At 40.2% G+C, this 110,358-nt stretch overlaps 3 protein-coding genes across 7 annotated transcripts; 2 read left to right on the forward strand and 1 right to left on the reverse strand.

The window, feature by feature from the left end:
• Nucleotides 1-33,949: 33,949 nt before the first annotated feature.
• Nucleotides 33,950-39,586, forward strand: SSB (small RNA binding exonuclease protection factor La). The gene is made up of 12 exons (XM_053471786.1): nucleotides 33,950-34,062; nucleotides 35,534-35,601; nucleotides 35,969-36,072; nucleotides 36,152-36,326; nucleotides 36,753-36,860; nucleotides 36,969-37,069; nucleotides 37,262-37,327; nucleotides 37,515-37,536; nucleotides 37,993-38,118; nucleotides 38,295-38,481; nucleotides 38,722-38,844; nucleotides 39,109-39,586. Exons 2-12 carry the CDS (start codon nucleotides 35,536-35,538, stop codon nucleotides 39,267-39,269), a joined length of 1,239 nt encoding a protein of 412 aa, XP_053327761.1. The 5' UTR covers nucleotides 33,950-34,062; nucleotides 35,534-35,535; the 3' UTR covers nucleotides 39,270-39,586.
• METTL5 (methyltransferase 5, N6-adenosine) lies at nucleotides 39,264-41,790 on the reverse strand. The gene is made up of 7 exons (XM_053471789.1): nucleotides 41,678-41,790; nucleotides 41,151-41,265; nucleotides 40,447-40,631; nucleotides 40,275-40,357; nucleotides 39,782-39,833; nucleotides 39,645-39,694; nucleotides 39,264-39,409 (listed from the first exon to the last, which is right to left on the reverse strand). Exons 1-7 carry the CDS (start codon nucleotides 41,775-41,777, stop codon nucleotides 39,368-39,370), a joined length of 627 nt encoding a protein of 208 aa, XP_053327764.1. The 5' UTR covers nucleotides 41,778-41,790; the 3' UTR covers nucleotides 39,264-39,367.
• An 827-nt stretch (nucleotides 41,791-42,617) lies between these two features.
• On the forward strand, nucleotides 42,618-102,846 carry UBR3 (ubiquitin protein ligase E3 component n-recognin 3). Of its 5 annotated transcripts, none has more exons than XM_053471776.1 (40): nucleotides 42,618-43,271; nucleotides 46,265-46,404; nucleotides 48,336-48,494; nucleotides 49,938-50,078; nucleotides 51,217-51,266; nucleotides 51,421-51,487; nucleotides 51,918-52,048; nucleotides 52,599-52,827; nucleotides 53,534-53,713; nucleotides 54,326-54,459; nucleotides 55,186-55,272; nucleotides 55,771-55,836; nucleotides 56,597-56,686; nucleotides 57,257-57,385; nucleotides 57,479-57,531; nucleotides 57,839-57,972; nucleotides 59,371-59,467; nucleotides 60,195-60,325; nucleotides 61,919-62,015; nucleotides 65,310-65,451; nucleotides 65,950-66,054; nucleotides 66,491-66,661; nucleotides 66,786-66,818; nucleotides 69,041-69,504; nucleotides 71,828-71,916; nucleotides 77,612-77,761; nucleotides 78,564-78,697; nucleotides 81,319-81,429; nucleotides 81,908-82,120; nucleotides 83,100-83,236; nucleotides 86,137-86,222; nucleotides 88,625-88,730; nucleotides 91,916-92,016; nucleotides 97,023-97,147; nucleotides 98,547-98,654; nucleotides 99,304-99,429; nucleotides 99,878-100,057; nucleotides 101,851-102,060; nucleotides 102,177-102,316; nucleotides 102,722-102,846. In XM_053471776.1, the coding sequence occupies exons 1-40, from the start codon at nucleotides 42,841-42,843 to the stop codon at nucleotides 102,837-102,839; spliced, it is 5,595 nt and encodes a 1,864-aa protein (XP_053327751.1). In that variant the 5' UTR covers nucleotides 42,618-42,840; the 3' UTR covers nucleotides 102,840-102,846. The 5 variants fall into 5 exon arrangements, with proteins under 5 accessions (XP_053327751.1, XP_053327753.1, XP_053327752.1 ...); XM_053471778.1 differs by having other exon boundaries at nucleotides 81,908-82,108; XM_053471777.1 differs by having other exon boundaries at nucleotides 48,342-48,494.
• The last annotated feature ends 7,512 nt before the right edge of the window (nucleotides 102,847-110,358 follow it).

The raw sequence follows: 110,358 nt of genomic DNA on the forward strand, positions 1-110,358 counted from the left end.
CTCATTATATTGCCTAATGTGATCCCACCCAAGCCTTATTCACAAAGTCCCAGGATGGCGGAAATGTGATTCTGACCGGGTGGAAGCAGAAAGAAGATTTGTTACTGTCAGTGCCCTTGCTTGGCTGTTTGAAATTTATAGGTAATAAAAATGTTCATCAATAACAAGTCACACTTAAAATTTAAGAACATCAGCTAGGTGTCTTTACTGGAGACTAAAATTATTGTTAACTTTACTATTTTATACTTCATGTGAAGATCATGCACATTTGTCAATCCTTACGCCAGAAAAATGTCAAGATTTCTACCAAAGAATCAGGAGACCTGAAGACAAGCTTATTCTAAACCAGAAGAAACCACATTGCAGGGAGATTGTGACCCCAGAACAGTGTACTTAGACAGGGATCACATTTCTTCTGCCTTGATTATGGTGGGACACACAGATATGGCCCAATACCTTGAGAGAAACTTGAACGAGGACAACCGCAAGAAGTACAAGGATGGTTATCGTGAATCTGCGAAACACTTAAACATAATAATGATATAGAAGGACTTGTACACATGGAGGAAAACTTCAAAAAGACTGGGAAATAATTGTTGAAAGACAGCAGCTTCCTACTTATAACACATTATCACATTTCATCTGCCTTGACTATGGTGGGATGCTCAGATATGGCCAGAGAACTTGAGAGGAACTTGAATGAGGACAAGCTTCTGGAGCTCAGGAAGTACGTGGATAGTTATCATGAATTTGCGAAAAACTTAAAGTCACCTCTTTCACGCATTGAGAAAGACTTGACTAGCTTCGATGAAGAAGACTGGGAACTAATTGTTGAAAGAAAACAGCTTCCTCCCTATACTGGAAGCCCAACAGCTTGGGTCTTGCCTCAATACAATTTAATGTATTATTAGGGCTCTCTTTTCTTCTTCTTGTCTTTATTTCTATTAGTATTAGCTAATATATTATATATTTATATTATATCACTGTCCTTTTAGCCTTTTAGATTTTACTTTAAAGCTCCTAGTGTTTTATATCTACTACTTAGGACAAAATGAATCATAAATAAAAGTTTTATAATAATATTGTATACAAACTGAATGTACATTTGTTTTCTATGTTTGCCTTATTTTGGGAATTGAGTCTTTTTTCACATTATAGCGTATACCTAGCATCCTTATATAAAGTTGAATACATTGTAAATAATTTCAGTTTTTGGAGTTATATGTAAATATTGAAAGCGTTTTGTATATTGTGGTTTGTTATTCCATATGTATTTACAATAAAAAAGGAAAAAATGGTGCTTGTTTTAACTTATATCACTTTTTAGTGAAAACCTAAGCATTTTTAAGCTGCCATAATGGGCCCATTTTCAGGAAGTGAGGCTGAAACACTAAACATGATATTTAGTTACAACCATTACACGCATCATGACAGCTCCGTGGGAGAGGATATCTCCTAACAGTCATGATTTTGGGCACTGACTCGCTGCCCAGGGTAGTTGCCCCACTGTTCCGGGTTTGCAGAATGGAGATCATGGGATAGTTGAGGAAATCCTCTGATCTCCCGTGACTGGCCCAGTGAACTGTACAATCGCTGCTGGTCTGGACTGGTGAAGTAGGAAGGGTATGTTATAAGGTGAGCATAGGAGGGCCTAGACAATTTACCAAGCAAGAAAAAAAACCAAGAAATGTCTTCTTAGATTTAAAATGCTACTGTAGGCATACATATCTTATATATTGGGAGGTATTTCTTTCCTCTGCAAACTTTGGCCAGTATTGGTGGTGACTGGCGGGTGACGCTCTGTGGTCAGACTCGACAGGGCAGACTGGAAGCCAGCGGGCAAGGCACTGGTTGGAAGCCCTTAGAAAGCGCACTTGACAGGAAGCACTGGGATAGGGCACAGGCTGGAAGCTCAAGGGGGCCGATGACAAAGCCGCAACATTCAACACAATGCAAAGGCCCCGTTTGCAGAGAGCAGCAGTTACTTATAGGGCACGGCTGCACAGGATAAGGTGGTAAACGAGGCCCAGCTGACACCATCAGATTGGAGCAAGAGTTCCAAACCCAGGTAAAGTGGCCACCAGAAGCTGAAAGTATGTATTTCTCACTTTCCACTTGGCCTAGCTAACATTTTTGGCTGAAATTTACTCATTATATTGCCTAATGTGATCCCACCCAAGCCTTATTCACAAAGTCCCAGGATGGCGGAAATGTGATTCTGACCGGGTGGAAGCAGAAAGAAGATTTGTTACTGTCAGTGCCCTTGCTTGGCTGTTTGAAATTTATAGGTAATAAAAATGTTCATCAATAACAAGTCACACTTACAATTTAAGAACATCAGCTAGGTGTCTTTACTGGAGACTAAGATTATTGTTAACTTTCCTATTTTATACTTCATGTGAAGATCATGCACATTTGTCAATGCTTACGCCAGAAAAATGTCAAGATTTCTACCAAAGAATCAGGAGACCTGAAGACAAGCTTATTCTAAACCAGAAGAACCCACATTGCAGGAAGATTGTGACCCCAGAACAGTGTACTTAGACAGGGATCACATTTCTTCTGCCTTGATTATGGTGGGACACACAGATATGGCCTAATACCTTGAGAGAAACTTGAACGAGGACAACCACAAGAAGTACAAGGATGGTTATTGTGAATCTGCGAAACACTTAAACATAATAATGATATAGAAGGACTTGTACACATGGAGGAAAACTTCAAAAAAGACTGGGAAATGATTGTTGAAAGAAAGCAGCTTCCTACTTATAACACATTATCACATTTCATCTGCCTTGACTATGGTGGGATGCTCAGATATGGCCAGAGAACTTGAGAGGAACTTGAATGAGGACAAGCTTCTGGAGCTCAGGCAGTACGTGGATAGTTATCATGAATTTGCGAAAAACTTAGTCACCTCTTTCACGCATTGAGAAAGACTTGACTAGCTTCGATGAAGAAGACTGGGAACTAATTGTTGAAAGAAAGCAGCTTCCTCCCTATACTGGAAGCCCAACAGCTTGGGTCTTGCCTCAATACAATTTAATGTATTATTAGGGCTCTCTTTTCTTCTTCTTATCTTTATTTCTATTAGTATTAGCTAATATATTATATATTTATATTATATGACTGTCCTTTTAGCCTTTTAGATTTTACTTTAAAGCGTCTAGTGTTTTATATCTACTACTTAGGACAACATGAATCATAAATAAAAGTTTTATAATAATATTGTATACAAACTGAATGTACATTTGTTTGTCTAATGGGTCTTTTTTGACATTATAGCGTGCACCCTAGTATAAAGTTTAATACACTGTAAATAATTTTGGTTTTTGGAGTTATATGTAACTTTTGTATATGGTGGTTTGACAATACATTATTTATATGATTGTGTCTCTGACTTTCCTTTTCGCCTCTTAGATTTCACTTCAAAGCTCCTAATGTTTAATATCACATTCTCAGGTACTGGTAAGGACAAAATGAATCATAAATAAAAGTTTTAGAATAATATTGTATACAAACTGAATGTACATTTTGGTTTTCAATGTTTGCCTTATTTTGGGAATTGAGTCTTTTTTGACATTATAAAGTATACCTAGCATCCTTATATAAAGTTGAATACATTGTAAATAATTTCAGTTTTTGGAGTTATATGTAAATATTGAAAGCGTTTTGTATATTGTGGTTTGTTATTCCATATGTATTTACAATAAAAAAGGAAAAAATGGTGCTTGTTTTAACTTATATCACTTTTTAGTGAAAACCTAAGCATTTTTAAGCTGCCATAATGGGCCCATTTTCAGGAAGTGAGGCTGAAACACTAAACATGATATTTAGTTACAACCATTACACGCATCATGACAGCTCCGTGGGAGAGGATATCTCCTAACAGTCATGATTTTGGGAACTGACCCGCTGCCCAGGGTAGTTGCCCCACTGTTCCGGGTTTGCAGAATGGAGATCATGGGATAGTTGAGGAAATCCTCTGATCTCCTGTGACTGGCCAAGTGAACTGTACAATCGCTGCTGGTCTGGACTAGTGAAGTAGGAAGGGTATGTTATAGGGTTATAGGGTTATAGGAGGGCCTAGACAATTTACCAAGCAAGAAAAAACAAGAAATGTCTTCTTAGAGTTAAAATGCTACTGTAGGCATACATATCTTATATATTGGGAGGTATTTCTTTCCTCTGCAAACTTTGGCCAGGATTGGTGGTGACTGGCGGGTGACGCTCTGTGGTCAGACTCTGCAGGGCAGACTGGAAGCCAGCGGGCAAGACACTGGTTGGAAGCCCTTTGAAAGCGCACTTGACAGGAAGCACTGGGATAGGGCACAGGCTGGAAGCTCAAGAGGGCCGATGACAAAGTGGCAACATTCAACACAATGCAAAGGCCGCGTTTGCAGAGAGCAGCAGTTACTTATAGGGCAGGGCTGCACAGGATAAGATGGTAAACGAGGCCCAGCTGACACCATCAGATTGGAGCAAGAGTTCCAAAACCAGGTAAAGTGGCCACCAGAAGCTGAAAGTATGTATTTCTCACTTTCCACTTGGCCTAGCTAACATTTTTGGCTGAAATTTGCTCATTATATTGCCTAATGTGATCCCACCCAAGCCTTATTCACAAAGTCCCAGGATGGCGGAAATGTGATTCTGACCGGGTGGAAGCGGAAAGAAGATTTGTTACTGTCAGTGCCCTTGCTTGGCTGTTTGAAATTTATAGGTAATAAAAATGTTCATCAATAACAAGTCACACTTACACTTTAAGAACATCAGCTAGGCGTCTTTACTGGAGACTAAGATTATTTTTTAACTTTCCTATTTTATACTTCATGTGAAGATCATGCACATTTGTCAATGCTTACGCCAGAAAAATGTCAAGATTTCTACCAAAGAATCAGGAGACCTGAAGACAAGCTTATTCTAAACCAGAAGAAACCACATTGCAGGGAGATTGTGACCCCAGAACAGTGTACTTAGACAGGGATCACATTTCTTCTGCCTTGATTATGGTGGGACACACAGATATGGCCCAATACCTTGAGAGAAACTTGAACGAGGACAACCACAAGAAGTACAAGGATGGTTATGGTGAATCTGCGAAACACTTAAACATAATAATGATATAGAAGGACTTGTACATATGGAGGAAAACTTCAAAAAAGACTGGGAAATAATTGTTGAAAGACAGCAGCTTCCTACTTATAACACATTATCACATTTCATCTGCCTTGACTATGGTGGGATGCTCAGATATGGCCAGAGAACTTGAGAGGAACTTGAATGAGGACAAGCTTCTGGAGCTCAGTAAGTACGTGGATAGTTATCATGAATTTGTGAAAAACGTAAAGTCACGGCTTTCACGCATTGAGAAAGACTTGACTAGCTTCGATGAAGAAGACTGGGAACTAATTGTTGAAAGAAAGCAGCTTCCTCCCTATACTGGAAGCCCAACAGCTTGGGTCTTGCCTCAATACAATTTAATGTATTATTAGGGCTCTCTTTTCTTCTTCTTGTCTTTATTTCTATTAGTATTAGCTAATATATTATATATTTATATTATATGACTGTCCTTTTAGTATTTTAGATTTTACTTTAAAGCTCCTAGTGTTTTATATCTACTACTTAGGACAAAATGAATCATAAAGAAAAGTTTTATAATAATATTGTATTCAAACTGAATGTACATTTGTTTTCTATGTTTGCCTTATTTTGGGAATTGAGTCTTTTTTGACATTATAGCGTATACCTAGCATCCTTATATAAAGTTGAATACATTGTAAATAATTTCAGTTTTTGGAGTTATATGTAAATATTGAAAGTGTTTTGTATATTGTGGTTTGTTATTCCATATGTATTTACAATAAAAAAGGAAAAAATGGTGCTTGTTTTAACTTATATCACTTTTTAGTGAAAACCTAAGCATTTTTAAGCTGCCATAATGGGCCCATTTTCAGGAAGTGAGGCTGAAACACTAAACATGATATTTAGTTACAACCATTACACGCATCATGACAGCTCCGTGGGAGAGGATATCTCCTAACAGTCATGATTTTGGGCACTGACCCGCTGCCAGGGTAGTTGCCCCACTGTTCTGGGTTTGCAGAATGGAGATCATGGGATAGTTGAGGAAATCCTCTGATCTCCCGTGACTGGCCCAGTGAACTGTACAATCGCTGCTGGTCTGGACTGGTGAAGTAGGAAGGGTATGTTATAGGGTGAGCATAGGAGGGCCTAGACAATTTACCAAGCAAGAAAAAAACAAGAAATGTCTTCTTAGATTTAAAATGCTACTGTAGGCATACATATCTTATATATTGGGAGGTATTTCTTTCCTCTGCAAACTTTGGCCAGGATTGGTGGTGACTGGCGGGTGACGCTCTGTGGTCAGACTCGGCAGGGCAGACTGGAAGCCAGCGGGCAAGGCACTGGTTGGAAGCTCTTAGAAAGCGCACTTGACAGGAAGCACTGGGATAGGGCACAGGCTGAAAGCTCAAGGTGGCCGATGACAAAGTCGCAACATACAACACAATGCAAAGGCCCCATTTGCAGAGAGCAGCAGTTACTTATAGGGCAGGGCTGCACAGGATAAGGTGGTAAACAAGGCCCAGCTGACACCATCAGATTGGCGCAAGAGTTCCAAAACCAGGTAAAGTGGCCACCAGAAACTGAAAGTATATATTTCTCACTTTCTATTTGGCCCAGCTAACATTTTTGGCTGAAATTTGCTCATTATATTGCCTAATGTGATCCCACCCAAGCCTTATTCACAAAGTCCCAGGATGGCGGAAATGTGATTCTGACCGGGTGGAAGCGGAAAGAAGATTTGTTACTGTCAGTGCCCTTGCTTGGCTGTTTGAAATTTATAGGTAATAAAAATGTTCATCAATAACAAGTCACACTTAAAATTTAAGAACATCAGCTAGGTGTCTTTACTGGAGACTAAGATTATTGTTAACTTTCCGATTTTATACTTCATGTGAAGATCATGCACATTTGTCAATGCTTATGCCAGAAAAATGTCAAGATTTCTACCAAAGAATCAGGAGACCTGAAGACAAACTTATTCTAAACCAGAAGAAACCACATTGCAGGGAGATTGTGACCCCAGAACAGTGTACTTAGACAGGGATCACATTTCTTCTGCCTTGATTATGGTGGGACACACAGATATGGCCCAATACCTTGAGAGAAACTTGAACGAGGACAACCTCAAGAATTACAAGGATGGTTATCGTGAATCTGCGAAACACTTAAACATAATTATGATATAGAAGGACTTGTACACATGGAGGAAAACTTCAAAAAAGACTGGGAAATAATTGTTGAAAGACAGCAGCTTCCTACTTATAACACATTATCACATTTCATCTGCCTTGACTATGGTGGGATGCTCAGATATGGCCAGAGAACTTGAGAGGAACTTGAATGAGGACAAGCTTCTGGAGCTCAGGAAGTACCTGGATAGTTATCATGAATTTGCGAAAAACTTAAAGTCACCTCTTTCACGCATTGAGAAAGACTTGACTAGCTTCGATGAAGAAGACTGGGAACTAATTGTTGAAAGAAAGCAGCTTCCTCCCTATACTGGAAGCCCAACAGCTTGGGTCTTGCCTCAATACAATAAAATGTATTATTAGGGCTCTCTTTTCTTCTTCTTGTCTTTATTTCTATTAGTATTAGCTAATATATTATATATTTATATTATATGACTGTCCTTTTAGCCTTTTAGATTTTACTTTAAAGCTCCTAGTGTTTTATATCTACTACTTAGGACAAAATGAATCATAAAGAAAAGTTTTATAATAATATTGAATACAAACTGAATGTACATTTGTTTTCTATGTTTGCCTTATTTTGGGAATTGAGTCTTTTTTTACATTATAGAGTATACCTAGCATCCTTATATAAAGTTGAATACATTGTAAATAATTTCAGTTTTTGGAGTTATATGTAAATATTGAAAGCGTTTTGTATATTGTGGTTTGTTATTCCATATGTATTTACAATAAAAAAGGAAAAAATGGTGCTTGTTTTAACTTATATCACTTTTTAGTGAAAACCTAAGCATTTTTAAGCTGCCATAATGGGCCCATTTTCAGAAAGTGAGACTGAAACACTAAACATGATATTTAGTTACAACCATTACACGCATCATGACAGCTCCGTGGGAGTGGGTGCAATTAGAGTATATCTCCTAACAGTCATGATTTTGGGCACTGACTCGCTGCCGAGGGTAGTTGTCCCACTGTTCCGGGTTTGCAGAATGGAGATCATGGGATAGTTGAGGAAATCCTCTGATCTCCCGTGACTGTCCCAGTGAACTGTACAATCGCTGCTGGTCTGGACTGGTGAAGTAGGAAGGGTATATTATAGGGTGAGCATAGGAGGGCCTAGACAATTTACCAAGCAAGAAAAAAAAACAAGAAATGTCTTCTTAGAGTTAAAATGCTACTCTAGGCATACATATCTTATATATTGGGAGGTATTTCTTTCCTCTGCAAACTTTGGCCAGGATTGGTGGTGACTGGTGGGAGACGCTCTGTGGTCAGACTCGGCAGGGCAGACTGGAAGCCAGCGGGCAAGGCACTGGTTGGAAGCCCTTAGAAAGCGTACTTGATAGGAAGCACTGGGATAGGGCACAGGCTGGAAGCTCAAGGGGGCCGATGACAAAGTTGCAACATTCAACACAATGCAAAGGCCCCGTTTGCAGAGAGCAGCAGTTACTTATAGGGCAGGGCTGCACAGGATAAGATGGTAAACGAGGCCCAGCTGACACCATCAGATTGGAGCAAGAGTTCCAAAACCAGGTAAAGTGGCCACCAGAAGCTGAAAGTATGTATTTCTCACTTTCCACTTGGCCTAGCTAACATTTTTGGCTGAAATTTGCTCATTATATTGCCTAATGTGATCCCACCCAAGCCTTATTCACAAAGTCCCAGGATGGCGGAAATGTGATTCTGACCGGGTGGAAGCGGAAAGAAGATTTGTTACTGTCAGTGCCCTTGCTTGGCTGTTTGAAATTTATAGGTAATAAAAATGTTCATCAATAACAAGTCACACTTAAAATTTAAGAACATCAGCTAGGTGTCTTTACTGGAGACTAAGATTATTGTTAACTTTCCTATTTTATACTTCATGTGAAGATCATGCACATTTGTCAATCCTTACGCCAGAAAAATGTCAAGATTTCTACCAAATAATCAGGAGACCTGAAGACAAGCTTATTCTAAACCAGAAGAAACCACATTGCAGGGAGATTGTGACCCCAGAACAGTGTACTTAGACAGGGATCACATTTCTTCTGCCTTGATTATGGTGGGACGCACAGATATGGCCCAATACCTTGAGAGAAACTTGAACGAGGACAACCACAAGAAGTACAAGGATGGTTATCGTGAATCTGCGAAACACTTAAACATAATAATGATGTAGAAGGATTTGTACACATGGAGGAAAACTTCAAAAAAGACTGGGAAATAATTGTTGAAAGACAGCAGCTTCCTACTTATAACACATTATCACATTTCATCTGCCTTGACTATGGTGGGATACTCAGATATGGCCAGAGAACTTGAGAGGAACTTGAATGAGGACAAGCTTCTGGAGCTCAGGAAGTACTTGGATAGTTATCATGAATTTGTGAAAAACTTAAAGTCACCTCTTTCACGCATTGAGAAAGACTTGACTAGCTTCGATGAAGAAGACTGGGAACTAATTGTTGAAAGAAAGCAGCTTCCTCCCTATACTGGAAGCCCAACAGCTTGGGTCTTGCCTCAATACAATAAAATGTATTATTAGGGCTCTCTTTTCTTCTTCTTGTCTTTATTTCTATTAGTATTAGCTAATATATTATATATTTATATTATATGACTGTCCTTTTAGTATTTTAGATTTTACTTTAAAGCTCCTAGTGTTTTATATCTACTACTTAGGACAACATGAATCATAAATAAAAGTTTTATAATAATATTGTATACAAACTGAATGTACATTTGTTTTCTATGTTTGCCTTATTTTGGGAATTGAGTCTTTTTTGACATTATAGCGTATACCTAGCATCCTTATATAAAGTTGAATACATTGTAAATAATTTCAGTTTTTGGAGTTATATGTAAATATTGAAAGCGTTTTGTATATTGTGGTTTATTATTCCATATGTATTTACAATAAAAAAGGAAAAAATGGTGCTTGTTTTAACTTATATCACTTTTTAGTGAAAACCTAAGCATTTTTAAGCTGCCATAATGGGCCCATTTTCAGGAAGTGAGGCTGAAACACTAAACATGATATTTAGTTACAACCATTACACGCATCATGACAGCTCCGTGGGAGAGGATATCTCCTAACAGTTATGATTTTGGGCACTGACTCGCTGCCGAGGGTAGTTGCCCCACTGTTCCAGGTTTGCAGAATGGAGATCATGGGATAGTTGAGGAAATCCTCTGATCTCCCGTGACTGGCCCAGTGAACTGTACAATCGCTGCTGGTCTGGACTGGTGAAGTAGGAAGGGTATGTTATAGGGTGAGCATAGGAGGGCCTAGACAATTTACCAAGCAAGAAAAAAACAAGAAATGTCTTCTTAGATTTAAAATGCTACTGTAGGCATACATATCTTATATATTGGGAGGTATTTCTTTCCTCTGCAAACTTTGGCCAGGATTGGTGGTGACTGGCGGGTGACGCTCTGTGGTCAGACTCGGCAGGGCAGACTGGAAGCCAGCACGCAAGGCACTGGTTGGAAGCCCTTAGAAAGCGCACTTGACAGGAAGCACTGGAATAGGGCACAGGCTGGAAGCTCAAGGGGGCCGATGACAAAGCCGCAACATTCAACACAATGCAAAGGCCCCGTTTGCAGAGAGCAGCAGTTACTTTTAGGGCAGGGCTGCACAGGATAAGGTGGTAAACGAGGCCCAGCTGACACTATCAGATTGGAGCAAGAGTTCCAAAACCAGGTAAAGTGGCCACCAGAAGCTGAAAGTATGTATTTCTCACTTTCCACTTGGCCTAGCTAACATTTTTGGCTGAAACTTGCTCATTATATTGCCTAATGTGATCCCACCCAAGCCTTATTCACAAAGTCCCAGGATGGCGGAAATGTGATTCTGACCGGGTGGAAGCAGAAAGAAGATTTGTTACTGTCAGTGCCCTTGCTTGGCTGTTTCAAATTTATAGGTAATAAAAATGTTCATCAATAACAAGTCACACTTAAAATTTAAGAACATCAGCTAGGTGTCTTTACTGGAGACTAAGATTATTGTTAACTTTCCTATTTTATACTTCATGTGAAGATCATGCACATTTGTCAATGCTTACGCCAGAAAAATGTCAAGATTTCTACCAAAGAATCAGGAGACCTGAAGACACGCTTATTCTAAACCAGAAGAAACCACATTGCAGGGAGATTGTGACCCCAGAACAGTGTACTTAGACAGGGATCACATTTCTTCTGCCTTGATTATGGTGGGACACACAGATATGGCCCAATACCTTGAGAGAAACTTGAACGAGGACAAGCTTTTGGATCTCAAGAAGTAGTAGGATGGTTATCATGAATCTGCAAAAAAACACATGGAGAAAAGCTGGAGTAGCTTAAAAAAAGACTGGGGAAAAAATGTTGAAAGACAGCAGCTTATTTCTTATAATCGAAGCCCAACAGTTTGGGTCTCGCCTTTGGTGAATGGTATCCTTATTGGGTTCATGGAGGAGGCGTCCTGGCTGGCTTAATATTTCTGTTCCTTTATTGGATTGACTTTACCAAAAAAATATATCCCTCGGATTAAGTCACATATGAGGACGGGAAACACGGTTAAAAAGGTTACTTTGCTTTCCTCCTGTATGTGAATTAAAAGGGAAAAATCATTCATGCAGCTTTTAGCATAACTGGCTGCAACATTGGAGCATCATTTAATATATCGGTAATATTCTTAAATATCTTTGAGTAATGCTCCTTAGTCCTCAGCTGCAAGCCAATGTACTTCATTAATTCCAATGTATATAGGGATTCCCAACAAATAATCTTCTATTTATCTCCAATTAAAATGTCCATCTTTAAATAAATTTTAATAAGTGATTGGAACGTGTAACTTGATAATGCTTGTGTAATAAGGGGACTTGTTTCTTCCTGCTTATAGGTGGAATATATAACATTTACACTGTTCTTTATATCAATTAAATGGAATTGTATTATTTTTTTTTTGCCCTGAGCAAAATATAAAATCTGAGCTTGTTTCGAATGGCGTATAAAAAGGAACCGATGTTAAGCCCGGTATTATAGGGAATGTAAATTACTCAATAGCATTTGCAGCAATACCTTAATTTAGAAAATTAAACAAGACATGCACTGACTGGCAGAAAGACTAAAAGACTAAAAAATTCCAGACGTTCAAAGGACCAAATTAAAGATCATAAAAATAAAATCAAGGTTTTGAAGACAGTCAGAAGACTGTGCCCAAAGAAAACTAAAATGTGTATAAGAGCTGTCTCTTATACGTAAATCAAAGCATGGCTGTTGCTTTCTATTGGATCTATTCAAGGCCATGGGAGCTCATAGAAACTTTATTTTAAGGTTCTTAACCTTCTACGTTATGCAGATGTTTTTTTATGCAGTGGCTAAGGAGTTTAAGGCAACAGAGGATTGATTCAAGACCTTTTTTTTTTAATCTAACAGCCATCTAGATTTTTGTCCAGAATCTATCTATTCTGCCAGGTTAAAGAGGACATCTGGAGGCAGCCTGGAGGAGGGGGAAGTGATGTAGGATGCCAAGGGGCGGGGCTGAGGAGAGAGAGAGAAAGACTGCAAAACTGTGGAACACTCGCCTTACTGCTAAAAGAATGACCCACTGCCAAACTGGGATTTTGTCCCACTCGGTGACTTTAAAGTGTGGTGTGTGCCATTTGCAACCACTGGAATTAGCATACATAACATGGAAATCACAGTGCAGCTCCAACTTAAGCAACTGATTAAATAACAGCAGACATGAAGGGATGATATAACCTGATGGACTCATTTATTTCTAGCTGGCAAGCTAATTGAGTAATGGTATGTAAAAAGCACCCAGTGGATTGAATTATTTTTGGCTGATAAACTGCTGGAAAGAGACCCTGAATACCTGAGTAGTGCTTCTGCCAGATGAATGAATTTTGGCTGATAAGCACCTGCAAGGAGATTTTTAAATCATCAGAGGAGTAAGCATGTGGGAGGGTAATTGCTGGCTTGCAAGAATCAAAAGCTAAGGCCGGTTCTGTTCTATCTAAAATACAAGATGAAATTAAAGCTAACACTCAAGAAATTACATCAGAAATTAAATTAAATTTAGGAAATTAAGTCAAAATGAAGCAAAATGAGAGCAGGTACAATTAAAATTGTCAGAAGCCGGAATAAAGATTGATAAGTTGCAAGACAAGTTAAAAGAAATGAATCGTAATTTAACAGATAAAGAGGACTGAGATAGAAGAATCAACCCGAGGATTAGAGGTCTGTCGGAAGATGTTACTCGGACACAACTAGAAGATTACTTTACGGAACTGATTGAAATTTCAAAAATCTCAGAAAATCATCAGGGGGTGCTTTTTGAGAGGATACATAGAATCTCTAAACCAAGGGGTGTGGGAGAAGAAAACCCCAAGAGACATCATAATAAGATTTCATGCCTACAAAATCAGAGACAAGTTTTTTTAAATTAGATCTAGAGTGCCCATAAAATACTAGCACCTAAAATACTTTGCTGACCTGTCAAGGAACACAAGACTTTTCAGACACTCATTTTCTTTAAGTACTTCTATCATGAGAAAAGACAGTATAAAGTCTAGATGGGGCCTAGCCTCAAATTTAATTATGAACTTAGTTCACTAGAAAAGGTAGAAAAACGGTTAAAAGGAAACAGCTAAATTAAAGCAAATAATACTTGAAAGGGTTGATATGTAATTAGTATTGGGCTCTGATTATTTGGGGAGATGAGGAGGGATATTTTTGTGTGTTGGGAAAAAATGGAAGAGTGGATTGTAAAATAATATAAGTGAACAGTAGTTTTAGAAAGGAGTTTTATAGATGTTAAATAATATCAGGACACATGCTATTTAGAGCATATTACACCTTACTAAATGATGTGCTACAGGCACATTTTTTTCTTGATGCACTTGATTTGCACTTTTTTGCACTTTAACACAATATAAACCATAAAAGGGGAATATAATTTTAGATGAGAATGTTATGTAATTTAGGACACTTTTTAGGGCATAGGTGAATCTCACTTGTTATTGGTATACAGGAATCATTTTTTTTTTTACTTATTTACTTTATGAATTTTGCTTATCACACATTGCAATTTAGGCTAATGTACATTAAAAGATTATAATGTTTAACAAGGAGGAAGAGTAACGTGTGTGTGTGTGTGTGTGTGTATATATATATATATATATATATATATATATATATATATATATATATATATATATATATATCCAAAAGGGATGCAATCACCTGAACATGCATCAATTATAAGGGGTGCTGCTGAAAACCAAAGTTATACACAATCCATAGAGCACTCATCAAATAGGTTATAAACTCTCAAAACTATAGTTTTTATTAAGGCTACTTAAAAACACCTTTCTGAGATAACAAAATTGGAGTTTTAGTCACATCATATGGCCATATTATGCTAAGCCCACCACTAGACCAAAGCACTCCAATGCAGGTGGATCCTAACACTAAATACTTTTGCTTATTTGGAGCCAAATCTCTTATATCATTTACCCAGGACCAAAAGGCCTTGCTATATGGAGACACTCCTGCAATTTCTAGGTTTCTAAGGACCCCATTAACGGAGCACCTGTGGTGGGGAGGGGTGCTAAACTCAAAGCCTGGTCCGAGCGTTAAATCCAAAAGGGAAGCACTAACCTGAACTAGCATTCATTTTATTATTATTATTAATAAAGCAATTTCAGGACATTACTTCTTGGTTTGGATTAATTGACATATGGAGAACAATGTACCCAGAAAACAGAGTATACCTTCCTTTTCCTTTTTTTAGACAGAATGTGAAGTTTTTGACTAATATGACAGAGCTTTATTTTAAAGAGAATACGTGGGATGATATTTCTAAAAATACCCTTTGTTGCGCTTATAAAAGTGTTATGCATGGCCATCAGATCAAAATGGGCTTTGATCTTAAAAATAAACAGGGACTTTCCCTGAGCCAGCAGTATATAGCATTGAATAATCTCATTAAAGAGAATAAGATGTCCCTTTGTTAAGTAAACCTTGCAAATAAGTAAATTAACCTTTGACATAAAGGACTCACTTTGGGGAAAAAGCGAATGCTTCCTTACAGAGACTAAGACAAAACAGGGTACTATGAAGGAAATGGGGCAGATAAATTGCTTACAAACAAACTGAGGAATAGAGAAATTGATTTATGAAGTCCAAATATTGAAGGCCAGGCACTAATAGTTTTTACTCACAGCCAATGTTCCCTCTAATTTTTCTTAGGTGGCGTGCGCAGAAAATTTCTCTTGTGCAAAAATTTTGCCAGAGCCAAAATTTTGTGCGCACAATATGCTTCTGCAAATGTTACATTTAAATTGTTATTCTATGTTTTTGGTACAGCTCGCTCATGGTTAATAACACTACATTATAGTGTGATAATGTAGTATTAGTTACACAACAGTATTACTTACTGTAATGTTTTTTTAAAGGTGAAATTCTCACTGCATAAGTAAATTATGAGCAAATCACGAGCAGAGGCTCCAGGCCGCATAAAGGATAAAAAAAATTGGGAAAAACTGTTGTGCGCAGGGGTGTACCTAGAGTATTTGGCACCTGGGGCGGATCCTGTACATGGGACCCCCACACACACACTCTTTAAAACTCTATAGCTTCTATTATTAGGCAAACATTGACAGGGATACAGCATAACTTATTATTTACTAAGGCAGACATTGACGGTGGTACAACATAACACCTATCACTATATACTGAAGCAGACATTGACCGTGTTACAGCATAACTGCTATCATTATATACTGAGGCAAACATTGACGGTGGTACAGCATAACTGCTATCATTATATACTAAGGCAAACATTGACGGTGGTACAGCATAACTGCTAACATTATATAGTGAGGCAAACATTGACAGTGGTACAGCATAACTGCTATCACTATATACTGAGGCAAACATTGAGGGTGGTACAACATAACTGCTATCATTATATACTGAGGCAAACACTGACAGTAGTACAGCAGAACATCTATCACTATATACTGAGGCACGCACTGACGGTGGTACAGCATAACACCTATCACTATATACAGAGGCACACATTGACTGTGGTACAACACAACACCTATCACTATACATTGAGCCAGACATTGACAATAATGCAGCATAACCCCAATCACTATATACTAAGCCAAACATTGATGTGGTGTAGGCCTACCACTTAAGTGTCTGGTCTAGTATCTATCTATCTATCTATACGGCATCAAATCCTGACGCACAGCATCAGTTGCTGCGCGCATCGCAAGAGAGCAGGATCGGAGGTCTGTATTAACAGACCTCACGCTCCCTTGATTTTTTTAAGACGGTTAGAGGGAGATCCTTGATCTCCCTCTAACCGAGCCTGCACCTCTAGCGGCGGACATTACTGTCCGTCTCTGGAGGGGTGCCGTGCACACAACCAGTAGCGGACCGCCCCCCGTTCGGTACGCTACTGGTTGTGCGCACAATTTTTGTTTGTGTGCGCTCCCTCTTAAAGCTATGTGCGCGCGCACAGCTTAGAGGGAACACTGCTCACAGCTGTATAACCTGCCCAAAAACACTCACTTAGAGGAAGAAAGGGCCAAATAAGTCAGCAAATCAAATTTACCCAAATTTTTACGGAATCTGAGATTTCCCTAGTGATTGATCAGCTGAAATTGGTTATTCTAATGTTTTTTTTATAAAATAAATTTTGGCTACTGAGTCAGATGACTGATGTATTTAACACCTTAAGGGATACTGGAGTAATACCTATGGAAATGTTATAAGCGACCATAACCCCAATACCAAAAACAGACAAAGATACTACAAACCCGGCTACCCGGCTAATTTTTATAATAAAATATATTCTGCTACGATTGCTAATGGCATGCAACAGGTCATACCTAAGCTGGTCCATGATGACCAGATGGGGTTTGTCCAGAATCGCTTTCCCTGCAACAATACCCATAGGTTGATTAACATCCTGGATTTAGCATCAAAGAGAGGTGATTACCTGCTGGCCGAGGAGGCGTTTGACAGGGTCAGCTGGGGATTCCTGAGCCAAATGCTGGACAGATTTGGATTTCAGGGCCCTGTAAAAAACGCTATCATGGCTCTGTCACGGACTGGGTCCAAGCTGGTGACTAGAAGGACCCAGCGCGCCCGATGGTTGTTCACCCGATGGAGTCACGATGCAGTAGTGGAGTCTGGGGCAGGGCCTGGTTGCAGGGTGACCACACTCACCCAGGAGTTGAGCACCTAGGGTTGTGCAGCCAAACACCAGCGCCCTGATATGGCAGCAGATGAAGTCCAGAACAAAACGAATCCTGCAGGCACCCTGGAGCAGGCATGAAGCATCTCACATGAATCACGAGCAGGATGCTGCAGGCTGGGAGAATAAAGGCTAAGCAAAGGGTTAATGTAGCAGACACATAACAAGCAAGGGAAAGGGAGACCAGGCAAGAAACATGATATGAGATATACACAAGAAGTGGCTAGAAACATGACATGAATAGCGTAAAGTATAAACAGGCACAAGACAAGGAATAAACATAACCTGACAAGACATACATGGTACAGGGCACAACAAAGGACAGGGAAGAAGGCAAGGAACACAGGGGAAGGAGCGAGGAGCCGGAACCCTCGGACGCTTCTCCTATAAGCAAGGACAGGACATATTAACAGGGACATGGGGAGAGGAGAGAGGAACCGGAATCCTCAGATGATGCAAGGAAGAAGGGCAAAGGTACATAAGAGACAAACAAACATGAATACAGAAACTAGCCTAGGACTACAAGATAACTATTGGAGATTCCGTCACATGATATGGCCATAGTATGCTTAGCCCACCACTACGCCAAAGTACTCCAATGACGGTGGGTCCTAACGCTAATCCCTGCTGACAAAGATACAAAACAAACCACACGTATAAACCAAACACACAGCACTGAGACATACCTTAGACTGCAGACTGCAGACTGAGACAAACAGAACACACAGGTGGGGCACACCTAATAAAGGAAGCAGAGCTGAAGCAAAGAGCCGGAGCAGAAACAAGGAATGGAAAATAGAACAAAGCAAAAGGAAATCCAGGAATGGATCAAAGCAGAGAAACTACAGCAGGACAGATATGCAGCTCCGCAGCCTGGGCAGACCGTGACAGGCTCTTTTTCTTGCCCCATGGCGAAAACTGCTGGACCTGGAATTGAGGCTGACTGGTTTAAAATAGGCAATGGCATTCGGCAGGGGTGCCCATTGTCGTCCATGCCTGTATATCTTAACTCTGGAACCCCTGGCAGATAGGATCAGAGACAATAATTAAATTAGGGGAATAGGGAAAAATGGGAGATTTTGAATCCAAAATATGTCTCTATGCTGCCAACATCATTTTGACATTGTAAGATCAAGTCTATCGGGTCTTTGATGCAGAAAACCTCTCTTAACCTTTAGCAAATTGTCCAATTATAACCGGAATGTTGGTAAATCTCAGGCCATGATGGTAAATATAGATGATGATACGGGTAAGAGGTTGACCCAGAAATACCCTTTTGACTAGGACAATAAGGGCTTTACCTACTTAGGTGTTAAAATAATTCCAACAGTCAAGGATATAATGACAGGAAATTTGTATACCCTATATATAAAGAGACTAAAGATAAATTATTGGGGGAATGGAAAAAAATGGAAATATCTTGGCTGGGCATGGCCAACGTTATAAAATCATATATCCATCCAAAGTGGTCTTATCAATTTAAAATGCTTCCGTTGGCCCTTCCCAGATCTAGGTTAATGGAAGTAGAAAAACTTTTCCTGTCTTATATCTTGGGGAGAAAGAAGCCTAGGATTAATAAATCCCTTCTAACCAGAAGCTCTAAAAAAGGGGGCCTTGGTATTATAGATATTATGATGCTACTAATCTATTTCATGCATATAAATGGCAAGACCCAGCAAACATCAGATTGGAATAGATTGGAATGTCAAATTCCGAGTAAGGATGATTTGGCACTGGTATTGTGGTTGAACCGGCCAAGATATGATGATCTCCTCAAAAAGTTGATATATCCCTTGTCAGAAATATTTTGGTAGCATGGAGGGGGATTTCAGACAAGGTACCGGGAACTTGCTCAGGTAGGATCTCAGTGTGTAACTTCGAGGATTTTTCTTTAAAAAGATGGGCCATCCAGTATAACATGGACCTGAATGATTTGATGGAAGGCAAGAGGGTTATGACATTTGTCCAACTTCAGATAAGATTTATTCTGTTCCCCAAATAAATCTTCACATATTTAAGACTGAGGGCATTTCTTTTGCATCCCAGATTAGATGGGACAAAGGATCTTAAACGTAAAGAAATATTAAATCTATTGGATAATAAGACTAAAGCAAGGGGTCCTATTATGTTGGATGTTAGCAATAAGATTAATTACCTTAAGAGTATTGTCCTCCCCTGAGCAGAGTGTCAAGTCAGTTAATACCTGCTTTAGTATCTCATCCAGTATTTTGGATAACATTTTAACATCCACGTTAACCAATGAGATTGGTCTGCAATTGGTGACATAGTGGATCTGACGTCAGTATTGGGCAGATGGATGCTTGATGCATCTCACTAGAAACGTATCTCCCAAAGCCAAAGTAGTGGCCCCTTCCTTAAAAACAGAATGAGACAAGGCTACACATTAGCACTTATTCTTTATGCCCTATCGATTGAACCCCTAGTAGCACTCATTAGACTCTCTGATGAGATATAAGGGGTATCATGTAATCGTTATGATTTCTTGAAGGCAACTTATCATTTTGACTAGTCTAACAAGCTGATCATTTACCTGGGAGTTAAAATATTGTTCAAGTTAAAACAGATGAAAACACTAAATTACTTGAATCTGATTACTGATCTTCGACACCAGCTGCAGAAGTGTAAAGGGCTTGAGATCTCATGGTACTGATGAATAAACACCACAGGCTTACATAGTCCCCAAAATGTATTATTATTACTTATTTAAAACAACTGCCCTGTAGTACAAGGTACTATATCAACTGAGCAAGTTGCTCCCAGCCTATGACTGGGAATTTAGGAACCCAAAGATAGCTAAAGTCACCCTGAAAATTAAATTAAATCAAGTCGGCTTAGGGTGCCCAGATCTATTTTAAATTCATATCACGTATTATTTTGGGCTGGGAAATTAAAAGGAACTCCAATATTGGTTATATCTAATAATTTGTGTATCATGCAGAAAATTTAAAAGATTTTCTCTGCTCCGAAAGGAACCATTTTATCAACTCCTATCGAAGTTTTACAAGTATACATTAAAAATATTGAATGAAACTGAATCAACACAGTTTAACCCAAAAATAAACATCCTCCTCCCTATTAAACTAGGTATGGCAAGATAATGGAGAAAGTGGGAATTACTGGACTGGTCTGAGATTATTATTCAGATTGATTACCGGTATAAGATGGAAAAATATTACAGTATATTTACTGTTTAAATGACTGGGGCTTAAAATACATTTTGCTTTAATATTTGTGTTGTTGTTTAAAAATAATACAAAATTCAAAAAAATAAATATAAATGAGTTATAAAGGGTTAAAAAACTAAAGTCTACAGATATATGAGGGCTGTTGAGGAAAAAGAACATTCATTTATATTACCATTCTAGAATCCGTTTATTCTAGAGACGGACATTCCGTGTTCCATGCGTCTCTTTCCAGTCCTGCTGAATTGTAAGGTTAAAAAGATGAGCCTGGAGCATTCAACGGACCCCCTTTTTTTCTTTAAATTAAGATCTTGTAGGAAGATGTACCCCCTGGTTTAAAACATTAATTATGTCAAGCGGACAGTCAAGCGGACATGATCCCCATCGGCAGATGTAAATTTAGATGTAGTATGAAGACGTTTAACTTTTTGAGAGGGTTGTAGATGTGTAAAACAACCTCCCAGCAGGACAGCAGGTGTTAATACAGTGAGATAATTAAATCTCGGGACCACTAGAAACAGGTAAATGTATTTATTTAATTGGAAGCACCATAACGGAGTTGAAATATTTAGTGTCGTAAAACAATTGACCTCAGTCAGTGGCCGAGGCCCTTTAAGAGCCTGTCCGTTATGTCATAAAGCAACCCTGCCTGGTTTCATTTGTGGTACATCGTGACCTCAGAACAGTGTAAGGCGGCATTAAAGCAATGGATTGAGACCCAAGGGGAGACTGCTTACTGGGATCACATTTCATCTGCTTTGTCTATGGTGGGAAGCTCAGATATGGCCAGAGAACTTGAGAGGAACTTGAATGAGGACAAGCTTCTGGAGCTCAGGAAGTACGTAGATAGTTATCATGAATCTGCGAAAAACTTAAAGTCACCACTTATACTTCATAATAACGACATAGAAGGACTTTCACGCATAGAGAAAGACTTGACTAGCTTCAATGAAGAAGACTGGGAACTAATTGTTGAAAGAGAGCAGCTTCCTCCCTATACTCGAAGCCCAACAGCTTGGATCTTGCCTCTGGTAAATGGTATCCTCATCGTGTTCATTGGAGGAGGCATCCTGTAGAGAACTGAAGGGGAAATGTTTGTGACGTAGCTTTTAGAACAAATCTTTGGCAATTGAGCTCCAATTAAAATGTCCAGCTATTATTCCATCTTTCAATAAAGTTTAGTTTAAAAACGAATATGGGCTGCGCAATTTAAATTAAAATGGGGGTCAATTTGATTTGTTTGGCAGCTAACAATTAGCGATGTAAAAAGCAAATTAAATTACGATTGTAAATGAGTTATAAAGGGTTAAAAACTATAGTCTGCAGATATATGAGGGGTGTTGAGGAAGAAGACAAGGTGTTAAAATTACAATATCTGTAAAAATGTCATTTAAAAAGAAATTACTGGATTTTTACCATTCTAGAACCCTTCTCTATATTACCATTCTAGAACCCTTCTTTATTTCACTGCTCTAGAACCTGCCTTTATTCTGAAGACGGGCATTCCATGTTCCATGTATTACTGTCTCGTTTCGGTCCTGCAGAATTGTAACGTTAAAAAGATGAGCCTGGTGCATTCAACTGACCCCTTTTTTCTTCAAATTAAGATCTTGTAGGAAGATGTACCCCCGGTTTAAAACATATACATATTAACATCACGGATCTCAGCTGCTGGATAATTTAGTTTTTCTGAGCAGTTATAATAAAAATGGATGCATTAATAAAAAAGTTTGCACAATCTAGCGGCAGATATTATTATTATAATATATTGTTTTTTGAATAATAAAATCAAAGAAAAAGACGTGATCCCCATCTGCAGCTGTAAATTTAGATGTACCATGAACACGTTTAACTTTCTGAGATCTGAATCTGAGATTTCCCTAGTGATTGATCAGCTGAAATTGGTTATTCTAATGTTTTTTTTATAAAATACATTTTGGCTACTGAGTCAGATGACTGATGTATTTAACAACTTAAGGGATACTGGAGTAATACCTATGGAAATGTTATAAGCGACCATAACCCCAATACCAAAAACAGACAAAGATACTACAAACCCGGCTACCCGGCTAATTTTTATAATAAAATATATTCTGCTACGATTGCTAATGGCATGCAACAGGTCATACCTAAGCTGGTCCATGATGACCAGATGGGGTTTGTCCAGAATCGCTTTCCCTGCAACAATACCCATAGGTTGATTAACATCCTGGATTTAGCATCAAAGAGAGGTGATTACCTGCTGGCCGAGGAGGCGTTTGACATGGTCAGCTGGGGATTCCTGAGCCAAATGCTGGACAGATTTGGATTTCAGGGCCCTGTAAAAAACGCTATCATGGCTCTTTTTATTGCCCCATGGCGAAAACTGCTGGACCTGGAATTGAGACTGACTGGTTTAAAATAGGCAATGGCATTCGGCAGGGGTGCCCGTTGTTGTCCATGCCTGTATATCTTAACTCTGGAACCCCTGGCAGACAGGATCAGAGACAATAATTAAATTAGGGGAATAGAGGAAAATGGGAGATTTTGAATCCAAAATATGTCTCTATGCTGCCAACATCATTTTGACATTGTAAGATCAAGTCCATCGGGTCTTTGATGCAGAAAACCTCTCTTAAGCTTTAGCAAATTGTCCAATTATAAGCGGAATGTTGGTAAATCTCAGGCCATGATGGTAAATATAGATGATGATACGGGTAAGAGGTTGACCCAGAAATACCCTTTTGACTAGGACAATAAGGGCTTTACCTACTTAGGTGTTAAAATAATTCCAACAGTCAAGGATATAATGACAGGAAATTTGGATACCCTATATATAAAGAGACTAAAGATAAATTATTGGGGGAATGGAAAAAAATGGAAATATCTTGGCTGGGCATGGCCAACGTTATAAAATCATATATTCATCCAAAGTGGTCTTATCAATTTAAAATGCTTCCACTGGCCCTTCCCAGATCTAGGTTAATGGAAGTACAAAAACTTTTCCTGTCTTATATCTTGGGGAGAAAGAAGCCTAGGATTAATAAATCCCTTCTAACCAGAAGCTCTAAAAAAGGGGACCTTGGTATTATAGATATTATGATGCTACTAATCTATTTCATGCGTATAAATGGCAAGACCCAGCAAACAATAGATTGGAATAGATTGGAATGTCAAATTCCGAGTAAGGATGATTTGGCACTGGTATTGTGGTTGAACCGGCCAAGATATGATGATCTCCTCAAAAAGTTGATATATCCCTTGTCAGAAATATTTTGGTAGCATGGAGGGGGATTTCAGACAAAGTACCGGGAACTTGCTCAGTTAGGATCTCAGTGTGTAACTTTGAGGATTTTTCCTTTAAAAGATGGGCCATCCAGTATAACATGGACCTGAATGATTTGATGGAAGGCAAGAGGGTTATGACATTTGTCCAACTTCGGATAAGATTTATTCTGTTCCCCAAATAAATCTTCACATATTTAAGACTGAGGGCATTTCTTTTGCATCCCAGATTAGATGGGACAAATGATCCTAAATGTAAAGAAATATTAAATCTATTGGATAATAAGACTAAAGCAAGGGGTCCTATTACGTTGGATGTTAGCAATAAGATTAATTACCTTAAGAGTATTGTCCTCCCCTGAGGAGAGTGTCAAGTCAGTTAATACCTGCTTTTGTATCTCATCCAGTATTTTGGATAACATTTTAACATCCACGTTAACCAATGAGATTGGTCTGCAATTGGTGACATAGTGGATCTGATGTCAGTATTGGGCAGATGGATGCTTGATGCATCTCACTAGAAACGTATCTCCCAAAGCCAAAGTAGTGGCCCCTTCCTTAAAAACAGAATGAGACAAGGCTACACATTAGCACTTATTCTTCATGCCCTATCGATTGAACCCCTAGTAGCACTCATTAGACTCTCTGATGAGATATAAGGAGTATCATGTAATCGTTATGATTTCTTGAAGCCAACTTATCATTTTGACTAGTCTAACAAGCTGATCATTTACCTGGGAGTTAAAATATTGTTCAAGTTAAAACAGATGATAATGCTAAATTACTTGAATCTGATTACTGATTTTAGACACCAGCTGCAGAAGTGTAAAGGGCTTGAGATCTCATGGTACTGATGAATAAGCACCACAGGCTTACATAGTCCCCAAAATGTATTATTATTACTTATTTAAAACAACTCCCCTGTAGTACAAGGTACTATATCAACTGAGCAAGTTGCTCCCAGCCTATGACTGGGAATCTAGGAACCCAAAGATAACTAAAGTCACCCTGAAAATTAAATTAAATCAAGTTGGCTTAGGGTTCCCAGATCTATTTTAAATTCATACCACATGCATGCTTTTGGATTGGGATTTTAAAAGGAACAATATTATTTATATCTAATAATTTGTGTATCATGCAGAAAATTAAAAAGATTTTCTCTGCTCCGAAAGGAACCATTTTATCAACTCCTATCGAAGTTTTACAAGTATACATTAAAAATATTGAATGAAACTGAATCAACACTTTATTTCCCTTAACACAATACTGTCCTTTCCAGAAATAACATTTAGATTTGGCTTGCCCCCGACGAACAATTTACATACATGAGGTTGAGGACGTTTTTTAGACAGAACCTCATAGGGTCCTATTCTCCTCTTAATCATTTCATAAATTATCATTACAGCACCAGACTTGTATCAAGAACCAACCTATAATAAAAAAAGTCAGTAAAGAAATGGGAAAGAAACTTAAGAAGGACTTATCCTGAGGTAACATGGTATAGGGGCCGATACTAGGAAACCAGTGCACTGCCTAAATTTATAAGATACTACACACATGGTCCCCTCAAGACTACATGCATTCAGGCATTTAACATGTTGGCGATGAGTGGGACGTATGATATCGGTGGGACTGAACATATCTCAAGGATCTAAAAGAGAAAATGACGACCTGCTTACTGATTTGTTTAAGATTAAAATGAGCAATTCTCCACAAAGCTTCTTCTTTCACTCTGATTTGCCAAATTTCATCAATGCCCAGTTTAACCCAAAAATAAACATCCTCCTCCCTATTAAACTAGGTATGGCAAGATAATGGAGAAAGTGGGAATTACTGGACTGGTCTGAGATTATTAGTCAGATTGATTACCGGTATAAAATGGAAAAATATTACAGTATATTTACTGTTTAAATGACTGGGGCTTAAAATACATTTTGCTTTAATATTTGTGTTGTTGTTTAAAAATAATACAAAATTACAAAAAATAAATGTAAATGAGTTTTAAAGGGTTAAAAAACTAAAGTCTACAGATATATGAGGGCTGTTGAGGAAAAAGAACACTCATTTATATTACCATTCTAAAATCCGTTTATTCTAGAGACGGAAATTCCGTGTTCCATGCGTCTCTTTCCAGTCCTGCTGAATTGTAAGGTTAAAAAGATGAGCCTGGTGCATTCAACGGACTCCCTTTTTTCTTTAAATTAAGATCTTGTAGGAAGATGTACCCCCTGGTTTAAAACATTAATTATGTCAAGCGGACAGTCAAGCGGACATGATCACCATCGGCAGATGTAAATTTAGATGTAGTATGAAGACGTTTAACTTTTTGAGAGGGTTGTAGATGTGTAAAACAACCTCCCAGCAGGACAGCAGGTGTTAATACAGTGAGATAATTAAATCTCGGGACCACTAGAAACAGGAAAATGTATTTATTTAATTGAAAGCACTATAACGGAGTTGAAATATTTAGTGTCGTAAAACAATTGACCTCAGTCAGTGGCCGAGGCCCTTTAAGAGCCTGTCCGTTATGTCATAAAGCAACCCTGCCTGGTCTCATTTGTGGTACATCGTGACCTCAGAACAGTGTAAGGAGGCATTAAAGCAATGGATTGAGACCCAAGGGGAGACTGCTTACTGGGATCACATTTCATCTGCTTTGTCTATGGTGGGACGCTCAGATATGGCCAGAGAACTTGAGAGGAACTTGAATGAGGACAAGCTTCTGGAGCTCAGGAAGTACGTAGATAATTATCATGAATCTGCGAAAAACTTAAAGTCACCACTTATACTTCATAATAACGACATAGAAGGACTTTCACGCATAGAGAAAGACTTGACTAGCTTCGATGAAGAAGACTGGGAACTAATTGTTGAAAGAGAGCAGCTTCCTCCCTATACTAGAAGCCCAACAGCTTGGATCTTGCCTCTGGTAAATGGTATCCTCATCGGGTTCATTGGAGGAGGCATCCTGTAGAGAACTGAAGGGGAAATGTTTGTGATGTAGCTTTTAGAACAAATCTTTGGCAATTGAGCTCCAATTAAAATGTCTAGCTATTATTCCATCTTTCAATAAAGTTTAGTTTAAAAACGAATATGGGCTGCGCAATTTAAATGAAAATGGGGGTCAATTTGATTTGTTTGGCAGCTAACAATTAGCGATGTAAAAAGCAAATTAAATTATGATTGTAAATGAGTTATAAAGGGTTAAAAACTATAGTCTGCAGATATATGAGGAGTGTTGAGGAAGAAGACAAGGTGTTAAAATTACAATATCTGTAAAAATGTCATTTAAAAAGAAATTACTGGATTTTTACCATTCTAGAACCCTTCTCTATATTACCATTCTAGAACCCTTCTTTATTTCACTGCTCTAGAACCTGCCTTTATTCTGGAGACGGGCATTCCATGTACCATGTCTCGTTTCGGTCCTGCAGAATTGTAACGTTAAAAAGATGAGCCTGGTGCATTCAACGGACCCCTTTTTTCTTTAAATTAAGATCTTGTAGGAAGATGTACCCCCGGTTTAAAACATTAACTACGTGGCCTCCATATACATATTAACATCACGGATCTCAGCTGCTGGATAATTTAGTTTTTCTGAGCAGTTATAATAAAAATGGATGCATTAATAAAAAAAGTTTGCACAATCTAGAGGCAGATATTATTATTATTATAATATATTGTTTTTTGAATAATAAAATCAAAGAAAAAGACGTGATCCCCATCTGCAGATGTAAATTTAGATGTACCATGAACTCGTTTAACTTTCTGAGATCTGAATCTGAGATTTCCCTAGTGATTGATCAGCTGAAATTGGTTATTCTAATGTTTTTTTTATAAAATACATTTTGGCTACTGAGTCAGATGACTGATGTATTTAACAACTTAAGGGATACTGGAGTAATACCTATGGAAATGTTATAAGCGACCATAACCCCAATACCAAAAACAGACAAAGATACTACAAACCCGGCTACCCGGCTAATTTTTATAATAAAATATATTCTGCTACGATTGCTAATGGCATGCAACAGGTCATACCTAAGCTGGTCCATGATGACCAGATGGGGTTTGTCCAGAATCGCTTTCCCTGCAACAATACCCATAGGTTGATTAACATCCTGGATTTAGCATCAAAGAGAGGTGATTACCTGCTGGCCGAGGAGGCGTTTGACAGGGTCAGCTGGGGATTCCTGAGCCAAATGCTGGACAGATTTGGATTTCAGGGCCCTGTAAAAAACGCTATCATGGCTCTTTTTCTTGCCCCATGGCGAAAACTGCTGGACCTGGAATTGAGGCTGACTGGTTTAAAATAGGCAATGGCATTCGGCAGGGGTGCCCATTGTCGTCCATGCCTGTATATCTTAACTCTGGAACCCCTGGCAGACAGGATCAGAGACAATAATTAAATTAGGGGAAAACGGGAGATTTTGAATCCAAAATATGTCTCTATGCTGCCAACATCATTTTGACATTGTAAGATCAAGTCCATCGGGTCTTTGATGCAGAAAACCTCTCTTAAGCTTTAGCAAATTGTCCAAATAAAAACGGAATGTTGGTAAATCTCAGGCCATGATGGTAAATATAGATGATGATACGGGTAAGGGGTTGACCCAGAAATACCCTTTTGACTAGGACAATAAGGGCTTTACCTACTTAGGTGTTAAAATAATTCCAACAGTCAAGGATATAATGACAGGAAATTTGTATACCCTATATATAAAGAGACTAAAGATAAATTATTGGGGGAATGGAAAAAAATGGAAATATCTTGGCTGGGCATGGCCAACGTTATAAAATCATATATCCATCCAAAGTGGTCTTATCAATTTAAAATTCCGCTGGCCCTTCCCAGATCTAGGTTAATGGAAGTAGAAAAACTTTTCCTGTCTTATATCTTGGGGAGAAAGAAGCCTAGGATTAATAAATCCCTTCTAACCAGAAGCTCTAAAAAAGGGGGCCTTGGTATTATAGATATTATGATGCTACTAATCTATTTCATGCGTATAAATGGCAAGACCCAGCAAACAACAGATTGGAATAGATTGGAATGTCAAATTCCGAGTAAGGATGATTTGGCACTGGTATTGTGGTTGAACCGGCCAAGATATGATGATCTCCTCAAAAAGTTGATATATCCCTTGTCAGAAATATTTTGGTAGCATGGAGGGGGATTTCAGACAAGGTACCGGGAACTTGCTCAGTTAGGATCTCAGTGTGTAACTTCGAGGATTTTTCTTTAAAAAGATGGGCCATCCAGTATAACATGGACCTGAATGATTTGATGGAAGGCAAGAGGGTTATGACATTTGTCCAACTTCAGAGAAGATTTATTCTGTTCCCCAAATAAATCTTCACATATTTAAGACTGAGGGCATTTCTTTTGCATCCCAGATTAGATGGGACAAAGGATCCTAAACATAAAGAAATATTAAATATATTGGATAATAAGACTAAAGCAAGGGGTCCTATTACGTTGGATGTTAGCAATAAGATTAATTACCTTAAGAGTATTGTCCTCCCCTGAGGAGAGTGTCAAGTCAGTTAATACCTGCTTTAGTATCTCATCCAGTATTTTGGATAACATTTTAACATCCACGTTAACCAATGAGATTGGTCTGCAATTGGTGACATAGTGGATCTGACGTCAGTATTGGGCAGATGGATGCTTGATGCATCTCGCTAGAAATGTATCTCCCAAAGCCAAAGTAGTGGCCCCTTCCTTAAAAACAGAATGAGACAAGGCTACACATTAGCAATAATTCTTTATGCCCTATCGATTGAACCACTAGTAGCACTCATTAGACTCTCTGATGAGATATAAGGGGTATCATGTAATCGTTATGATTTCTTGAAGGCAACTTATCATTTTGACTAGTCTAACAAGCTGATAATTTACCTGGGAGTTAAAATATTGTTCAAGTTAAAACAGATGATAACGCTAAATTACTTGAATCGGATTACTGATCTTAGACACCAGCTGCAGAAGTGTAAAGGGCTTGAGATCTCATGGTACTGATGAATAAGCACCACAGGCTTACGTAGTCCCCAAAATGTATTATTATTACTTATTTAAAACAACTCCCCTGTAGTACAAGGTACTAAATCAACTGAGCAAGTTGCTCCCAGCCTATGACTGGGAATCTAGGAACCCAAAGATAGCTAAAGTCACCCTGAAAATTAAATTAAATCAAGTCGGCTTAGGGTTCCCAGATCTATTTTAAATTCATATCACATGCATGATTTTGGGCTGGGATTTTAAAAGGAACTCCAATATTGGATATATCTAATAATTTGTGTATCATGCAGAAAATGAAAAAGATTTTCTCTGCTCTGAAAGGAACCATTTTATCAACTCCTATCGAAGTTTTACAAGTATACATTAAAAATATTGAATCAAACTGAATCAACACTTTATTTCCCTTAACACAATACTGTCCTTTCCAGAAATAACATTTAGATTTGGCTTGCCCCCGACGAACAATTTACATACATGAGGTTGAGGACGTTTTTTTAGACAGAACCTCATAGGGTCCTATTCTCCTCTTAATCATTTCATAAATTATCATTACAGCACCAGACTTGTATCAAGAACCAACCTATAATAAAAAAAGTCAGTAAAGAAATGGGAAAGAAACTTAAGAAGGACTTATCCTGAGGTAACATGGTATAGGGGCCGATACTAGGAAACCAGTGCACTGCCTACATTTATAAGATACTACACACATGGTCCCCTCAAGACTACATGCATTCAGGCATTTAACATGTTGGCGATGAGTGGGACGTATGATATCGGTGGGACTGTACATATCTCAAGGATCTAAAAGAGAAAATGACGACCTGCTTACTGATTTGTTTAAGATTAAAATGAGCATTTCTCCACAAAGCTTCTTCTTTCACTCTGATTTGCCAAATTTCATCAATGCCCAGTTTAACCCAAAAATAAACATCCTCCTCCCTATTAAACTAGGTATGGCAAGATAATGGAGAAAGTGGGAATTACTGGACTGGTCTGAGATTATTAGTCAGATTGATTACCGGTATAAGATGGAAAAATATTACAGTATATTTACTGTTTAAATGACTGGGGCTTAAAATACATTTTGCTTTAATATTTGTGTTGTTGTTTAAAAATAATACAAAATTACAAAAAATAAATGTAAATGAGTTTTAAAGGGTTAAAAAACTAAAGTCTACAGATATATGAGGGCTGTTGAGGAAAAAGAACACTCATTTATATTACCATTCTAGAATCCGTTTATTCTAGAGACGGACATTCCGTGTTCCATGCGTCTCTTTCCAGTCCTGCTGAATTGTAAGGTTAAAAAGACGAGCCTGGTGCATTCAACGGACCCCTTTTTTTCTTTAAATTAAGATCTTGTAGGAAGATGTACCCCCTGGTTTAAAACATTAATTATGTCAAGCGGACAGTCAAGCGGACATGATCACCATCGGCAGATGTAAATTTAGATGTAGTATGAAGACGTTTAACTTTTTGAGAGGGTTGTAGATGTGTAAAACAACCTCCCAGCAGGACAGCAGGTGTTAATACAGTGAGATAATTAAATCTTGGGACCACTAGAAACAGGTGAATGTATTTATTTAATTGGAAACACTATAACGGAGTTGAAATATTTAGTGTCGTAAAACAATTGACCTCAGTCAGTGGCCGAGGCCCTTTAAGAGCCTGTCCGTTATGTCATAAAGCAACCCTGCCTGGTCTCATTTGTGGTACATCATGAACTCAGAACAGTGTAAGGAGGCATTAAAGCAATGGATTGAGACCCAAGGGGAGACTGCTTACTGGGATCACATTTCATCTGCTTTGTCTATGGTTGGACGTTCAGATATGGCCAGAGAACTTGAGAGGAACTTGAATGAGGACAAGCTTCTGGAGCTCAGGAAGTACGTAGATAATTATCATGAATCTGCGAAAAACTTAAAGTCACCACTTATACTTCATAATAACGACATAGAAGGACTTTCACGCATAGAGAAAGACTTGACTAGCTTCGATGAAGAAGACTGGGAACTAATTGTTGAAAGAGAGCAGCTTCCTCCCTATACTAGAAGCCCAACAGCTTGGATCTTGCCTCTGGTAAATGGTAATCTCATCGGGTTCATTGGAGGAGGCGTCCTGTAGAGAACTGAAGGGGAAATGTTTGTGATGTAGCTTTTAGAACAAATCTTTGGCAATTGAGCTCCAATTAAAATGTCCAGCTATTATTCCATCTTTCAATAAAGTTTAGTTTAAAAACGAATATGTGCTGCGCGATTTAAATGAAAATGGGGGTCAATTTGATTTGTTTGGCAGCTAACAATTAGCGATGTAAAAAGCAAATTAAATTACGATTGTAAATTAGTTATAAAGGGTTAAAAACTATAGTCTGCAGATATATGAGGGGTGTTGAGGAAGAAGACAAGGTGTTAAAATTACAATATCTGTAAAAATGTCATTTAAAAAGAAATTACTGGATTTTTACCATTCTAGAACCCTTCTCTATATTACCATTCTAGAACCCTTCTTTATTTCGCCATGTGCATCTCCCAACTCCTTACACCGCGTCAATGTCAAGATTTCTACCAACGAATCAAGAGACCTGAGGCAGATCTTAACAAACTTATCAATTCCCTGTCTGAACCAGAGAAGGGACTCAGACGCAGGCGCAGGGAGATTGTGACCACAGAACAGTGCAAGGAGGCATTAAAGCAATGGATTGAGACCCAAGGAGAGACTGCTTACTGGGATCACATTTCATCTGCTTTGAATATGGTGGGACGCTCAGATATGGCCAGAGAACTTGAGAGGAACATGAATGAGGACAAGCTTCTGGAGCTCAGGAAGTACGTGGAAAGTTATCACGAATCTGCAAAAAACTTAAAGTCACCACTTATACTTCATAATAACGACATAGAAGGTCTTTCACGCATAGAGAAAGACTTGACTAGCTTCGATGAAGAAGACTGGGAACTAATTGTCGAAAGAGAGCAGCTTCCTCCCTATACTCGAAGCCCAACAGCTTGGGTCTTGCCTCTGGTAAATGGTATCCTCATCGGGTTCATTGGAGGAGGCATCCTGGCTGGACTGATGCTTCTGATGGCTTATTGGTTTACGAGGATGGATAATTCCCACACAACTTTTGACTATACTCTCTATGAAAAGCTGTACCCCTCTGATTAAGACACAGATGAGGACAAGAACGATGGTTCACAAAGTTACTTAACTTTCCTCCTGTAGAGAACTGAAGGGGAAATGTTTGTGGTGTAGCTTTTAGAACAACCGGCTTTGGCAATTGAGCTCCAATTAAAATGTCCAGCTATTAATCCATCTTTTAATAAAATTTAGTTTAAAAACGAATATGGGCTGCGCGATTTAATTGAAAATGGGGAGTGATGCCGCCTGCACCCCCTACCTGGTGCTCCTGCTTCCGCTTGGGAGATGGGCCGGCTGCCGCATCTCCCCGGTCATCAGTCAGCCGCTGGGGAGGAGGGACGATACCCTCAGCTCCTTCAATTGGGATCAGTCGCTGAGGAGATGCCATTGTAGAAGCCCTGGTGGCAAGTCTGGGGGGCCGGTTGACAAACAAAATGTAATTAAAACAAGAAATGAATTTTCCTCACAGTTTTTTATTAAATATAAATAAATAGTTTGCATGTGAATTAATATTTACTAGTAAATGTTTCTTCCTATAGGGTAGTCTTATATTCCGCAGAGCGTTTGGATATTTGAAAAATTGGTAGTTTAGTAAGCAGTATAACGGAACAGGCCTGTTTAATTTATTATTACACTCCAACTCCCATTACCCCCAGTCAACATTTATTTACATAGGACCGGCAGATTTACCCACGCTGATTGTACTGTAAAGGCGTAAAGTCCAGCTATACACATTCATAACAGCGCATCCCACGATTCCCACCATAAAGCGGCACCTCCTACAGCGCATGCTCGGTGCCACGCCGCGGTGCATGTCGGGGAAGGGGCGGGGCATAGGTGTCGCTGCCTTTAAATCAAGCCGTCACCCTAAGTACCGTGCTCTGCATCCGGCTGTCTGAGTTGGCGATATACCGCGTGGGACTTGTTTAGGTGAGCGGGGACCCACCTGAGGCCTGCTAGTCTTTGCCCGCTGAGTTTGCTCATGCCGGCCTATTCCGTGTAGGCCCGGGGTGCCGGGTTAGAGTGTACCGCGTGGGCACACGTCCGGCAGGCCCGGCACATATGTACTTGCCATGCTGTCCCTAGTCGCAAGGCGTTAATAGCTGCGTGTCCGGCCAGTAAGGGGTTAGTGATCTTGTAGGGGATCCTGTGATCTGATTGGAGGATATTAATATCTTGCTGGTTTATTTGCACACTTTGGCAGTAGTGGTTGGCGCTTACCGGGTCCGCCGCTCGTGGGCTGCAGCTACGCTGGGGATCGTCTCTCACAAGTTCTTGGAGTCCCGGCTTCTCTTTGTAGTATCTGCGCCCGATCAGAGCTCCGTCTTCGCACCGTGCATCATGACTCCCCTGCTTTACAATAGGTTGTCTCGTGGGCTGTCTGATCGCACATCATGCATGTAGTGCCCTCGCTGCATTTACTTTGAATAGACCTGTTGTGTGTGAGGAGCCGCAGCCACCCGGTCTATTCAAACCGACATAAACCCCTTTATTTGCCGTCACTCCTTTCCTTCCTGCGGGGTGAACCCTGGTGGGATTCTCGGGGTAAGAGGCTGTATGGGGCATAACTCGATGGCTCTGAGGACTTGGAGAAGCATGACTGCTTTAACTATACATTATGCAGGGCTGGCACATAAACATATGGATAGGTCAATGAGCTGCAACTCAACTCTACCTTTAGAAATAACCTGAAGCTTGAGGATGTAAGATAGTTTGTTGGGTAGCCTCTCGGTAGAAGCTGTATGACCAAATAGCGTTATAACGCTATAAATTAACCACCTAATAAAAACCAAGCAACGGCGTAAACTAATTCATCTGGTAATCACCTGTAACAAATCCTCCCAGACACATCACAAAATAGGTATACACGAATAGATGCTAATGTGTGTGAGAACACGCTGCGTATGCAGATACAGAGTGCCCGGTTTGTCTCTCTGGACTTTTTGCCCGCTAACATTGCGATTGGTACTCGAGCCGATGGCACCTGGAACGATACCATGAAAGCGGGTCGGTGCGGTCAACCGGCATGTTCATCACTTCAAATGGGACACATCTTTTAGTTGTGGACCCAGGCAGTGTAATATGATCCCTTGCGTATGTATATATAGTATATAATTTATTGGCTGACTTCTGGATTGAACACCGGTGACTTGCCATTAACATCCTGACAGGATAGAGTCGGATTGTTATGCCCTGTAACCAGCATGTCTGCCCCCTGTTGAGTTGATTGTGTATTACTGAGACTGAATCCCTGCTGGTGTTATGTTGGACCTTTCATTGCTGTGGAGATGGAGAATCGTACCGGGGTGGAAATATCCAACGCTGTCTTTAATGAATTGATGCGATGCTCTGCCGTGCTACCTGACTGCATTTTAGCACAATTATATTTTTTGAATTGTAGAAATGGCCGAAAATGGAGAAAAAGAACAAATGTCTGCACTGGAAACAAAGATCTGCCAACAAATCGAGGTATGTCTGTTTATCCGGAGTCCGTGTTACTGACAACGGCCACCTAGTTGTTGGCTCTAGTCTTGGATCCGAAAGGCCAAGACGAGGGTCCAACATGCTGGCCGCAAGCTGTCATCACGTAAAGCGGCCGAGTATTCACCCTCCGTGTCTGATGGAGGTGGGTGATTCTCTATTCTAGCGCAGCTAACCCTCCAAGGATTAAATCTCCAAACCTATAACGATAAACAGCATTTAAAGCATATCCTTAACAGCTGCGCCCATTAATTAACCAAATGGAGACCCCCCAGGGCTGGGTAACGGCCGGACGCCTCTTTTCAGTACTAGCGCCATGTTCATTCATTGTATAATGCTCTATATCTTCTTGCAGTTCTATTTTGGGGACCACAATCTTCCACGGGACAAATTTTTAAAAGACCAAATAGCTTTGGATGATGGCTGGGTGCCGCTTAAGACTATGATAACGTTCAACAGGCAAGTATCTGCTGTGTAACGCCCGCCGCCCCGACTTTGCCCGTGCGCTCAGTACCTGACTGTTTATTCATTGCTGCAGGTTAAGCAAACTGACGACTGATTTCAGCACTATTTTTGGAGCACTTAAGAAATCCAAGACCGGCCTGCTAGAACTTGACGAGGATAACTGTAAGATCCGGAGGTCGCTGGACAATCCCATCCCCGAAGCCACCGAAGAATACAAAAACCTGATTAAAAAAAGAACCGTTTATATTGTAAGTTTCTCGGTTCCTGGAGCACGCTTTGGTGTTCTGCTATAGCCCCTCATCCATTAACATTTTGCATTAAAGCTAGAAACGGAGAATCTCCTCTTTGGCGGAACCAAAGAATAAGTCGATTGGAATGTCAGGAGCCGATCATGCGTGTGCAAGATTTTTACTGATTATTTCTATCATGATGGCCAGAGAAGAACAGAGCCTCAGCAACGATACTGTAAATGCATCGGAGTCCATGCATTATAACTTGTCCTTTGAGCACACGCTTAGTGTCTTACTAAAACACGTGTAAATATTGTGACGTGGGTCAATCAAGTTCAGCTTTGCTGTTGATCGAGAACATGTGAACAAGGTAGTCGTCTACCTCAATATATTCTTTAATAAAATGTGTCAAGTGATGTTTTGGTTTGGTCTTCTATTGAACAGAAAGGATTTCCTGTAGACACGACGCTAGATGATATAAAGGAATGGCTCGAAAGCAACAGTTCAATTGAATCCATTCAGATGAGGAGAACACTGGAAAGAGCCTTTAAGGTGTGTTAAAAATGAACACTGAATATACCTGCCATTCTTTCTCTGCATACAGTTTGCTTAAGAATAGGACGACCCTGAAAAGTTCACTTTATACATTTTTATTTTCAGGGCTCAATCTTTATAGTGTTTGACTCTGAAGAATCTGCTAAGAAGTTCCTGGAAAATAGAGACTTAAAATATAAGGACACTGATATGATCATATTGTCAAAGTAAGCGCGTCAGTTCATATGCGGTTAACGCTTAATGCCGTCTTGCATGAAATGCAACTTTTCTGGTTACTGAAAGAAATTGAGGTTGCGAGGGGTTACATCGTCTTAATTGGATTCAGTAGACTCCTGGACTACGATGGGCCGCTTACCTTCAATGTAGCACTGGCTGAGTGATTTCTTCTTTCCTTAAAGGGATGAGTACTACATGAAGAAGAATGATGAGCGGAAGCAAAATAAATCTGATGCAAAGGCAAAGCAGTAAGTGTATTTTGTCAGACATCAAATGTTCTGTAAGATTACTTACCTTGTCGATACTCATCTCTGAGGTCGCTGTCAACCGTAGGGTAGGATTAACATAATGGGGATTTTCTTTATCTTAAAATGCATGTATCTCAAATGCCAGCCAGTACTAAAAGGTTTTTCTTTTTTTTTTTTTTCCTTTTAGAGAGCAAGAGGAAGCCGAAAGGGTATGATAAGAAATAGAAAAGTGTTTCATTGGATGCGTGATAGTATGTGCAGCCGGCAATAAGTCACTAAACCAAAATTAAGTGTTCTGTACAATTACATGGCGAATGAATATTACATGGGGGTGTGTGTAGGACGTGACCAACCCCAAGAATATAATGTATAAAAAAAATTCTTGCTAAATCGAGGGGTTACTGCCTCGTACTGTATAGCATCAATCTTAAGTGAATCATTAATAGCTGTTACATTGGAGACACAACTGTATATCCTCCTTGGCCTAAAGTGACCTATGGGCATCTGTACGTATATAATGATAATTTGATGCAGCCTCCCAAAAGCAATAAGCCCTCAGAATCCAAGTATGGGGTCTAGAATAGCTAGCAACATGTCAAAATATGTATATTTGGCCAAAAATATGTGTTGTATGTTCCTTGCGTTCACTCTTCTTTCCCTTCTAGAACTCTGGATGTTTACTGAAATTCTCTGGTGATCTTGACAACATGACTTCTAGAGAAGATCTCACTGCCTTGTTTCAAAACCATGGAGAAATTAAATGGATTGACTTCAGCAGGGGTGCAAACGAGGTATTCTCCAATCATACATTTTGAGCTGTTAAGCCCTTAGCTTGTCCCTTTATTCCTGCATTCTACCTTGCCTGTCCTACAAATAGGACTGGCTTTCATTCACCCGCACCTGTATGCAAGTGGCTTGATACCATTTTAAAGAATGTTTGCTGTAAGCATTGTTTTTCTTTTTACAGGGAATTATATTATTTAAAGAAAAAGCAAAAGAAGCACTAGAAAAGGCCAAAGCAGCCAATAATGACAGCTTGAAATTAAAGGACAAGGATGTAAAATGGGAGCTTCTTGAGGGGGAGGTGGAACAAAAAGCATTGAAGAAACTTATAGAAGACCAACAAGAGTGTTACAACAAAAAGAAAGGCAAAGGTAACTGTCTTGATCACATAAGAACTGATGGTGGGGCAAATTGTTTGCTGGTTGCACTGTTGCCGTGTGGTTCTGTTGCCGTGTGGTTCTGTTGCCGTGTGGTTCTGTTGCCGTGTGGTTCTGTTGCCGTGTGGTTCTGTTGCCGTGTGGTTCTGTTGCCGTGTGGTTCTGTTGCCGTGTGGTTCTGTTGCCCAGTTACATCAGTTTTTATAAACTTTTTTTTTTTTTTTTTTTTATTAGGTGGTAGAAAATTCAAAGGGAAAGGAAGGGGTGGCCGTGGAAATGACAATTCGCCTAAAAAGAAAATACAGTTCCAAGGCCAAAAGAAGAAATTTGACAGCAGTGATGAAGGTGATATGGAAGGTATGTGGTGTTTCTCTTGGCACAGGCAAGTCCACCATTCCAACTGCAGATCAAAGATCGGAAATCCAAATGGCTGAAGCAGATCCTAGCACAAGTCTGCCCCTTCTCTCAAATCATAAGCTTTACAATCTAAAAACCCTTATACAATGAGTTAAAAACTATAGCTTTCAAAAACACTTTAAACAGCCTACATGACTGTACTCTGGACAGAAAAACATACTAATATTGATTATATACATGACATATTTTAATTTCCAACATTAGATACAGACTCTCACCAAAAAGGAACTGACCAGACAGATGTTACAGAGCAAAAGAATGGCTCTCAGGCTGCAGGAAGTCCAAAGAAGAGAGCATTAGAAGACAATGTGTCAGAGGAGCCCTTGCCAAAGCAAGCAAAAACTGAAGAAGCTGGGGATCACTAATCACTTAAAGCAATGTTTTATTTGCTTCTTTTATAGAAAAAATAGCAAAAACTTAAATAAAAAAAAAATCATGTTTTAAAGTCTTCAGGTACAGGATGTCAGTTAAGTGAGAATCTGATGAAGTCCACTTCAATATCGACCTGCAACGAAATGTTGAATATTTTTTTTAACTGTCTTTCTTGAATGCATGACTATGCTAATCTGCCAACTTGGACTTTTATATTTATGGTTTAGTTATTGCTGACCACAGAACATTACCAGGCTGAGTAGCAAGAATGTTCATGTTATGTAAATGTTGAATAAAAAAAATTCCTTCTGAGGTACTGACTTTTTGTGGTGTATGTGTGATAAGACACGTCTGATAACTATACTTACAGATTTCTTTTTATGGAATTTGTATGATGCTGGTAGATCATATCTGAGCTCTGTGGAAAAAGGGGGGGGTAAAACATAATGAGGACCTTGTAGTTAAGGACCCGCAGGGAGGTGATTAAGACACTCTGTACACTTGCCTGCTAGTACGTCTATCTTCACCTTCCAGTCAGCTGCCTTTTTCATAATGTGCTGTAAAACAGTGATGATGAAGCAAAGCCATTCATCATTTTAAACTGCCTACTATAAATGTTCAAGTTGAGCTATGGAAGTGCTTATCAATATTTAATAGCAAGGTTGGTAAAGGCCTACTGAAATCATTTGGAGTGTGTCCCTTAACCAACTGGCTGCTTGAGCTGTTGGTGACAAAGTGCTCCCTTTCAAAGCAATAAGACTTAGAACATGTACAATGGGGTCTAAACATACAATGTCCTGTACAGCCATGACCTGTAAGGAGTACATCATGTGCAGTGACATGCATTCAACTGAAAGATGGGGAAAGAGAAAGCTTCATTTACAGGATTCTCATTTGAAAAATGGATCACATGAAAACTTCAAGGGACTATGCACCATCCTATTAAAGAGCATTTAATGGCTGGAGTGCCCCCTTAACCCAGAGAAATGCAGACTTACTTCCCTTGTGGATGTTTTATGCAGTGAATATACCGATGTTCTTGCCATCTGCAGTGCAGTCCTTAGAAATACCATGTCCATACCTAAACATAAAAAATGGGGAGGGATAGGAATAAGCAAATCCAGTGATGTCAGCTACAGGAAATTGCAGCTCTACACATGCTAGTCTTACCTTTATTGTGCTTTGTGCCAAAGGGAGGATTCATTATCACGGTGTCAACTGATTTTACCAAACTGTCTGATGGAAGTGAGCAGATATCACACTGAATCATGTCAATATTTGTCAGCTCAAACTCTTCAGCATTTGTCCTAAATATTTCCAAAGCATCCGGGTCAACATCAAATCCTAAGCACAACCTATAAGAAAACAAAAATGTCAAGCAACAAACCCCCTGGAAACTTCTATTTTGTAGCTGAGTTATATGCATTGCTTGTAATAATATACCAACCACTTTACACAAGATTGTACATGCAAAGCATTTACAAGAAAAAGTTAATCGGTACTTTTTCCTATACACTAACCTAAAATGTATGTATATACATGGATTTTTGTTTTTGGATATGGTACAATTTTTATCTTTATATCCATATCACCGTTTCCTCGCTTTTGGACACAAGTACAAGATGACGTGTTGCAGTTGGCTGCCGACTCCGTCTACTGCTTGCCACATGATTAGATAAGAGGCATTTGTAACACCTAGTACAACATCTTTGTTCCCGCTGTAGAACCTCAAGCCTTGGTTATTACATACGTACCAGATAACCTTGAGACTATCTCAAACATAGAACGTTATGAAAACACTAGGAGAGGCAATTTGTTAAATAGAGCAATATAAATCTTCTAATATACTCTTAAGGCACACACTCCTTCCTTACCCAGCACCCAACATCGCTGCTCCAATGCTCAGAACTCCACAACCGCAGCCAAGATCTGCTACCACTTTATCTTCAATATCGCCAAATGTGTTGTGAATGGTATAGAGCATACATGCTGGAGTGACACAAAGGAAAAAAATATTGTGACAGATCATAGAACTTGGCAGCACATGACACAAACGTGACGGTTGAGTATGATTCCCTACATTTTAGAATAAAGAATACGCTGTCAATATCTTGGAACAGTTTCAAATCAGGGAAGCTCCATTGTTAACTGATGTGACTGAAGCTACGTAGGTTGCCTAACATGGATTGTGAGGTCATCAACACTTTGAGCATGCTGTTACACCGTAAAGCTCTATGTAAATCTATCAGCTCTTAATAAAATGACATTATACATACATTAGGGTGTAAACACAAATTAAAAATAAAAAAGTTTTTGCGTAACCTCATCCTGAGAAGAGGTAACAAGCTATTTTAATGTTGTAAATAGACACAAACAAGTGCAATTAAAAACAAAAAGATACCTGCTATATGTGGCCTTGTAGGGTATTGTTCTAACAGTAACTTCGGATTTTCAAATGAGTCAACTTGCTGTAAACAACCTTCCAGCTCTTTCAACTTCATATTTCAGCTAAAGCTAGACATACGAGAGAGATATATTAATTATAATTTCCAACATCCTTATACATTCGAGAATATATATGTGTGTGTGTGTGTGTGTGTATATATATATATATATATATATATATATATATATATATATATACATACAGAAAGAGTTCAACATTTCCATAGCAGCAATGCTAATGCAGATATGCCAGTTCAAGTAAATGAAGATAATATATAAAATAGTAATAAAATAATAAAAAGGACAGTGCAGAGAATGTAAACATTAATACACGCAAGCTCACTCACCTGCAAACACAGTTTACCTAAGCATGTGAGCTATAATCCAAAAAGGAAGTAGATCCGTCAGTCCATAGCGTCCCCCGCATGAGTTCGCGAGACACGAGTTCCGGATAAAAAGTAAAATCCATCACCAACAATTGTTCAGTGGAATTTTACTCTGGTGCCATCTAGCGTTCGGAAACAGCACTGCACGTATCCGGCAGATGTTTGGGAGCATCCCTGAGCCGCTGGTGTCTGATGAAGTCGGGAGCGCTGCGCGTCTAACCGAACCTCGACTACAACATTCAGCACCATCCTGTGATCAGCTCGAACCTAGCAGCTATGAAGGCGCCCTGACTGCAATACACGGAACAGCAGAGATCCCGGCTGCGGGGGGCAACTCCCATGACGATGATGAATGAAGTCAACAGCCTTTCTACCACAGAATACGGGCGACCCGCTTCTAAATCCCTGCGGTCCTCAGACAACACATAGCTGCGCATGCTGAGGATGATGATATTTTATCCTTAGCTGGATAGATCCCTACTGCTTGGCTTTGTTGATGACATACTCCGCATCCCATACATAACACTTTTTCCACATGTGACAACACTGCCAGAACGTCATGGGAGTCTTCATTCTACTACAGTAGGAGGGCTAGATGCTGTCTATCTCAGCCAATAGCAGCTGTGACAGCCGGACGGGAGGAGCAGGCGATCTCGCGAGAGGATGTGAAGCCCGTGTATGGAAGACAACAAAAAAAAAAAAGTAAATCTGACTGAAAGCTTCCCAAGGAGTCATGATGGCGGCCGAGCCGCCCGTCAGCCCGGACAAGCGAGCCACGGCAGCCCTGCTGAAGAGCGAGCTGAGCCGGCCAGATAAGAGCGCCGGGATGGAGCGGCTGAACGAGCTGCTGGACGGGGTGCTGGGTGCGGACGGACCGGCCGGGGAAGCCCTGGACTGGTGCAAGTGCCTGCTGGCCGGAGGTGACAACTTCGAGGACTTCTGTCAGGCGGTGCGCTCCTATGATAACGCCACCCTGTGCGGCCTGGTGTGGACGGCCAACTTCGTGGCCTACCGGTGCCGGACGTGCGGTATCTCCCCGTGCATGTCCCTGTGCGCCGAGTGCTTCAACCAGGGCGAGCACGCAGGGCACGACTTCAACATGTTCCGCAGCCAGGCTGGGGGGGCCTGCGACTGCGGCGACAGCAATGTCATGAAGGAGACCGGGTGAGTGCACATTACCGGCGTGACCACAGGTGTACGGGCAGAATGACTTCACTATACATTATGAAGAGTCAACCCCCGGGAGCTTCCGCAGCACGAAGAGCTTGGCCGGCCCTGTATAATGCATGGTTAAATCGGTGACATTTCTTAAGTTTCCTCACCCATTAAATTATGCATGATACAGGGCCAGCCTAGCCATGGTTATTGGGCAAACCTGCTAGTATTGTCGCTAGCAACTAGTAAAGGACGTTAATAATAATAATATTAATATTAACAATCTCCCTTTAGTGAATAGACCCGGGGAGGTCTGACAGCTGAGTCCTCTGACAGTTGGGGGTGTAGTTAGGTGAGTGCGCTCTGGCAGACAGGCTGAGTGTGAGTGCGCTCCTACAAGGTATTGAGGAGAACCGGGCAGACCCGGTTTTCTTGTGGCCCATGGAAGGCTGCGGATGCTAATGGGTTAACGGGTGCAGGATGGAGCGTAATCCTGTCTTTAACCCCCTGTGACTCTTCACCCTCGCTGACACTTTCTGTAAGAATACAAGTTTTTAGACGTGACGGATCTGTGTGTTTTTGTTATCGGAATGTTGTTCTTGCTAGGTTAGCCATGTTTCAGGGCAGAGAAGACCAATGGATCCTAAAACATGCAGCTGTACCCGTGTTTCCAATGCCTGTGTCCTGGAATAACCTCTCGTATCGAACGATAGCCCTTCTCACCACGTCCTAATGGGATATTGGCTCAAAAGTGAAAAAACACTGTATTATTATTATCTTTTATTTATATAACGCCAACAATTTACGCAGCGCTTAATACAATCCATATATTCAAGGGGTACGACAAGACGAGAATTATTCACTAAGTGCTCTGATCCGCACCTCTGCACTGCCCAGGGGGCGGAAAAAATACAGAAAAAAACCACAGCTACAACTTTTGTTAATGCCGTCAGTGATTTGTTTAAACAACCAGCGGTTTTGGATTTTCCTGAAACGGAGAACATTCGCTACCGTGTTTAAAATGCTTTTCGGTTTCCATAGCAAACAATTAAGCACCTCCTGAAAAAAAAGTTTAAAAACAATATATATATAGCAGGTGGAACTGCACCTTTAATCCTCATTATAGACGCCTCGTCTGGTACTTTATATGCGTTCTATATGTTCCTGTGTGTTGGCACGTATAGATGGTGTTTTCAAGGCTTCGTTGTTTACGTCTGAAGGCGTTTATTGTGTTCATGAATATTATAATTCACTCTCTTTCCTGGAAAACATTTTCTGTTTGGGTGCTCAATTGAGTCTGGTTGTGTAATAACAGTTGGTCTAAGGAGATTTGTAAGCGGAATAAGTGTACCACGTCACTCCCGCTGCAGGGTGCTCTTGTTCTGCATGCAGTCCGGTATATTTCTGTTCTTCTAGTCAGGTGTACAACATTAGAACTTGGCTATCCCCTAAAATGACGCAGCAGGGAGGATTGTGGGTATTAATAGCTCAGACCTACAGTCAACAGAGATCCTTTATGGTGATCTGCCGCCCGCCGGATCCGGGGCTGTCGGTGACTGTTGTCGGGTGACGCAGTCGTTGGTGTTGTGCGGAGTCATTGAAGACTAGTTTAAAAGTCACACACCTTGTGATAATGTGATCCCCGGGTACTTGCGTTTCACACGTTGGCGTCATTTGTGTTATAATTCCCCCATTTGCTGTCAAATCCTTTCCCGGCTGATGTGATTCGTATTCGGAACCCTTCTTAGCTTTAAAAATAATTAAATCTAAATATTCCAACCCGCGTGAATAATATTTTAATAATCAATGTCTTTGAGGAGGTCGGTCTGAATGAATTTAACACACGATATCCCTGCAAACCAGAATTTTAGAAGCAAAAATAAAATAATTTTTTTTCCCCCAATGGCTGTATATTTTCATTACAGCATATAATGCCTTTTGTATGTATGGAGGAAATATACTTTATTATTAAACACTGTTTGCGTGTTTCACTTTCTCCGACCTGTATATCTCTATCCGATAGACACACAGCTGATTTGTTGGAGTTGTGTTTCTACGGGATCGGCTGCATTTGTATATGACACACGGCAGCTATTGTTATGTGGGTAGAAGCCGTGACCGCAAGTTCCTGACTAACAATCCGGGCGAAGCAGTCACTTGATATGCATCTGTGTTTAAAGTAACTATACACAGATATAAACTAAACTTAATACTACGCCTGACGACCTTGTGCCTTTCTTATAATGTGCTAGGAGGCCATATTTATTATCCAGTGGATCCCGTGTGCATCATTACAGTATCCAGTTCAACAGTATTAATAATAACAATGGCTATATTCTTTTTATAATCGTCTATTTGGGTCATAGGCCGAGGCTGCCTCTATATCTTGTAGCTATCATTTGAGGTATATTAATCTATATTACCGTAATAGTGTAACTTTTATACAAATCCTTTCCATCGTGCTGCTTGGTATTTGCGCTCGCACTCTGATGTTTTCTTTGGTCAGAGCTGTTGTTTGGTAAAATACATTCAGGCATCCGTGTGGCTGTGTATGTTTTTTTATTACATAAGTTATGGTGGGTAAAGGCGATAGAAAACCCTTCCATTTATAATTAAGGGGGTAGTAGAAGTATTATTAAACACTCATCTCCAGACACCAGACAGGCCAGAAGGCTTGTCGTTCCCTCAGAAATCTCATGGTGCTGCCACAACCACAAGGGATTCTGGGTAGGCACATGCAAATAAGGTCAACAATAATCACCTTTCTGAGATTTCTGAGGGAAAAACACGCCTTCTGGCTTGTCTGGTGTCAGTAGATGAGTGTTTAATATTACTTCTACTACCCCTTACGTTTTTTTATGAAAGTGAAAGCTCCTGCAATGTTTTGGGTTGAGTCTTGCTGTATCTGTATATTTATCTTTTCTCAGTGCCTGTAAATGTCATTTGCATGTATATCCGTTGTTTGACGTCACGGTATATTAAGTCATTTCTTTTTTTTGCAGGTTTTGTAAGAGGCACAGAGTAAAGTCGCAGTCCTGTGCACCATCCATCCCCCACGACTTGTTGGTGATGTCGGAGCTGGTTATCCCTCGCTTCGTCTTCTATCTCATTCAGTCCTTAAGGGATGGGTATAGCGAGCCAGGTAGGTGTAAGCTCTGTATGTATCTGGAACAAGCGCTTTATTCGGTATGTGGTGCTACACGCTAACAATAATTCACTTTTAATATGAGAACAGAGAAGGCGTTAGTCATAGACCAGGAACGGTCCAGAGTAAGAGTTACAAACAGGGACACGTTAATCCCAATTTACCGCGTCCCAGCAATAACCTGAAATTAGGCCGTATGTAACAAGGAAGAACAATTTGCTAGCGCACATGCAAGCAAATATATATGTTAAGTAAACATGCATTACCAAGCTGTAGTGTTTGTATTTTGGCACACCCTACAAGAGCTCAGGAAAAAGGGTAAAACCGAAGGACTTCCGGGCCAAGCGAAAATATGTGGTTAAAAAAGCGGAATTGGCCGTGTTTTCACGTTATAGATAAAGTGCTGCCTTACTGTCTGATATAAAACCTGTAAATGTAAAGTCATGTGACCCCCCCTACACCCCCCACAACACCTCCTTACCGTGCATAGAGACTGCCATCAGTACAGCTTGTGTATGGAGCGAGCTGCCACGCTACTGCCGCGGGGTCCAGGCCTCCCCTGTTTGGAGAAGTAGGACTTGGGATGGAGGGACAATTGCCTTCAGTGTCACCCAAACCCTCGGAAGCTTTTTATTCTAGTCAACAATATGTGAAAATTGTGTGTGTCCGGGAAGACATGATCTATGTGCTTACCTCACTAACTGTTTCAAGGGAATTCAAACCAAAAAAGGAAGGGAAATGTCCTTCAAAGTACATGATGTTGTGATAGAGAGAGAGTTACCAAATAAAATCTGATCAGTAATGCTTACTTTTTTTGACATTTCAGTGTATAATATGGGTGATGGGGGTTGTTCAGCAGCCCTTTTTGACAGCCTTATGTGGCCTTCTGTCACGCATCCTGCTAACATGTTGCGTGTGGGAGGACGGCTGGCTCAGAAATTTTGGGCACTAGCTGGGGTTAGGATTTGGCATCGATGGATCTGAGCTCCTGTTCATCCAAATGCGCTAAAATTGCCAACAGGCTGTAAATATGCTTTTATATTTTATATGTATTTTTGTTTCATTCACCTTCATAATTAATGGATTTATTGAATATGGGAGCACACATTAAATAATACACAGGAACAGGTAGCATGCATGCGATTGGCGGCTGCTGGCTCTGCTTTCGTTTTTGTGAGTGTGGGTGCTGCGGCGCAACACGCACCTCCATTAGAGGCAGAAATCTAGCTTCCAACGTCAGTAGAATGCATGCAGTAAAATGCGTTGGCGTTCATAAGTATTTTATTTAAAAGTATGGGTGGAGTGTTCTTTTAAGGAAGGGACGTGGTTCGTGATTAGTGACTGTACTCCTGGCTTTGATGCCAGATTTTCTGCTTGAATGTCTGTTGCTAGGTTACGCAGCATTGTATATCGTAACGAGAGGCAAATACACAAATCGTGAGAGTGATCATTAAAATATCTGCTGTGATGAAGTATGTGAAATAAACATTTATATTAAAACTTCAAATGTTTAAACGGCAAAACAATCAGTCGTATTCAACCTCTAACTGGTGCCTTTGCCCTACACTTCTCTCTATGAGGCATAACTCGCAGCATCGTTACCCAATCGCAGTGACCCAGAATAGTAATTTACATTTAAGAAGTAGACGGATATGGCGTTGGCAACGCATCAGCGACACGTATCTGGAGCAAGGCAGATAGCAGAGACATGCCGGTGAAAGGTTAGGGCAGTGAAATAGACCACAATCCCTATACCTGTCACTATATAAAATGTCTCTTCTAACGTTCTTTGTCTGTTTTCGTGAAATGTCTCCAATGTTGCAAAAATGAAACATTCGTGTGTTTGTTTTATTGTAAAAAAAAAAAATGTAATGTTCGATATTACAAAACGTTATGGCCTGCGTATTAAAACCGAGCATTTGTATCAGCAACAGATGTAACGTCCGAGAGAGATCTTCAGAAAATCTTACAAGTGTTGGATCCACAGATCTCCTTCCTTGAAGATTTAACAAAAATGGGTGCAGCGATGAGGTCGGTCCTCACCCAGGTCCTAACCAACCAGCAACATTATAAAGACCTGTGCTGTGGTAAGCTTTCATTAAATATAACAGTCTTTGGTATCGTCCGATGTCCTCAGCAGGCAGAAGATTTTTAACAAACTATTCCTTTAGCTTAGTTTTAATATTAATTTCCAAAGCCTTTGTGACACGATACTCCTAGTCGGTACATGTATTCATAATGTAAGAAGTTAGGTGCTCAGCCACGGTGGGTTGACGGCTCATGGATATGAGTTCTCTGCCTCTGATTTCACATTTGGCTTCAATAGGTAGAAGGTTTTTAGATGAACTCTGCAAGAGCCTCACCCTGCCTTAGAATAGAAAATCCGTTCCAGATTCAGCAGAACTCAGCAGATTTAGCATGGGACTCGATCGGGTCCAAACTGCTGGATTTGGGCCAGGTTCAATTTCAGTTTAGCTTGGGATCTTTAACACAACGAGGACAACCGTGAATAGATATGCACATTATCTGTAATCTAGGATGTTTATAAAAAATCTACGATGAAGCAGCTGCATCCATTTCTTGATGCTAGTTAATAAACAAAGTAACCAATTAATTACAAGTAAAAACCATGGTTATGACCCCCCATTTAACTAGTCTGTGTGGGTTCAGTTGTAGGTAATGAGTATATTGAAGACGGCCGTCTATTTATGATGACAAGGTGTGAGTAATGCTGCCTTCTATAAATAAACCGTACCGAAAGCAGGCCCTGTAATGGTGCTATTCCTGTGGGTGTCTGGATAACAACTGTATCGTGTTTAGCCGACAGTTTTATTCCTAAAAGGTTGCAAAGCACGGAGGTTAACCGCTTCACTGACAGGCAATATCAGCGTACGGGCTGAGGAAACTTAATCTGGGAAATATCTGACGGCTGCAGAATTACTTTTTCAGCGTTCAAACAAGGTCTAGACATGCAAGCTCCGTAGTTAAATCTCGGTTTTTCTTTTTTCTTCTTCTTGAGAGGCTTCATCAGAACCTGGTTTGTTTTGCCCCGGAGTAGAGCCGTCCTCTGCTTCTATGTGCAGTTTTAGAACTGTCACACATTTTAAACTCATGAACAGAGATATTTACCAGTTGTGTAAAGATTTGATATCTTGGTAAAATAAATACCACCAGTTGGCTAATGTAATTAGGAACACTGGCCTGGCCATCTGAAACACTGGACACTTGCCTGGTGGGCCGCTTACAGTGCCCTACACAGCTGGATATGCCCAGCCGCACGCCACGTGAGCATAAACACGTAACATGCAGCCGCTGGCATTAAAGTGCCAGGGCCACCTTGCCATCCTCAGCTTGGCACTGTTCGAGGCCTAGGATGAGTGGATGGTATAGACCTATTTTACATTTCTTTCATTACCCAGTATTGTCTTTTTTTCAGAATATTTCTGATTCTTCACATCAGCTGCTACTTGGTTGTTTTTTGGCCATTACGTGGTTTACGGTCTAATTATATGTTACATTTTGTGCTTTAGGTCCTGGAGAAAATGTATGTGCCAAGAGTCATGAAAAGTATCTAATCGCTCTTAAGGGCTCTGGTCTGGCAATTCCAGAGGAGAAAATCTCCAGTGGGGTACAAGAGTCATCACCCGGAACCAGCGCTTTAACAGTTCAAGGTTAATTTAGCACAACATTTCTTTCCTTTTATCATTAAATGTTTATTGGATTTTTACATGCCAAATAAATCCTGCGGGCCCCCTTAAGGCAGGGCTCGACAAACCCCGGGCACCAGGTCACCTTGGCGACTAGAAACCACTTCCTGGTGCCCTGGGTTTTGCGGGGGGCTGCCATCATGGATCCCGCTGGGTGCCTCACGTTGTTGGCTTCACCACGCACCCGAAGGAAAGCATAGTGTGCAAGGTTCACGCTGGCAAAAGATAGGCAGCGACGTGAGAGGGGGGAGTAGTGTGTGTGTGTGTATACTGTAGTGTCAGTCAGAGTGTGTGTGTGTAAACTGTAGTGTCTCAGTCTGTTTTGTGTGTGTAGTGTCAATCAGTGTGTATATAGTGCTTGAGTCAGGCTGAGTGTGTATACTGTAGTGTCTGTCAGTTTGTGTTTATAGTGCTTGAGTCAGGCTGAGTGTGTATAGTGTAGTGTCTGTCAGTTTGTGTTTATAGTGCTTGAGTCAGGCTGAGTGTGTATAGTGTAGTGTCTGTCAGTTTGTGTTTATAGTGCTTGAGTCAGGCTGTGAGTGTGTGTATACTGTAGTATCTGTGTGTGTGTGTGTGTAAATGTAGTGCCAGATTCAGTGTGTATGTGTCCATAGTGTTTGTGTGTATTTGTATATATGTATAATGTCAGCCGTGGTGTGTGTAAGAGTGTAATTCTAGCGTGTAAGGTGTTTGTTACAGTATGGCATGAGCATGTATGTCAGTATGTTAGTGTTTGTGAGCATCAAATGTTAGCGTGTGTCACTTTAAACATAAATCAGCGTCCAATCAGAGTGAGGAGTGTTGGTTTTAAGTATGGCCGCCATCTCCCCAGTCCCATCTGCTGGAGATAATGCTTGTGACTTTTTGCACAGATAAGCAGCCATGCTAACACTGGTGTCTGAATACAATATCCACCAAAAAATGCTAGGCAGAAAACATCAGATTTACTTACCTGGAAAACATTTATTCCAATGGGAAGTCTTATAAAAAAAAGCCAGAATAACCGCGGCCCCATCATTTCCAGAGAGTAGATGTGCCTCACAATGTGCTTTTATGGCTCTGTGTCTGCATCTGCATTAAGGAGACTCTTCTTTCTTTGTAGATGTCGCCAGTGGCAAAGGGACACCAGATCCATCGGATTCCTCAGATGAGGTCAGTGTTGCTTTTGCATTTGAGCTTCTTGTTCCGTTTAAGTGTTTCCTTGAAGGGCACACAGTCTAAGTGTTTTCACTGATTATTTTACCTTTATGACTTTACTTTGCTGTATTTAATAACTTGTTTATTGTGCCTGTAAATCATATCACAGGAAGAACAGGATGGCAGACAGTGTGTTGGCAAAAGAAAGCGAGTGAAACTAAGCAGTAGCACCAAAGGTAAGCAAGCGTCATGTGACCCTTCTCACCCATTCATAGTGACACTTGAGAAGGCAAATATGCCAAATGTCACGTTTCTTGTGTTTCATATCTTGGGAGCACAGAAGACACCTGTGGTACCTTAACCTTTGAGTTGCTGGCCATTTATAAGAAACACTCACACAGTCACCCTTACTCATGTCCTTTTTAATCATTTATTTAAAAAAAAAATACTTGTTGGACACCCTTCGCTTTTATCTAGAAGTCACGCCGAGCTAGATTCCTTGTTTGTTTGTTTATTTTTATCTGTGGCTACCCTCTCATGTCGCAAACAGATTTTCAGGTTGAGTCTGGTGATCAGGAAGTAAATGGAGAACACAGGTGAAATGTGGCGCGAGTGTTTTATTTTACTGTCCTGGACCAGGCTGACTATGTCCCTTTATTTATATAGATCAGTCTATTATGGATGTTCTAAAGCATAAAAGTTTTCTAGAAGAATTACTATTCTGGACTATCAAGTATGAATTTCCACAGAAAATGGTCACATTCTTACTCAACATGCTACCAGACCAGGATTATAAGGTAATGTTTGCTCGTTTTCCTTTGCTTTAATTTCAGAGGGAGTGCTTTCCTGCTGCCCATTGATGGTTCTAGTTATTTTTTATTTGTAACTTTTTTTTTTTGAAGAATGCATATTAAAATACTTAAATATATATGCTTTGTTGTGAGGCCGACTGTGATTGGAATGTCCTTTTTATTGAACTGGAGTGATTGCAACATATAAAACTTAATTCCCAAAAGTAACTTCATCATGTTGGTAAATTTAACTCCATTAGCAATTCAAAAATGCGTGTACTGCATATTCCCGTGAAAAGAGGACCGAAATTAAGAACGAAATGAATAAACCATGGCACGGTGTAATATGTCACGCGTTAATCTGGGGTTATAGTTATAGACCTGCTAAATTATGCCCTGATATGTAAAACCACAGAATTCAAAGAGGGTTTACTTTCTTTCCACACAACTGTATTCCACAAAGATGATTTTTGTGGTCTATTTAATGCATCTAAAAGCTTGATGTTGATGCGAAATGTCTTAAAAACATTTTATGTACCCACATTTGTAATTTCAGATAGCTTTTACAAAAACATTTGTCCAGCACTATGCTTTCATCATGAAAACATTAAAGAAAAGCCACGAGTCGGACACGATGTCTAATCGCATTGTACACATTAGTGTCCAGCTCTTCAGCAACGAGGAACTGGCACGCCAAGTGACCGAAGAGTGTCAGCTCCTGGACGTAATGGTCACTGTCCTCCTCTACATGATGGAAAGCTGCCTTATTAAAAGTGAATTACAAGGTGTGTTCGAATTTCTGTGCCAATAACACAAGCGTGCTAAATGTTGCCGTGAGATGAATGGTTGTTCAGGTACTCGAGGTTCTGATAAAGCACAGAGGTTTATAAAAACCAATACGTTTGGTCATTTTGTTGGGTGAAAAATGAAATTGCCGCACGGCACCGGTGCTGCGTTCCTACCAAGTGTGAACTGTAGTAAATAGAACACATGGAAACCTTTTCACAAGATGTTATGTTCCCACTTCTGTTGGCATCAACTTTACAGCCTTCTTATTTGTTAACATGAGACTACAAAATTGTAGAATGTAACAACTGATCAAATGTTCAGGAGAGGAGCACTATCTTCATTGTTAATATAGCAAATGTCTTTCGAGATATTGGACTTAAGAAATCACTGAGTGACAGGTCATGAGTGTTAGCGGCAAATTCATATAATCTTGGCTGGTGTTGAGCATTATGTTGCCACCTGGCCCTCCCGACACATCCTCTCTTTAAAGCTAATAATTGTATTGCTTTATTGTCTTGAATGCGAGAAGGAGGGTGAATGTTGCAGTAGGGGCTATGACTGACTTGTAAATGGAAACCATAATTGGTTTTCTTGGATAATCGTCTTACATCAGGCCCTTAAATCCATTATTCTTCTTAAATTCCCCTGTGATGGTCACTATGCAACTACTACAAATAATTATTATTGTTTATATCCTTTCAGATGAAGAAAACAGCTTGCATGTTGTTGTAAACTGCGGAGAAGCTTTATTGAAGAACAACACCTACTGGCCCCTCGTTAGTGATTTTATCAATATACTTTCCCACCAAAGTGTAGCCAAAAAATTTCTGGAGGATCATGGATTATTGGTTACATGGATGAATTTTGTGTCTTTCTTTCAAGGTGAGTGCCGCTTAAATGCTGTCAGCATAATGTTTGCTCTGTCTCGCAGATCCTTTTCTATGATCATCTGCCTCTTGTGTGTCTGAATGAAGAAACTGCTAGTAAGATGTTACTTTTTTTTAAGGCAAAACATTTTTATTTCTGTTATTTTTATTAGTATAAAATGATTCAGCTTTTATCAAGAGGCATGAGTAATTTTGAACAAATATATATTTGAATTCCAGCCCAATTAAACGACATAATTTTTTTTTTTTGCATGTTTGCTATTTTTACGATCATGTCTGCATGACTGGGATATTTATATATATATATATATATATATATATATATATATATATATATATATATATATATATATATATATATATATATATATATATATAATGTCCTGATGAAAGTCTAATAAACAGACTGAAACGTTGATTAGAAAACTGCAGTTTCTCGAGTGATTATTTAAAGATGTCCCTGGAGTGCCGGTAACTATTTTTGGATGTTATTTGCTGTTATTTGCTGTTTCAGCTACTTGGCACCGGGCTAAAAAAGTGGTGATTGGTGTGCAATTGTTAATTTTGTGTTATAGATCTCACCCCTGCTTTAATTGCCTCCTTACAGGTATGAATTTAAATAAACGGGAGCTCAGTGAACATGTGGAATTTGAGTCCCAGACCTACTATGCTGCATTCGCTGCAGAACTAGAAGCCTGTGCCCAACCAATGTGGGGACTCCTTTCACATTGTAAAGTTAGGGTAAGGACACAATTAGGAGATCAGCAATGTGATAAATATATTATAACGGAATGATGTGAAATGTAAGTAATTGAACATCAAGCTGGGCTTGCAGCGAGGATGCCAGAGCTGCATTATAAAGTCATATGGAAAGATTGATTACAATTAGATTAAGAACATTGCATTGTTCTACTGTATGACTAAGAGACAGAAGTAAAAATGTGATAAGGTGACCACTGGCACATCGTTAAACAATTGTGGTTTCCAATTCTGGGCCAAGGCAGGAATGTTTAAGTACATAAGAAAAATATAATGAAAATAGATCTGTATCTAGACTGGAAAACAAGTTAACGTTATTAGCTCACAAAATGTCTGTGGGTTTTTTGGACTTTGCTGCTGGCTTAGTGTAAACATTGAATATGCTAAAAGAACAAGCTGCCAATTGGGTCCAATCACTAAAGTTAGCATTTCCTTGTAGAGTTTCATATTACTCCATAATATCACTCATGGTGCATTATACATGGGCAACGCGACTGAGATTCCCTAAACAAGGGCCGATGATGGCCCTTTATAATGCATAGTTGATGTATCAAGAGAGTTCTCGGGACTTCTCACTGCCTTATTTATGAATCGTGCAGAGCCAGCACACCTATTGATCGGTATTGTGCAAGCATGTGGTAAGGGACATATTTATGGGAAGTGTAATACCTTACGGCTCTAAATAACTTGTTATGCATTTTTCTATAGGAGACACAAGAATACACAAGGAATGTTGTTAGATATTGCCTTGAAGCACTTCAAGATTGGTTTGATGCCATCAACTTTGTAGATGAGGTAAGGTCAAAGTTGCCTACTTGTGCCAGTTGCATGATACACCTTGACAGATTTTTATATATATATATATATAGATTGACAAGTGTACAAGTAAGATGTGTCCACCCGTTATGAAGTCAATCGTTGTCTTCCTACCAGAAAGACGGAAGGGCAGGAGGTGTTTTTACCAAACTTGACACCTGCCTACGCTGCTTCCCTTCCCAGTAGCTGAACAGATGCCCAATAGATGCGCACTGGCTCGCTGACCCAGCTGTGTTAACATGTTGTAGCCCAACTAGAATGTGAGGACTTCTGGCACATTGTAACACTCTTTGTTACTTCTCTGATACTCTGAAAACTAGATCATGCTTTGATCTGTTGTTTTTTAATGATCAGTTTCTCAGCTGCTGTTGAAATCTCGGGTCACTGTTTGGCCACAGCAGTGAGTTTCTCTTAAACAAGTGTATAAGGCTTCAGACTTTTCTGTTTGATAACCAATGTCATCTTTCTCTTCACCAGCCTGCCCCAAATCAGGTGACCTTCCACTTGCCTCTGCACAGATACTATGCCATGTTTTTAAGCAAGGTAAGCATTTGACTCTGTTTGTCCCATCAAGTTCTTTTTTTGACACGCCATTAAAGTTGATGACAATTAGCCACTATACAGGTATCTTCCAAACTCTTCAGAGATTTCCAATGTGTGCTAGAAGATTCCCAGTTTAATTTGTTGGTAATGAATTTATGTATTTTATTGAAAATGTTGTACCGTTACATTTAAGCTTTGGCGGAATAATGCCTGACTTTTGCTTCATTCATTCCCACTTGCGTCTGGGTTAACTAATGAATTAACCCAGCAGCACCCTTTCCTTGCCACATTCATCAAAGCCTGCTGGGCTAATTAAAAAAGAGAGAGGCTTGGCAGTTCTGCATTTTAAGTAAATTGGTTTGACTGATGCTCTGTTACTACATTACTAAATGTAACCTTTATACCTTTAACTTAAGACCTTTGCTTTGTAAACACACAGAACGCTGAATGTCAGTTATCTTTAATACATTATATAATACATCATTTAAAATGTGTATTCCCCTTAACATGTGCCGAATATCCATTATGTATATGATCTATTAAGAATGTTTTACACTTAATGTGCCACTCCCTATACCGCTTCACTTTCCATCTGTTATATATATATATATATTTAGATGTAATAGATCTCTGCAGATAATTACCCATGTCAATGAATAACCAGGAATAATGGCCTTGCTAATTGTAATGTACATGCAATCTTAATAATAATATTAAGATTAACTGCTCTTTGCTTCCCTCCCTTTCTTGTCGCTGACAGGCTGTAAAATGTCAAGGAATAGAATTAGATTCCATATTGCCCGACCAAGAAATGCTGATGAAATTGATGATTCACCCGCTCCTCATACAGGTAGTTTCCTTCATCTTTTTCTGCATTCAAAATGTCAAGTATGTATTTAGGCTTCATCGTTTTTGCATTCTTTCATGGACATTGACAAGAGCTGGCAAACAAAAGCCACCTTGGGCTTCCAATCCAATAGAATCCCTCTATCAAAAACATTGCTACTGTATTGTGGATGCCTCTCCTTATTGCTTTGCATGCATTATTCGAACAGGTAGTTCTCAAATAATTTATCTAAGGGTCCCCAATTCAGCCATAGCTTAGCATGGGTTAGATGCATAACTCTCATCCAAATGCACATAATGTACCCAAGCAAATAAAACAGACTTAATCATCCCAGCCACATCAAACACGCTCGCCTGCATACATGCTACACGCATGCTGCTAAATCTCCTTTCCTGGATTTTGTCTATTTCCAAAACAATGCAGTTAAATTGTAGTTCTCGCGTGTTATGTACTTCTAGGAAAATATTTTATAACTAATCCATTTAAATTACCATTTAAGAGTAGTGTTGTTTTGTGAAAGCTACAAGTAAACCCATTACTGTTCATTTTATGATTTACAATTTCTCCCAACAGTCGAGTCTGTCTGAAATACACAGCAACATGTGGGTTCGAAATGGCCTGCAGATAAAAGGGCAAGCTATGACGTACGTGCAGTCCCATTTCTGTAACTCCATGATCGACCCAGACATTTACCTACTACAGGTAAGAACTTTTGAAAGTGAAATGTTAAAAGTATTTTCCTCCCCTACTCTCTATGTGATTCAATGTCTTACACATTCGTATTCATCTATTTAGGTCTGTGCGTCAAGGCTGGACCCGGATTACTTCATTTCTTCTGTGTTTGAAAGGTAAGATTGTATATTTGCATATAGTCTTTGCAAATCTATCTATCGTAGAGAGTGCTACTTTTCTTATACTGTCTTCTTAGCCTGTTCCTAGCCTTAGCATGTCCAATATCTGACACATCTCAATCACAACCATTCTCAGCTGGCCCACCAAATGGAATATGTTGGGAACGTAATGTATAGATATTTGTGTTATGCGTCTTAGAACTGCAGCTGAATTGATATTTGGGTTTATAATGTTTTTCTTTTGTTTATTGTGTGTTTGTGTGTATGCTGTGCCTTAGCATGTTGACATTCTTCCATCGCACAGGTTTAAAGTAGTTGACCTGTTGACAATGGCTTCCCAGCACCAGAACACCGTGCTTGACTCGGACCACGAACGATCGATGCTTGAGGGAGCTCTGACGTTTCTTGTCATTCTTTTGAGTCTTCGTTTACATTTAGGTACGTTCTTTGACTGTCTGTCCAACCTTGAGAAGTAAATAAATCCAATTAAAGTATAACGGTAATGGCCAAAACGCAAATGTGGATGGTTTACTATCAGTAGTTAAAATATTGAAACATGATGTCATGTGATGTATTCTGACCTAGGCTGACTAGGTCGGCAATCCCCCCCCGGTGTCCTAGTTACGAGGGAGATCTTTACGCTCCCTAACCGACCTATTTACTTTCTGGAGACTCTCCTTTAAGACACATATACATACACTATATATATATACAATTAGGATGCTTAAAGAGATTTTCTACATAGTCCCACGAACTAACATCAAGAAAACATTGTCTGTAATGTAAATTGAAGAGATAATGTATCTACAGGTTACCCAGACTAAACTTCACTCTTTCACCTCCTTCCCCCTTGTCTTCCTCAAATCACAATTTCCAGTCTAAAAAAAACTTTAGTGTGTGAAAGATTATGCATAAGTGCGCTACACAAGCACACATATATATTAATGATAACACACACTCCCTCCAACACACACACACTCATTTAATGTGGGAAAACAACAGGGTCGGGTAATGCAATATTAAGTAACCTGTGGTGAAAGCAATGATGCTCGGGGTGAGGGAAGAAGATGTAAGGGAGTTGGGTCGTGATGAAGTGAATGTATATATGTTGGTTAGAGTGAGTGTGAGTTAGCATGTATGTATGCGTGTGTATTAGAGGTTGGGTGTGTGTGTGAGCATGGGAATGTGTAGCTGTGTGCCATTGTGTATGTTAGTTACAGAGGGGTTTGTAGTGGTGATTACATGATGTTCTATCTGTTTGTTTGCCCCTTCTGTGCCAATCTGTCTGTCCTGCAGCTTGACATTCAGTATCGGTGCCGGTGTGGATGCGCCACTCCCTGTAAGTCTGCAGAGGGATGAAAGCCTCCGACTTACATGTGCTTTACTGCTGGCATTTCTACTCTGTTGGCTGTAATCTGAATTTCTGCCAGAAGGATTATGCGTTATGAATCTTTACTCCATTTCTGTTTAATAATATACTGGCTTTAACAATGTTAAAGTAGTCCTAGTACGCCCCCCACTCAAGTTAAGTCAAATGCCCGTTTGAGTCATTTTTTTCATGGTATGCGTTTAAGAAGTAGTCAGGGAATGAGACTAATATTGTGTTCTTCCACTCGTCCGTATACCTCAGTATGACAGAATAGCACGATGCGGTGATACATGTTTTGTGATCTGAAGCAAGTTACCCCCTAAGCGGTAAACACGTTTTTTAAAGCCACGGTTAATATAAAATAAGGTTTACCAGCTAGCCACGTTTGCTCAGATATACAGTGCCGTTACCCTCAAAGAGTCCGGTGTTCATTGCCCACATTAAAGCTTTGGCTTTTGATCTTGCAGGAATGACCGATGATGAGATTCTTCGAGCAGAGATGATTGCCCAGCTTTGTATGAACGATCGCACACACAGCTCCCTCCTTGACCTTATATCCTTTAAGTATAAAAACAGACTAGTAAATAATGATTCTTTTCCTAGTATCATTCAAATGTCTTTACTGTATGACAATGCTATGGCTAGATGAGGGTTGCAGCCATCACTCCATATGTCTACATTGGCGTCAAGCAGAATTACAAGAAGTAGACCTTGTAAGTTGTGACACTGTTTACATTTTCTTTTATGCTTTAGTGGTTTTTTTTATTATCAAATGTGTTAATGTTTCAGCGTTCAATGTTATTGATTGAAATCTCCTTCTTTCAATATTACGTATTTATTGCACACTTAATAGTTTTGCAACCATAGGAGTGATTTTGAATATATTCTATGTGAACAATGGGAGCCGTTTTTAAGGCTTTCGTCATTTTATTTATTTTTTTAATGATCTGTTATGCACACTGGGAATGAAAAGTTGCACTGAGGTTAAATTTAACCCCTTAAGGACAATGGGCGGTCCCTAAACCCATTGAAAACAATGCATTTTGAGGAAATGCAAGTTCTTTACACAGCCTGAACCCTAAAAAATTGAATGTTGTTACTGCTCTCTGTCTTTACCATGAAAGTTAAAACGGTCTGATAGTTTGGGAGCACTGCAACTAAACGTTTAAACAGAGTAACATGTGTGGCTCATCCAGATGTAGGATTTGGAGTTGGGGAGTCTGTTAGGTGTATTCTTTGGGTTCTGATAACGCAGGAGTTTTCCTTAACTCGATGGTTACATTCCAGAAAGCCCTAACCCCAAAAGCGGGGTCATTCCAGGCGGTTGCAGCTTTGAATCCATGTTGTCATCAGTCGCTGATTTTAAAGCTCCCGTGTTTGAGCCCGGAGGCTCCATGCAGCAGGGAATGTACACCCCAAAGAGTATGTAACACTTCTGTTGTACTGTTCTCTCAATGTGTCCTAATCCTTTGGGATCTGCTTCAGACTTCTGCGATCATAGAGCAAGAGGAGAAGGGCAACGCGACAATGTCTGAATAATTTTCTGACACCCAGCCATTGCCGTTACGCATCTAACCCTCTTATAACCCACCCTATAGATTAAAGAGGAAGTTTAGTATCCCATATTTTGTTTTACCTGCAAGTATGAAAAAGTATGTCCTCTAAGCGTCCCTGTGTCCTTCAGAGTGTTTTTACATGAAATGCTTTATGTGCTCCAACCTTAAAACGTGTCATTTTACATTTGGGCCTCTTGATGGAGCTCCAAGTCTGTGAGCGGCCAGTAAGTCTCTCCTCTCAGGGCTAAAATCACAGTTTAGCTCATCGAAACGACTCATTGAACACTGCCTGAAAACCAGCTAAATACACGTTCTGAGACGCGAGAAGCGATAAGCATTTCTCCCCATCTCTGAAACACCAAAGTATTTTTGTTTCAAAGAAAGTGAAAATGCTTTTCCATTATTTTTTTCTTAGATTGTTTGCTTTCATGTTTGGAAATTTGGCTCAAGATCTGATCTAGTTCTGTATATCTTTGCTAACGCAGTGACAAGACTGTTACCTGATTTTGTGCATTCTACTAAGGGGAAAACATGCTTCAGTAGATCTTGTTCCCTTTATGTTTAGGTGGCTTTTATTTTTAATGTCGTATTTAAATCATTATTGGAGACGGTTGTAGGTACTGCTATGTATTCTTAAATCTCTGCTCCGATATAAAAACCTAGATGACACATAAAATAATCTAACAGCCCCATTTTATTCCATGTTCTGCAGAGCATTGCTGTTTGAATCACAGTCCATTGACTGAACCCATTTTAGCTCAGTAAAGTTAGATTAGCTGCGTTGTTTGATGCCGGAAAGGTTTGGGTGGACACGCTGCCATTAGGGTAGAACGCACAAGGAGTGCAAGAACCCACGTCCACGGTAACAGAGACCCAGTGCAGCGGCCTGCCAGGGGACGGAGAACTGGTAAAGCAAATGAGCTGTGTTTCTGAGTTAAATACTCCTTTACTTCAGTGAAAGTCAGATCAATAAAGCAAACTCTGTTAGCTTCACTGATCGCAGGAAAGAAATGGCCGTTAAGCTTTACATTTTAGCCTAATTTTGACCAAAGTAATCATAAACAGGTTCCTGCTTCATGCTGTTTTGCAACGTTGAATATCAAAACTAATCTCTATGGGTTTGAATTGATCTGTTGTATTCTTTGCCTTTGTGGGATTAGAAGGCACTTTGTACAACGCAGAGAGTGCCACTATATAGGTGACATTGCTGGACTAAACCTATATTAGAGATAAATACTTGGTGAAAAAAAATCTTTAGTGGCGTGATAATTAAGCCGTCACACATTTCTTCTGTGTTCTTTTTAACAGTATTAAATCATTGATGTGATAGGCTTAAAGGTTGTACATAATATATTTTTTTTTTGTAATTGGCTTTACAATTTAAGAAGTATATAGTTGTTTGTTCTAAGTTTTGGGAAGCTGGAAGGAACTAAACATATTTCTTCTCTCTACCTGAAAGGTGAAGTATGGGATCAGGAATTTGACCCAGTGATGGTGATTCTTCGCACGGTGTACCGGAGGGATGTACAGTCTGCCATGGACAGATACATGGCTTTGTAAGTTTACCAAGAACAGCGTAACCCACTCTATTACATCATCATGCCTATCCGATTCCATCAGCTTTTTTGTTTTAGAGTCTTTGTCCATTCAAAAAACACTTTATAAAGAATAGTGCAGTGAGGTTTGTACAAAAATGAAGTTCTGATTTCAAAAAACATTCATGTGTAAATAAAATGATTTATTTCAACAGTATTGGCTATAAGCGTTCCTTTTAAAGGTTGCCTTAAGCCATGACTCCATAGGTTCTCAAAGTAAGTATTGGGCATGACTGTGAGATGTTTATACATTGAATTATGCACATATATTCATTTCATACATTTGTAAGAATATGTATGTAATACCCGTCACACAAAGTTGCATAAATAGTAACTTTATCATAAATTTCTATGTTCAGTGTGGGTACTGTCCTAGCAATAATTCTGTGCTATGCAAGGAGTTCATTCACATGACCTGGAAGCCTCTTGGAGATCCTGGCACCTGATTGTGTGTCACATGACACGTGTGTGATGTAATCGTGTAACTTAACATGCAGCATATAGATAACTGGCTCCAAATGGCCAAACCATGTATCTGTATTTATGATACTACTCCGGCTTCACATGTGGCATTTCAGAAATAAGTACAGACTAGTACAGCTCCTTAGTGTCCTGAGTCCAGCCAGAAAAAAGTATGGTGGGATGAGAGAACAGAAAGTTATACACAGGGTTAAATTCTCTTGCCCTAAGATAAGAGAACCAACAGCAGATCTTGTTCCTGAAGTGGTCATCCAGCCTTGGCCCCTGTGCATATGAGTATACATTAAACATGTTGCCTATAAAGGGTTTATAGAGTCAGCATTGAATACCATTTGTCAAAATAAAGACACACTTGAGAAGTATCTATAGTTTTTGTCCTCAATAAAGAAGCCAAATTATCACTTTTCATATGCTAATTATTGTACGTAATATAACAAAACAGCATTTTTTTTGGAAGCATAAATGTTTTCTTGCAATTCAGCTGACATTCGAGGTTTCATTTCAATTCGTCTTGTAGTGTTTTTGGAATGAGCCGTCAGAATGAATGATGCATTGCCTTCCAGCGTGAGCAAATATTGCTTAACCTTTATTCCAGAGCAATTTATTTGCTAATTGGAAGCTGCAGTTCCCTGAAGTCCTGCTAAAAAAGAGACTGAAAGTAACCTTGTCCTTTCCTCAAGGAAAGCACTTTTTTTCATGCGGAAATTTAAACCTTTCCAAATTATAAGGCGATATTTGTCATTTTGAACTTCCAAATGTAGGAATTAAAGGATAATGCCAGAAGCCTGACTATTGGCCAGTATTGAGGAGCAAAGCTGCAAAAGAGCAATCGCCATGATCATTTAGTTGGTTGCCTTGATTGCACCAGAATTATTCTTTATAATAAATATATATACCGTATTGGCTCGGATATAGGCCGCCCCCGTATATAGGCCGCACCCTAAAAGTTTGGTGCTTTTTTAAAGAAAAAGTTTTTTTCTTTAAAAAAGCACCAAAAAAAACATGCTGCCACTCTGTCCCCCCCCCGAGATATGCTGCCCCTGTCCTCCCTCCCCGAGATATGCTGCCCCTGTCCTCCCTCCCCGAGATATGCTACCACTGTCCTCCCTCCCCGAGATATGCTACCACTGTCCTCCTCCCCCCCGAGATATACTGCCACTGTCCTCCCTCCCCGTGATACGCTGCCGCTGTCCTCCCTCCCCGCGATCCGCTGCCGCTGCCCTCCCTCCCCGCGATCCGCTGCCCTCCCTCCCCGCGATCCGCTGCCCTCCCTCCCCGCGATCCGCTGCCCTCCCTCCCCGAGATCCGCTGCCCTCCCTCCCCGAGATCCGCTGCCCTCCCTCCCCGAGATCCGCTGCCCTCCCTCCCCGAGATCCGCTGCCCTCCCTCCCCGAGATCCGCTGCCCTCCCTCCCCGAGATCCGCTGCCCTCCCTCCCCGAGATCCGCTGTCCTCCCTCCCCGCGATCCGCTGCCCTCCCTCCCCGCGATCCGCTGCCCTCCCTCCCCGAGATCCGCTGCCCTCCCTCCCCTAGATCCGCTGCCCTCCCTCCCCTAGATCCGCTGCCCTCCCTCCCCGAGATCCGCTGCCCTCCCTCCCCGAGATCCGCTGCCCTCCCTCCCCGAGATCCGCTGCCCTCCCTCCCCGAGATCCGCTGCCCTCCCTCCCCGAGATCCGCTGCCCTCCCTCCCCGAGATCCGCTGCCCTCCCTCCCCGAGATACGCTGCCCTCCCTCCCCGAGATACGCTGCCCTCCCTCCCCGCGATACGCTGCCGCTGTCCTCCCTCCCCGCGATACGCTGCCGCTGTCCTCCTCTGCCCCCCCTCCTCGACTTACCGGAGCAGACTCCCGGGTGTCTTGCGGCGCCGGCGAGGGACATCTACGCAATACGCGTATGCAACTTCCGGTACCGGTACCGGAAGTTGCATGCGCGTATTGCGTAAATGTCTCCCGCCGGCCCCGCAAGACACCCGGGAGTCTGCTCCGGTAAGTCGGGGGTGGGCAGAGGTAAAACGCTTAGATAACCTCCCGTGCCGGTACTCCCCCCCGTGGGAAGTGCTGGCAGGGGAGGCTGTCTGAGCGTATCAGGGAGTAGGATGCAGGTCCCCTGCACCGCTGCGGGGGATCTGTATCCTAACCCCGCTGCCTACCCGGCGCCCGGGACTGCATGTCCCGGGCGTCGGGCGCTAGACCCCGAATATAGGCCGCACCCCCACTTTAAAAACTTAAAGTGGGGGAAAAAAGTGCGGCCTATATTCGAGCCAATACGGTATATATATATATATATATAATTGCCTTTTACCAAACCATCACATAATGTGTCTGACCACCCCTACATCTAGTTTGGTAACTTTCAGGTTTCTCTGTCTCGACGGAGGGAGTTAATTGGGTTTGGGTCATTAACAAGAGAATAGAGACAAGTTGAAATGTATCCATTAAATCTTTTTTCCTGGAACCTACTGGCCGGCTTCTCCAAAGCAGCTTTTCATAAGTAATAACTGATGTTTGGTAGATAAGTGAAGAGACTACAACGGGCTCAATTTGTCAAAAGCATTGTTTAACCCGACAGTCTATGAACATGTTCAATAATAGTGACCACAATGAAACCCATTGCAACTCATTTTGTTCAATGAAGGCAAACTGGTAATAAACTGTACGGCTTGGTAAATTCTCCTAACAATTATGGTCTTAATACTCTTATTGTTAGACAAATATGTGTAATTTGTAACACATGCAAGTTTACCTGTGTTTTATGACTTTATCCTCTTATTGACAGCTTAAAGCAGACTGGTAGGTTTTCTGGAAACCCATGGCCTCCTTATAAGAAGAGAAGTGCGCTTCATCAGGATTATAAAGGACTCATGAGGCTGTTGCACTGCAAAACCTTGCACATAGTGTTGTTTACACTCCTTTACAAGGTACATATAAGCCTTATGTAGTTATTCTTTAAATTATTTCTACTAATTATTTCAGAAATACTTCTGGGTCTTTCTGTGAAGGGCGAGTGAATGAGAGTTGGCCAAATGTCCAACTCATATTTATAGTCGGCTAAACCATACTCAACTACAACACAACTGACTTGATTCAGCTTGGGAATGAATTAACTGGTAAATGCAAGTTGGAACCCCTATATAAAAACAGAACCAACTTGCAATGTTAATGAAAGTATGAATTATTTTGAAAGTTGTAGCATTGAGAGAATTCAACATCAGTTGATAAAACTCTTAATAAGATTGATGACTCTACTTATAAACCCATAGACCTGTTTTTGGGTAACGCAGGCAGTGCAGGTTCATATATGGACATTAAGTGTGGAAATATGCCAGGTGCTGTAGGCATATCCTTTCCTTGCTAAACTGTTTGAAAGTTATTTATGGGTGTCTTATTCTGACCTGAATCTAATGTTTTCTCTTTAGATTCTAATGGACCATCAGAATATGTCGGAACATGTTCTTTGCATGGTTTTATACCTCATGGAACTGGGATTGGAAAACTCCCCTGAGGAAGAACCGTTTGAAGAGGTAGGTGTTTAGGATGTACTCAGGTCAGGCGTGCCAAAAAAAGGGACCTTGTCCCTTTGACCGCATTCTGACGCAACGGCCGCCATCGCTTCTGGAATGCGAGAAAACTCATCCGTCTGATTTTTCTTTTTTCTTCGTTATTTTTAATTTTTTAACTGACTTATCTGCCCTGGTTTTTGTTGTCAATGTAATACGATAACTTTTTGTAACACACTTTCATTACTGTGAGTACAAAATGATTTATGATCCTCAATTGTCATCGTCTTGATGAAGGGGGTATTTCCAGTTGTTTCAGTCCCATCATCTCGCTCGGAGTGTGTAGTCAGGTGTTGGTTGTCATTGCGAGATAAATTACTTCTACATGTGATCAATAGCTACCTGCAATCTGTAAAATGTAACATTACTAATTAGTACTAATGGAAGTTAACTATTTCAGGAATCCGCGGGTCAGCAGCGTTGCCATGACAGTTGGTTCCCTGGCAGTGATCTGCTGTGCAATATGCGTCACTTCATTAACTACGTTAGAGTGCGGGTTCCCGAAACTGCTCCGGAGGTGAGGAGAGAACCGCCAGCAAGCACCAGCTCTGACAGCTCCCCATCAGGACATGTAAGTATGCAGGTCCGATCCGAGGTTTCTTAGCCATTGTGTTTCCTTTCTTACCACTAAAGAACGTGTTTGGTTATCATGCAGTTCGGATGTTTTGTATTTAATCCCTTTATTTTTTTGCCAGGGCCCAAGGCGCCCATCTCTACTCCAGAGAGAGGTAGATACCTATGGAATATCTGTCAAGTGTGAAATAGTCCTTGGCATTGCATGGCACGTTACTTATTGTTCTGATTGCAGAGCAGTAGCTCCGTGTTATTGCCTGTACTATTTTTTATAGCCAATTTAATCATTTGCTTTGAATAAAGCTTCTAGTTTGTCCTGTGGCATTGCACTAATGATTGACTGACATTTTATATTACAGAATATGCATTAGGCATTGTGTAATGTAAGATATATATATATATATATATATATATATATATATATATTATATTATATTATATTATTATATATAATCACATATATATCACTTATACTGTTTGATCTTGATTCAGTTACATTCCACTAAACCAACTGACAAACTGCTGTAAATTACCATAATATGGGCTGACAAAACATCCTAGTTCAGAAATGGTATATATACGGGAATGTATTTGAACATAATATACAGTATTGTGAGTTGTGTGTGGATTTGGACTTTTAGGAGCCATGGCATATCTAGGATCTCTCTAGGTTTGACCTGGAGTCTCCAGAAGAGCTGCTTCTCTGGGTCACTTCTCTCTTTCTCCAAGGAGGGGCGTGGTAATTAGTCACACCCACTTTCACTTACACTCAATACTGTTTGGTGCTAGCCCCACCCCCTAGAAAAACCACTCCCACAAGATGATGAGCTCCAGCTAGCCTGCCCTGGGATCTTTCTAGTAATGGACATGGCTACCTGGCTTCAGGAATCGGTCCACCTTGTGCATTTATAGTAAAAGTTAATATTTTTAATATATATAGAAAATATATATTTTATGTGGGTGTGTAGACAGAATGTGTATATTATAAGTTTTACTTAAATGTATATTAAAGATTCTTTTTAAGTTTTTGGTCTGTGAACCCATGCTAACATCGTTTATACCAATAGCAAATTAGTCCAAACTTTTATATTTGGTTGTCCTTTAGAAATGACTAATATACAGTTCATTGAATTGCAAATTAATTTTGATGAATGGCACTGCGAGAGACTGAACTTGTATTGGAGACAAATCATGCAGTGCTTGCTCTGTGCATGCCTTTCTATGCAAATTGAGTATAATAATCATGTGCCACATTTATTCAAGTCTGCATCAGTTAAACATAATTGCTAATCTTTATGCACTGTATTCCAAAGGGATTATTGATGACCTTTTTTTTTTTACCCTTCCAACAAAGGAGCGAGCACTTAGTTTTTAAGAGCTCAGTAGTTTTGGGTTAGATTTAAAAAATACAGTGCCCTGGGAGTCAGTCTTTTATTACAAAAAAAAATGTGCAACCAATTCTACTGGCACTGAAGAGTTAATAGTTTTATTGTGATGTTTCAGATTTTCCTTATGTTAAATGTAAAGAAAATATGCCGTCCTAGTGTTACTGTGCAAAAGTTTTAGGCAGGTGTGAAACAAATGCTGTAAAGTATGAATGCTTTAAATATTAGACAGGTTATTTATTTTTATAATTTAACAAACTGCAAAGTGAGTAATCAGAAGAGAAATCTAAATCACATCAATATTTGGTGTGACCACCCTTTGTCTTCAAAACAGCATCAATTCTTTTGGGTACACTTGCACAAAGTCAGGGATATTGTAGGCATATCGTTGGGTGGATGATTAAACAATTATACCAAACGGCACCCTGGTGCACCCGTCTACTGTTGCACATTTGATAAGTGTTTTTAATGGAAGACTGGTGACCAAAAAGCCATACTTCCAAAGTGGAAACAAGGCCAAGCAACCTGGCTATTCACCAGCCCAAGACTTTTGCATAGTAGTTGTAATGTCGATTTGTATTTATTTACTAGGCATAAATCGACGTGTAAATGTATGGCCAGTATGGAAATTGTAGAAAAGCATCCCAAGACACGAGGGAGGAGCACGGAACAAAGCAACCCATTTTTTATCCAAAGTCTTTCAACTACATCTCAATCTCAACGTACTTGATGTTTCATATTTTTTGTTACAGAATAGAAATTAGGAGGGAAAAATAATTTTTAATAAAAAAAAAAAAGACTTGATAATATGTAGTATTTGTGTAGCCTGAAGGACTTATGTGGAAGCGTTCCCTGAAAAGATGTAGCTCATCCAATTTCTTTTACGCTTTCATTAAAGTCCATTTTTTTTCTTGACCGGTTCAAATTAATGAATATTGATCGTAACCGATTTAACTAAGCCACATTTTTATTTTTTTTATTTTTTTTTTTAGAATTCAGGTACGGCTCAAGTTTTCAGCTTGGTCGCTGAACGTCGGAAGAAATTCCAGGAGATTATCAACCGTAATAATAGCGAAGCTAATCAGGTTGTACGGCCGAAATCTTCAGCTCTGAAGTGGACAGCGCCAGGATCAACTCCTCAGCTAACCACGGTCATTTTGGAGGTGAAAGAGAGCATGTTGTCTTTGCTTATCAAACTACACCAAAAACTGTCCGGAAAGCCTAATTCCTACTCTCCTCCTTGGTTGGATGATCCAGATTGTCTTGTTCAGCCTGATTTACCCAAGTATGCTCATGGTGATGGTGTGACGGCAGTAGAAAGAATCTTGTTGAAAGCTGCAACCCAAAGCCGTTTAAACCGGCAAAGTATTGATGAAATATGCAGGAAGACTGCGCCTCCGACTCCCCCGAAAAAAAGCAGTCCCGCTGAGAAGAAGACTTTGGACAAGGAAGAAAGGTAACTGTATGCTTAATCAGAAATACTTTATGGCACGAGACAAAACGCTAATTGCACTCTAATATATTAAGCAAACTATTAGCATATCTGACGTTTTTGTTCTTTCTTCTGCAGGTTTAATGTTGTAAAAATAGGCACGGAAAGTTATAACCCATTGAGTTACTATAGCAACTAGATATCCATGCCTGCTTCTGTGTCGTATGACAATTACGTGTTCCCGGCAAAAGTATAAACGATACAGAATTTTAGATGATTGGTGACTTTCTTTTTTTTTTCTTTTTTCTGAGACTTTAAGCTTTTATTTAGCACATGCAGGAAAGCAACAAATAGCTAATTTAAGCTGATGCATAGACGCCCCAGCAAATTATCAATGTATATAATCCTTTTCTGAACAATTCATCCTAAAATCATTTCAGCAGTTACGGATCTATGTCCAAGAGCTGGAGCTTAAATCGGCCCCGTAGCCTCGCATGCTCATTTTATTTTCCCCGTCCTCTCGGTCCTTGCAGCCGCGCAGATCCACATATGAATAGTTGTGGATGGTTTGGAATTAAGATGAATCTAGTTTGACGTTGTCATGCGGCTCACGCAGCTCTGCCTTCGTTTTAGTTTTGAGTTTTTCCGGTAATGAAGATCGAACAAGGCAGTAAGAGCTCAGTGATGACCCATTTCTGGTTGTTCCAACCCGCAGACAAAGACAGAGGTGGCATTACCCACGTAATATGCCGTCGCCATGGAAACTGAGACGGAACACTCGAGGAAAGGCTGAAGATGCTTGCAATATTTTTCAGCCTCGGTGTCTCGTCCCCCTGAGCCATCAAGGAAAATTACTGAGATGCACTGAATCTGTCAGGATATGTTTATGTCTTCTTATTAAGGGTCTCTATTTACAGTCAGACCTGCTTACGTTGAAGAAGTAGACAGGGAAATGCATGCGCGGGACCACGAATGCCACACAAGCAGCATGCAGCGACAAAGCCCCGCTACTGATGTATATATCCTATTGATATGCCGGAGCAGTCAGACCTACAGGGCTTGGGAGAGAAATCTTCAACAGCTGCTGTGAATCTCAAGAAATATTTATTACCAGGGCTCGGCATTATTAACATATAAATGCGTTCGGGAGCCAGACGCATAATCGTAGGAGAGAGAGAGAATAAATAAAGTATGATCAATGTAAAATGGCAGAAAAAGTTAGGCACCGGCGGTGAGATTTTAGGAGCCATGTCTAACCGCCGCCTGGTGTTTGTGCAGCCCGGTTATTATGTTGGCCGCACAGCACAAGCCGTTTTAACGCAAGCAGAAAAACCTTGCGGCCCCCAGCAGAATCTAATGATCGGACGGGGAGGAGGACGCGGCTTCATGTCATGCAAGCGCCAGAAAGATGTCTTGATATGGCATTTAAACAGCCGCACTTTGACAACGATGGAAATGTGAAAGAACACTTTTACCTTTTCACTGGTTAATGTAAAATCCTAACACGTCACCGGTTTTACAGAAAACAGATGGGTTTATTCACATTGCCGTCACATAGAACTTGTGCATCGGCATCTCGTTAAGTATGAATCTGTAACACACACAATGCCAAAACCTAGTATCGGATGCAATGCAGGCTATATGGGGTTAAAGTACAATTTGATCAGTTTAAAATGTGCATAAAACCTACACTTTTCCCTGAAAAATGAGCTCAACATGAATAATTATTATTAGGACTGAAATACCCATATTTTGTTAGCCTATCTTTAGTACACCGCGTTTAATTTTTACAGACTTCCATAAAATCTCCCTGCGGGTTATTAGCTATTAATACAGATGACTGTTATCTCATTACGCAGGGTACTTCGCAATATATCCGCACGTTAAAAAGGGAAACAAAAGTAAAACCGGTCACTTTAAAGAGGTTTTTTCTTAAAAAGGTATACAGCATTGCTCTGGGGTGCGCAACCAGAGTCTAAAAGGGGCCACAGGCCAAACGTGCTTTTGTCACTAAAGGTACAGCTCACTGCTAGTATTCTCTTGTAATATTTTTGCTGGAAACTCTTAATTTCCATTTGCCACAAAAGCAGGCGCTGGTATAGGTTGTTGCATTAGTTGTTGTATTAGTGCGTTTATTTGATTAAACCTTCAGAAGAAAGAATACAATGTTTTTTTTTTGTTTTGTTTTTGTTTGTTTTGCAGACTACAATAATTTGAATTCAGAAAGTAATATTGAACGGCCAAAACAAAAATGCATAAAGGTGTTTTCTTTTTGCAAAGTAAGCTCATCTGCTTTTTGGAAGGGACGTATATTACCTCATTTTGCTCTTTTTTTGTGTTTTTGTAGGCGGCAGAAAGCCAGAGAGAGGCAGCAAAAACTGCTTGCAGAATTTGCTTCGAGACAAAAAAGCTTCATGGAAACGGCAATGGATATTGGTGAGTTTAGCCTGACAAACGGTATTGTTTGGTTCCATAACGCGGCTAGAGCCATGTGGGTTGTCCTCCGTAACGGGACATGTTGTCCAAGCCAACTGGATTCATATGGCGCTCTGTGTGGCTTCATCTTTAGATGGGTGGATTTGCTGTATGCAGTGCGGAATTCGTTATGTTCTTTGTATATATCTATACGCATGTTATATGTGTTATTTATTCCGTGGACTCTAAGAGAATGAACCTGGCTCCTGCGTTCTCCATAAATGTGTCCATCACTGGGCTAAGCGCAAAATATCGGGTTTGCAATACAATCTATTTATCTTGTAGCAAGTACGTGGAGACGATGCTTCTGCCTTCTCATCTCAAGCTAATCTTGGGGCCAAAGCTTAACGGGACTGGCTCCATGTAATGTGAAGTGAAGTCGGTGAGATAAAACCACAACTATCCAGAAACCCCCCCCCATTGAATTGAACCTAAAGAGCAAAAATCTTTTCTTGTCCTCATGGTCTGCTGTTACCACATATACTACTTGTATGACTTCTATGCTCTCCGAGCAGAATGTTTCAGGGCTTATCCTTCACGCTTTTGGCCTGCGGTGATAACTTTCTTCTTTTTCATCCAGTGTCACACTTTTGTTAGTTACCGTATTTGCTCGATTATAAGACGAGGTTTTTTTCAGAGCAAATGCTCTGAAAAATACCCCTCGTCTTATAATCGGGGTCGTCTTCTAATCAGACCTCAAATAGAGGTCTGATTAGGAGACTAAGATCCAGATCCCCCGCACCGCTGCAGGGGACCTGGATCCTCCTATCGTCGCCCCCCCCGCACGCACGCACGCACGCACTTACCGGTGCTTCCGGAGGTGAAGTTGGCAGCGGGGGTTTGTATGCGTCCGTCGCAAATACCTTCCCCGACTGTCAGAGATCAGAGTTCCAGAGTTCCTGATCGCTGACAGCCGGGGAAGGTATTTGCGACGGACGCATACAAACCCCCGCTGCCAACTCCACCTCCTCCCGGCTGCCGCGGAATGAGACGTCAACCCGCTGCCCCGGCAATACAGCAGGAAATTGGAAGCACCGGTAAGTAAGTAAGTAAGTGTGTGTGTGTGTGTGTGTGTGTAGGGCATTTCTGGAATGCCTTACACCCCTATATGCCACTCTGGCACTTAGGGGGTTAAAAGGCATATTATGGGGCAGAGTGGCATATAGGGAGGTATAAGGCATTTCAGGAGGCAGAGTGGCGTTAAGGGGGCATTTAATAGAGCACTCTGCCTCCTGAAATGCCTTATACCTCCCTATATGCCACTCTGCCCCATAATATGCCTTTTAACCCCCTAAATGCCAGAGTGGCATATAGGGGTATAAGGCATTTCTGGAGGCAGAGTGCTCTATATAATGCCTTTTAACTCCCTTAATGCCACTCTGCCTCCTGGAATGCCTTATACCTCCCTATATGCCACTCTGCCCCATAATATGCATTTTAACCCCCTAAATGCCAGAATGGGATATAGGGGTATAAGGCATTTCTGGAGGCAGAGTGGCACATAGGGGGTCAAAAGGCATACCATGGGGCACAGTGGCATATAGAGGGTTAAAAGGCATATCATGGGCCACAGTGCCATATTGGTGTGGCAAGCCTGGGGGCAGATGTGCGTAACTGGGGGCAGGTTGGAAAATACAAGGAAATAAAAACAAAAAAAATATTTTTCTCAATCATAGCTTTTATTAAAAAAAATAGTTTACATGAATTAACATTTACTGGTAAAACTTTTTTCCTTTAGGGTCGTCTTATATTCAGGCTTTTTCTTTTTTTCCTAAGTTAATATTCAGATTTTGGGGGGTCGTCTTATAATCAGGGTCGTCTTATAATCGAGCAAATACGGTACTTAAATGTCGGATAACGAGCTGTTCTTTCTAAGCCAGTAAACAGTTCACTTTTGTGGCATTGAAAGGGTTTTATCTGCCACCCGATGGTCCAGCGAGATTTGCTTCTTCCCCAACATATTAATCCAGTTGCTATTCTGGTAGTTTTCACTTCAGTTAACAAAACCGATTCCTCTGGGCTACTCAGTCCTGATTTTTGCTGATTTATTCCACTCTTCGTGGTATTTTGCTTACTGGGCTGCTGGTACAGTTTCAATAAATAGCATTAGGCCCGAGGTCCTCTTTAAAATGATCGGTGACAACAAATGCTTCGTATATTCTGAATTTTCTTCATCGCAAACGAAAATATTTGAGGATGGAGCCAACGCGTATTACATAAGCCATGTGCGGAGACGTGTGCGTTCAGCCGCCTATTGCTTATCCGAAATGCCCTTGATAAAGTTCTGGGTTACGTAGTGTACAGCGATTGACGCGCCAGCCGAAAGATACAGCGAGGCAATCACTGTGTAAGTGGCTGTCTATTTAATAATAATCGCTGCCGGGGATTTATCACAAAACAGGCAGGGAGCTCCGCGGAACGACACTAACTGCCTGCCTCGGGATATTAGCATAATTTTAATGTTCCAAAAACTGCCATTATGAATACGTTATCGGCAGGCGTAATATTTTTGAATTATATACATATGCTACATATAGGATTCCTAAATTGTTTCAGGCTGGATATTTTTGGAAGTAGTCATTTTTACGTTCTTTATGTATTTCATATATATTGGTGTAAAACGTTACATAGTGAACCAAAATACAACCAAAAGTCGGGTGTGCCGGTGAATAAGGAGTGTGAAACGTGCATCATATGTAAATTAGAATGAATGGGAAGTGACTGTTTTCTCTAATTCGGCTGTGTTTTCTGTGCGGTCGGTGGTGTTATGATGTTGTGGGTCTGAATGTGTCTCCCTGTGATCAGACCAAACGCTGGCTTGGAGAATGTTGTGTCTGGGGAAAAATACTTGCAAATTCAGGCTTATGCTACAAAAGATTATATATATCTAAAAGCTGTTTCTGCTTGTGATTAAAAAAATATATATATTGCTTCAGAAGTTGGTTATTAACGGTGAAAAGCAAAACAAACCGGTTTACAAACCGAAAGCTGCCATTCGGTTCCAACCAGCAGATACGCTCCAGGAAAGGAGATTTGTGAACATCTTCGAGAAGAGGGGACACGCGTTTTTAACACTTGTCATTTACTGAAACCGGTTGGAAAAATAAATGAGCTTTTACCGGTCTTCAGAGAATACACTTGCTGAGTCCGGGCAAGATATATTAGTCTGCTAATAGCTCCTTTGATGCTAAGGGACTATCTTGACATAAAACGTTTAGCAAAAGCAAAATATTGCCTCTGGATATATAGCGTATGATATATTTAGAATGTTACGGTTTCTTCTGGAAAGCTGTGCGACCGCTTACATCACTGAGAGGACTCCCACCGTGAATAAATGAACAAACGTACTCTTACAATTCCACAGCGTTTAACATTCGTGGGGAGACGAATGACTCCTTAGAAATAGAAAAATATATATAAGAGATCAGAAATGCCGAATAATACTCATTTTGGCCAGGTCCGTCCCAAGTGGGGTCGGAGGCCATAGGAGACGATTTGCAGATGGCATCTTCTCAGTAACTATACGTTTGCCGCTTAGAATTCGTCAACAAAACACTGAAAAGCCTTTTCTCCCCTGGTGGTTTCATATGGACGTAGTTGGATATGGAACAACCCTCTTGAATCCCTGCTCCATGTGATCATCTGAGCGGAACAGCCGACATGTACCGTGTATCAACGTGCCAAAATAAATGGGTATTAATGTGGTGATGAGAGGAGGCATGGAGAACGATTCTGGCAAAGATTCTGCATGTGGACAGTTGGCAAGAATGTGCTGTTGGCTTCCATCGATGGTTCCACACTTAGGATCTTGACACAGAATCTCATTGTTGTGCAATCTGTCTCATTAATCGCTATTTAATCGCTAATAAATTAAATCAGAATCACGTTTAGGACATCCTAAGGTTATGTGCAATATTGCAGCTACTCATGGCGGAGGAATGTATTTTTCCTTGGCTTGTTCCAATGAGTTTTATTTTATGTTTGTTTTTGTTCCTTGTTTTAATACATGCTCTTATCTGATCATTCACTACGTCGCTGACTGCTACAAGGGATACACGTAATACGTTCCCATTATATTTAGTTGTATTTCATTGCCAAAGCTGGAGATCCAGCACGAGAATGATGTTTGTTCACATTGTTGCGCGTTTTGTAACAGACTCTTGCCGCTAACATTTTACAGTCGCAAGTAATACGGAAATACATCGCCTATCGTCCTCCAGTATGGCCGAGCAATATATTGTAATGGAAAGCAATCTTCTGTTGCTTTGACTGCAGTTAATTCATTCAGCTTTGACGTTTGGAATGTTTGTTCTGTCATTCTTCCCGTTCATTTTTGTTCAGTTTTTTTTTTTCCTTTTAAATAAAACAGCCATTTTCTTTCGGCAAGAAAAAAATCCGTAGTGATTAAATTCTAGAATAGTTATGTTACGTAGAAAACAATGGCATCGAGTCAGGTTTGCAAATGGCCGGTTAATAATGAGATTTGCCGCTGCTCTGTATTCATTGCTTTTCCGCTGGATCGCTCCGAATATAGAATGTTATATTTATATTACTCCCGAAAGTGGATGAAAAATCGCTCGCCACATGAGGTATTGCTGAATGAAGCTGAAAATAACTTGAGATTCATCTAAACCCAGAGAAAAGACTAAGCCTTTTTTATCAAAGGTTAAGACTGTTATCTGAAGATAATACAGTGCGCAGAAAATGCGTCATAGAGCAGTCGCCCTTGTGTGAAAATAAATTATATCTTAAATTCACACACTTTTTTTTTCTTTTCTTTCTACCTTTATTTTGTATGACACTATAAGAAAACGCTTCATTTATCGCTGCAGTGGGTAATATAGCGTGCCGATATGAATGCCACATTTTCTTGTTTGCCTAGAACAGGTTCTTGAATAAACATTCCAATAACTTACATTTACTGCAAAGCCTTTACCTCTTACAGTAAAGAGTAAAAACATCCCCTTTACGAGTCAATAAGGTCGCACCTTGCTAATGTTTAGATATAATGGCTATAATAATTCTGTTTTCTCCGTAAATGGCCTTTGGGTAGCGCTCTTCTTTCTGCCCTCTCCGCTCTCCTTTCTCCTCTCTCGCCCTCCTTTCTCCTCTCTCGCCCTCCTTTCTCCTCTCTCGCCCTCTCTCTGCTCTTCTTTCTCCCCTCTCTGCTCTTCTTTCTCCCCTCTCTGCTCTTCTTTCTCCCCTCTCTGCTCTTCTTTCTCCCCTCTCTGCTCTTCTTTCTCCCCTCTCTGCTCGTCTTTCTCCCCTCTCTGCTCTTCTTTCTCCCCTCTCTGCTCTTCTTTCTCCCCTCTCTGCTCTTCTTTCTCCCCTCTCTGCTCTTCTTTCTCCCCTCTCTGCTCTTCTTTCTCCCCTCTCTGCTCTTCTTTCTCCCCTCTCTGCTCTTCTTTCTCCCCTCTCTGCTCTTCTTTCTCCCCTCTCTGCTCTTCTTTCTCCTCTCTCCGCTCTTCTTTCTCCTCTCTCGCTCTCTCCGCTCCCCCCTCTCGCTCTCTCCGCTCCCCCCTCTCCATAAAGGGTCATTATATATATGATGTCGTAGATGTAGTTCATTCAAAACACTGCTCAGCGATTAAATATTAAGAATACCTTTGTTTTGGTTTTGGTTTCTTATAAGTGTAATATCTCATGTCTTAAACAGAATCACCTGAAAGTGATGTTGCCATGGAGATAGCGGCGTCCGAACAGCAAGTTTCTGAAGCCATTTGTGACTGTGTTATTTGTGGTCAAAGCGGCCCTTCAACTGAAGACCGGCCCATCGGGCTAGTTGTTCTATTACAAGCAACATCTGGTGAGTCCAATTATCTAATAATTCATATTATATTCTACATGCCTTGACTTGCAAGCTTTTGGGTGCCGCTTGTTGTCCTCCTGTCGACCCCCGCCCCACTTACCGGTGCTTCTGAGTCCCCGGTGTGCAGCCGGGGCAGCATGTAGATGTCTATGCGATTCGCGTAGCTAGCAGCGGGGGTTGTCTGCGTCCATCGCGCAGACCTTCCCCGGCTGTCAGAGATCAGAGTTCCCCGCACTGGTGCCGGTGCCGCATTATAATCGAGCAAATATGGTATTTCAATAAACGTTTAATACACAGTTTTTAACTGAAAAAAGTTTCTTTATTTTATCTCTACATGATGTGGCAATTTTCTGGGTATATTTTAAGAAGATCCCTGGGTGGAACAGCACCTTTTAAATATTACAAAAATTGAATAGTTGTGGCGATTAAAGTGCATTTTTCCTAATTATGGCCCGCTTTCCTTCTCTCACAGCTCTGCCGCTCTTCCTCTGCCTCTTATGGCTCTCCCTAACCCCTCTTACAGCTCTCCCTTTGTATTTAGTGCAGCGGAAGTGTCTGTTAAAGCTCTACGCTCCCACAGTGGGGTCAGGACAGGTCTTAGTGTGGGGCTCAGGGCAATCACCCCATATCACATTAATATCTCATCCACAAAAAAGAAATGATTCCGTTCTATAATCCATTCTTATGTTGATAAAGGGATCTAAGTCTATGTACAGATGGTGTGTGAAACTACCGATGATTTAAAGAGCTGTTCCTCCATTCTCTCCTGTCGTTTTCCTTTTGTCCCCTGTTTTGATAGTTTTGGGTCATCGGCGTAAGGGTTCAGAGCCTACAAAACTTCCAACGATGGAAGAGGAGCAAATATACCAGGAAGGAACATGCGCAGCAGTACATGATGTGAAGCTCTCCATATTACAGCGCTACTTCAAGGATGTGAGTACTGATGCCGTCTCTGGTTAAAGCCTTGTCTCCCATCCTCCTCATCCCACGGGGGCTTCTAACCACAAACGGGGGTCCTCTTCTGATGAATACATGTATTTAGTGTCCAGAGTATCTAAATCTCTGTTGCTTTCTCTTGTGGTTTGCCACTTTTTGTTACCTATCGTTGCACCCCCCCTGCTCGTTTGCAGGCCATCTGCTAATTTTATCTACTTATGTTTAAAGAGATTTCATGGTTTCAGCATTCCAGAGTAACCCATCGTAGGCTGAACATCTCTAAAGATGAACTCAGATTTCCAAACGTTCAGAGCGATTAGTCTTTGAATCGCAATATGTGTTTAAATCAGGATTACCTTGCAACATCTGGCACGATTCTGGTGATCATCACCCAAGCATGTTCTTGTGAATGTGCCGTGACAAGGGGACATACGTGTGTGTGTGTATGTGTATATATATATATATATATATATATATATATATATATATATATATATAATATTTAATTTTGCAGGCAGGGATTTCACTTCAGATAAGATAAGTCAGATAAAATGCCCAGTTAGTTGAATATTGAACAGACACTTATTGTTATAGGAAATTAAAGCATGTTATCGACGTCTAATATGAACAATATATGTTTTTTTACGTTTTCAATCGACCATCAAAAAATACTTTCTTCCTTCTTGTTTCTCTTGCTGTTTTTAAGATGAAATAAGATAAAAATAAAAACGCTCTTCACCGTACGTATTGAATTTATTTTTCCTTCAAGGAGCTGTAATCTTTTAATATCGTAACTTCCCCTCCGCTGTCGGGTAGAAATAGATTGTGTGCCTCGGGCATCAGTTTTTTTTTTTTTTTTTTTGACAAGCGGAGTCGGGAGAGTATGGGTAACATATATAATCTTACATGTGAATTGTGTTAGCGACTTATCGATCGCCACGCAGTAATTCTAACCCGGTAAACTAATCCAATAGTCATGCGGTACTCCCGTGTCTGTGTGTCCCGTCTCACAGCTGCCCGGAACATGAATAATTAACACACATCTCCTTGTAGATCTTTGACTCCGTGAGATGTTAACAGCTCCGATGGCTGTGTAAGAGTGCCACGCAATTTACAGGGGTTCCTTCGTGTTCTTTAACTCTTTGATGGAAGTAAGGGATTAAAAAGGTCACGATACAACAGCAGTGCCGTTGGAGCTTGGGATTCCCTTTGGACATTTATATACTCCAGATTTATCTGTATCTGTGGTATTCCCATGACCGCTATAGGCAACTATTCAATATCCAATATAACGTCATTCATTCTTCCATCCCTGCCGATAGCCATCGCTCTTTAATCGCTCATTTCTCCAGTTTGTGTCCCTTCCGCATTCACCGTTCTGTTATGTGTCGATAGCTCTTAAGCCGCGTCTTGATGGCTGTTTTCATATTTTTGATAACCAGGTATCCAAATCTGTGCTTTTCCCTTTGGTATATAGTTAAAATGATACCATTTTGGTATATCACAGCTAAAAATCCTACTTCGTAGAGATGGTTTAAATTAGAAAAAACTTCTCGGCCCCCTGAACTATCTTGATTGCCACCAAAAATGTTGGAGTATTTAAGTTAATTTTAAAGAGTATCAGGGCTTGTAGAAAATCTCTAGTTAACGCACGTTAAGAGGTTAGTAGAGAACAAGAAGAGAGCCCTGCTCGTGTAACATTATAATAGACGTCCTTTATTCTTGGCTATTTCTTTTCTGTATGGCAGAGCAGTGGCTATAATTCAGAATACATCTGAAATTTCACATTCTGAAGTTTATAAGCCAGTTCTTATGGTCGGTGGGTTTTTCTCTACCTTGTTAGAGGCTGATTTGCCTGGTTTATAGCAACTACAGGTTACGGGGAGACTCCATAAAGACATTAGAGGAGCTCCCCACGGACCTATTTCAGTAAAGTGCTTCAGGACAAGCAAAAGGGAAAATGCAACGCATATTAAAATGACTTTAAAAAAACTGCTTTGAACAGACAAATTGCCAACTTACAGAATTAGTAGCGGTTTTCGGACAGCAAAATGTCATTTTGAAATATGAAAATGTACATCGCTGTTATAGTTTACAAGGAAATATTGCAACAAGGGAAGATGTCCTCCCAGATTGATACTTTTAAGAAGATCTGTCTTGTCTGTGAGATCTGTATTTAAACATTTTGGGGAAACTGCTTTTAAACGGCGTGTGCTTTTTTATAAAGACTGCCGGCTTTTGTTATGAATAAACGTGGCTGGCACTAGAATTGCGATTACCTGCGGCTCTTGCTGATAGTGTTGTAACTCTGACAAACCAGCACCATAAGCAAAAAGACTTATGGGCAAACCTCCCACCGCCCAGCCGATCTACTAACCGTTCAGCAACGTTCCATGCGCTGTTAACGGATTTCAACACAAAGCTGACATCCCGGAGATAGGAACACGTGTGTGCAGAATCGTGCTTGCTTGCGTATAATGCCTGGACGCACACGCATTACCACATCTCAACACCGTCAACATTCTTGTTGATCATACTTCCCTTAGTATGTTCCAGTGCAGCTATCCTTGTATTCATTAAGGTTATAACAGTCGTTCGCTTTGTTCTTTTTCTCCTAGAGCTCGTGTCTTCAGTCGGTGTCTATAGGCTGGGAAGGTGGCGTATACGTGCAAACCTGTGGTCACACACTACATATTGATTGCCATAAGTCTTATATGGAATCATTAAAGGTAAGTCGAGGTAGTTTCTGCTTCTCAGTAGGGTTACGGATTTGGAGTCCTAGCTCTCCCTGTCCACCGTCGGCTGCACTGTATTCCCAGTTAGATCACTGATAATCCATGCTAGTGAGCAAAAAAAAGAGCAAAAAGGTAAATGATTGTTTCCCTCCCCATGATGTAATCCGTAAATGATTTATACCAAATAATTAGGTTTGCTAGGTGACTGCTTATTTCAGAAATTTTGCTTTGAAGAAGGATAATTAACGGCTCATTTATGGACTCTTAGCTTCATCTGAGAAGCGTGTGACAGACAGCCTTTGTTTTTTGTGTTCATATAGCGGGATTTGCAACCGCTACCTATTAACCTCTGCAATTATTTCTAGTAGTAGTAACAATAGTAATAATAGTTATTGATGTTATTCAAAGGAGAGTATGGAGAGTTTAGATTTTTTCTATATTATATCATTTTAATGAATCCCTTTATTTTTAGAATGACCAAATTCTGCAGGGCTTCTCCGTCGACAAAGGAGAATTTACGTGTCCTCTATGCAGGCAGTTTGCAAACAGCGTCCTTCCTTGCTTTCCAAGCAACAACGGGGAAAGATGGCAGCATCACAGTCACAGCAGCAAGAGCCTGCGCGAGCTCATCAGAGAGGTGGAAGAGCTACAAGAGCAGCTGGGAACTTTCCCAGTAAGCATCAGTGTAAGGCCAAAGGAACCTTATTAATGACTTCACCCTGTGACCTCATCATTCCATCTCTGACCTCCCATAGTTCCTCTAAGATAGAACTCTGTGCATCTTGTGCAAACCGATACGAGGCTTGGGCATTTTCTTGGTATGTGTGATAGAGAAAAACATCGGCAAATTTACATGCGATTACTTAAAGGGAAACGTGTCATGAGAAAAAAGTGTTTTAATCTTTGAATGTCATGATATAACAAGTGTTTGTTCTTGTTTTTTGAGAGCCTAACTTATACTAAAGGTAATGTTTGCACAATCATTCCCTAAATTATCTGCCAATGCTGATGTCCACGTTTGGGCCGTTTTCGTCAGTCGCTAGTCTCTGACTGTACTGGAGCAGGCTGTGTCCGTACCTCGCAGACATGTCTGATGAGTCTTTATGAACGCAGCCACATTTCGTAGTGTAGGCCGGTTTCTGCAAGGAAAAAAAACAGGGGCTTATAAGAGGTTTCAGCAACAAGGTCTGCACAGGGCCTCTGGGTCTTCATTTTGTTATTAGTGCTGTCTGAATACTGCCCGATCATTTATGACCAGTGTTGATTTTAAGTAGGGTCACACTAGGTTACCAGCAACAGGTTGATATCGGTATCCTTCGTGTTCAGCTGAAATGTCATAATGTTCAGCTGAAATGTCATAATGTTCAGCCTGCAGGGGATATCCGGGAGCAACCTGAGTGCCTAAACCTGCCCAAAATGAACAAACACTTCTATGCAGGCCGACGCTGTGCTCTGTAGGTGAAATAAACTAGTATAACTGATATATCCTTTTAAAGTCGAAATGTTTAATGAAAACATGGTTTGTAATCAGAGCCACCGTTAGCATCCCCTACTTCAATGTGTTCCTGGTACGCAGCCCTTTCCACCATCTACAATCCCGTCTCTCGTTGATTACCTCTGCAATTGTAACTCAATCATTCATTCGATGCCCTTTTCATTTTCAGTCAGAAACCAATTTAAGCAAAGAAATGGAGGCCGTCATGAAAGACATCAAAAACACTACCCAGAAGAAGTACACAGACTACAGCAAAACTCTCGGCTCTCCGGACAACGACTTCCTCTTCATGTATTCCGTGGCCCGGTATGTTGTCTTATCTCTATTACAGACCTCTGTGTTTCCAATACGGGCTTTATATTTAAGAAACTTCTTCTAAATTGGCCGGTTTTGAAGAAAAAAAAAAGGACTGTTGGAATAACTGTATTAACTCTGCTTTTTTTGTGCAAGTTTTGCATGTCATGTCATGCGTCGCGTCGTGACGGCTCTATAAAATGACCTCTCTATAATGTGTAAAGGTGACATTGGGAAATAAGCGTCCTTTCCAAAATGTGGGAGCAGAGCCCTGGGCATGGATGGTGCGATCGCGCTAAAGGCTTTTGGAATTGGACCAGTTTTGATGAGGACGGAGTCCAGAACATTAAAGCCTGTGGCTGGTGCTGAAGCAAAGCTGTCTGTCGGCATTCAGTAACATAAACTCACGCAGAACAAACATTCACAAATGATCCGGCAGATGTTCTGTGCTGTGACGGCAGTCTGCTAGTGCTATTCATGCGACTTCAACTGCACCGAAGCAGCACAGTTGGAGTAAATTCTGCGCCGTTAGCTCGACATCTACCTACATTGGGTGCTGTTAATGTTTCCTCGCAATTACTTTGCGTTTCTGTAAGACTGTAGGAAATGCCAAATGGAACATCAAAAGTTTGTTCCGGATGGTATTTTATTCTAAAACACTACAAACTCACTCGTGGCATTGGATTAATTTTGGGGACATTTCCTTGGGTTTTGCTTTGGTAAGAATTCATCCCCTGGGCTATGGAAGCTCCCAGTTAATGAAGATAAAATGTCGCCCTAATGAGGATACAGTTACCGAAATATTGACCTTCACCTGTAAACCAGCCACACAAAACAAGAATACGTACTAAAGAGATGCGTGATTAATATGCATTCTTCCAAATAAAAGAAGCCCTTAAGTGATGTAGCTGGTGCCGATCTACAGCTGCCCGTCTCCTCCTCCTCCGTGGCCAGGCAATTGTTGTCACCGATTAATTAGCTGAGTGGGAGCTCTTTCCACGCATGCACATAGGGGTGACCCCAGTGTTCACATAAGTATACAATGTGTATTCGGACGGACGCACCTCCTGCACAGAAAATAGCCGGGGGAGGGGCGGATGCATATAGGGGATTTTGAAACCCCCCGTGAATTTGTGAGGGGACACCACGAGCGTTTAAAGGGATCAGACTCATGAACGTACATGTAGTGGCCGGTGTACCTTTGAACAGACTAAATGCGTTTTGGACTGCGGTTGGGGCGATGCACTCAAAATCTACGTTTTTCTGAAATATTTTCGCTCTGTTTGCAGCGATCAGTTTCTTGTAATTAAGAGTCAACCTGGTTAAAATTGGGTGAAATCGTACACATTGCGTATTACACACGCACACTCTTCTCGCGCATGCTTGGAATCTGCGCCATTGTTCTCTGTGCCGCTAGAAGTTTGTGAGCGTTTGAAATTGCCTGAGGAGCGGAAAATTCCCGTCACACAGATGCCCTTATCAGCAGAAACCAGATGGAGCTCCGAGCAGCAACGTTATCAATTCTAAATTGCTTTTCTTCCCGAAGAGCAGAGCGGATTAAAACATCCTTTCAGAAATGGGTGGTATTAGCTGCAAAAACTGGCTGATTTGAATACATGAAAGCCTTCTTATTTTTAGGAATATTTTTAAATATATATATACTTAAAAAAAAAATCAGAAAAATATTATGCTGACATAAGACTTAAAATACATTTAATATTTGTGACACTGGGAACTCTTATTGTTGCTCTAAGAAAGGGTTAAATGACGTCTGTTCCTCAGTGTCAAGAATTCAGCGTTTTTCTAAATGAATTTCTCCTTTTAAAGCAGTTCTCGTGCGCCTGACCTCGTTTCTACAGATATGTTTTCGTTTGGGATGCACTTTTACGTAGTGCTGAGCTCGTGTTATTTGTTGAAGCCTTTTGCTAACAAATGAAAACGTGAATATTGAGTAGGATGCGGTTGATGTTTTCTTGACATTGCCATGGTGATCAAGCGGTTGCCAGCTGTTAGCACAACACCTCATTTAACACCTGAGGAGTCTCCCGGTTACTTAGTCGTGTGGGTAGGGACTCCTTATACACCAGCGATGTTATTAGACTGGTTAGTCGCACGTTAAAATCACTTTTGGCAGTTCTTACACTGATGCGGCGCCAAACCCATCACTGATGTGGCATTCGTTTTTACACCCATCACTGAACCCATCGTTTTTACACCCATCACTGATGCGGCATTCGTTTTTACACCCATCACTGATGCGGCATTCGTTTTTACACCCATCACTGATGCGGGTGGGTTAGTGTGGCTTCTTTCATAATTATCCCAACTAGTGATCAGTGATTGCAGTAATGACAAAGCTGGTGATATAAACCTGTACACGATGATACCCCAAGCCCTATTGCCGACAGCCGACAGAATCAAGCTTACAGATGACTGACGTTACAAGGAATAGGAACTCCAATCGTATTGGACTATAAGAGTGCCCTTTAATTTGGACCGTTCTTTTGTCTTCATTTGTAAAAGAATACAAGCCATGTCACAGATTCGGTTAAAGGGACAGCCCACACCTGCCCCACCAAAAAAGTGTAATTGTAGTTTGTATAATTTCTGTTTAGCGGTTCTGTAAAGAAGTACATAGTCGGACTCGGCTACACCGATCTACTGCGTACGTTTTGTGCGGCTGCTGAGTTTAAAGCTGAGCCCAGCCGCCACAAAATGCACTGTAAGCGTGATTGAATGGGTTTATTCATTAAATAATTTGGGAAGAGGGTGTGAGCGACGCAAATTTATTGGTGGAAGCACTTTTAGACATTATTGTGAAAGCGTTAAAATAACAACCTGACTGCTTAAAGAGATACCTAAACATTTAAGAATAGCATTAACATTTTTTATGTTTGTTTTTTTCTTACTAGAACAAATCTTGAACTGGAACTTGTCCTTCGCGGAGATAACTTGTGTTCTGGAGGTGCCAGTCCTGCTGGGAAAAGATCATGTTTAAGTATGTTCTAAAATCTTTCATTATATTCTTTTGTAATTCTTCCTTTTATTTCTTGCCCAGAACGTGGGCAACTGCATAAAAAAACCTGTTTTTGTTCAGTGATGTCCCCTAAGTTAGGTGATATCATTCAAATGACCTCTTATTTTCTTTCTTTCTTTAAGGTAACAGGGAAGCGTTGTATGGGTTAGTAAAGGGTTTTTCAAAATGTGTTATAGGGACACAGCGGATTATATAATATATATAATATATTTCTAATTTCCATGATTTAGGAAATATGTCCTTTGTCCTATAGGACCAGTTCCGTGATCTAATTATTTACTTAAGCTAACTGTTTAGATTGGGGTTTTGGTTTTTATTCACTAACTAGGTGCCAGGACCCTTTTACTTACATCCCTTATACTGGAAATTGATTATAATTCTTCCAGTAGTGAATCTTCATGGGAAAAAGACAACAATAGAGAAAAACTGATGTGATTATGCACGGATATGGCACACAACCTGGCAATATTAATGTTTAGTGTTTTTTGCTAAACTGTTCCCACTCCCTTAATCTAACCTTCTCTACTTTTCACTGGAGGCGTTGCCAACAGAAGAACTTAAGGCATACCTACCCATCCGCCAGACTCTCTGGCACTGTCTTGGGTCACCATGCATTGTGCGTATCATGGACTGGTGAGGGAGAACCTCTGTAACATCATAGGATGTCTCTGCTGGTGCGGCACAGACCTCCATTGCTGCTCTCGTGGGGCTACCTCTTGATGCTCTGAAGATGAACGCACCAAAGTGGCACTTCATTTTTGGAGGAATGCTGTTGCCATATTAGAGTTTAACAGACTTTTGCACATTTGCATCCCTTGTAGACAGAGTTTTGTCTTGATGGGAACAATAGAGAGATGAAGGCATGAACATGAGTTGAATGCCTGCTTCTAGTCCCTGGCAATAAAGCGACTGTGCAGTCAATTAATAGCCTTTTGAAAAATACGCTCCTCTTCTACATATTTAAAAGCCTTGGTAATGAGGTGTCTTTGCTGTGATTAAGCACAGCGCTCCATTATAGCCTTGTAAGAATTGTTAACTTTGTCGATTAGATGTTGCTTTAAATGCGGCGTGCTCTCCCAGGTGAGCTGGTACAGAAAAAAGCATTAGGGAAAACGGTTGGAACAAATAGGTCAAGTACTGTTTTAGTAGATTGAGCTACGACGAGCGCTTCTCTGGGGAAATGTAAATTAGGAATGATTGATGGACCTACTGTCTTTAGCTCCTGGAACATAGTGACAAGGTGAATAATCGGACACAACCCATCAAATTTAACAGTTTACCTTCTGGATAATTCGTCTATCCGTTCTTTGTTCAGATGTTCCATTTTTTTTTTTTAGCCACGTGAGGAGTGAAGTGGAAGGAAAGTCATGTTGCATACATGAGATTTTACGTTTTTCTTCTTGTAATATACATTGTTATTTACAATATAGTAAAGTCTGTTGATTCATCCAAACCTCACCCGGAATTGATAGTATTCAAAGAAATCTTACATAAATGTGGAAAAAAGTATATTAAGTCCGTTGATTTCAACTTTTCCAATAAGTCAGAAAAGGGTCCTCTTGCAGAAGACATTTGCTTAACTCTTTGTAATGGATTGTTGGAAACCTCAACTCCTAGTTTAGTGAATAGCCGTCTACTATTTTTATGGTTTTACGCAGTCTGATTTTTATTCTTTCAGCCCAAGTTTGGATAACTACTTACTTCAAAGGGTTTTTTTCTCGATCTCTTCCTATTCATGCGCACCCACCATCAGATTAAAAGAAAATCCACTATGTAAAGAAACCGTTATTACTTATTCCCATTTTAAAACGACCTGTATATTGCGCTTCTAATCACACATTTTACCACTCTCTTTATCTGGAGGTGTAAGAACATATTTCGTTCCGCGTGTTGGTGCCGCCTGGTGATATTCCATACTTCTGCAGAATAAGCTGAAGTTTCTACGTTATAAGAGGTTATAAGATTAAATCTCTGACTACTTCACCTGATATGATATTTGATTGTGTGATATACACACATTGGGAGTTTGAAAAACATTAAAGGCTATTTTTATAATATTTTTTAAAAAAAATGAGAAGCCGTTTTTTGTCAGCGCAAACCTTCATTACTGCATACAGCGCTGTATTGTAAGCTCGAGCTGAAAATATATTCTCCATGGGGCTTCAGCAGTAACCTGTGTGGGCTTATTTTACAAGAAGGAATTTACCAAATGAAATGTTTTGATTTACAGAGCATTTGGATAATTAACGGTTTCTCCGGGGAATAAAGCCTGTATGTGCCGGTCGTGTTCCAGGAAGGCTCTCTGCTGTTTTAATTATAATGAAATCTGTTTTGTTAAAAAATACGCCTGGTTTATTTTGCAGATCAACTGTTTCATGTACTGGCCATGCACATGCGGCTCTACAGCATTGATTCGGAGTACAATCCATGGAAGAAACTCACTCAAATTCTGCAGAATAAATCTTCAGAGTAAGTTTTGCACGCAGAGTATATTGGTGAAATGCTTGGTGAAATGTTCGAAGTTAAATTCATTTTCCGTACTGCTCCACATATTACAGATTCTGATTAGTTATGTAGTTTTATCGTTTTAATTCTGCTTTCCCAATTATTTATCGTCTTGACCTGACTTCATCTGCCTTCTTCCCACTCTTCTGATGCTGCCTTCACAAATTAGTTTAGATTAAAACGGTGGAATAAGTGATCTGAGAGCAAGCGAAGCATTCTTTCACAATTTTAACTAATCCAGTAAGTATCAGTTTATCAGTATCAGCAGTTATTTTCCGAACTATCCTAAATTTTAAAAAAGCAGCGAGTACTTAGTTACAAGCTACTTTTTTTTGTTTTTTACAAGATTTTTAGACATAAAGTCCAGCGCAGTAAGTAAAATGCACAACAAACTCTGTTGACCCCGCCGCATTTTACAGCATGATTTTTTTTTTTTTTTTTTTATTGAAGTTAGAAAGCGGTACCTCCTTGACTTTAAGGGGAGTTCAAGTCACATACTTGCCGCTGATCTCATGAGTGCGTGAGTTGAACCGCTATCGGTTTCAGTGGAAGCTCAACTTGCAAGTGTGAAAAATTGTGGAATGCGTCGGGCAGCATAGTCAAGTAGAAGGGGAAGAGTACAGAAGTGTGTATACTTTGTGCATGTTTAGGGATTGGGATGTGCCTGTTTATAAATAAACAAATCTATTCATTGATAATGGATTACCTGTATGTAACGAAACAAACTAATACATAAACTAAAAAATATCAGAGGGCGTAATATATATTAAACGCTATATCGTTTATATGTATGTTATTTCTTCCCACATTACATTTAGCGTGTATATGTTATTTCTCCCCACATTACATAGAGCGGTGCTGGCCGTTTGTTGTCCATGATTGTTACTTTGGTGTTTATCTCATATGAAGTTGGTGTCCAAAAGTTTGATGTTTAATTTCTTTTTGAGATTTATCTTCCAGCTTTGTAGCATTTCAATAGGGGAACAGAATGATTTTCCATATTTCGTTAATTAAATTTCCTAAACCCTTTTCTTCTACTCTCGGCATTAATCCCCTGCGTGAGATGCCGTTTGAATATTTTTAGTCCTTGGGTAGTTTCTTTATTTTTCCGCGCAGCCCATTATCTTCAACCCGGGATATTCGTGCGACTCTGTTTAGAATTTCTTAAGACACTGTAGGTCACATGATGAATGAAGACTATTTGGGTACAAACCATGGGAAAGAAACGCATTAGCTCCTTTGCTGCTGGCAGGCGTTGGCGAACAAACAGCAGATTAAGTCATAATCGCTCAGTAGTGCTGCCTCACGTATATAATTTTAGGTTTTTTTAGGAAATGTTATTGTAGTTGGCTGAATGTGTTCTTTCCCGTCTGAACATGAATGAGGTCGCTAACTGTTTGAAATAAAGCAAGAGTCTATTCACTAAATTGTGAAGTATGCTGTTTATAGCACGTGTTATACCATACGTCTCATCAAGAAAGAGGGTCCGGGTATTTCGGCGGTCCCACCGTACCCTGCGTTCAGAAGAGCTCCTCGGGAAGAGAGTCGCAACACCTCCAAATCAGATCAAATGTTCATTCATTGTGTCGTAATGGGGATGAAGAAGCAACGTTTTGGCCTTCATTTTGCTTCGTTTAAGGGACAGTTAAGTGGAAATTATCACTTGTCATGGAGCTCTGCCCTAAATAACTATCTTTTTGACCTAATGTCCTTGTAGGGAAGAAATTGGTGTGGACTCCAAAAAAAATCCGCGAGGTCCTGTGGACCTATTAACTATTTTACTGTTTTAACAAATTTTAGCATTAGCGTTTCCAACCAGCCCTGCTGAGTTCTATGCCAAGTCCATAGAGAGTTGCTGCATTTAGAAGAACTTTTTGGTAACTTGGAAGCTCCTGTTTTTTATTTTCAGGTCTCCCAATCTCCATGCGATGCAATTGAACGACTAAAATGTTCTGTTTATGGGAGCCCTTAATCGCTTCGCTTATACCCCCTACTTCTTTAACATATTAGTAAAACATCAGATTTTGCTGGTAAAATAAACGGAAATCCGCATTTCCATTTTTATTCTGCAGAATCCCAAACATGGAGAATTTGGAGAATTGTATCCATAATTGTATAATGTTGGTAGGCTTTTTAAAAGTTGGTGATCTGCACTGGCTACTCTGTACAGTGTGATTTAAACTTTTAAAAGTGCAAGCTCTGCTTTAAATATAACTAATTCTAAAATGTCATGGTTTTTCTTTTTAAATCTTGCTTTTCCACTTCTGCTATTGGCTTTTAAATGCATTTAATCAGTACGGACTGCTCAGCCAACAGAGAACGCCATCTGAGAGTCTTCAAACTGCTTGCTCATGAATTTGTAAATCTCCAAAGGGGCGTTTTTGGGGGTTTTTTTTGTCTAAAACCATTGAGCGTACCACTGTGATTGCAATTTCTGACCCAGTTGGTGGTGCCAGGAATCGTGCTCTCTGGAGTACAATGGGGTTGATGTTTCCATTAACACTCTCTTGTTTGTTTAACCTATTTTGTTGTCTTTATCTTTATTGTCATTTAAAGGGCCAGTTTAGTGTCCCTGACAGCCCTTCCAAAACAAATGCACATTAAACTAGTCTATGAGTACTTTACTTTTCAGTTTTGGAAGAATACATATGTAAAACAATCAATACCTTTGTAGTAGAAACTGCAGCCCTGCTGCCGTCCTCTTCCCCTGTGGTCTGATGATTTTAACCTTGAAATGGCTACTAGACCGGACATTCGCACAGACCCCCTATCCTCGGCATTCTCAGTCGGTGGTGATGCTGACTGGTGGTGAGTTTGGGTCCGGCTGGCATCTCCTGCACGACTACTAGCTGGGGAGTAGAGAAATGGGCAAATGCATAGGGGGGATTCTGTAGACCCTCTTATGCGTTTGCAAGAGGGGCCGCACAAAGCTGTCATATGCATTGGAGTGCACGTGACGGACGGAGTGCGCATAGTGTTCACAGGATGTCTTTAAATTGTTCTTTGTTCTTTTACATTAAAATCCCCAAGAAGCGTGACTTGTAGTTGAAGCGATCATCCGAATTATGTCCGTAGATGTGCACTTGTGCTGTTAATAAACTGGAAAAACAAATACATTTTGGAATATGTCTCTTTTTTTGTTTCTCCAGATCAAACAATGACGACCGGGCTGAGGTTCCATTACTGTTTCGAGATGTGACCTCGCTTTTACTCATTCAAGTTTTGACCATGCCCCAGCCTCTCCGGAAAGGTATGTAAATAAAACGCCATGTTATATATTTGATCAAGAGGCAAAAAAAAAAGGCCAAAACACCGCAAATCCTATTCTGTGTGATATGTCGACAGAAATAATGATTGTGCCTTATCAGTAAAGTGACATTGGACTGGAAATTCACTCGTGGTTTGACCGGCTTATCTGTGTCCCCCTGTCATCGCCCTTTAGCAGCCATTCAATACAGCGAGAAGAAAAAGAAATAAAGCGTCTGGATCACAGAGCTGTCCTCGCATGCTTTGCATGACCTTGAATTTCAAAGATTTCATTCATAAGGGGCACTTTAATATTTCTAGTTCATCCGTACGCCTAGGGGTGAAAGCCATCAAGTTGTTTCTAAATTCAGAAAGCACGCAGCTGCCGTCCTGTAAAGGTGGAGGTCCCTTCCAGAGATAATTACTTTAATGATACCACGAAATATATTCGCATTAACAACAACCAAAACCTGTTTAATTGCGGCAATGTAATTAATTGGATGCGTTGAGAAGTGTATGAATCGCTGGGCTGTGTGTTTTATATAGACTGCTATCGTTATAAAGATAAAGCAAAATTAAAAAGCTTGTAGTCACCCCATGCCTTGTTTTCAGGCACGTTGTTATAATTAATGGGGCTACGGCATTAGGAAATAATGTGTATTTTATAAAGAGAGTTTACGTCTTCGTGTTTCAAAGCAAATGATGTAGCAGCCAGTCTGTGAAAAGACTTCAGAAGGAATCTACGTTTCTTATGTCCTCTGTTAAGATACAGACTGTGGGGAGATCACATTTCCAGTCGTCTGCTTTCAAAAAGGAAAATGATCTAAAATACAGAGATTACCTATACGGCAGATGTTTTATCCCTGTAGTTGGACACTGATTTACTTAGATTTTAATTGAGGTGATGAAAACCGTGTCCCCCTTTAAAGTACTCATCCTGTACATAATCGAGTCTCATTTATTCGCTGCACACAAGTATTTCATACTCGCTGTTGATCATTCTTCCAAAGGTACTCGTTGCCAGATCCCCTGATACAAATTCACGCAACCGAATGTACATCGGATTGTCCCTAAGTACGGGAATTCACGGCAAACAGTGTTTATATCTACGTCCTTCTAACGTTTAGCAGAATTGTTATGTACTCAGTAGGAAGTAATTACTCAATGTAAAATCGTAGGCTCCGAATGTACTGACGGACCGTCTATGGCTTCTGAGATGTTGGCTGTGTTGGTCACAGATGTTTGACCTGTTTTATCAAAAATACCGCCAACTTTGTTCTCATAGGCCACCCAGGAGGTGCCGATAGCCCGAAATGCTTATTTGATTTCGGTTGCAATGTTTTGTTTTCGTGTGAAAGTCCAGCATCGTAATGGAACAGATTGGTCTTTGAAGGCTGGGTTTCATGTTGGTTACCAGTGTAATAATCTGAAGTTTTTGATGGTGCTTTTAATCTCAAATTAAACATTCTGTACTGCGTTCATTCTGTGTCCTGATCCCCAGAAAATGGTTATTTAAAGGCATTAGTATAAGAAAGTCTCTATTGCCCTTGAAGTGCTGCTCTGGGAATAGCGCTAACTGCCTTATTAGCTGTTAGATGGGCTTGGTATCTCTTTCAATCCCATATTGATTACGGCAAAGTAAATGCCATTATAGCACTCAGTCTGTTCATTCCATGGGAAAATTGATCTGAACCCATCGCCATGAGAGAACATCACAAATTAAACCTTTTATTATAGTTGAGCCGTTTATGATCGAGGTCAGATCGGTTCCTGGGCTTCATTCCTATTGATTTACAGAAAGTGCTCCAGGCAGGAGTAAGGTGCCTGCGCCGCGCATGTCGTGCGACCTATATCGTAAAAATACATGGTAAAAGCATTCGTTTGTAAGATTTCATCTTGGCGCCATGTTTTGGTTTTCCAAAATTATTTTACAGATGAATGTGTGAATAAAACTAGACAGTGTCATTTTGAATGAATTTGCCCATGTTCTGCCCTAAACTACACAAGTAAAGAGCATATAATATGTATTTAGCACTATTCCAAAATGAAATGAAAATATTGATATATTCCTAGATGGCAATTCCCATCAATCTACCAAAATGTCTCAATGGTTTGTACACCTGCGGTGACAGCATGAATCGTAATGAATTAGTCTGAATATTTGCTCCCCCCGCACCGTCCGTGTACTTATTTATAATAAGCTCGTGTGCAACATTTATACACATATCACACATTTGTTATAATATTTGCCATTCTACACTATTGTTTTTTTTCCTTTCTTCCTTGTTTTGATAAACACCTCATTCTTTACCCGTCGTATTCATAATGAGGACAGTAGGAAAGATGCCAGCTTGAGATGACGAGTTACGTTCCTGGTTTCTCAATGTCAGGCAGTTGGTAGCAAAGCCGAATGAATTCTCTATGCAAGTCATTTCTTTATAGCGTGACGCTAGTGCCCTTTGTACATTTAGACTAGGTACGAATGCCCGATTTGTTCTATCTTCACAATGCCGTGATAAATTTCATTCACAGCAATACCAAATTGTTGCTACCGAGAACTTATTAAACAGTACAAATGGGAAATATCATCGTGCTGATATGTTTTAATGGTGAATTTAGAATGAGATTGCATAGTTCAGCAGTCCATACATTGCTGTGGGGGTTCCGTTGCTTGAACTCGCATGTAATATACTTAAGCATCTCAATTTAAATGAACTCGTTAATCGCATGTATGCAGGAGCCAAAGCTTTGTAAGCAACTTCATCCGGTGCCTGTGTTATCGTTCGTCGCGGCTGCGGAGGGAACCCTGTTGGATGCTGCGTTTGGCTCCAGAAGCGGAAGGCTTTTGGCTTCACTCCTGTACTGTTAGCGTTTATCACACAAAGAGCAAATTAGCCTTTTACACAACGGAGAACGCGGTGATCAGCAGAAACCGTGGCGATGCTTCGGTGTACTTCGCTTATAATGTGAAGAGTCTTGCTTTTTCCCCATGAACAGTCCAGTTTGAGAAGATAATTCATCTGATGCCCGTAACGTATTATATTTGGTAGACGGCTTCTGTTACTAAAGTCTGCCGTTACACGAGCTGCATCAATCCCATGACTCTAGTGCTGCGTAACATCCAGTCCTTGTTAGGTTCCTTTTTTTCTTCAGGTTATCAAAGTTAGCATTTCTGTGAATATGGTTACCCGTCCATCTTTCATTAAATACTAAGTAACTAATAAATCAATAGTATGATAAAATCTCCTCTGTGCGGGTTCTGGAAATTGAGTACATTTAAAAGATGTTCTCACTAACCAGGGAGGTGCAGGACCAAGGACTAAACTCTATATTGTGGGTTGAACTTATAGAATGCATAGCTGGCTTTCAAAAAGACTCCCTGCGTTAATACAAGAGCCAGCTGAACTTCCAGCCCTCGGTTACACCCTTAGTAAATGGATATAAATATATATATATATATATATATATATATATATATATATATATATATATATATATAATATATATGTATATGTGCTACATGAAATAGCATGGTATAGTGCATGCATCCAGCGTGGCTCGACCCACAGTACACAGGGAATCCTGGGAAGGCTTCCAGAGATTGCATTTGTGATAATAGCACATAATCGCTCATAGCTGCAGCGTATGCAGAGTTTGATGTAACCTGACGCTGCCGTCTTAGAATTGTGAAGTCCTTCTGGTCCTGTATGTGCGTCCAACAGTCACACGTGGAGACCAACAAAGGAACTAACCAACCCGCTGCTGTAGTTTGCTACACAACAAATGGCTCCCAAGGCTAATGCCATAAACCTGATAAACAATGTTACTGTTTGTTGGAGAAATAAAATTGATTGCATGTTCAAAGTGAGAATGTAGTCTTCTTACATCACGATTACATCACGGCTAGGTTCCTTTTACTGTAAGGGCATGTATGGAGACGGTATTTATTTGCTCGTCTGCTTTAGCAAGCTTGTAGTTCTGTTACTGTCAATCGGCTCTAAGAATGATTTCATCGTTTGGCACTTTTAGCACCGGCCATTGCTGTTTATTCATGTGTTCTTGTAAGTGGAATGTCCAGCTAGGATGGCAATATTCAATAATGTTCTAAATTTACCGTACAGCTCTTCTGATTCATGGGGCAGCTCCAGGGACTAATAAAACGAATGCGTATTGGAGCAGCCAGGCAGTTTGGAAGAAATGCCAGCTTTGAGCGTTCCTTGTGGATGAGATTGCTGTAAAGCCCCAGCGATGGCACGCTTGCACGCTCTTCTCTAGTCTATATCATTGTCACCAAGTTACAGTGCAATAAAGAGGGTTAATGTGCTTACGTACATCACCCAAAAATAAGTTCAAAGGGTAGCCTTTCCTGTTAGAAGTCCACGAGGGAAATAGTTGTATTCACAGCATCTTTGCTTAATCATTTAACAAGGAACTCTCTGCCCCCGTGTATTGCTGCTTCAGTTCCCATTGGTTTTAACGACGGCTGAACTTGTTGCTGCACGTTCTGTACCACCTGTGCATCCCGCGGATAGGTGGATTGCTCTTTTATGGGACACGCTGGAGTCTGGGGTAGTGAGGAACCCCGACAAGTTCTTGCCCTTTTAGATATTTGGGAAATATCCCAAGAGAAAACCCAGAGTCTTAGATACCAGATAAAGGACCACGATGCCAATGCCCACACGTGTGAGGACAGACATCCTGCTCCCGCTTTTTGACCTTGTTGAGTAAACATTAATGTTCACCGTTAGAACTGCAGCTTATTTCATGTTCATTTGCAAGTAAAAATGCATTAAACGATTTGAGTTACTAAATTAGATTAAAAAAAATGCTCATCCATCTAATCTGCTTGTCATTTTCTGCTTTTCTAAGTACCCCAGTGGTGGAAATGCTTGGTATATAATGGAGTCGGGCTCTCTGAATTACTTTTTATTAGTTATATACACCTTTATAAAGTTAACTTACTTTAAGTATTTTATTTTTTTACTAAAATTGTATATGTTTTTCTTTCAGAACATTTTGTCTGCATTGTGAAGGTACTTTATACATTGCTGTACACGCAGGCGATGATTTCACTCACACTCAAACTCCGTGCCGAGGAGCGTGCATCTTGGAGAGAGTCCGGATTTCATAAGAGGGTTTGTCGTCTTTGGCTTCTTCTTCATTCAGAAACTCCAAAAGCATTTTGATGACATGCGCGTTCTCAGCCTCCTGATTCTATCGGCATTCACGCCTTATTGTTAAACGTCCAGGTCTTCAGTCCAGAGAGCTTTTTTTTTTTTAAAATCACTGTTCCAGCAGAAAAATCAATATTCTCTATTTTCGTTAAAACCTTTATGAGGTGCTCTTACAGGGAAGCAACTATTACAGTTAGAGGTGACATTTTTCAAACATCCAGCCCGGTGATAAAAGTTTTAGCTGAAAACCTGCAAAGGCAGCAATATCATTCATTGTATTATTGATGTGCTGAGAGGTGGCAGGAGCCCCACAAAAATAATTTACTGTGATACAAAAGAGACGGGCAGTAATCGTGATACATACAAAAAAAGGCATTTTCAATGTGTCCCTTCATTAGTGAAAAAACATTGATCTTTGGTGTTTATAAGCATCTGTTTGCACTTTTGTTCTGAGTAGAAATTTTTTGTTAAAGGGACAGGTAACTGTCACAAACAGCCCTACGAAAAAGAATGCATATTAGTGTATGTTAATATACCGGGGAAAGAAAACACTTACTGCAGCCCTGCAGCTGCCACCCTCTTCTGTGGTGAGATGATTCTGTATGAAGCAGCCAGCTGGTCACAGGACAGCGCTCCCTTTGGGTCAAACGCATCTCCTGCGTCGACATTAGCTAGGAATGTTTGCTTTAAAACAAAAACATATATTCTGAAGGGATAATTAATCTAGTAAACATGACGTAGACTTGGCTTGTCTAGCCTGCTCGGTACAAGCTGGGATTAGCCCATGGGGGGGGTGCATCTTGGTGCGCTGAAGCTTGCAGGCGGGTTACCAAGCCATTGGGACCAAGTGTATTCCACATAAAGGTAAGTAGCCGTCTTTCACACATGAGGGAGAAATTCACTGGATACCTTTACCCAAACCAACGCATTTTATTAACTAAGAAGGAGATGTCCAAGAAAGTATCCAAGCTAGGTTTCACATCAATCCTTTATATTATAGGCCATCATCAGGAGAAATTGGCAGACTAGATGGGCCAAATGGTTCTTATCTGCCATCAAATGCTATGTTTCTATAACGGTCTGTCAGTGAGTGCAGGATTATATTTAAATTACATTTTTCCCATCGGCTTGCGCAAAAGAGTAAACCCAACCTTTTTAGCGTGTGTCTCAAAATGTGTATTTTATGGCTGTTCTGCCTCCCATCGGAGCAAATAAATCTCAAAGTGTGGCTGGGAGTTATATTTCATAAGGTCGTTTTTCTAACTTGAGACATAGATTGGCAAGAGCAACATAAAACAGCTCGTGAAGATTGATGTTCTGTCTTCTGTTGTTTTGTTCCCCTCTCCTTTCTTTTTGACAGAGTTCATACACTTCAGGCAAATCTTGGGAAGCGTTGCTGGGTTTTGTTATTAGTGAATTATCTGCAGGGAAGATTTACCAAGATGAAGAAACTGAAGGTGCATCTGTAGTAAGTGCCATCATGTGTTGTGCTTTATTATACATGTTACTGTGGGTTGGGGATATTGGATAAATCTAATTCCTATTTAACTTTATATCATTTACCATTTCCGCTGTCCCACCTTTTCTGTTGTGGTCAGATGTTCATGTACATGAAACCCACGTAGGGAGCCAAGTCTCTGCTTACTAATTGTGTTTGCTCTGCTGGAATACTTGCCGACATCCCTTCCATCACAGCTGGAGCCTTTGGTCGCAGATAAGGAGTCTTTCAGGGCCTCAGGGGTCTCTATCTGATGGAATCAGATGCGACTCTTTGTTGGCCCAATAAAAGCTATTATCTTAGACCTAAAGACCCAACCTTCTTGTGGAACAATACAGCTAAATCATTTTTTGGGTGTTTTTTTCCTTACCACAGTTTGAAAAATATCAGGGTTTGGGTATCTATGCCACATATATCACCTAATTGTTTTCCATTAATACCTTGCCTTTCGTCCATACCACTAGCCCACATTAAAGATTATTGTATGCTTTTAAATTGTGTAGGTCACTAATCTGTGACCTTAACTTAAGCACCAAGCAGCTGTTCCTAGATCCATGCTTACCTATGGCATTTTTACATTTGCAAATATATAAAAATGGCATTTTTGTTTCCTGTTTAGACAAGCTTTGCGGTTTGGTCTTTGCAATCTATTGAACAACACTTAAGGCAATTCTGCCTACCCTTCCTCAGGATAACCAGCCTTCTCCAGCACTACCTTTTTGGAGTGGATATACCAAGCTGTCAGGTAAATGTAACAATTATTTCTATAAAATAAGGCTTGTATGTTTGCAATGTGGAGATGTGTTTCCTTTGTAGTTGTTAGGTTACCAGCCGATGGCCGGGATATAGATACTATACTATACATGCATGCACGCGCTATGACTCTTCTGTGTTGCATAGGGGAAGATTGTATTGCCCTGTTGGTGAATGAGAATAAAAAAAAATGTAGGACCAATAGCTTTGTCAGCCGCTTGACATAAACATTTTGTAAACAAAAAATGTTCTTTAAGGTGAACCTGCCGCAGGGTAATTATATGGAAGGCAGAGTACACATCTTATAGAATTTGATCTATACAAAGTGCTGCCATGTGTTACTACCTTCCAGAGAAGGTGGCTGTGCTCAATTCACCGGGAATTTGAGATGTATTTCTTTTTTGTTTAATGTCATCCTATTTCTCCACATGAATTTAAAGGAAGAAGATGAATTTGCTGCCCTGTCCAGCTATCTGGGACTGTTGCCACCGGCCCTTCAAGAATCGCATCACTTTCTCAGTGCCTGCTGCCTCGATTGGCCAGTAACAGACTTTGATTTGCTATCACAGTGGTGTTCAGAACTTGCGTTATTTTCCGAGACACATCCAGAACAAGTCAATGTAAGCAATTTTCTTTTTGTTCCATTGCTTATACGCAAGTCTCTACCCCCCGACACCCATGTCTGTGAGGGTGAGCCAAACACTCCTTTCTGCTACTTTCTGCTACTTGAACTAACACACATGTGTAAAATATACCATATTGTTCAGGCTACCAAACAATGTCAGGTGCAGCTACTGGAGCAAGTAAAATGTTACTTAATACCTTGCCTACAATATAGATTTTCATTGTCAGAAAACGGCCAAATTGAGCCAATGAAATCAGCGAAGAGCCCCAAGAGCATACTTGGGTACACTACCGGTCAGCTTCTTCTTTCTCTGGGCGGAGAAGTGATGTCTGACCACGCCCACTCCCTGCCTTCTCTCCGCACACTCACCTCCCACTACAGGCTATATGGCGCTAGCCCCGCCCTCATGTATGGCTACCCCTCCCTGCAAAAAGCCACTTCTCCAAAAGAGGGAGAGCCCTGTATAGCCTACCCTGCGACATTCCCAGGTACAACCAAGGGGCAATGCGAGAAATGCCTCAAATTAGTGCTTGTATTCTTAGAACAATAAATCTCTTCTTAGGATCAGCTCTAGAATTTTAGGTATCATCCTGCTAGTGTCTGTCACATCACATGTTACTCCATGGGGTTTATTCACTTAGCCATAATGTATTCTGAATGTGAGCTTTTCTACCTGAAGAAACTATGCACAATGTATCTAGCTCAGCCCTTCTTGCTGGAGACGATTACCATGCATAATGAAGCTGAGTAGTTTAAGCATTCCTACTTACCTTCAAACACCATAGGCCAACATAGAATGTCACCTGATATGTGGTCTGTACAGCCCTTTCTGGATAGTAAATTTTATTTTATTTATTTATCTAAGTAGTCAGAAAGTGTTCTGTGATCTGTTTCAATATAAATGGCTCTACTTTAAAACTTTGCTCTTGGTCTGTTCCTACGGCGGCACCCAAAATCCCCCATCTGAACACCTAAACAGTAGACAAATTAAAGATGTTTAACACACTGCATGTTAGTTTATGATGACCATCCATTATGGTACTTAGAAAGCAATTGCTGCTAATGTATCCCATCATAGAACATGCAGTTTGCAGGGAAAGATTTATTACGCACTTGCCAAAGCCTTGTTCTTGAGCTTTAAAGGATTGTAAGTCACGTCAAGTAGCACGTTAAACCAGCACCGTTCTGGACTATTCATGGGACAGATTAAAGTGCAAGATTGACCTATAGCCACTGCAATAGTCATTTATTTGCCCGCTTCCTCCTTTTCTCTAAAGGTCACAGTAGATTCCAAGAATAATAACTTGCCAAGTGGTACACAACAAAATAGTGTCTCCTAAACATAGTAGAGACACAATTATTAGTTTTTTTTATACATAAATTTGAGATGATTACGGTATCTGTCCTGTTATATTTAATGGATTTTTTTTTTGTTTTTTCCCCATAAGTATTTTGTGTTTTGGTATAATCTTTGTAGTCTAAAACTGTTAATTTCACTGAAAGACCTCAGACATGAAAGTTCACATTAAGAGGATTTTGAATATGCATGTAAATGGTGTGGGGGGAATATGGTGGCGCTTGCAGTGACATCCTCTCTCCAGATCGGGGAGATGAAGACACCAGAAGCGTCGCCATATTGCCCTCAGTTGGCACTTTTGGCAACGCCTTCTTCCGATCCTCCAAGCTAACTCCATAGCAGTCGGTTTATTTTGTACCCTGCATACACATGTACACATGTACCATATGATGTTACTTTCTATTGATGGCAGGAATTGTTTACTTTTCTAGGTCTTGCTTGTTCACGATACCAAGTGGGAATTGCCACACCTTCTTCAGTTGCCAGAGATCTACAATACAATTTTTCAATATTATCACAGAAAATGCTGCAGTGTCTGCACGAAAGTTCCCAAGGATCCGGCGCTCTGCTTAGTCTGCGGCACATTTGTTTGCTTAAAGGGACTTTGCTGCAAGTCACAGAGTTACTGTGAATGTGTATCGGTAAGATATTCATTATTATCACTGGTTCTGATTGTTTACTTTATCCACGTATTCAACTACTAGAAATACAGAGCGACCCCAATAGAACTGTACTTAGTCTTCCTCTTCGTTCACAGCACTCCCAAAACTGTGGTGCAGGAACTGGGATATTCCTTCTGATCAATGCTTCCGTCATCATCATCATTCGAGGGCATCGGTTTTGCCTTTGGGGTTCTGTATATCTTGATGCACATGGTGAAGAAGACAGAGAACTTAGGTAATGTTTCAACCAATCAAATTTGTTTTTTTTTTGTTTTCTTTAGGTTTTTTGCGGGTTGTGTGTGTATATACATTTTTTTATCAAAGTTGCTAATATAGACCCATCAGTAGGAACATTTCACTGGTTCCTCATGTGATTGCACCAAAGTTGCTCCTTATTCTTGAACTTCATTGACTTGTACCAGCAGCAGCTTGCAGCGGGCCCTGATGTTTGGGACTTGCTGACCTATTGGTGCTTCTACCTCCAGAAATGATATGGAGTTTTTGCCCATTAGTCTTTTACAAAGCAACCTTTAGAAAGTAAAATAGAAGTTAAGGAAAAAAGGGGGTTTAAAGAATAGCAAAAAACCAACATAAAAAGTTTGTTCTATTAAAATGACTAACAATAGCTTTGTTTCCACAGGCGCGGGAAACCACTGTACATCTGCAAGGAGCGATATAGGGTACTGGAGCAGCAATGGGTGTCCCACACATTTGATCACATAAATAAGAGATGGGGTCCTCATTACAATGGTCTGTAAACCCGCTGTCATCGGAAGAATTCCTTGCAAGGAGAAGCAGGCATGAATCCTGCGGCGTCTAAAAGCTTTTTAGTGATTAGGTGCTATTGTTCTAATTAAAATTGGATCCCCTCTGACACTTTCTAACAAAATTACTATGTAGTAAATAAAAAGTGTGATTGATTTTGCAAATGTAGATAAACACTGTCTAGCATCAGCAAAAAAGCACAACTAATACTGAATGTTAAAGGGGTAGTTCCACTTACTCCGCTTGGAATGATTACGTGTTTCCTGTTTCTTGTAACCTCTTTAGTTTACAAGTTCTGGTATCAATGGGAAAAAAAATCAATTTACTAATCTATTTTTCTGTGCTATAACCACATGTTTATGTTGGTTGTCTTCTCATTGGAGAAAATCAAGGCACTTTATTTTTCCTTCTTTGATTCAGGCCCCATAGGATTATACAGAGACTATGTTTTGTGTGTGTTCTCAAGTAGGGCCTAGACCTTCATTTTCAAGTCATTGAAACTTTTTTGGACAATATTATATAGATGTTTGAGTATGTCAGTACATTCTCTAGTGAGTGTTGTTAAGTGGGACTGCGCCTTTTCGTAAATGTCTGTTACGCTCATCGTGGAGATACCATTATTGTATGTTTTAAGTCCTGTTTGTCTGTCAGTGTTCATATGTAATTAGAGCTTCTTTGTAAAACACATTTTGTTTCCTGTGATATAATGTATAGTTGCAGATGGTATAGACATGTTATAATAGAACCTTTTAAAGTAACACATGTAATTATATCTATAATCCGTGTGTGTGTATGGAGAGATACATACATTCAGGGACATATAAATAAGTGTGTTGTTTACTGAGAGGATCTGTTCAAAGCTTTTTAGGCTTTGCTAAAAAAAAAAATGAATTCATTCTCAGGAATTTGACTCACTAGATAAATGAACGCGAAGTGTAATCTAATTAGATCTGTTTTATTAACGCTGTGGTTTTGTTTATTTTCTGTGTTGAGCCCTTTTTATTTAGTTCTGCAGTGGTCTGTACCTTACTACAAAACCATCGTGTGCCGACGGGTTGCGATTTCATTATTATGTTAAAGGGGTATATTCAGGAGACTTGAAATTATTATCCATGTGCTCGTGTCCACTCTCCGTACATCAGAAGTTTGATGCAAGTTCAGCCATCATTACGTTTGGAGTTGGCAATTAGAGCTACTGATTTAGAAGGCAAAATAATTGTTTGCCGAATTCTCCAGTGATCGCAGTCTGATTCCCCTGCAAGGTGTGCAAGTTAAAATTAAATGTTGTAGCTAAAATCATTAGCAATGTTACCTGCAGCAAGTCTATAAAACCAAATTCAGAGTGTTCTCCCGTAAAGTAACTGATTTTAAAGGATCGCTGTACCTGTCTTGGTGGAAATCAAGCACAGTTTGACTTAGAAACGCTGATCATTTAGACATCTGGTGGCTCTTTTCTTTTTTTTTTTTTGCCCCCCTCCTGGGTATCATTGACCAAAATAGTCCGGTCTCACTAATTCCCAGCTAAATTTATTCAATTTGCTTTATATACACTTAAAAAATAAATCACAGGTTTCACAGAAGGAGACACTACTGATGCTTTGGGGAACCCACCTGTCCGTGCCGCTGGCATGCTAACCAGCTGAACGGGCCAACATGCCAGATGGAAGGATTACAGTTCATTTAAACTCACCAGGATATAAATGGCTTATATATATATTGTGAGGAGTGATTTTTTTAATGATGGAAATTGGCTGATATATAAGCTTTCTTGATTTTCAAGTAATAAAGCATTGGAACTGGTTTGACTGTTCTACATAGCTTAACACAATAGGGAAAAATGTTAACATGGGAAATTATTTTTAGACTCTTAGAAAAATATATCCAAAATACTTAAGGATAAGCTAAACAAACAGAGATACGACATGGCAGATCTGGTGCTTTTACCGAATATCAGCAACATGCCAATGTTTGGAACTGGAGACTCAGAACTTCATCTACTCCTTGTTTTTATAACCCTAAAGTAGGGATCGGACTACAAACCTCAGCTGTGTTGAGGATTATAACGGCACGGCCCTCCAACCTATGTGAGGTTTACCCCTTTTTATTTTCAGGCGATATAGATGTCTCTCTGGAGCTGTTCACCCTACAGTCCTGCCTTTCAAGATTTATGAAAATCACAGGAGTTGGGGTTTACTAGCAAACGGTGAACTGCAAGTTCTAGGCTGCGACAAACGTAGCTTTAAGGAAACACGTGCTATTGAGACACAGTGCGATTAATGCAGACCCCCATCCTACAAAACCGTTGCCCTCTGCTCTGTTCCTATGCCATGAATAAATGAATGGACATTTAGTAGAGAATAATATTGAAACCACTGCTGAACCTGAAGGGTTAAATAATGTTTGACATTAATTGTGAAGATTAATTATATAATTGTTTTTGGGCTGGCGATTTCCCCAACAGCTTCTCACAAATGGCAAAAAGTGAAATGGAGTGTCACGGTGTAGTATATATGGCCATGTACATTAAAGTGACGGAAAGACCTACTTAACGGCACCCCATAAATATTAAATAAGGAGGCGTTTCAAACATAAAAAAAAAATTGTGCCTCTTGTGGAAACAATGCACTGCTTTGGTGGTGAAATGTTTGATTTATGTCTTCTAGTCTGATATACAAATAGAGATTTGGTTTGCTATTTAACTATAATTTTGGGTGGCCAGCTGTGACCCCCGGCACTGGAGATCCCAGCTCCAGATCTTTTCCCTGCCTGATCAATGTCCTCTAAGGTGTGCAAACAGTGTTGGAATCGTTTTGAGGAAAAAACCCTGAAAATAAGCGACTGTTGGTCATTGGTACCCAGCAGACTGCAAGTCGGGCTTTAGTCTTCACATACAACAACTCCATAGCTGTTTTGACCTCAGAGGGAACAATCATTTCGAGTAGTTACATATTTTTTTTCAGTTGAGTGCCCTGCAACCTGTGTGTTTAATTGGTGGTGAAATATGCAAGATCGTATTATTGTCGAGCAAAAAAAAAAAGTTGGCTGTGCAAAATGGACGTGATGTGAAATCTTTAGCCTAAGGTGAAGAAGTGTAGGTATTTTGATATTTGAGTGTTTGTAGTTTATGGTGAACACTGTATTCCTTATAAACTGCAGAAAAAAAAGCTTGGTGAGAAACCATAAGGATACATTCACACATGCATGCTGCTCTGATAGGGATTTGATTCTATTGTTTCTACTTAAATTGGTTTTCTGTTTTCCTTTTTAACGTTAGGATATGGCAAAGCCCTGCCGCACAGGTTGAAACCCCATAATGCTGAAAAAATATAAATGTGTGAGCGTGTATTTCTCATGATGTGTTGTGTGCTATACTGTTTGAAAGGCCAAACGTACAGTATATTACTGTAGGAGCTAGCTTGATCTTTCTAATGCATCAGAAGTGTAAAGCGGAATCTATTGAACACTGTAAGATATGTTAATAAAAATCCACTCTCATTCATTGTCTCTGTGTCTTATTTGTATCAAAAATAAACAAATCAACTAATCTTAATGGGGAAATATTCAGACACAAACTGATCTTTAGGGGAGTTGCAGATCAAGGTGTGATCTATAAGCAGCTTCTGACTTTACCACCAAAATAAGTCAATTGTCTACCGTAGACATCAGCTTTGTACCGCTGCCAACCTCTTTAAAAACCCTCACTACTCATGAGCTGCAATAGCTGGTCCAGGAGAAACATCACGACATGTGAAGAGAAGCTTCATGGACATTAGTTTGCAAGGACTAGGGCTTATATTTTGTGATTTAATGAAAATGCTACAATTACAACAAAAAAAACAAGGATTGCACCATCTTTTCCCCCACAATGTGAGTAATGGATCAGCAAGTAATAAAATGAAGGTGATTTTAGGACCAAGTGTGCACCACATCCCCTACTTTGAACTTAACAAAAACTTCACCTCTACGTAGACAGATATAAGGACCATCCAAATCCCCTTTGGGTGTCAAAGAAAACGTGAGCTTCAGAAGTTGTGTTACCCGCTTCCAAAATTTACAAACCTGGTTTAGCTGGGGTGCCCACATTTTTGCATTTAAGGGAGGGCTGAAAACCTTGAGCCTCGGAGGGAAGCCCAACTGAGTGTCCAGGTAATAAAACAGAACAAGATACATCTGGAAAAGAACATGCTCCATGTGCGATGTCCTGTCCGTTTAATGAAATAATATGTAGAAGACCTGTATACAATCCATAAAAGAGATCCAGTTATCATCAAAAAGCCACATAAAGCCCCCCTGACCTCCATGCCCCTACATGTACGAATGCCCCTCTGACTCCGCTGAAACCTCATCTTCTTGGGTAAAGGAGAAGATGAATTGCTTATGGGTTTAACTGGTCAACATCTCCATCGGCTCCTCCAAAAGTTTGTTTTTGCTGCATCTATCCTAGGCATTAGTTATATATATTTTAAGATTGATCCTTTCTGTCATCAGCTTCCACCCGTCACCCTGACTAATGATGCAATTTGCTACATTGCGATGTGAAATGTTGGATTTTTTTCTAGTCATGAAGATGAATATAAGAGTTTATTTTGCGATACAGAAGCAACATTTCGCAGGGAAATCAGAAGATTATGTGCAATCAGAGTTCTCTCAGATGAAAAGCTACTATGATAAAGTTGCAGATAAATGTGATTTTGGTACAAATCTTTCTGCGTTTTTTTAAATGCGCTCAGCCTGCTCCCTGTTTAATTAAGTTGCCTCATTCTATGCTTTAAAAAGTCTCAACCTGCACACACATAAAAAATAGACAATCTGCTAACCTTTACATGTCCTCCTGCCAGTGCTATCAGCATCATCACTTATACGGCCAGCCGTCTGTGCCTTCGCTCACGAGTGGGTAAAGTGATCACAAAAGCGATAAGCCCAATTACTGTACACAATACGAGATTTAAAACAGTCAGATTTCCAGATAACTTCTGATGGCATCTTGACATCCTTCTAAAAGGACCTGCAGAACTTTCTAACATCCAGATTGTACAGTACCTCTGAGCTCTCCAATAGTTCAATCTGGTTTTCTGAACTTGAACAAAATGTTATCATTGTTGGGTATTACTGGGCAGTCTGACATTTTAATTCTCTCCCATACCCCAACACGTTTCTACTTGTCCAAAGCCTGACACCTTGGTTGGGGGACATGGTATATGATGGAAAAGACCATCCACTCACCCTACCTATCCACCCTCCTTGTGATGTATGGAAGCAAAACACTGGGAAATTATTTCATATTGTTCAACTAAGCTTCCATATATTGCAAAGTGATCGCATGTGAACTGTGACTGAGGTCTCTGCTGCAAAAGCACAGAGTTTGATTGATTTTACAGCTCAATGGCTGGTCATTGGAGATCCTCTGATCTTCCAAACCAACCCATGATCCACACTACATGGGGCCGCATACTTGGGAGGTATGCTCTCCAGCAATTATTGCGCTCTCTCTCTCTCTCTCCTGATCAAAGGAATCCAGGGAACTTCAGTATGAGAAATGTATTTGATTGTATTTGACACACCATACTTTTCTTTCCATATGATACATAAGTGTCTTTTAAGTAAAGCTATTCTTACCTATACATCATGCTGCAAACTCACACAAATTGGAATTTATTCCAGTTCACAACTTCACTAAAGCCAAAATATCTTAACTTGCATACAAAGGGGAGTCAAGGATAAGAAACTATACCTTACCAGAACAGATGTCACCATTTCCAGTCACTGTAGCCTACCATGAAAATGGCATAAAGGTTCAGAGAATATTAATGACATATAATGGCCTTCCAGTGGCTGATGGTACAACACAACCATTCATCATTCATAAGTCAAGGTTGGCTTTTCAGCCTCCTGATTGACTTCCTTCTCTATCATTACAATATGGAGTAAAGTGTAGGCCAGGCCTAGAACCCTAGATTTTGATAGCATATGACCATATCACCCATTTAGTCTTCCATCCTGCAATAAGACCTCAAAACCTATTTGGTCCTTGGCCTCGTCTTACGTTAACAAGAATTGTATGACTGCCTCATGGATCCTTCAATTCCCTCACCATATTGGGCATATACTCAGGGCATATACTCAGGGCATATACAGAGGGCATAGATCAAGCTACCACGTTCCAACTTACTACCGGTGAGGTTAATATTCCTAGTCCGTTCTCCCCCTTTTACCTAAATCTGAGGCCTCACATCCCATACAGTGATGATTAATGAGGACAAATGAGAGGTCCCATGTATGATCTGCAATATCAGAGAGAGAGAGAGAGAGGCAGCCTCTTTGGACCAAACACAATATAAGCCTGATGCCAAACCAAGACTCCATGCGCAGGTAGATACAAAACACAACACCGTACAAAAGCTTAAAAACATTTTTCTAAAGACTTTGGAAGAGTATATATACATAAAGAGCATAGACATAAAAAATTTCTGGGGCTTAAAAATATAAGATACAGGTGGGCAAAGCTTTGCTATAATGGAAGAAATTGATTAGACAGGAGTGGGCAAGGCTACTATTAATCCTCTTGCCTGACCCCAAGAGAAATTGTCTCTCTCTGCACGTGAATAATACTGGAATCATAACATGAGTTCTCATGGAGTGTTAACCATTAAGAAAAACCTTTAATTTCGGTAAGCGATACATTGAAAGGACTCTATGTTACCAGTTTTCCTGTGCTTTATAATATTAAATACTGGTTAGTTTGTAATTATGGAGACCAAACTATATTGTACGTTCTGCGTGTATTTCAGATCCCTGACAAAGGAAACATTAAAAGGTAATTCTATTAATTCTATCAATAAATCAACGTACAATGTACATTCCGTTCATTTATCCCGGACTATAATGTTCTTTTACAGGGACCGTCTTCAGAAATTGGTAGAGAGCCAAGGAAGAAGAAGGAGGCAGCGCTGGGATTAGTATTTACATCATTTTCGGATGTCTCTGTAGGACAGAGTTTGGCTCCAGTGATCATCAATCAGTTTGGTTTAATATACAGAGAGGGGTTATATAGAAAAGGCTGTTTTTTCTAAAATGGAAAGATATGTAGATGAGTCTTTGTTGGACCGGACATCTTTAAATGGAGTCCAGGAGAAACAGAACTATTTTAGAGATGTTCTGCTGAAGGCATTAAATGTGTTAGAGTGAATAAAAGAACACGGAAACCGCTGTGGTCCTTCGCACATGTGGCACAAATACGTAAGGAGAAAAAGGTAGCGTTTATGAACTATAAGAAAACGCAGATTTAGGAAGATGAGAGCAAATATAAAGCTAAACTTAAGGAGGCAAACACAATATTAGATGCTAAAGTGCACATGTGGGGAGAAATTGTCAGGTTAACCAAATGGGTGAAAAAACCTTTTTACATAAATAAAGGTGAAAGGAGAAAATGTCAGCAAGAAATAATTAAAGACAAGTGATAAAGACGTTATATAAATAAGGATAAAGATCCAGCTGACTGCCTAAATAAATACT

The sequence above is a fragment of the Spea bombifrons genome, chromosome 7 (genome assembly GCF_027358695.1).
Source record: "Spea bombifrons isolate aSpeBom1 chromosome 7, aSpeBom1.2.pri, whole genome shotgun sequence".
Lineage (NCBI taxonomy): Eukaryota > Metazoa > Chordata > Amphibia > Anura > Pelobatidae > Spea > Spea bombifrons.

What these genes read in the sequence shown, in the direction of transcription:
- SSB (XM_053471786.1), top strand. Translation starts at nt 35,536, where the DNA reads ATGGCCGAAAATGGAGAAAAAGAACAAATGTCTGCACTGGAAACAAAG. An exon ending in AGATCTGCCAACAAATCGAG is followed by an intron (nt 35,602 to 35,968) that starts GTATGTCTGTTT and finishes ATCTTCTTGCAG; the next exon opens with TTCTATTTTGGGGACCACAA. An exon ending in AAAAAAGAACCGTTTATATT is followed by an intron (nt 36,327 to 36,752) that starts GTAAGTTTCTCG and finishes TCTATTGAACAG; the next exon opens with AAAGGATTTCCTGTAGACAC.
- METTL5 (XM_053471789.1), bottom strand. Translation starts at nt 41,777, where the DNA reads ATGAAGTTGAAAGAGCTGGAAGGTTGTTTACAGCAAGTTGACTCATTT. An exon ending in ATAAAACATCCACAAGGGAA is followed by an intron (nt 39,834 to 40,274) that starts GTAAGTCTGCAT and finishes ACTGTTTTACAG; the next exon opens with CACATTATGAAAAAGGCAGC. An exon ending in AATTCCATAAAAAGAAATCT is followed by an intron (nt 39,410 to 39,644) that starts GTAAGTATAGTT and finishes ATTTCGTTGCAG; the next exon opens with GTCGATATTGAAGTGGACTT.
- UBR3 (XM_053471776.1), top strand. Translation starts at nt 42,841, where the DNA reads ATGATGGCGGCCGAGCCGCCCGTCAGCCCGGACAAGCGAGCCACGGCA. An exon ending in TGTTTACACTCCTTTACAAG is followed by an intron (nt 65,452 to 65,949) that starts GTACATATAAGC and finishes TTTTCTCTTTAG; the next exon opens with ATTCTAATGGACCATCAGAA. An exon ending in ACTTTGGACAAGGAAGAAAG is followed by an intron (nt 69,505 to 71,827) that starts GTAACTGTATGC and finishes GTGTTTTTGTAG; the next exon opens with GCGGCAGAAAGCCAGAGAGA.